General features: G+C 36.7%; 2 long non-coding RNA genes and 1 pseudogene across 2 annotated transcripts; all 3 read left to right on the forward strand.

The window, feature by feature from the left end:
• Nucleotides 1-11,485: 11,485 nt before the first annotated feature.
• LOC129146828 (uncharacterized) lies at nt 11,486-73,619 on the forward strand. Its single transcript, XR_008554094.1, has 3 exons — nt 11,486-11,532; nt 72,364-72,415; nt 73,360-73,619. It is a non-coding gene; the product is annotated as an uncharacterized LOC129146828 (long non-coding RNA).
• Nucleotides 73,620-81,589: 7,970 nt separating this feature from the next.
• LOC119258116 (actin-related protein 2/3 complex subunit 2-like) lies at nt 81,590-83,723 on the forward strand (annotated as a pseudogene).
• A 6,190-nt stretch (nt 83,724-89,913) lies between these two features.
• On the forward strand, nt 89,914-95,569 carry LOC129146827 (uncharacterized). Its single transcript, XR_008554093.1, has 4 exons — nt 89,914-90,029; nt 90,467-90,588; nt 93,089-93,196; nt 95,495-95,569. It is a non-coding gene; the product is annotated as an uncharacterized LOC129146827 (long non-coding RNA).
• The last annotated feature ends 48,610 nt before the right edge of the window (nt 95,570-144,179 follow it).

Genomic DNA, 144,179 nt, shown 5'->3' on the forward strand with positions numbered 1-144,179 from the left:
ATATCTGGATCCTTAACTGAATAGATGACCTCAGTAGTAATGTAATTGTACCTGAGCCATGGATTTTAACCTTGAAAATATATCTTTATTTTGAATGCCATGCATGATAGATTGATTTATCTATGTCCCTTTCATGATATTCCAACTTTTATGTGAGTGTTTAAAGAAAAGGGAAACAAGCATTTCTTCATTTGCCAGCAGTTAAGTATGACCCTTGATGAGAAAAATTTTGAATAAAGTTAATTTTTATTAGAAAATTTCATAATCTCTTTTTGTATTATCTGATCTTTTAGGGTACCCCATGCTCTCTTCTCTCTCATTTTACACTCATGTTTTAGGGCTTAACATTCTCATCAACATGAATAAGAACTTCAGGGACTTAAATGCGCTCACTGTGAGGATCTATTGAATCATAGACTGTGAAATAATCTTCTTTCCTCTAGCTAGCTTTATGTAATTTATAGAACTCATTTTTTCTTTTATACCTTATTTCTTAATTTATTTCATTTTTACTCAGTCATTTCTATAAGGCATTTAAAATTATGTTTTTTAAATAAAGAATATAAAAAATGTCTGAAGTCATTTGGTAATTTTGAGTCTAATTTTCAGTCTTACCAATATCTAAAGTTGAAAGACATGGATATATGACTTATTAATAAGTTGATATAATAAGTATATTGTAAACCACTTGCTTGGAGTTTGAAAAGTCTTTTCTGTATGTCAGACCGGTGCTTACATCTCAAAACCAGTATACAAAATCATCTTTAATGTTTGATTTCTCTGAAATATAACTATAAAAACAAACTTTTTATGTAAAAATACTTCTTGAAAAAAAATAATTCCCTGAGTTCTATTTTAAGATGGCAGAAACACTACTCATCCACAATGCAGTAGATATGACTCACTCCATTTTCTCCATTTTCCTAATCATCTATTTGGTGGGTAGTAGGCTGAAAGGAGTCCAGCAAGAGAAATTATGAGTTGTGTTTATGACCACAATAAATGTACCAACAGAATGGAAATCAACTACTTCCTCAGGAATCTCTGCCAAGTGTGTCCCAAATATAAATTCTCTGGAGTCTGCCTCTTGTTAACAAATTCTTGACTTGGGAGTGGGGAAGGAAAAGGGCCTTTCTGTTTAACTTAATATAGTGCTTATAATACCATGGTTTTTTTTTACAGAGTTATTTATTTATACAAGCACTGGGTACAGTCAGAAGTGCGGGAGGGTGAGAGAATTCATCAGAGCCAAAGCGGGGAACAGAACAGGCAGACTGATAACATACACTGCTGAGAGGAGCAGCGGGCAGCAGAAGAGATCTGTTGTGCCATGTGGGACCCTCGCTGGTGGCCGGGGATCAAGCCGGGGCTGCAGAGACTGTGGGCAGCTTCGCAGTCCAGCGCTCAACCGCTGTGCGGGGTGCCACCAGGGGAGGCCCAATACCATATTTTTTGGTTGGTTTCTCTCTTTCTATTAGTACACTGAGCATTTTAGAACAAGACTCTTTTCAGCTCACAGTCATACCCACAGTTCCAATAATAATACCTAGCACACAAAAATACAAAATAAACTGGTTAATGGACAGGAAATGGAGAGGATAAGTAGGATAACATACATGAAGCTTGGAAAAAATTAATGATACAGACTCCTGTAGCTCAGGAACTCTAAAGGCATAGGGGTTCATAGGTAATTTCTTTGTCTTTCGCTGTTTGACTGGCTACCTACCTCTTTCATCTGTGATCAAGTTGGCTCATCTTTTAAACATGTCTAAGTTTCCTCCCCAGCAGAGCAGAATGACAGGGTTATCATGTACGTTTACTATAACATCATAGTGACTTTCTTAGATTTTTTTTCAAGTGACTTTTCTAATTGTAACAATAAGGAAATATATATGAACACTAGAGCTACCTCATATATGTTTATTCTCTAGGGTTTATATAGAGATTGTGAAGGGCAAGACTTTTTGCATTTCCATGATGAATCTCTCCATACATAAAAGACTCATGAAAGATTCGTTTCAATTTCAATGGGAAACTTAATTAGCTTTTCTGGGCATTTCCTTGCAGCAATTGAACTAGGGCTAGTGGCTCAAAAGTGAAAGTAGACTCAAGAGTGAGATTTGAAATGAAATTAGGATCCAACACTATTAGAATAATGTTTCCTAGTTCAATTAGCATGTGTGTATGTGTGTGTGTATGTGTGTGTAGGCAAGGACTGAGTAAGATGAAAGATCTTAGATTCTCACTTACTTTTCTTCTCACGCTGTTACCAGACATCCCATCCTAGAGTTGCCTTTGTGTGAAGAGGTATGCAGGTCTTTGTAGAAAGAACTGAGGAGTAATATAAGAAAGTCCCAAGTGGCAATGAGGAGGGAAAAGGATTGCCTCTGGTCTGTGGGTTGAAGTACATGTGAAAGACATAAATGCAACCCACACAAGTGAGTCTATCATTCAAGAAGAGCCTCCTGGTGTATTTAGTCCTGGGATTTGGTCCTAAGATATCAAAATCCCTGTGAAGTCATAAGTGAGAAGTTGTCTCTCCCTGTCATTCCTAGCTCCACCAAAATGATCACCTGATGGTCTTAGGTTTGGACTTTATCTTAATGGTATGATGCTGTATTTACATACGCCAAATAAAGACAATGTATGTAGTCTTTAACTGCTTTATCTTAATGTTTTTTCATGCCATCTCATAAGTCTATATCAGTATTCTCTAAAAAGATGGGGGTAATAGTAGTAATAATAGTAATTTACATAATCGTGTCACAAAAGACAACAATTATTATTTGATGTGTGTTTATGAAAACTTTCATCATTAAACCATTAGAATTTCTCTCTGAAAACCCTTCTCCCCAGGCTCTAGACTGTAGCTTCCCATTGCATTTTCAGCATTCTCTGCCATTCTCTCTACCTTTCTCCTGCTTATCAGACATGCTCATTACCTCCCTTTGAAAAGCAGTTTACCTCTTTCTTACTATATTATGCTTTTATAATTTCACTCATTACACTCAATACATTTGAGCAAGACAGTTTCTTAATTAAAATGAGAGAAGCTATAACAATAGGTGAAATAAGAGAAAAATTCCTTCCTTGATTAATATGTTTATCAAACATTACTATACTCTTAGTGTCAAGCATTTTACTGGACATAACATACAAAGATGAAGAGTACATTAAGACTAACCTACAGGGCCTCCCTGTTGGCGCAAGGGGTTAAGATGCAACCTATGAAACAATCCACAGCCACTGCAGCACAAGTTCAATCTTGGCCAGGGAGCTACCCACATGGCACAACAGACCTCTCCTGACTTGCCCACTGCTTCCCTCAGCAGTGTATTTCAGTCAATCTGCCTGTTCTATCCCCCAATCTGTCTCTGGTGAGTGCTCTCACCCCCCACACCTCTGGCCTGTACCCCAGTTCTTGTATGCATAAATAAATAAATCTTTAAAAAAAGACTAATCTACAAGTTATAGTCTAAGAAAGGGACAAACACAAAAGTAGATAATTAGTTGGACTACAATGTGCTGGTGGTAGAAATATCCACTGGTCATTGTGTGTACTCCGAGGAATTTGTCAGTAATGATTTGATTGGTTCCTTGGGGAAGATGACTGAATCATCTAAAAGGGTATTAAGATTTATTCAGAGGAAGGACATGTATGGTTATAGTAGAAATAGAAAAAGTATTCCAAGTAGAAACTTTACATAGAGGGAAGAAATGGACATGTTTAAAGTAGAGCATTTATTGCTACTGAAATATAACTTGGAAGTAAAATAATCATGGGAAAATAAATGATACTGATAGGTGGAGATCAGCCCCATACTTTGGATATTTAAGAAGGGGCTAAATAGACTAGTTTGGCAGCAGTTTTAGATTGGGGGTTGATGGGAAAAGGAATTTCAGTCAAGAAGCTTTCAATACTTAAATTAGCAGAGTGATAACAAAGATGGAGATGGTAGGAGTTGGATTGGTATATTATTTAGAAGATAAAATCTGTATAACTTAATGACTGGGTTTGGTGAGCCATGGGAGGGGTTATCTAAAGAGGTCTGGAGGTAGTAGTGACTGAGAATGGATATTATAAGATGGAGAAGATAACTTCAGTTTCTTAGGAGTTTCATTGTTATCAAAGATTAAGATGCAGGTCCATTTTTTTCTAATGGAAAAAGTTAGCATCTGTCTTTTTTAAAATAGGTTTTCAGCGGTTGTTTTTGGAATCTGCCCAGGGCAAAATCGTGTACTTGATATATTGGCCAGCATTTAACATGGAATACATCAATATTTCCAATAACAATAAATATGCTATAAAGACAAGTTCAATGCTTATCTTAATTGGCTAACAGATAATCAGGCTCATGGTGCTGTTTAATCCATTAGCATTAACAAGGTAGAGGTAGGTTTTATCAATACCAACACTTGTTCAGATCCCTTAGTCCAGGAAAATAAGAATTTACAATCACAACCAAGGCTTCTTCATTAATAGCAGTACGTTAATCCCAATTGTTTCAAACTCTAAAAATCTGTGCTAATACACTGTAAAATTTATAGCCTCATTGCTAAAAGTGGTCTGTGGACAATAGCATTCATATCACCTGGAAGCTTGTTACCAATGCAGAACCTCAGGTCCTATTCCAGATCCATTAAACAGAACAGCATAATTCCCAGATGACTGTTGTGGTTTTATACATAAGAAGGACTTATTTAGTATGTTGGTGTGTCTGGACATAAGAATTAACATGGTTGGGGATTTCTAGTTTCTAATAATGACAGAGGATCTTGAATCAGGATAACTCTCCTGCTGAAAGCAATGATAACTTTTGGAAAACTGTTTGAAGGCCTTAGAGAGCAACAACAAACAGGGAGATACTGGAGCAATTAGACGTAATGAAGAGAAAACACAGAACAAGATCTGTGTTTTGTTTTGTTTTGTTTTTTTTTACAACTTTGCTCTGAGAGTATTAGTCAATACCTTTCTTACCCTGGTGGATAAAGATCAAGCAGAAAACTGGTTTCCTATTGCACTTATGAGTCAGAGGTCAAAGTTCAGTGATCACCATGGTTAGAAATTTATAAAGTACCTGGAGGTAGGGAACCACAGAAAGGGAGTACCAAATGGTGATATGAACCATCCTGAAATCCTTGACTGGTTTCTGAAATATATCCAGAGAGGTTGGAACTCCAACTAGTCAAAAGAAAACAATTGAATGACTAGAGGAATTTGATAGAGGTTTCAACTGCAGAAGCAACAAAGAAGATAATTCATTAATATTTTATATAGTTTCTTTTTTGTTAATTTTGGTTCTTTATTATTACACTCTTTGTTATTACTTTGTTCTACTTTTCTAGTTTCATAAGGTGAAAACAGATCATGGATTTTTTACTTTTCTTCTTTTATAATCAGGAAAGATTAATAAATATTCCTGTATGAATTCCTTTAACTTTATCCCACAATATTTGCATGTTGTAATTTCATTATCATTCAGTTTGAAATATTTTCTAATTTACCTGTAGTTTATTTTTTGGCTCATAAATTATTTAGTATGTGTAATTCAATTTCTTATGGGATTACCTACACAGAATCTTATTTTTCTTGACTTCTAATACAACATCATTGTGGTAATAGAACACACTCTATATATGGGCCTCCCTGGTGGCGCAGTGGGTTGAGCGCAGTGCTGTGAAGCTGTCCACAGCCTCTGCAGCGCCAGATGGATTCCTGTCGGAGACCAGCTTTCGGCAAAATGTCAGGTCAGGTGTCCCTGAAAGGATGAGATGGCCTAGGCGAAACTTTTTTAAGGGCTGAAGGGAAGGGGAAGTGAGGCAGACACAAAACACTCTTATTTTGGTGCAAGCATCTCCTGCTGAGGGTCTCAGCAGGTCTTTATTTATAGGTTTTAAGCAAGGGATGGGATTACATCATCATATGCATAGATGCAAAATAAAACAATCAGTACATTCCTTTCCCATAGACATTTTGGCACCAACGTGCTTTTAAGAAAAGAAACGACCTTAAAAGTTAATAGATAATTAAAACTTAGATGCATTATATCAGCCTAAACTACTACCAAGGTCAGCTAACAGTCCTTGGTACCGCCCTGTTGCCAAGGCTACAATATTAGGAGACTCTTCTGTCTATATGGCTTACAGCTAGAGACCAGTTGCTTCCTGGTAATTAGTTATTAGAACTTTTTTTTATTACTCAGAAACTACTAGTGTAATCAAATTCATGATTCATTATAAGGCTTCTTTATGGAACTTCCATATGAGGAATATCATGACCAGCTCTGGGTTGCTTATCAGACATGCCCTTGCACAATAATTATTTCCCATTGTCAAGTGGGCCAAATTATTCAGTGTTTAATTTTTAAGCAAGTAATTTTCCATGCCGTGTACTTACAATATTCTTATACCTATAATTTGTTGCCCAATGTATTTACTGAGAAGTTCTTTCTTATTATGACCAAGAACAAAAAACAAAGGGATGTCCAATCTTCAGCCCCACGGTGTGAGGCACAAGGAATCTTCAGCCCCATGGTGTGAGGTTCTTTAAAAGTCTTCAGCCCCATGGTGTGGGGCCCTTTTTCTTCAGCCCCATGGTGTGAGGCTCTTTAAACTTTGGCTCCTTGGTGTGAGGCCCTTTTTCTTAGCTGCTTGCCAGTGTCTTACCTGGTTGGGGCAGCAAGCCCTCCCCCCCCCCCAGCAGATTCCTGGCCAGCCAGGGAGATTCCCACATGGCGTGGTAGACTTCTCCAGTCTTGCCTGCTGCTCCCCTCAGCAGTGTGCTTCGGTCTTTCTGCCTGTTCTGCTCCCTGCTCTGTCTCTGGTGAATTCTCTCAGCCTCCCGCACCTCTGGCTTGTACCCCAGTGCTTGTATAAATAAATAAATCTTTGGGAAAAAACAAAGAACATACTCTATATAATAATTGGCCCATTTGAATTTGTAGGGATTTGTATTAAGATATGATTTATCTTGATTATATATACCCTGTATACTTAAAATGGAATTTATGTCCAGTTATTTGTACAGTTTTATGACTATCAATTCCATCAAAATAGTTGACAGATCTTTATGTTCACTGATGCTTGCCTGGTATTCCATCAACTAATAAAAAAAGAGATGTTAAAAATCTCCATTTATGATTGTGGGATCAGCAAGAATCCTTTTAATTTGAAGCCATTATTAGATACACATGTATTTCTGCTCATTATGTATTCCTGATAGAATCATTTTTTCATAATTGTTCATTTAGTACTCTGGTCATACTCTTTATTATAAAGTCCATTTTATCTTAAGCAAATAGAGTTACTCCAGTCATCTTACAGTTTGTGTAATATACGATTTCCTAATCATTTACTTTTAGCTTTTTGCATTGTTTTTTAAAGTATGTTTCTTCTAAACAGCATAGAGTTAGGTTAGTTTCTTGTTACTATTGGTTAGAGTGTTTTGCCCATTGACACTTAATGTAATTAGTGATATGTTTGGATTTAGTTCTCCATTTTATTATTGGATTCTGTTTTTCTCCTTTTCTTCTCCTATTCTATATTCTTTTGAGTTATTTTAATGGAATTAGACTTTCATTTTATTTTATTTATCAGCTTTTTTTATCTATACTTCTATATACTTTTTTAAAAAAAAAGATTTATTTTTTATTTTACAAGAACTGGGGTACGGCCAGAGGCACGGGAGGGTGAGAAGATTCAACAGAGACAGAGTAGGAAGCAGAACAGGCAGATGGACCGAAAACACTGTTGAGAGGAGCAACAGGCAAAACAGGAGGGGTCTGCTGCACCTTGTAGGTATCTCCCTGGCCAGGCAGGAATCAAACCCATGCTGCAGAGGCTGCGGACAGCTTCACAGTGCTGCGCTCAACCCGCTGCATTACCGGGGAGGCCCACTTCTATAGACTTTCTGGCATTTCCTCTGTGGACTAAATATACATCTTTATATTTTTTGTGACCTACTTTGTCTAATATCATACTACTTTAGATAAAAATGCAGAAATGCTAGAACTATATAGGACTATCTACCCTATCTGACCAACCCTTTCTACCTGTTGCATATACTGTTATACTGTATGTATACATATTATAAAGTATACAAGAGTCATAATTTTTGCTTTAAATAGGCACATACATTTTAAACAAAGAGGAAAAATATTTTTTGTGTATATATAAATATATAAAAACTATTTCCAGTGCTGTTCACTCTTTCTTGAATGTGTTTCTATTTGTAATCATTTTCGTTCAGCTTGAATAATTTTGCTAAACCATTTTTATAATACATGTTTGGTGAATTCTCTTGTTTTTCTATTACTTGAATTTGAGGTATCTGGTATTTTTTCAAAACCTTGGAATTTAATTCCATTTTCTATACCCTCCATAATTTCTGATGAGATGTTAACAGTTAGGTAAATTGCTCTCCTGAATAAAATGTGCCATATTACCCTGCTGTTTTCAATATGTTTTCTTTATTTTTGGTCTCATCTGACTTGTCTTTGTCTGCACTTATTAAAACTGTAAATTTATATCTTTTATCAAACTGGGAAGTGTTTGGCATTATCCCCCAAAACTTTTTCCTGCATTGTTCTCTCTTCTCACACATTAGAAGCTACTTATGTTTATTTATTGATCTAATTTTAACTTCACTGACTTTTTCCTCTTAATTGTCATTCTGTTCTTGTGTCCATCCAGTGATTTTTTTCATTCAGAAAATATATTTTTTCACTTCTGGAACTTCCATTTGTTTCTATTCCATACCTTCTGTTTGGATTTCCTATCTTTCATTCATTATGAGCGTATTTTCCTATGTCTTATTGATTATGATTATGACAATTGCTCTGAAGTCCTTAATTCCCACCTCAAATATCTAGCTCATCTCAACGTTGAAATTTATTGGTTGATTTTCCATTTTAAAATGGAATGTTTTGCTGTATTTTAAGTAATTTTGGATTATATCCTGGACATTAAGACTATCATATAAAAACTTGGATTATTTCATATAACAGAAGATTTTTTTTTTTTTGTCTCAGCAGACAGTAAATTTGGTTGGAATCAAAATGCTAACTTGAGTGGAAACTCAAATCTCAGTAAATTTTTTGTTTATTCCCCACTGTCTGGGTTGCTTGTAAACTGCAGTCTATCTTACACATGGATAATTCAGTTATCAGACAGATATTCGCATTTATACACAGTATATGACCCCAGGGCTCTCTAATTTTGTGATTCCTGCCTCACCTCAAACACTTCATGTTCCAGCAGCTGGAACTGTTCTAAATTCTATTCTCTCTTTTTTCACACCAGAAATATTGTGTCTTAGATATTTTATAGTTGTCTTTCATGAGGATATGGCTGTTTTGCATTGAGACTGATAGCAAAAATAATGAAAACTGACCCTGTTGTGATACCTTCTGCTGTGTTTTAACTCTTTTCTAAAATCTGCTTCCTAAAACTCTAAAACTGCTACATAAAGACTTTCATGTTTTTCCAGAATTAATAACTCTTTTTGTTAAGATAGTTGATGTTATTAGGAGCTTACTTGGACTTATCAGATAAAGCAAACAGCTTAGAATTAAGTCCCTTCACCTAAAACCAACTAAATTGGAATCTTCATTTAGTGTAATTCCCACAAGTTACATTTGTACTTGTGTTAGTTGTAAATTTATTGCCTCTGGGGAAAAACTTACTATTAAGTGTGCTTTACAATAATAGAGGTTGATCCTTCAAACATTTTTCCTATATAGAGATCAAGGTGTTAAATTTTGAGAGTTGAGAGGTTGGAGGGACATTGTAGGAAAACAGATCCTCTCTTTCTCATCCCATTGTCTTCCATTTTTTGTTTCTCCTTACTTCTGCTTTACTCACTGTGGCTCTTTGTATTGCACACTGACTGATACAGGATTTATATGATGAGTGATTCTATGGACTAGACTGGCAAATATGAAATTGGGGGTTTTATTTTGTTTGTTTGCTTGAATCTGAACAGTGCTGAGACAATAGGTAATGGGATAGTAGTAATCACTATTCCCCCTTTTATGACCTAGAAGAATACAGTTTGGGGTAGTCATCTTATGGGCCTCTTTACCTGAAAATCTCAAAGAAAGCATCATATGGATGTTACAACTGAATGAGAGGTTTTAACTGAAGTTTCGCAGTGAGGAAGTATTGAACCGAATAAAAACAAAACCACAAAATAACATAATTTGTGTAATGCATTTAAAGCAGTGCTTAGAAAGAAATGTTTAGTATTTAAGCTCTGGTGGTTTAAAAGATATATCCATGAATTCTTTCATGCTCTGCTTTTTAAGAAATGGAACTTAATTAGAAGAAACTGAAGTATCCCAGAAAACATATGGTTGAACTTGGAAACAAATGATTCCTTATTCATGCTTTCAGATGAGACTGCAACCCTAGCCAGTAGCTTGATTGTAAACTCATGAGAGATCTTGAGTCATAACTATCCAGCTAAGCCACTTCCAAAGTTCTGATTCATAGAAACTGTGAATAAGAAATGTTTGTGTCCTTCCATTTCTTTTTTTGTAGATAAGAAATAAATAAGTAATAGAGATACTGTCACAGAGTACAGTAGTAGAGTATTGCCATTATCAAAAAACCTAAAATGTTGGAATGACTTTGATACTAAGCAGTAGGCTTTGTATAGATTGTTAAGGAAAACTTACAGTAGTTTCAGAAACTACTAGCAATATCATGGTTAGAGATAAGGTTGTGAGGACATTTAGAAAAATGAGGTAAATGTTACTGGAAATTGAAGGAAGTAAGATCTTTGTTATATAGTGGCAGAAAGTACATAACAAGGACACCATCAATTATGTTGAAAGCAGGAAACATAAATAGTGAGTTGGATGTCTGACTAAGAATATTTCCAGTCAAACTTGTGCATGTGATACTGTTTTTCTCTTGCTACTTAACATGAAATTCAAGAGCAGAGAAGTAAATTAAAAACCTGTTGTTAAACATGAAGGAGCTAGAACTTGATGATTTTTAAATTTTTGTCTCTATAGAGAACAAATGCTAAAGTTATGTAAAGTTATGCAATAGTTTCTGAGAAAAGATAAAACCCAGCACACTGCCTTAGCCAAAGGTGTGATTGTAAATGAAGATCAATCATGGTATATAAAGGCACTATTCAGTCAAATAAAATGCTCTATAAAGAAAATAATCATGTGGCACGCATATTGAACAGGTTTTTAGGAAACCTAAGGGTATTTTCTATCAGGCTTTTCATCCCAAACTCAAAATACAGAAATAGAAAGGGCTTATATTAGGGAAATCCATGTGTGTGACTTTTATCTAATGGCATAAGCTCTACTAAATCAGAAAAGAATAATAAAGATTTTAAAGGATTAAATATGCAGAATCATCACCTGTTGAACAGAAAGACCTAGTGACAGTAGAACTGCAATGAAAAGAGGAATTTAGAACTCCCTAGTTCTGCTGGTAGAAGCTTTTTCAGAGAGCTGAGAAAACTACCGGCAACAAGCTACCTTTCATGATTAAGGAAAGATGTCTCAGAAGGTAGAACCAATAAACTAGAGATATTCTGCAGAGGGGGAAAAGGGAGTAAAATCAAAATGGGTGGGAAGAATACAAGGGAATATGGTGATGGCACACAGGTGAATTGGTGGTGGGAATTTCATGGGGACTATAACTGAGATGAGTAAGCATGCATCGTAATAAAAAAGTATGATGTAAACATATACATACGTAAATAAAATTATTAAGAGAAAGAAAAAGTACACTCAAGGAGTAATAGCCATACCTGGACCAGATTTAAGTGACAAGTTTCTAAATTTACATCTTATATGTGGTATAAAGAAATTAATACCAGCAGATTTTAAAGCTTTATAAAAATGTATGTCTAAGCTCATCAAATTAAAGAATAAATTTCAAAGAATTTTAGTATAGTCAAGAAGTTGTACCACAGTCACCAATATAAATTTTAGAACATCTTCATCACCATAGAAAGAAACTGTACCCATTATAATTGCTCACAATTCCAGCCATCCCCAGATATAGAAAATCACTAATATGCTTTTTGTCTCTATAGATTTAACTATTCTTAGTAATTTTGACACAAGCATCAAAAACAGAAATGATGTAATTGTATGATATTGTAAATTCATATATTTTCTCCTTTTTTTAATCCATTAATATAATGATGTATATGTTCATATATATCCATATATATACTAACATATTTTTGAGATTACCATATAGAAATGATACAGTAGTGCTGGGAGAGAAGGAGTAAGGAAATTGGAGTAAGGAAATGATGCATGATGATTTATTTACAGGGACAAATGAAGAGAGCCAGGCAAGGTGTATAAAAATGTTAATGTAATAAACACTATAAATATATACTTGCTTTCCTTTGTTTTCTTAGTTTCTTTGAAAGACATAGGATTATGTAGGCAGTAATATTTTTGTATTACAAATATAGAGAGATGTAATATATGTAACTATAATAACACCAAAAGGAGAAAAGAGAATACAGCTATGTAATACTCATTTTACTGTAATAAATTATGGAAAATGAAAAGTTTCTGAAGAGGTTTCTAAGTTAATTCATATTTGAAGCTTAGTAGAAATAATTAACTTCAGTTAAATTATTACAGATTTTTTCCTTATATAAGATAAAAATGAATCTTTAATTAGTTATTAGTAAAGGAATAACATAAAGAAGCAGGGATATGTGCAAGTTTTCTCTCTAATTGGAAGCACCATATACTTTTTTTTTCCTCTAAAGAGAAGCTTTTTATACCTTCTCTTGAGATATTATATTAGAATCTGAATGTGAAGAATTATGTCATGTTTTTTTGAGCTTTAATTGACTAAAATCAAGACCAATTCCTCAATTGATTCTTAGAGTATGCCTGCCACTTCCTGTAAGTACCATGTAAAAACCTCCTAGAATCAGAAATGTGATCCTTAAGTGCTTGAAAAATTATAAGAATTTTTAACATATATTATCTGCCAACTCTATGTTCAATATTTTTCTAAGTACTCACAGGCTCTTCACAGCAACCTCGTAGAGTTAATGTTATACCCATATACACATGGGAAAACTGAGGCCCAAAAGGTTAAGTAACTTAGCTAAAGTCATTTAACTAATTAGTGGCAGCACAGATATCAAAATACAAATAGTCTAGTTTCCTAACCAGCACTTTAAACCAACATGTTATATTGCCCCATTGATAAAGCATAAGTAAATACAATTTTAAAAATCACATAAATTGGTGATAATGAAGGGGTGCTTTGTATATTACCAAAGGAGAAACAATATGATAATATATAGATAATGTGGAAATAAATAACAACCAAAAGAAAAAAACAAAGGCTGATTATTCTGAGTTTGCTACAATAGTGTATCAGTTAGCTACTACCATTCACTTAGTTCTGTGAGAGACTTAACACTAACAGAAAAGTAGAAACGCTTTTATAGTGGAAAAATGAAGACTTCAGGTGTGCTTGGCTTGAAGCCTTTTACATATAAGCAGTCAAACTAGAAGTGCAGCATCTTGATTGTTTTGGGCTACATATTTGACTTTTTCTGCTTGATACTATATTGGAAGTAAGGGACAAAAATTAGCCAACCTGTCAATTAAAAATGATGTTCTGGTCTTTTTGAGCCTATTGATACAGAAGTCATTGTTTAACTTCTGGATTATAAAGATAAAAATCTATTTCTACAAGTTTGTTATATCAGTCTGCCTTTGGATTGTTTATTGTATATCAGGTTTGGTTTCCTTGGCAGTAAGCTGCAGGCCGTAGGTCAAGGTTATATTTTTATATTTGGTCTGGCCATTATAAATTTATGTTCATTTTTTCAATAGACTTGAAAGTGAAATGTAAAATTTCCTTACCTATGGAAAAAAAGGAAAAAAGAAACAATAGAGAAATATTCTAAACTGAGAAAGATAATTGCAAAATATATGACAAAATATCTTAACACTTGTTAATGTACTTAACTTACAAAGAGTTTGATGAAATTATGAGGAAATTGTTAAATTAGCTATTAGTGGAAAAATAATAAGGGCAGAGAAAAGGAAATTCACAAAAGAAGAAAATACATTTAATTTCAAAGAAATGCAAATAAATTGACATTTAATTTTTAGCCTTTAATCATTGACAAATATTAAAATGACTGACAAAATTGAGTGACAGGATGGTTTGGAAGAAACAGATATCCTGATATACTGATAATGGTAGTCTAAATTGGTCCAACTTTCCTGAAAGGCAATTTGGCAACTCTCATCAAATGCCTTAAACATTGCCTTCTCTCTGGGCCAGAAACTGTCTTCTAGGAATTTATCCTAAGAAATAAGAGGCAAATGCACAAATAGAGATGGAGAAGAATGAAATCAAAACAACCTGTGATTTCAACAATAATGGATTTATTAAGTAAATTATGGTACATTTTATGTAGTCCATAAAAATGGTGATGCAGAAATAAATTGATATGAAAAGTTGTATATTAAGTGTTAAATAAGTAGCTCTCTGAGAAAACAATCTGGAAATTAAGCATCTAAAAGCTAGCAGCTGTTGTCTTTGAATAGATCGTGGGGGTTGAAAATGTTTTAAAATTATTATTTTTGTTTATCCTTTCTTAATTTTCATAAATGAGTTCATATTGCTCAGAAAAAGCACTAGTGATAAAACTTAACAAAAATGCATTTAATTCATCTTTCAACTGTAAAATTCCTATTTACATTTTAAAAAGTTGCTCCACATACATTATTAGAACATTCCAGTAATGCTGAAAAATCTGTGAGAGTCAAAGCTTTCCTCCTGCTCCCCTGTCCCTTCCCCAAAGATAATTGTTGTTAATAGAATTTTATGTCTTGTTTGGTCACATTTTTGAGTGGGGAAAGAATCCATCATCAAAAGAGAGAAAAAAATTTAACCAATTTTTGCCTGATGTTAGTTGGCTTGGGAAGTAAATCCTACCTTCTGTTTCTGTTTACTTCTTGTCTGAGTTCCCAAATTTCCATCTCATTGGCTTTATGCTAGAATGATTAAATTAATCCTTAGACTCTAGATTAGAATATATAGCTTTTTAGAAAAATACCGGATGGTCTCACTCATAGCAGGAATCTAGAAAACTTAAATAAGGGACCAGGAAAATGAATATAAGAAAGTGAAAATCAAAATCAACAAAAAACTATGAACCAGAGACACTTTTTGGGGGGTGGGGGGTGGGAGGGGAAGGATTGGGGTCAGAATGGGGCGTTTGCAATTGTATGGGGGAATATAAAAATAAAATTTAATATTTAAAAAAAAAAAATAAATAAAATAAAATAAATTGATCTGCAAAAAAAAAAAAAAAAAGAATATATAGCTTTTTATAAGTTTTTGGTTAAAATACTTTTTTCCTTCCACTCAAATTGAAGGTAGAATTTCCATTCATTTCTTCTTAGATTATAAGAACAAAATGGCGGTTATCAGAAGGCAGGGGGAAATGGATAGATAAATTGTGGATAGTGGTAAAAGGGGACTAGACTTTTGGTAGCAATCATAGTAGAGTATATACAGATGTTGAATTATAAAAATAATAAAAATGAATGGCATAGTATTTCCCATATTGCAACCATACATTCATATTGTTGTGTCCTATTCTGTTGATAATCCATAATGCTAAAAATTCTCCCCATGCTGGCATTTGACACAGGAATTGAAATAAAAAACATTGAATTTCTTTAAATAAATTTAGCGCTGCAGTTTCTGTGCTAAAAACAAGTTTTGATATCTTTTAGTGTTGTTTCCTCAAGAGAAATGACTATCTTATGTCCAAAGTATAGACTTTCTCATAAAGATAATTTAGAATGGGCTCTTATTTTCATGATGAAAACATTCAAATATGAATTACTTCATCAAAAGAAAGATATGACTTATGATTAGGCAAACATAGCACAGCCATAGCAATTTATGGTGGATTTTCTAAAAGAGATTACTTCTCTTTGTATATGAGAGTTCTTGTATTCATATTTAATTCTTCACAGGTAAACTTACTGACTGCATAAACTGGTAAATAGTTATTTTGCAATGTGTACAAAGCTCCTGCTAAAAAAAGTTAATATAGGTATCTTTTCTCCAAGAATTTTGTAACTTAAAGAAAGTCCTTTCCTGATAGCAGATTTTGTATAATATAAAGTTACCTTATATACCTTACCTTAAAAGAGGGTTGCAACTATCAGAGTTAAACAAGGATCCAATCCTGCAGGTACATTCTGAGGGTAGGTCAGTGCTTCTGCTGTACAGTTGCATATGACTTCAGGGCATGGAATCAGACTGAGAAGTTTGGCCTTCTATGATGCATTATAAAGAGGCATCACTGCACTGACTGAATTGTCAGAGAGGCATGGCAACTCAGTTGTTCAAAGAGCCCTTAGCCTCCCTGGTGGCGCAGCGGTTGAGCGCTGGGTTGCGAAGCTGCCCGCAGCCTCTGCAGCGCCGGTTCTATCCCCGGCTGCTCCCCGGCCACCAGAGGAGGGTCCCACATGGCGCGCAGAACTCTCCTGCAGCCCACTGCTCCCCTCAGCAGTGTACTTCGGTCCTTCTGCCTGCTCTGCTCCCCGCTCTGGCTCTGGTGAATTCTCTCACCCTCCCGCGCCTCTGACTGTACCCAGTGCTTGTATAAATAAATAAATAAATCTTTAAAAAAAAAAAAAAGAGAGACCTTAGCTTTGAATGAAATAGCTGAACCTCAGCTCCTCAGTATTCTCTGTAACTCCTGCTTATATGCCATGGCTTTCACTTCTGTGCCTCAACTGTGGACGCATATGCAATTCTAGTCATGATCTCAACAAGCTGATCTTTCAGTTTACATGGAACTTCAAAGAGCTAAAATAAAAAGCCAATGTACTGTAGCAGAAAAACAAAATGGGAAAGCTTGTTGTTATTATTGATTATCATAATGCCATAGTAAGAAAGATAGTGTGATTTTGCAAAAATAGATCACTGACACAGAATTGAGAGTTTAGAATCACTAAGTGTATAAATACCAATAGATCTTTTTGATTATTAAGAAATGTGGGCCTCCCTGATGGCACAAGGGGTTAAGACACAACCTATGAAGCTATTCACAGCCACAGCAGCATGAGTTGGATCCCCAAGCAGGGAGCTACCCACATGGCACAGCAGACCTTTCGTGACTTGCCCGTTGCTCCTCTCAGCAGTGTATTTCAGTCAGTCTGCCTGTTCTGTTTCCCCCTCTGTCTCTGGTGAATCATCTCATTCCCTGCGCCTCTGGCCTATACCCCAGCCCTATAAAATAAACAAATCTTTAAAAAAAGAAATTTTACTGTAGAAAAGCATAAGAAACAAACTTTCAATGAACTATGCAAGAATAATTGGTTATCAACATATTTTTTTAAAGTAAATTCCTGACATGTACCATAATGAGAAAAAAATCTGTTCTTGAAAGATTTAAATTGTTTTTAAAGACCCATATTTTTTTAAAGATTTATTTATTTATGCATACAAGAACTGGGGTGTAGGCCAGAGGTGCAGGGGGTAAGAGGATTCACCAGGGAGCAAAACAGGAGGATCTACTGAAATACACTGCTGATGAGAGCAATGGGTGAGACAGGAGAGTTCTGTTGCACCATATAGGTTATATCCTTGGCTGGGGATTGAACTCACGCCACAGTGGCTGGCGATAGCTTGATAGCACTGTCTTTAACCTCTGTGCCATCAGGGAGGCCCATAAACACCTATACTTTAAAAATTAAAAAAAAACCTGTAAAGTATGTGAGAGTATAGAAGAATATCTTTAGACCTCGAGGTCCTAAACAAGGCACAAATAACAGAGCTATTATGATAACACTTAAGAGGAGTGCATTACATTAGTAATACTTTTAATGAAAGATACTTTACTATGGAGACAAGACAAGCTGCAGAGTGAAAGGAGATATTTGCAGTACTTACAAATAACAAAGTACCAGTATCCTAAATATATAAAACATTAAAAAAAAGTAAAAGAGTCAGATGATTTGACAGAAAAATATTCTTTATAAAACAAGATATCTAAACGATTACTGTGGACTGAACATGTCCCCTAAAATTCTTTTGTTGATGCTCTAATCTTCAATGTGATAATATGTGGATATGGGGTCTTTGGGAGGTAATTAGGTGAGTAGAGCTCTGTGCCCTTCTAAGAAGAGACAGAAAGAAATGGTCTTTCTGTGTTGTGTGAGAATATAGCAAGAAGGAAGCCATTTGAAATGAGTTGGCTGGGATCTTAATTTTAAACTTCCCAATCTCCAAAACTCTGAGAAATATTTATCTGTTGTTTAAGGTATCCAGCCTGTGGTACTTTTTCATATTGCCAATAACCATTAAGTATGTTAAAAGATGATATAAGTACTCATTCAGTGTCAGAGAAATGCATATTATAATGAGATTTTAATACACATGCTCTGTATTGGCAGATACTAAAACATCATTGACTATATACCAAGAGCTGGCAAGGATATAGAACACATTAACCCTAATGCATCATCCAGGAAAATGAAATTAGTATATTAGTATATTTTACAAATACAACATTTTGCATTGCCTAACAATGCTATAATCACGAAAAAAAATTAAGATGAAAAAACACACATATTCTATGACCTAATTTCTAACTGTATACCTAATACATTTGCATACTTAAATGCAAAATGAAACAAAATTCAGAAATCTTCAAAGCACCATCTTTCAAATTTTCCAAAGACTTGAGTCCTTTAATAGTTAAAATGGATAAACAAATTTTAATGTGGATAAATCATAGACTATTATATGGCAAAGGAAACTAATTAACTAGTTTTATATATAATATGCCTGAACTTTATAATCTTAATAGTGAATGAAAAATAACAATTTATAGAGAATACTTGTAGTATGTTTCCAAGTATATAGTGTTTGAAACTATTTTGCTTAGGTCTGCATAAATAAAAACTAAAGCCAAAGAAAAATAACAAAAGGAAATAATTACTATTAGTGTCACGAAAGTGTTTACCCCAAATGGCAAGAATGGTGAGAGGAAATACATATGGGATTTCTGCAATAATAATTTTCTTCTGCTTTACCTATGCAATCTTAATTTAAGTGTTTTGATAGCTATTTACTGAACTGAAAGTGCAATTTATGCTCTTTACTAAATGCACATATAATCTATTTCATAGTAAAAAAATTCTGTAGAGCATAAACAATAAGTTTATAGAAAACCTGGTGGTGGGTGTTTGGGTTCCTTTTCTAGACATTATGGTCTTAGAGCCTTAATGTTCGTCTCTTATGTGGTACTGTAGGACCTATCAGCAAAAGGATTTGGTTGGAGGATTTTACACAAGAACCAGGGTACAGGGCAGATGCACAGGAGGGTGAGAGGATTCACCAGAGACAGAGCGGGGAACAGAACAGGCAGACTGACGAAATACACTGCTGAGGGGAGCAGTGGGCGCAACAGGAGATGTCTGCAGCGCCATGTGGTACCCTTGCTGGTCGGTCGGGATCCAACCAGCGCTGCAGAGGCTTCGGACAGCTTCACAGCAGCGTTCATCCGCCTGTGCCACCAGGGAAGGCCCAGGATTGCATATGCATTTTTGAGCCCACTGCAGCACTATCCATGTATCAGAAGTCAACTCTCTGAAAGTCTTCATTCTTGCTTCTTATATTCATCTATACCTGCAATTCGAAAATGAAGGTCTATAAGCTATGACTCACATGCCTTAAGAGAAAATGTAGTGCTGCTTTGAGCTCAAGGTCAAGATTCATAACTAGAGTGTAGCCAGTCATGATAGAGCACTTTACCTACTCAGTGGAGCCTGCAGATTGTCCCTTCATGTGAACTGACAGCACCTCACAGCACTGGATTGGTTCAGCGGTGAAGCAGGGAAAACTGTGTCAAAGTGAAAATAATCTGATACACAAAAATGCTCTAAATCGTTGTAATGGTGGAGAAATATTATGGTAGGTGCAAAAGCAAGTCATTACTGGAGGCAAATGACTGAACTAAAGAAATTTGATTTCCCCTGGATTTTAACTTCATGGGTGACTGCCTACAAGAAAACTCAATATATCTCTAAGTCTTCTGCCTCTTTGTCAATTTGACTGAAATCAGCCTATGAAATCCAAATGATTTCATCCTACAGAAAACTAGGAAAATATATGAAGGCTATATTATTATAAAAATTCAGAAATCCTTGAAGACTATGGATTCTTTGTCAGATTAGTTTATGGAATCATAAAAAAATTATGTTTCTTATGCATAAAAGGGGGAGAATTTGATTCCCATGAAGAATTCAATTTGTGATAAAGCTTAAACATTCAGACATCACTAGATGATGATACACAGGAGAATAATGTCTGGTCACTTGAAATGTGCTAGTTTCTGGAATTAGCATAAAGGATTGAAGGGGGTAAACTGAAGGGAAGCTGTTAGTACCCATTCTGGTTTTAATTTCAGTTCCAATCTGGGAAAGTCATGGATTTGTTGCACAGAGGGAAAAGATTACTGTGTAGGAAGGATCATGAACCAATGAGACTACAGTGTGTCTGCTTTGGTGTGCTCTGGGTAAGCATTACAAGGCAGAATAGACAGGATGATAGTAAAACACAAGCAGGAGAGTAGGCTGTAATTACAGATTGCACATGAAATGCATGGAAAACTGTTCAGAGTTCAAAGGACGCCTTTCATTTTTCTGTACTCTGACCAAATTGACATTTCTTCATATGGTGTTTCTGTGAATCATCCGTTCAACAATTATTGATTTGCCAACAGATAGGCAACTTATTAGGGGACCCTGAGAAAGCAACATGTTGAATATAAGTGCTTTTTTCCTGCAATTGTTACATTAATTGATCTCATATAGATCTGGAACCTAGCACTTCCATTTTAAATCACAAAAAGAATATCTTTCTTCTATTAGGATCTACCTTTTTCTAGAAAGGTGATCATGAGAAGTTACTAGCAAGACTGTTTAATCTCCTGTAAATACTAAATGAGGATTTTGGCATCTTTCTTAATAATCAGCCTCGGTTTCAGAGCGGTAGAGAAAAACAGCATGTGTGTGTTGGGGGGTGAATCTGTTAGAGGAAGTCAGCGACACCCCATTCCAGTTGACTTTGAAAAAAGACCCTGTAATGACGTTGCCAACTGGAATTCTAGAAATAGGAAGGGTTTGATGATAACTACATTTGTTTTTCTTTGAAATCCCTCTGGCTGTGTCCTTTTCTAGGTAATGATCAGGCTCCTTCCTTCTCCTTCCTTCAGGCTCCTTCCTTCTCTCAGTGAGAAAAAATAGCTGGAGTGAGTAATTCCAGCCTACAAGTTCATATACCACAATGTCCCAAGGTAAAAAGAATGTTCTTATCACAGGCTTTTAAGCATGTATCCTGAGATCCACCGTGGCTAGACTGTTTATCTTATTTTCTCATTCCTGGACCATTAATTATAGATCGGGGAATGGAATGGGTTCACTAAACAATCCAAGAAAGCTTGATCTTGAAATCAGGAGGAATCAAATATCCTCACACTTTCCTAAATGAATGAATGTAGATTTCTGAACCAAAATTTAGATGTAAGAGGGAAGAGAAATATTCTGAGTGGGTGAACCACAAAAGGAAGAGGAAGCCCATAGCAGTGGTTAGCAAACTTTGGTTGCGCATTAAATCATCTATGATTATTTTCAAATCCTGTGTCCAGGCCCAAACCTTGGGCCAAATAAATCAGAATCTGACGGAAAGGGAGAGGGTAGTTTTTTTTTTTTTTTTTTTTTTAAGCACATCACAGTTTCTCCCCTTGTGCACTCAAATGAGACCACACATTGTGGGGGAAGAGTTGATTACAGGAAGGTAGAAAATAATATCTGTCAGCTCTCTCCTCATGTGGGGATTTTAAAGAGATGAGTTGGTTTTATTCCCCAGCTCTGGCAGCTTAAAGCCACCTGAGCTGACAGTTGCATTTCCCTTTACAAAGTGGCTTAAGTGTAGTGGGATTGTACTTTTTAGCTTCACAATGAATAACACAAAGGTTACAACAGTGGCTAAATCCCATGTGGGCAGCACAGAGAAAGCCATTGTAACACTGCTTTTCCAAAGCAGCAAAATATAGAGGGGGTTACAGTTGGGCTGAAAATACCATTTCCTTCTTCTACCATGAGCAGCATTTGTAGAGTGTGCAAATGTGAGTCCAGGTGATCAGCTGCAACGTGTCTTTTTGTTTTGTTTGCTGATTTTATCACTATCCTTTCATGCATCTACTATTCCTTTTCTTACACTTTTTGCTGCTCTGTGGTTTCATAGTTTCCCTCCTGAGAATTTAGCTGATGAATCAGGCTGAATTTCAACAGAGAGAAACTAAAACCCCTTTCAGAATTGTAGTTTTCTTCTTTTCTTTCTTCTTCTTTTTCTTTTTTTTGGTAAGAGGTATACAAAATTAGTAAACAGTTTTTTCTCTTGTTAGACTTCTAAAGCTGCTTAAACTTTTTGAAGAGTCTTAGCTTATCTTTCACTTAATTCATCTCATTGATTTTCAGAAAACACTTTTCTAGATAAAGAGCAGCTAATATTGACATTCACTTTGCCCTAAATTCTGCAGTCACCCATTAATTTAGGCACTCACCAAAAATTATCGAATGCCTGATACGTTATGTACCATTATCCTTACAAAGCCTGTATTTTAATAAAGGCAGAGAATCTATAAACAAATATTTAGTAAGTCAGGTAGCAATAAACTTGATGTAGAACGATAAAGGAAGTTGAAAAGAATAGCAAATCTTAGGAGAAGTGGGTGGGAGATTATCAGTTACTGTTTTAAATGGAATGATAAAGAAGGAGTTCCTATGAAGGTGACGTTTAATGAGTGAGTCAAAGGAATTGATGGAACTGACCATGAAAACATCAGGGAGAAACACATCACAGGCAGAGCCAGGAGAGTTGCAAAACCCCAGGAGTGAGGGCATGCCCTGGAGTGTATGAAAGCTGGTAAGATTAATAGAGCTGGAGTAGAGTAGGAAAGGGAAGGCAGGGCAGGGCAGGGCAGGGCAGGGCAGGGCAGGGCAGGAAGGGAAGGGAAGGGAAGGGAAGGGAAGGGAAGGGAAGGGAAGGGAAGGGAAGGGAAGGAAAGGATTTGGGCAGAGAGAGCAAGGCTCAGATTACATAACATCTTTTTGCACCCATATGAAGAAAATTCAACCTTAATCTGAATGAAATGAGAAGCCAGTAGAGGATTTTTGAACCAAAAAAATGGTGTCATCTGACATATTTGAGAGGAATTCTCTGTTGAGGTTTAGGGGGGCAAGAATAGAGTCAAGAGGGTTAAATATCATCCCTCTAATAATTTTGCTCTTAATTTTGGGTTATGGTGTCAAAGAAGATTATGCCTTGATTTATTAAATATATTCTTTTAGTATGTATGAGTTTCCTTTGCCTTGAATTAAGTTTTTATGCTAAACTATAGTTTATTTTACAGGCCAGTCTTCAAGTGATTGAACTAAGTACTGTTTATTGCACTAATACCTTAATTGCTGAATTACTGCAACTTGTATTATCCTGTAATAAAATCTCATGCTTTCAGTGGACATGTGATCAGTCAGAAAATGCCCCTCACTGGGCCTCCCCGGTGGCTCAGCGGTTGAGTGCTGGGTTGCGAAGCTGCCCACAGTCTCTGCAGCGCCCATTCAATCCCCGGCTGCTGGCGAGGGTCCCACATGGCGCGCAGACCTCTCCTGCTGCCCGCTGCTCCCCTCAGCAGTGTACTTCATCAGTCTGCCTGCCCTGCTCTCCCCTCTGGCTCTGGTGAATTCTCTCACCCTCCTGTGCTTCTGACTGTACCCAGTGCTTGTATAAATAAATAAATAAAGCTTTTAAAAAAAAAAAAAAAGAAAATGCCCCTCATATAATATTAAGTCACTGGGAGGAAATACATAAAAAATATAATCTTGCTTTGGGGTGGAAGTATAACAGGGGTTTTATTTTTATGCACACCTATAGATTCCTCATTTTCTATGATAATTTTCTATTTCGTTTTATGATCAGACAGTAATGTGTAAACATCCCAAGAAGACAAATAACCCTCTCTTCCTTACCACAAATAGTTGCCATAAGTATACCCATAATGCTTGTTTTATTTTAGTAAATAAAACAGAAGAGAAACTGATTTCTCAATAAATTAAATATCCCGAACTCATACATCTCTGCCTATTCAGCATTTTGATTTGAACATCTAATAGGCAAATATTAAACTCACCATGACTGAAAATCATAATTCCCCTTTCTCCAAACTGCTTCTCTGCACATATTTTTTTTTTTTTTTTTTTTTTTTTTAAAGAGGCATGTATTTTTATTTATTTATGATTTATTTATTTGTTTGTTTGTTTTGTTTATACAAGCACTGGGTATAGTCAGAAGTGCGGGAGGGTGAGAGAATTCACCAGAGCCAGAGCGGGGAGCAGAGCAGGCAGAAGGACCGAAGTACACTGCTGAGGGGAGCAGTGGGCGGCAGGAGAGGTCTGCACGCCATGTGGGACCCTCCTCCAGTGGCCAGGGAGCAGCCGGGGATCGAACTGGCGCCGCAGAGGCCGCGAGCAGCTTCGCAACCCAGCCCTCAACCGCTGCGCCACCGGGGAGGCCCTCTGCACATATTTTTAATGCAGTAAGTGGCACCACTTGCCATCCAGTTATTTAAGTCAAAAAACTTGGTGTCGCCTGACTCATTTCCTTTCATGCCAATCCTCTTTGATCATTCAGCAAAACTTTTTGGTTCTATCTGAAAACTTTAACCAAATCCTTTTACTTCTCCTCACCCCCTAGTTCATCGTCCTTCACTACATTCAATTTTCTACACAGCAACCAGACTGATCCTTAAAATACCAGAATCTGAACATAGTAGTCACCCCTGCAAAACATTTCAGTAGTTTCCTATAATATTAAAAACAAAAACCAAAATCTTTATGGCCAACCAATTCCTTCTTTTTCTTTTCCTGAAAGTCTCCAAACTGATTACCTATCCCTCTGCCTCTCTTACCGTGTCCCACCCATATGGGCATTCTGGCTTTTTTGCAACATAGCAAAGATATCTCTCCAAGACTTTTTTGTTTTTTATAAATTTACTTATTTATGCATTTAAGAGCTGGGGTACAGGCCAGAGCTTGGGGGGTGAGAGGACCCACCAGAGACAGAGTGGGGAACAGAACAGGCAGACTGACTGAAATACACTGCTGAGAGGAGCAGCTGGTGAGACAGGAGAGGTCTGCCGTGCCATGTGGGATTCTTGCTGGCCAGCCTAGATTGAACCCAAGCTCCAGAGGCTGTGGACAGCTTCACAGTGCAATGCTCAACAACATGCGCCACCAGGGAGGCCCCCCTGACCAGTCTTAAAAACAGCATCTCAGTCACACTTTTCCTCTTCTCATGACTTATTTTTTTCAATAATCAGGATATTTTCAAATTCTTTCTCTATTTATATATTCTGTGTTTTTTAATTGCCTCCCATCCTACTTGAATAAAGTATTTGAATGCTCAAAGAATAAGTTTGCAAAATAAAGGAGTCTGTATTTTATCTGAAATCTATAATGAATAACACAACCAAAGGAGATACACATAGAAAAATGTCAACTATGTGACAGTCACTAGGAAGTGTTCAGTTTCTTAATTTATTGTTACATATCCAACATTCTGAGCATAAATATAAATATCCACCCCCTTTCTACTTTATTTCCACAGAAAGCATATTCAGGATTATAAAAATACTCCTTTTTTGCTTTTAAATTCACAACCATATTCTCATAAATAAGAAAAACCATCAGCTATCTGTCCATAATTGAGTCTCCACTTCATCACTCACTCTGAAAAACTTGTGGATCTTAGTATTCTCTTTCAGTTGCAGTTTGCATTTGGGGTATCAATCAGAACTCAGTGCAGGGAACACTCAAAGTATTTCAAGAAGAAAATGATTTTACAAAGGGTACTAGGTGTTGACAAATGTATTGGAGTGTTGGACTGGAAGTATGCCATTAGTGGACTTCTGGTTCCAAAAGTCTCTAGACTTAGCTGTGATTCAGAGGTCTAAAACTTTTGCAAGTTGCTGCCACCTTCTCTTTACCAGGGAGATGATGGAGAAATTAGAAAAAAAATTACTCAGATATAGCCATAAAAAAATCTCAGTTATAAAGCTGAATCAATAGGTTTTTAAGAAACAAAGGAAAATAGAAGAAAGGAAGGGAGGAATGATAGGAACGGAAGACCAAGCAGAGACCAGGAAAAGTGCACCTGGGATTTAAAACTGTCATAATAAAAGTGCAAATTATATATACACACACACACACACAGACATATACATATCAACATTTTATGTATATAAAATATATAGTAATAAAATATATTTATATAATATATAAATATTTTATATTTATATATTATATCAATTATGAATTTTTATATAGTTCATGTATTTTATTATTTATATATTTATACTACTATTTATACATTATAGAGTGTATATAATCTGTGAATAATGTATAAAATATGTTATAAGTTGTATATACTGCATATACTTGTATATTTATGTACCAGGAGTATGTACCAGAAGTAAACTTGAAAGGTAAAATTGTTCCAGAAATAGAATAAGATGACCTAGGGATATAGAAAATGAAAGACAATAAAGAAAAATTAGGGGAATAATCCATCAGGTCCCACATCTGATTAAGAGTAGCTTCTAACATAAAAAATCAGAAAATAGGGCCTCCCCGGTGGCGCAGCGGTTGAGCTCTGGGTTGCAAAGCTGCCCGCGGCCTCTGCAGCGCCGGTTCAATCCCCGGCTGCTCCCCGGCCACTGGTGGAGGGTCCCACATGGCGCACAGACCTCTCCTGCCGCCCGCTGCTCCCCTCAGCAGTGTACTTTGGTCCTTCTGCCCGCTCTGCTCCCCGCTCTTGCTCTGGTGAATTCTCTCACCCTCCCGTGCTTCTGACTGTACCCAGTGCATGTATAAACAAAACAAACAAATAAACAAACAAATAAATAAATAAAAACATGCCTCTATTAAAAAAAAATTTAAAAAAAAATCAGAAAATAGTGAACAAAAAAATTATTGAAGAAAGAAGGCAACAAACAAAAGTCTGTGACAAAGGACAAAATTTTTCATGAGTCACTGAGTGCCCTGACATTTTTATTTCTTTTGTGTTTTTAAAATTGTACATTTTTTTTATTGCCGTAACATTGGTTTATAACAGTGTATATGATTTAGGGGTACAGGTTCACATCTCTTCAGATATATGTTACCACATCACACTCACTACCACAAAGCATGTTTAACAAGATCCTCAGATTCCTGTTAAACACTACATTTTCACAGACACTTGTGCATATTAAGTTGGAGAAATGCTGATTTGGATAATACAGGGACTCAGCACTAAATGACCTATAGTCACACAGTAAGACATTTATTCCTTTTCCAATTGTCTTTACATTTTTGAATACTTCATGGAGAAAAGTTGAGTTTGATGCCAATGTCTTTAACACCTCTCTCAGAGTCACCAATTTTCTTTTCTCTCTTTCTTTCTCTCTTCCTCCCTCTTTGTCTTTCCCTCACTCCTCTCCTTTTAACTGAAGCCATACTAGAATATCCTAATCAGGTATTTCCACCATAGTGCACCCATCACCAAACCGGCCATCACCACAGTCCATTGTGCCTCCTTCCCTCTTTGTTCTTACCTATCCCATCCCTCTGTGAAGGTTTCAGTTCCATAGTCAGTTTTCAAAGGTTAGTTTTTAAGCTTGCTTGACAATAATTTTTTAAAGATCCATACAGGGACATATCATCATGAAATGTTACAGCACAAGGAAAAAAGAAGGCCCTCAAAATTTCCACAAGGGTAGAAAATTAAATCTCAAGCAAAAGACAGGGAATCAAACTGGCAATGTTTTTTTTTTTTTCAATAGCAACTCTAGAAAATAATCTTCTTTCAAATGCGTAAGAATACTTTCCAGTTCTATTCCCACAAAATTATCAAGTGTGGGCTGTATTGTAAGTAGGTATATAAACAAGAGCATAGAAATTAAAATAGCCAGAACACATGGATATTAGTACAAGGTAGAGATAAGGAAACCAGCTTTCAGGAGACTCCAGGAAGTTTAGCAAAAGAAGTTTAAAAATCTTTAATTAGTTTTTCACCATTAACCTGACACAGGTCTTCCTACTTTTCTCTCTGTTCTTTCTCTTCTTCTGACTATCCAATCACCTTTTCACTTTTCCATACAGATGGTTCTAATTTCCAAGGAATGAACAACCTTACAGTGGTGCAAAAGCAGCATACCTTCAGTAGAAACTGTTCTTCGCATTTTGAATTTTGACTTTTTCTAAACTAAAGAAATGGTGTTCGATGCTTTTTCATGATACTGTATGCTGGTAATTACTCATCCCTATGGGTAAACCACTGATAATCTATAGACTTTCAGTGCATTATTTAATAAATAACATGACACATTCAACACTATTATAAAAGAGGCTTGGTTGTAGAGGATTTTGCACAACTATAGACTAATGTAATTGTTCTGATCATGTCTAAGATGGGCTGGACTAAACTGTGATGTTCTATAAGTTAATTTGATAAGTTCATTTTCAACTTATGATAATTTCAATTTATAATATTTTCAACTTATAGTGGGTTTATAGGGACATATTCCCATTGTAACTTAAGAAAGATATGTACTCGTTGACTTTTTAATTTCTGTTTCTTATATTCCTGGTTATCTTTTAAACACACAATTGTTTCAATTCTTGAGAGAATGAATTGGCTTTACTCTTCTTGTCTTTTTATGCTAAGGCATGTTATAGGTCACTGAACTACCTATGGATTGGTCAGCTGCTGGCCACTAATTATTAACTGAGGATGGTGGAATGATTTAATGAAGAAAAAATATGATTACTTTGTTGTTTCTTTAGCTAAGGTTACTTTAAGCAGGTTCTTCAACACTGTAGCCTGGGAACAACTCAGACATGTGCATTTTGGACCCCAACCCAGATCTATTCATTTTGAAACTATGGGGTGAGTGGTAGCCACCTGTGTTTTAACAAGCCCTGTAAGTGAATCTGATACACATTAATGTTTGAAAATTACTGTCTTAGAAGGACTATTGCAGTATTAGTGAATATTTATTTTATATAATTTTTGCTGTATCTATGATACTTTGATAAAAGGTGATGATGTCACCTCTTTCATTATTCTTTTCCTGAAAATATAATGACTCCTTGTGCATTAACCCTTTTGTCTGTGTGGTGGGCATGGATTGAAGGCAATGCATGATTAAATAAATGTGTATTCTCTCCAGGAAGACAACATTAATATACACAAAATTGCTAGCACATGCCATAAACATTCTGGGTAGCAGTCCATATCAGTTTCCTTGCATATTTCCAACCATAAGAAACTCATTCCTTTCTTTTTTCTTTTTTTTTTTTTTAACTTTATGGACATTCCCAGTTATAGGTCTATAGCCTTCCTTTAGAACTTAGGGAGTGAATGTAGATTCCAGTATTACTGAGAATTTAATATGTGCCATTATCTCTTTTAGGTGCCTCAGTTACTCTGTATATTAGAACTTTTATACACTTCCTATGTGAAAGCCCTCAAAACACTTTGTAGACACCCTTCTGCATCCCCTCTCAAGCAAAACAAACTTAGCTCTGTTAATTGCTCCTCGTAAGTTGTTTTAAAACCTGTAAAAATTCTGATTGCTTTCCTCAGATTATATTCCAGCTTCCAAATGTGATTCTCAGTTCCTTATATTAATATGTAAATACTACCTATGTAAGCAATGATCTGACACATGCTCCTTTGTTCTGGACACAGTATTCCTAGTAGAGAAATCTAAAATTATCCTTAATTCCTAGTCATTTAACTGTAGTTCACATAAACTGATATCATAACAGGTCTCCCCTGACATGATTTTTTAAGTATATTTTACATCTGTTCATATTAAATATCATTTTAGTAGTTTTAGTCATCATTCCAATCTGTCATGATTTCTTTGAACTTTGATTCTATCTTTCTTTCTTTTTATTAGCTATTCCTCCCATATGTCTATCATCTGCAGAGCTTATAATGGTGCTTTTATATCTTTGTTCAAGTTGTTGATAAGAATGTTAGGTAGAACAGATCCCATAATAATGCACATAATACTAATATTTTATATTTGCATGCTGCAAAAGCAGTCACAAAGCATATTCATATACATGATCTCATTTGATACTATAATTCTGGGTGGTTGGAAGGGCAACTTTTTTTTATGTTTCCTCCTGCATTATGGATAAAGAAATTAATGCTAAGAGAACATAAGTCACAGCACTGCTGGTGGAGAGCTAGTACTATAACAGTGTTTTAAAGAGATTTTGTTTATAGTTTTAAACAACTATGAATTTAAATCTATATAATAGTATTACCATGCAGCCCATATTTTTGTAACTGAAATTATTTTCACAAAGCAGGAATTATTAACTCATTCTTCCGGAAGAACTGGTGTTAAGACAGACCAAAGAAAAGGGCACTTGTCAAGAGAAGTTATGATGGGGAAGGCAAATGGAAACCAGACAAACTCTGATTCTACTAATGCAATAAAAAAAAAGATGGGCCTAGAGAAAGGAAGCCAGGAAATATGGTGGGAAAATCTGCTTTGGGGTAGACATAGAGTCATGTGGGGGAGCTCCTCCAGTGAAATATAAGGTGTCACATATTCCTTGTCACATATTCCACATTAGTAAAGACGAATTCCATGTTAGTAAAGACTAATTGCACATTAGTGAAGATCTTAAGAACCTATTTGATGACAAATTCTATTTGATCATATCAATAGATGAATAGAAAGCATATGACAAGATGCAGCACCTATTTATGGTAAAAATACTTAATAGCATGCATATGAAAGGAACATATCTCAGTGTAATAAAAGCCATATACTACAAACATGGTCTCACTATTGTATCAATGGTGAAAAACTAAAAAGCATGTCATTAAAAGAATGAGGCAATGTGTTTACTTTCACTACTTTTATTTAATTTGTATTAAAGATTTTAGGGCAATTAGACAAGAAGAAATAAAAGGAATTCAGATTGGAAAAGATGAAGTGAATTTCTCAGTATTTGCAGGCAATATGATATATATATTTATATGTGTGTTTGCATATATATATATGTATAATCTAAGAAGTGTATCTAAAAAACTACTAAAACTACTAAAACAATAAATGAGCACAGTAAAGTGGGAGGCTGTAAAATTAATACACAAAAATTTGTTACATTCCTGTGCACAAATAATGAGTTGAAAAAATAAATGCCATTTACCATTGCATCAAAAATTATTAAATACCTAGGAATAAATTTGCCAAAAGAAGCTAAATATTACTACAATGAAAACTATAAGACATTGTTAAAAGATACAGAATAAGGCACAAAGAGAGGAAAAGATATCCCATGTTCATGATGGGGAAATGTGCTATATTAACATTACTGTCCTACCAAAAGCAATGTGCAGATCCAATGTAATCCATGTCAGCGTTCTAATGATACTTTTCAAGAAAACAGAACAAAAAGAATACTAAAATATTTATGAAACCACAAATGATACCAAGTAACTAAAGCAATTTTGAGAAAAAAGAAGAAAAATGTAGGCACAATGTTACCTGATTTTAAATTACATCTTAATGTAGTATTAATTGAAACAGTATGACATTGAATTAAATATAGACACATCATGGCTCAATGGAACAGAATAGGGTCCAGAAATAAATGTACACATGTATCAACAACTAATCTATCACAAAGGAGCCACAGCCATACAATAGAGAAAGGAAAATCTGTTAAAAAGAATGGTGTTGGCAAAACTGGACAGCCACATAAAAAAGAATGAAAGTGAATCACTGCCTCACTTATATACAAAAATAAATTCAGAAATGGGATAAACACTTGGTTGTGAGACCTGAAAACATAAAATACATTGAAGAAAACATTGGTAATATGTTCCATGACATCAATGATAGAGATGTCTTTGGGAGTTTCACCCAACAACAAGGGAAATGAAGGAAGAAACTAGCAAATGAGATTACATCAAATTCAAAAGCTTTTTCACAGCAAAAGAAAATACTAGCTGATTTAAAAAGACAGCCTACTGAGAAGATATTTATGCCTCACAAATCCAATAAGGGATTAATATCAATGGTTTGTAAAGAACTCATCCAATTAGACAACAAAAACAAACAGCCTAATTTTTAAAAAAAAAAAAGGACAAAAGATTTAATGCTTTTCCAAAAAGGAGATACAGATGTCCAATAGACATATGATGACAATCTTCTTGTCATTACTTCTGTTTTGTTTTGTTTTGTTTTTTATTTATACAAGCACTGGGTACAGTCAGAAGCGTGGGAGGGTGAGAGAATTCACCAGAGCCAGAGCGGGGAGCAGAGCAGGCAGAAGGACCAAAGTACACTGCTGAGGGGAGCAGCGAGAGTGACAGGAGAGGTCTGCGCGCCATGTGGGACCCTCACCCGGCGGCCGGCCGGGGATTGAACCAGTGCTTGCAGAGGCTGCAGGCAGCTTTGCAACCCGGCGCTCAACTGCTGCTGCGCCACTAGGGAGGCCCGTCATTACTTCTTGTTATGGAAATGGAAGTCAAAATGTAATGAGATATCATATCATACCTGTGATAATGGCTTACATTTAAAAAAATGCTAACAAGTATTGGTGAGGATGTGAAAATAGAGGAACTCTTCTATACTATTGATAGGAATGTAAATTAGTGCCACCATTTTGGAAAGTGGTATGAACCCTCCTCAGAAAACTAAAAGTAGACCTACCTCATGATCCAGTAATCCCAATTTTGGGTGTCTCTCCAAAGAGTATCAATTACCAATTCAGAGACCTATGCACCCAATGTTTATTGCCACATTAGATATAATACTAACATAGAAGCAACCCAAGTATGCACTGATGGAATACACATGGAATATTATTTGGCTACAAGGAAAAAATAAATTTGGCCATTTGCAGCAAAATGGAAGGAACTTAAGGGGATTCCATGAAGCAAAACTAATCAGGAATAAAGACAAATATTGGATAATTTCAGTTATGTGAGCATTGGAAGATAAGTGGCTAAACAGGAAAACAAATTTAAAAATAACTAGTGGGCATTGAAAATTGAAATGAGGTTACCAACTGTGAACAAGATACGGTGGGAGTGAAGGTGAAGGGGGTATCATGAATGTTGGTGGTTAAATTCTTTTCTTATTTCTCTCTCTTTTTTTTTTTTTTTTTACAAAAAACATTTGAAATGGAGTCTCCTTGCTTGAAGGTGTGAACATAGATAGTAAGCCAGGACTGGGTAATAATCCAATCCCTTTAATGTGAGCCCTGACTAACCCAGTTCTGACACTTAGAATGCTTCATCTCCAAATGATATACAACAGTGAGGAACACATGGCATTTTTTTTTAATTGAGGAGTCATTGCATTATAACATATAAACTTCATTTGCACATGGTACTTTAGATAAATGAGTAAGTTAAATTTCTGACTTCAGGACTTTCTAACTAAATTGAGTAGAAGTAAAATTTATTTAAGATATAAATATGATAAGAGAGAAAACACTTGTCTGGGCCAGCAAGAGTAAGGAAGATAAGGTGACAAGAGGGCTGAGTTTTTCAGATGAATATGTATTAGCCAGACGGACAAGAGGGGTAAAGAGCATTCTGGAAGAGAAGAGTTCTTGTACATAAGTCAGAGGTATTGGAGAGAAGAGGTGTTGAAAGATGATGGCATATTCAATAGAGACACAAAATTGGGAAATGTTTTCTTTCACTGACTGTATTACATTATTACAATGTTAATTAACCTGGTCCTAATGAAAATCTTAAATATTTTTAATTTTTTGAAGAGGTAACGTCAGCACATAAGTTATTTCTTTTTCATTTTTTTGCATGTGATTTTTCTGTTTTTTAGTGTACAAAAGTAGGATGGTAAATTAAGAAAAAAAAGAAAGCTGTGCCTTGATTGGGTTATCTAACTTTATTTGCATAGCTATGTACATTTTAAAAGGTAGCATGATATCAAAACAAACAATAATATTCCTGCCATGTTACACAGAGGTATGATTATACAATTTAAAACTCAATTTTATTGTGCATGTACAAAGACTGATTTTTGATTGCTCATTTTTCCCCATACTCATAACAATTTTATTCTTCATCTTAAAGTTCTAAGGTTCAACTATATTTGAATTATCCATAAAAAAAATCATAAGTATTTTCTCTGTATGAAATTTCCCCCCATACTTCATAACTTGAAAATGACTAAAGCAATTTGTGCACTAAAAAATGGGGGGGGGGCTGTCTTTGTTGTCAGATAAGGGCAAAGGAGTTTGAGAATCAAAGGATAATTTCTTGAAAGAAAAGGTTGAACAGGTCAAAACAGAAGGTGCTTCTGGATGTTGTTTTGAAATGCTAACAATAGCATCCCTTCCCACTTGCCACTCTGGTGACCCGGTCTGAAATAAAACTGTGAGGGCCAGCATCCTAGGGTCTCTGTGCAGACCCTCTTTAAGTGCCATAAAGACCCAGTGTTCTTCATCTACTCTCTTCTACTTTAGAGTGAGAGAAACACATACGATTGAAAAGAAGGTTAAAATCTAAGCCAGGCAACAAGGAGGCAGCTGAAAGGATTTGTTCACCCTGCAGTGTAATGAAAGCTGTTGGTTCTGAGGTGGAAGTTATGCTTTGTTGGAGACTTGTCGTTGCCTAGAAGCTTGCAATCAAAGAAGACTGAGGGTTTGATGTTGTGGCAAGCAAGTGGTGTGCCTCTGTTGCATTGCTCTCCTGTGATGCAGAGGTGGAATACAGGCATCAGTACTGAATTGGGGGATCCCTCGGAAGTCCCTAACAGAAGGCTTCCAGTTGCGTTCTGTTGAAGCAGTCAACTCCAAAAGGACTCAGGGTTCCTACTACAGTGTTCACAGTGTGAGTGAAACTTGTGGTATTTTCCTGCCACTTCTGTCATTCCTGCACAGAGTATCTTTTTCAAGACAGCACCTAGCAAGCCTGACACTCTTTACAGGCGCTTTAGTTACTCTGTGAGGAAACCACAGGCTCTAAACTACTTATGAGATGGGCTTGATTACAGGCATACAGACCACCTAATCAAAAACTATGAGTCAGTCTCTTCGAGAAAAGGGACCTAGATTGAAAAGGGACCTAGATTGAAAAGGGCCTGACTTAGGTAATAATTGTGTGTGTAAGGAAAACTTGACATATTTTGAAATGGGAGTGATATGACAAGTAAGTGTAGGGTTAGGAAGATATGGGCAGAACTCAGCACTGGTCACTATACACTGAAATATTAACAGGCCTGAAGTTTAGGTGATAATGGGTATAGTATAGTGTAAGCGAGAAATGAGAACAGAAGAAAACCTGAAAAAGAAGAGTGAGAGCTTTTATAATCATTGGCTCAGTGCTTGGCATATCCTAATTGGAGAACTGCAGCCGATTCAGTATCAGTACGGCATCTAGGGAAATTCAATGATATTTAAGTAAAATGGGTTATACTTTGTAAATGATGATTTATTGCTAGTAAGTGACTGCACTAAATTAAACTTTAATGCTTAATTCAGCAGTCTCTCACATTATGGTAAGAGTTTGTTGTGGATCAGACCATCAACCTGTGCTAAACTTGGGGGTTGGGTCATATTCTTAGGAATAAAGAGAAATATAAGAATGTTATATCAGTGGAATAAGCTAAGAAAAATTAAGAGGAGGGAGTGGCTATCCCTAAAGCGAGAAATTCCTTCAGCCCATCACCCTTTGCTTGCTCTTTGAATTGAGACACTGGAGGATGAAACCTAACATTTATCATAGATGACGTATCTGCTCTTCAGTTACTCTAAGTTCATCAGGGGCCCCCAAGCAAGAAAAAGTGTAGTCTAAGGACACCAAAGAAGACCCTTTACCTAGATTCACCTAATGCTAACAGTTTTCTCTGTTTGCTGATTCTCTGAGGGTTTTTTGAATAGAAGATAGTCAGCCTAGTGCATTGAATGACCTCTGAACATCCAGAAAAGATGCTGCTCTACCCTTTCCCATTTCCTTACTTTCTTACTTTATCCCCAAACCCAGGGAAACCTTCTCTCTCTTTGCTGAGCTGGCGAGACTCTTTCCACTCTGATCTTCTAATGGAACTTACTCTCCCCAAAGCCTTCAACATCCCAGCTTTATCCAGGGTTATTTCCTGAGCTTGCTTCCCTCATTGCAGGCTCAATGCATCAGTACTGAGCTCCCTGCAGTCTGACTCCTGCTTCCACACCTTCTTCCTCCATACATTCTCTTTCATTTGCCTTACAGCTCCATATGCTTGTTCAGTTTTCATCCCCAGCCCCCACAAACCTCTCTCCACCCACTGCCCCTCCCATATGGAGGCAGTCCCCCACCAGTCACATTGGTATTAAATATATCTTCATTCAGTCCACACTTCTGACCTCATACTGTATCGTTCTTTCTCCCACTGGAAGCTGCACATTTGCATTTTATCACATCCACCCCGGCCCATATGGGGTCACCCTTCAATCCTCCGATATTTTTAGAGAAAGGGAGGATTTTGCTACAATTGTTAGTTTGATATTCATGGCTTTTCAGCTGGAAGTTTGATTTTCTAATGACATGCTGCAGCAGAGATTGAGAAGTATATCATATAGCTGTTGTCAAGGGAAAAATGCATTGCTTAAAGTTCTAGGAGCCTCTTTTTCCTCCTGTATCTCGAAATGTTAGGTAGGGTGTGAATTAATGATGAATGTGGCTGAGAGTAAGTAATGCACCAGGAACAGAGAGAATCAGATGCATTTTGGGGTAGAATGTTCCAAATAATGCTGCTACTGGCATCTTCACCAATTAAAATTCTTAGAAACAATTGTTGGTTTCTGAGTACTACTCACTTTCTTTACCAGTGCATATTTAAGTTGTTACTTTTGACTTCACATCCTAGATACTTAAATATACTGAGAATATGAAGTGGTGTGATGTGACTTCAATTGTCCGTTCATCTCCTTGAATAACTGTGTAAAGTTAGATATTGTTGGGACTCAATTTACTTGTTTATAAGATGGATTTACTATTCCAAAACTTTTGGTCTGGTTCATTCTGATTTTATATTTGCACGATGATTATGAATTTCCTTCCTTGGAAAAGGAAATTATTGAAATGAGACTAAGAATATTTAACATTTGTGTCTCTACTTAGAATTATCCAACTATATAAGCAGAAGAAAAGTTATTGCACAACACCCAGAATGACTCTAGGTGGCTCTGCCTTCTAAAGGAAATTATCTAAAATAACCTCTAGGTACTGTTCCTTTCCTCTTCTGGAGATTGGTTTAGATGATAGAAATCAAGGGAATCTGAGAGTTTCATCCAGCTGATTTATATTCTTTTAGGGGGGCTGAGGCTAAGCACACTGCCCTGTTGAATCTTTGGGATTGCAATAGCAGGCTCAAAGCTGGGGAGATGGTGGATGCTGTTCTGCATAATAAAATGAAGGTATGTGTCCTCTCTGAAGGCCACAGGAAGAAGTCCCAGAAAATGGTTAAACAAGGAGTTTGTAGACTACTAAGCAACAGATGGATGCCTGCTCTATCACATGTCTTAATAAAGAAGTTTTGAGTAGAAACAAAAGGCCAACAGGAGGAAGTAAGACCTGAGTCAGATTGGAGTTCATGGGAAGATATAGCTCAGAAGCAGAAGGGATTATTTGCAAACATTTTGAGATAAGCAATGAACCTTGGAGTGGTGAAATCAAGACACATAAACATAATGTTTTATTTCCTAATTGTCAATGGTTTCTAAAGAAAATTACCACCTGTGAGGTATACCCTTCACATACTTTCTACTCTTATGCTGGAAAGTTGTAGGGAATTCCACATGTGTGAACATGTTTGCCCTTTCATTGTGTCATAATCAACAGTAAGGACCTGTGCACCAGTTTGTACACTATGAGAAATAATTAAATACAATCCATATAATTATGCATCATAAAGAGACATTTAAATAGCATAATTTTTACTCTGAATACACTTAATTTCATTTTACCATATTTTATCAAAATATATTGGAATCATGGTAAATTTTCTAATCAACACACACTCAGACATTTTTCATTCCTTTGGAAACCTGGGAGCTGTTTAGGGTGATAATCAATATTATTATTATTATTTTTTTTAAATTGAGAGGAATTTTTTTTTTTAGATTTATTTATTTATTTATACATGCACTGGGTACAGTCAGAAGCGCGGGAGGGTGAGAGAATTCACCAGAGCCAGAGCAGGGAGCAGAGCAGGCAGAAGGACCGAAGTACACTGCTGAGGGGAGCAGTGGGCTGCAGGAGAGGTCTGCGCGCCCTATGGGACCCTCCTCTGGTGGCCGGGGAGCAGCCGGGGATCGAACTGGCGCTGTAGAGGCTGCGGGCAGCTTCGCAACCCAGCGCTCAACCGCTGCGCCACAGGGGAGGCCCTGATAATCAATATTAGATGTGACTATTGAATTATGTGATATCATAGCTTTTGAACAAAACACTAACATTTATTGAAAGAATACAGTGCTTTTGAACAGTGTCTTGCATGTAGTAATTGCGCAATAAAAATTACTTATTGTCAATATTATTATTTTAAAGTTATTATTTAACACCAAAAATGATCATTTTCACAACTATTATTTTTTTAAAACCAAACAACAGTGCTCCAAGGTGAGGACTATTATGCCACTTTCACAGAAAAGGAGTTTGAAGTCTAATTAGCCAATTATTACTTATCTGTAATTTAAAAAAATAAAAAAGAGCAAAGTCATTATTCAAACCCAAGGCACATACTTCTTCTATGCTATAAGTCTTTCTGAATTCTACTTGCCTTCACTGGAGATGAAGTAATTGTATGTGGTATGTAGAATGCCATTAAACTTATTTAATAGACTTTATTTTGATTTTAATAAATATAATACAGATATTTTTTACCAGTAATAGTGGATAAATATATACTTACATATTTTTATCAGAATAAATCTGTAAATAATCTTGAAAATATTAATTATGATGCAACTCTGAAAATGGTCACAAAGGAGTTTAGGTAACACTGAGACCAATCACACTTCAAACTTTTCTCTTCAGGAACTTATTGACAGCTTGGGAACCAGAAAATTCAATTACATAGTCATACAGAATATCTTATGTTAAAACATTATTAAAGGGCCTCCCCCGTGGCGCAGCGGTTGAGCACTGGGTTGCGAAGCTGCCCGCAGCCTCTGCAGCACCGGTTCGATCCCCAGCTGCTCCCCGGCCACCAGAGGAGGGTCCCGCATGGCGCGCAGACCTCTCCTGCCGCCCGCTGCTCCCTTCAGCAGTGTACTTCGGTCCTTCTGCCTGCTCTGCTCCCCGCTCTGGCTCTGGTGAATTCTCTCACCCTCCCGCGCTTCTGTCTGTACCCAGTGCTTGTATAAATAAATAAATAAACAAATCTTTAAAAAAAAAAATTATTAAAAATGTCAACCAAATTATTATTACAAAGAAATACCATTTTATAAGAAATTAAGATTTCTCATATGCTTCAGAATTACCTCTCCCTCCTACCACCAGCAGCAGTTACTTACATTGTTTCCTAATCCCCTGACTCACTGTGATGACTTCAGGTATCTGAACAAGTGACTATCTGAGCACCTTAGGTCTTAATCCACTCCAGATTTCAAATTTTATTTTGACCATAGCTCTCCAAGTTGGACTCATCATGCCTCAGTAGTGTGGTTAAATACATTCCTCACCCTTATTTATCTCCGTATCTTCAGAAGGGACCCAGTGATCCCTTGCCATCTCATATTCTTTGCCTCCCATTTTGGGAATAACTTGTTATGCAGCAACAAATTAACACATTTTTAACTAAATTAAACATTAAAAGACCACAGTATTGTGCTATACCCATGACTGTATTTTACTTGGGGACATTTTGTCTTCAAATATGTTTATTGACCTTTAACTGCCTGCAAGATAGCCCCTATCTCTAAATCTGCCCTATCCCTCCCCAATTTGTTTCTGGTAGATACTATGGTTGTATTTTCTCTCACATTTACTTATGAGTAAGTTCCATCAGCTGCAATGAGGTTTTTTGGTTTTTTCCTCCTCTGTCTATAGCCCTTCTTCTGCTGTGCCATCTGCTACTGAGCCCTTAGTTGCCTAAGAAGTAAGCAAATAATTTTCCGGCCCTGCTTCTGGTAAGGAACAGTTTAGCTGCCCACTCCAGAAATTTCTGTCTTCTTTAGGCAATGACAAGTTCTGAATCCTTCAATGTGTCAAGACAATCTGTGAAAGTCTCTAGAGTCCTTGTTAAGCTAAAACATTTCCAAGTCTTGGCTGAAGAGGGAATAATTTTAAATTTTGTAAAATATAATATGAGCATTTAAACTATCAATATTCTTATAAGAGTTGCTTTAACAACATCTCACAAATTCTGAGGTGCTATTCTTTCTTTATTCTTTTAGTCTCTTTTCTGTTTCTGTTTCACTTTGGATGGTATCTACTGCTATGTCTTCAAGTTCATTTATCTTTTCTACTACTGTGTTAATTTTCTGTTATTTTCGTTCAGTGAATTTTTTTCATTTTATGTATTATATGCTTTTTTCATATACATTTCATTTTACTCCTCACTCATTTCATGCTTTCCTTCAGATTGTTGACCATATTTACCATGGCTTTGTATAACATTCTTGCCTACAAATTCCAACATATCTACTTTTTCTGACTCTGTACCATTAAATGATTTTTTCCTGATTATATTATGATTGCATTTTCCTTTTACTTTCATTCTAGTACTTTTTAATACCTATTAAATAACATAAAAATAAATTATTGAGTTTATGGATTTTGCTGTCCTCTTTTAAAAAGTGTTAATATCTGTTTAGATAGGAGGTAAAAACAATCTTGCCAATCAGCCTATTATTTTAAGGTTTGGTTTGAAGCTTAAAACTTGTTTATTAAATTAGGGCTGGAGTATCTTTTTTTTAAGATTTATTTATTTGTTTATACAAGCACTGGGCACAGTCAGAAGCACGGGAGGGTGAGAGAATTCACCCAGAGACAGAGTGGCGAACAGAGCAGGCAGAGTGATGAAATACACTGCTGAGGGGAGCAGCGGGCATGGCAGGAGAGGTCTTTGTGCCATGTGGGATCCTCGCCTGGTGGCCGGGGACAGAGCTTGCTCTGCAGAGGCTGTGGGCAGCTTCGCAGCCCAGAGCTCAACCGCTGCACAGCCAGGGGAGGCCCAAGCCTGGAGTATCTTTTACTGTAGGTAGGGCTTATAAATCTGTAGGTAGGGCTTACTCACCTCTACTACTAAAGCAGGGACATTCTGTGTTCTCCCCTTTGGTTGGGTAGAAGTCAAATGTGTCCTTGGCCTGTGTAGTCTCTAGCAATTGTCCAGATTAGAACTCCTTAGTAGATTTTTTTTTCTATTAATTTCTCATTGTCCAGGCTTATGAAGACCTATCAAATGCAGGTTTAGCTTTTATTCATCCAGTTCTTAAGGAATCCCTGTGCAGATTTTGAAGATCTTTCTCTGAATAATCCTTTTCTCTCTGGTGCTCTCCTCTGCAAAGTCCAGCTACCTTTTTCTATGCTACAATTTAGAAAGTATGTCTAAGTAGTGGAAAGATTGTTCTATCATATAGCACACATGATTTGTCTATTTCCTCTCAAAAGTCAAAGTCTAGCCAATTGTAAAATATCTGGAAATAATTGCTCTCTATTTTATATAGTTTTATATCTTATATAGTTTTCTAGTTGTTTCTTTCATAGGAGGGCAGTATTCCTTCTGTGACTTTGGTTCCTAAGCAGAGCTTCCTTGTGTCCTAATATCTTAGAAGAAATGAACACAAAGTGGATTCTAACTTTCCACTTCTCTTTTCCTTGAAAAAGACATGAATTCATTGGGATTCAACTGAAAGGCAACCCCAAATTATAATTAGACACCAAGCTATAATTAGAATCACTCTTCTTTGTATGACAATGACTTTGTTATTAGTTCAAATAGTTTGTCTTCTTCCTTCCTTTATTACGAGTTTTCATCTGAGAGCCTTTGAATATTCATGAAAACAGATGTCTGTCAGTCCAGTGGCACCAATTTGCCAGACTAGCCAAAACATGCTTGCGTCTAAGCAATGGATATGATTCAGCCTTCAGAGTTCTAATCTCATCTCCATCCCTTTATGGCATTATGAGATTCCCTTACTCTTTATCATATGTATGATAAAACTCTGACTCATCCTTCCTCCATTGCAAAATTTGAGGTAGGCAAAAGAACTCCTTGCTTTTTATTAATTTCTTTAAAAATTTGTCTATAAGAGATGGCCAATTTTGGTGTTTACTGTCTGTTTGTATCTTAAGGAAAATATGCCTAAAGCAATGGTTCTTAACTGTTAGCCACTTAAGAATCACTCAGGTAGCTATTAAAAATTCATATTCAGGTAGTCTTTATTGTTCTAATATCAAATAAAATCTGACATAGAATCCCTCCATTTCCTAAGGCTAATAAGAAATTGATTTTCTGTCATTAATTGGAATTCTTCCCTTCAGAAGCATGAAAAGATTTTAAAGGTCTCACTCAAAGTATAACTTTTAGATATAACTCTGGTTTTGGTTCCAAATATGATGTTTTCATATTGTAAACCTGCATCGCCCCTGAAGAGAAGTCGCCCTGTGGTTTTGTTCTTCACTTGAGCGTAAGGATCTGTGTAACACCTGAAGTCTCTCTATATAATATCTACACTTTGGGGGTGCATCACTGCTAGTCCTTATCCCCAATTTTCTATGTCCCTAGGCTCTGCTAAGAAGTAGCATGAGGGCCCCTAGCTTTTACAGGATCCCTCTCCTTTTCTGGCCTTGGGGAAAATTATTCTACCTCTGTCCTGTCATTTTCTTTACCAAGAATTTCCTCTTTAAAGCATCACATTAGTTCCCATCTTCATCAAGAATGAGATTGAAGTGGTCAGCAATTTCTTTACACTATCATTAAGAGATACTCACAACTGACTGTCTTCTTGAAACAGAGTAAAGGAATACACACTAACACACACAAATTAATGTATTAATAACTTACTCAACCAGATATCAGATACCATGTATTTGTCTAAGTTCAGTCAGTTTCTGGTGGTCTCATACAGTTATTATGCTATATTTTCCAAATAATTTTAACTATACATTATATTTAATGTCTATTATCTATTATTGAAGTCTATATTATTTTAGCGCTCTCTCTCTCGCTATATATATATATATATATATATATATATATATGTTTATGACTTGTCATACTTCTTAAAGAAACTGAATTTCATTTGCTCAATGGGGATAGAACCTAAAGGAGGACAGACAAGGGTAATTTTGTTAAAAAGTTGAAATGCTTCCCACTGACGATTTTGGTAAAAGAGCCAAAAGATCTCTTAATGTGGCAAGAATTTAATTCCAGCAAATGTGAATCTAGTGTCTGCTAGGAGTGCAATTCATAGCCTATTTTAAGTATTGTAGGTGGATTCCAAGATGGTTTCTACACTTTTGAAGCTCGCATTCTGACAGACTATTGTGCTACATTATGTATGCCTCCTACTCTCCAACTTTACACTCTTTTTCTCTTATATCTTTCTGTCTCCTCCTCCTTCTCCTTCCCCTCTCTTTATCCCTCCTCTCTCATTCTTTTCTCACCTGCCTTCTTCCCTCTATTTCTTCCTTCATCTGTTTTCTCCTGACATCTTGTTTCATTCTGCCTGCTTGTCGCTCAATTCATTTTTTCTGATATCAGTCTGTCTCATCTTAATCAGAGTTTCTGTCCCCTTATTACTTGGCTCAGAGCTTACATGGTGGTCTCCTGATGTCTTTCTAGCTACTTTTCATTTTGATTCTGTAATTCCTTCTATCATTCAGATTTGTAGTCTGAATCAAAGTGCATGAACTCATGTGTTCTTTACATATCTTGCAGTAGGCAAGGCAGTTGTTATTATTTATGTATTACAGATAAGGTCATTAATGGAATAAAGACCTTACATCTCTCAATCCAAGTTATCTATAAGTCACCACAATGCCTTTCAAGACTCATCTTTCACCACATGCAAGGCTGTGTTGTTCAGTACCAACTAAATTTTATATCTACTCACCACCTTGAGGTCATACTCAAGTCTCCTTGACTATACTAAGACTATGTCATACTCAAGTCTCCTCCTCTGGAGTCCTATTCAGAAACTTCTGAGGACACATTAGCTGCTCAATAAATAGTTGATGATAGGATACCAAATAACATATTGGCAGAAAGCAGTGCCCTGGGCTTGTGGAGGCAAGGAGAACAAAGTGGAGTAGAAGGACAATGAAGGGAGGAAGGTTGCTTAGCTTTTAGTCAGTTGGGTTTGCACATTATGTATATTTTTACACTGATGAGGTTTGATGGATGTTGCAAATTATAAGCTAATGTTGCATTTCTCTTATTACCTGTTCAGAATATTATTATAGACTTTGTTCAAAAAAAGATAGAAATTATGTTCTATCTGTGGGAGGCTAAATTACCATTTTTCCCAGAACAGATTGATTTGACCTTTAACACTGGTGTTCAAAAACATGAAGATTCTTCCCCAAAATACATAGCTGACCTTTAGTTTGGGGTTATCACATTTACTCCAGTAACTCTCTCCTGCTTCTCTGCTGTATTTATGTTGCTTTAGTAATTTGGGAACTTTCGCTTCAAGGGAATTCTACAGTTCATTATATAGATCATGTGGCTATCAGTTTTAGACCTGTGAAGTGACTCTTAGTTTGCCTGGGCTATGTTGTCATTTCAGAAGGAATTCATTTATCACAGTCTCCTTATGCAGCCTCATGAAAATTAACACCTGCCTTCTCCTTGCTGCATAGAGATGTGTTAAATGAAGATTGATGTTTATAAGAAGGATAAACTCCTTTGAGTTAATTGCCACCAATGGAAATGTTGTTATTATGCCCAATTTATATATGGAACAAGGAGAGTAAATTGACTGTGTGATTTGTTAAAGGTTATGCATTTAACAAATACAGTTATCAAAACAAGAAAGAAAGGATGCATACACACACACTGTCTCCCAGCCAAACAGGGCTTTTTCATTATTCAAAGAGAATTCTTGAAAAGGTCCCTTCATTGTAGAGAGGGTTTCTGGTTTTGTTTGGTTTAAAATTAAGAGTGCATCTGGATTATTCTCACCATTTCTCTCTTCTATTGTATATAATTTTACTTCATATAAAATTCTATTCCAAACGCACTTATTTCCAGATTAATCTTTCCTCCTTGGATTCTGCAGGTTGAATATTGTAGAGGAATAAACAAGGCCTCAGATATCCAGGGTGGCCATAGCAGCAAAACTTTTAAGTCCTAGTTTCTTCATCAGTAAGACAAGGAGAATAACAATTTAGTACTTTATTTGACAGGGTTGTAGCAAGTGAGACAAGGTTTTTTTTTATTATCCTTCTCTTGTTCTATAGATTCTGTCTGCCATATGTATACAGTACTCTGCACTATATTGTCTATTTGCAAATTGCTTTCTAAACCTTCTTAAGGCCTTTTTATGACATCAATCCTCCAAGGAGAGGATTCCACCTTCTGTTTCTTTTATATATGGCACCTCCTGCTCCCACACTGGTGCATTGTCATTCGATATCACCATGAATGTCAAGTGTCCCAAGAAACATGTGTCAGAAAATAACTTTGGATTATCCAAAGATTACCACACCAACAATTTACACAGTGTGCTTCAGTCAGAGAGCAGCAAGTGGACATGGGGTAGTAAATTATAACTGCTTTGAAGCAGCAGCACTCTTGGTATTAGCAACAGCCTTTGGGGGGTAAAAGGTGATAGAGGTGAAAAAAATCTTGTGCCTTTTGCATAATGGCAATACTTCCTTATTAAATTAAAGCACACAAACTTCATGGCTTAGCAAGCGGAGAGTTGTGAAGCTCTGAGGTTTTCTTTCTCTTGGCCATTTCATTGTGAATCCCTTGCAGCCTAAGGATGCTGCTCTCTCTCTTAAAAGCTCAGGCCCTAGTGCAGACAAAATCCTTTTAGCACAATTAAGAACAGTGAGAAATATCAAGAAGTTTCCTAAAAGCAACAAAAGACAAAAAAAATACAAGAATCTCAACCCATTATTAGTAATGTTCTTGGCTTGGTCTAGTTGTGAACAGATAGCTTTACTTCTTCCACCAAGAGCTGCTACAACTTTGTGGAAATCTTGTGTTGTTTTTCTGCTTCCAAAATACTTGTCTGACTCCATCATACCCCCCTAATGGTCTCTGCTACCAGCAGCAGAGATTTGAAAGAGATCCTTCTGTCTCTCCACCCATCCTCCAGAATCCTATTTAGCAGTTCATAATTTCATGAGAGAAAATCCACTGGCCATTGCCATAACTTGTGCTTGATACTGCTCATGTTTTACAAATGAGAAACAGCTTGCTCTTTTGAATAAGGGCATCTCATTTTTGCAGTAAAAATTATATCTACACCACATGAATTATGCTCTTAAAGAAATAAGGACTGCTTTCTTCTGGAGGAAGCTGATTCTTACCTTTTGAAGATTCCTATGTTGATTTTCAGAAAAACCCATGAATTTGAGGATTTGTATAACCCAGCTTTCTTTCAGTTTCAATCCCTAAAGCCCACAAAAATGTAATTATTGGTTATCGTTTGATTGTTACTCTAGTTGGGGCTTGCCTCTGCTGCTATTGATAGCATGTTAAGTGAGAAATAAGTTGCTTTCTTTCTTGTAGTCTGTGAGAAGTTTTCAACGAGTGAAAAATGAGCACCTGATTGAATTGCTCTGACGTATCTAAGGACTGAAAGAAAAGTAATGGAAGGAAGACTCTTGAAAAGACTTGGGACATTTCCCCGCCCTGGTAACAATTCTCAAACCTGTGATAATGTCACAACTGAGACAGGAACCCTTTCCTGAAGAAGGAGAAAGATACGTAAGTTCAACTGAAGTGGAATCTGCTCCAGCCAGAGAAAACCACGATGCAAGCACCAGGGGAAAGAAGCTTGAGTTGCTGGAACCTTTTTTCCTGATCATTTTCTTTCATACATTTCGGGAAGCTATCTCAACTCTTAGAGTGCTTAATATGCTCAATACAAACACTAATTATCTTGTCAAGAATCTTGCCCTTTACTTGTTTGTTTACAACAATGCCAGCTGCCTGCTGGGTGACACGGTAGACTCTTCCAGTTTTGTCATGGTAACGTGTGGGGCATTCCTTCCTGAGCAGTGCCCATCCCCTTGATGTGTACAGTATCACCTTTCTTGTAGATTAACATGCATGTGGTCAAAGGAACAGCTCCATGTTTTTTAAAGGCTTCAGGAACTTTTAGCAGGTATCATATCTTTATACCTTTAGATGGTCATTTTAGCAATTTACTGCAAGATAGGGGTTCCACCTGAAAGGAAAGAAGACTTCATAGTGGTAGATTTCTTCTCCTTTATTCTTCCTTTTTCAAGCTTGTTTTAGCTATTCAATGACCTGTTCCTTTGCGTAAGCTTGTTAATTTCTACAAAGACTTTGATAGTAGCAGCATTAAACTTTTAATTTGTGGAAAATCCACATTTTCTGATGGTGAATTTTCTAATCCTTGAACCTTGTATATTTCCCTGCTTATTTAGGTTTTCAGTTTCCTTCTTCAATATAATTCCTAACAGACAAAAATCATACATATTTTGCTATGTGTATCCCTAAATATTTAATTTTCTTTGGAGCAAGCATAATTGATACTTTGTTTTAATTTCAGTTCCTACATGTTTAGTGTTAGTAGGCAGAAATGTAATTGATTTTTGCATGTTGAACTTGCACCCTCTGACCTTATTAATTGTAAGGGTTTTTATAAACCTTATAACTGTCATATAAACAATCATATCATCTACAAATAGGGATAGTTTTATTCTTTCTCTACCAATCTGCATGCCTGGTTAGGAGTTTCAGTTCTATCTTGAATAAGAATAGTGCAAATGGGTGTTGCTATCTGTTATGTTTTTATAGCACACTGAAAAAATTGGATATATTCAGAGGAACAGAACCCAGCTCAGTTGTGCTCAATAGACAAGCTGGATTTTTTGACATGTATAACCATAACAGATATTAAAAGTCTCTCTTTTGAGGAACTCTTCTGCACTGTTGGTGGGAGTGCAAACTTGTCCAACCACTATGGAGAGCTGTGTGGAGATTTCTGGACCTACTAAACATAGAGCTTCCATATGATCCAGCAATTCCACTACTAGGTATTTATCCAAAGGACACAGAAACATCAATTCCAAAGAACACCTGCACCCCTATGTTTATAGCAGCACTGTTTACAATAGCTAAGCTTTGGAAACAACCCAAATGCCCAAAAACAGATGACTGGATCAAGAAGATGTGGTACATATACACCATGGAATATTACTCAGCGTTCAAGAAAGATAAACACATGCAATTTGCAGCAACATGGATGGCGCTGGAAGGGATCATGCTCAGCGAAACAAGCCAGAAAGAAAAAGAAAAATACCGGATGGTCTCACTCATAGCAGGAATCTAGAAAACTTAAATAAGGGACCAGGAAAATGAATAACTATAAGAAAGTGAAAATCAGAATCAACAAAAAACTATGAAACAGAGACACTTTTGGGGGGATGGGGGGCGGGAGGGGAGGGAGTGGGATCAGAATGGGGGGTTGCAATTGTATGGGGAATATAAAAATAAAATTTATTATTTAAAAAAAAAGTCTCTCTTTTGAGATGTGAGAGTTTAATTTGGAAAAAAAAAATGTCTTGTCATAAGAGACTGGGCAAAATTTGGAAAAACTTGCAAAAAGGATTATTTTGGCTTTTATGTAGAAAGAATATTATAGTAGGGATATTCTCTGACATTGGTGAAGGATGCCTCAGAGGGGATGTTATCTTTTCTAAGATATTCAGAGGCGTGAATACCTTTTATGAAGAAAGACTGTAGAAAGTGCTCCTCCATGAGGTCCAGATGTTCTCAAGGATCTTCTTCACTCATTCTGGTATACTAGGATTCTGTGATTAATCTTCCCAAAACACATTCACTTCTATTATGGAAACAATGCTGTAAACAATTTTAACACAATAAAAACTTTTTTAAAAAACAGAAAAGCAACCCTCAACACATTCTGTTGCATTTTTTTCATTTACGTGGTTACTGAATTTTTTTTTTTTTTGTGATGCTTGACTTTAGATACAGAAAATGCGCTCAACTCATAATGTTAATTAATAACGGCTAAAGTGGTGATAACCTGAGTCATTATGATGTGGAGAGAACACAACCCTAAGTAGACTTGATGGGCGATAAGAACAGCAATTCAACCTCAGCCACTTTTTAAATAAAAAGGTTTTTCTTTTAACCCCATACTTGCCTCTTTCCTATATTCAATCTTTACATTTATTCTCCAGTGCAATGTGAGTGATCTTTGCATATGCACAAAGAGCAGATGTTGCCTTGGACTTGCACCTCATGGTTTTAATTGCCCGGCTCCTATGGTTCCAGCATAGAATTAATAAAAATAGAATAAAAAGAAGTGAAAGAGAAAGAAAGCTGAAGTTGAAAATCAGGAATAGGGTGAACAAAGGAGGCACCCAGGATGAAAATGTAGGATGGCACTCACTCTCAAGCTCATGCAGGTCAGGGGTTAGCACCTGAGACTGAATGCTTCCTTAGATGCCATGCCCTGGCACCTAGCTTGTCTCACCTAGTCCCGGGTGCAGACTTCTGACTCATCCTTAAATAACACAAGGAAACAGATGTCACTTAGGAAAGGAATTTCCCATCACAGTTGATAGGAAAAATTATTTCTAGTTTTGTCAAAATGTAGTGGACTTAAAGAACAATTTGCTTATAAGACATGATGTTTACATAGCTTTATTTCTTCACAGAAATTCTTTGTACGGTACTTTGTCGATTGTCATGACTTTTTATATTAAATAGAATTAAATCAATAATTTTGTTGGTTAGAAATTCATATTGACTATTTCATGTGGTTGGTTCAACCTATTACTCTATGGTGTGGTGGAAAAACATGAGCTAAGGAATCTTATCTGAGTTCAGACTCAGGGTATGTCATTTAGCATGTATAGTTGCAAGGAATTACCTATATTTTTGGTTTTCTCATCTATAAAAAAATTATAATTATTATTCAGGATTGTTTTGATTATTAAATAAGATGTCATAGCTACAGTACTGCTATAAATTATTACTATCTACTACACTTAATTATTGAAGAAACTCCAAGCTAAAATTCTGAAACAGCTACAGTTGTGTAAATGTTAAGGCAGAGGTATGCTGTGTATTGTATTCTGATCAAAATTAGAGATTTCTAAACCTGCCTATCAGATTTTGGCATAATGACTGGGGTGGTGTTTGAGTTAACTATATTTTTAATGTGCTCTGCTGGTGTTTGAAGTTTACTGCTACATTTGAAAAGGTTCCCTAGTTAGCAACAACAATCCCTTATGACTTTGTCTTATAATTGTTTATCAGATTCTTTTTGGAGCACTTTTTCCTTTTCTAATATACAGTCATGATTCTGTTACTTTCCTCTGTAATTTCTTCCCACAGAAGGCCCCAGGCTAACTTGATGTGTGTGTTGCTTATATGCTCAAGGGAAACTTTTGTTCTAATGTCGTCGCATGACTCTGCCAGTTTTGCTGTGCAATTCCAGAAGAACAACTTTTTAATTAAAAAAAAGTCAACCAAGATTACTTAGTTTTTTTCCTTAAAAGGCCTCATTGTCGGTTTCCATGAAAACCCTTTTTTCTTTACCTTTGTTTCTTTAAGATATTTGAGTTCAGCATTCTCTGTGTCTACATTTGGATAAAAAAGAGATTTCCTGGCCAGCTTCTATTGTCCATGACTGCCATGGTGAAACAATCCATGCCAATAGCCCAGCCTATGAGCTGCCACTGATAAGACCCCCTCCTTTCCTTGGTCTGGCATCTTGTTCAGATACTATACAAAATCTCTGTTACTCTCTGGGGAGCAACATGATCATCATCTTGGTGGCTCACAGCCAGCATTTTACCCTGTGGAAGGGAGTCTTTGGGTACAATCCAAAATGTGCTTAGTACAGTGTTATCTAGAAGTTTTTTTTTACCCCGGTGTAGTTAAAATCTGTATTTTTTTTTTTTAATAGAGGCATGTTTTATTTATTTATTTATTTGTTTGTTTGTTTTTGTTTATACATGCACTGGGTACAGTCAGAAGCGTGGGAGGGTGAGAGAATTCACCAGAGCCAGAGCGGGGAGCAGAGCAGGCAGAAGGACCGAAGTACACTGCTGAGGGGAGCAGCGGGCGGCAGGAGAGGTCTGCGCACCATGTGGGACCCTCCTCTGGTGGCCGGGGAGCAGCCGGGGATCGAACTGGCGCTGCAGAGGCCGCGGGCAGCTTCGCAACCCAGCGCTCAACCGCTGTGCCACCAGGGAGGCCCCTAAAATCTGTATTTTTGAGCTTCAATTCTGACAGTCTCTACTGTCTTCAGGTCATTAGTTTCATCTGGATTAAATCTAGCTCATTCTAGAAAAAGAAGCTTTCAAGGAAGTTGTCAGTACTTTGGGGTTAGATGATAAAGATGAATGGAGCTTCTACCTGGATTATGGGAGAAATGCAACTTACAGATAACTTAGATTATTTTATTCCTATAATGTCAATTAAACAATAGAGTTTTAGCTGCAGAGAGATAAAGGAGTCTTAGGGGTCATTAATTCTAACATCCTCCCAGTTAAGAACCCTTTACTAAAACTACCTGCTAGGTTGTTCTCAAACTTCCAGTGATTGGAAACTCATCGTATTATATGGCAACACATTGACTTTGAAGTTCCCTATTTTTTGTTACAAATATTTCTAAATATTAATGAGCCTTTTGAATATCTAACCATTTATTTTATATATGCCCTGGAAAAGCACATACAATCAGTTTAATTTCTCTTCTCTATGACGCTCTTCAAATATTTGGTGATAGCTATATCTGTCCTTGTCTTGCCTTTTCCAATTAAAATAATCCTGATTCTTTGTCTTTTACATGTCATAACATTAAAATCCATATAATTCTTGACACTTTATAATTTACCTAGAACCTATTATTTACTAAAATACATAAATATTGTTAGACCAGAGCAGATTACAGTGAAATTATAACCTTATACAGGATATTATATTTTATAAATACCACCTCCTATAACATTCGTATTTTTAACAGTCTTATTATTCTTTTAAATCATAATAAATTTTCAGTCAACTGAAACTCCCTTTGGTTTTTGTTAGCTGATATTGTCAAGAATTTAAAAAGAATGAACAGAAAGGAAATTAGATAGTTTTATGCTTTAGTCCCAGCGTTGCTACTACTCTGTTTTTTGATCTTAGGCAAATGTCTGGTTCTTTGCTTCTTCAACTGTAAGATGGAAAGTTTGGATTAAATGCCCTCTAGGGTCCCTAACAGCACTAGTATTCTAAGAAGCCCCATGTGTTTCTCATACAATTGATTGATTTTAACTAAAATGTAAGTCTTTTCATTTATCTTAACAAATATTCACTATTGTGATGGTATTTATATGTATTATTTCTGTTAGCATTTACGTTTTAAAACTTAGATCCATAAATACACAGATACAGAAGTCATTTATTCTCTGAGAAGTTCCTATGTGTGGAGGGGAATAACGTATTTTTTACTCTAACATGGAGTAATGGGTAAACACATATAAGTGAGGGTTGAATCAGGAAAGCATACCATTACTAAGTAATATAAAATAAGGGACTAGAATGGACATAATTTTGGGTATTTGTGAAGACGTTTATGGAAGGCCTGTGCGTGTAATGGTGGTCCTCATATCTCTGTTTCTTTTTTTTTTTTTTTTTTTTTTTAATAAATTTTATTGTTATATTCCCCATACAATTGCAGCCCCCCCATTCTGACCCAATCCCTCCCCTCCCACCCCCGCCCCCTAAAAGTGTCTCTGGTTCATAGTTTTTTGTTGATTTTGATTTTCACTTTCTTGTAGTTATTCATTTTCCTGGTCCCTTATTTAAGTTTTCTAGATTCCTGCTATGAGTGAGACCATCCGGTATTTTTCTTTTTCTTTTTGGCTTATTTCGCTGAGCATGATCCCTTCCAGCGCCATCCATGTTGCTGCAAATTGCATGTGTTTATCTTTTTTGAATGCTGAGTAATATTCCATGGTATATATGTACCACATCTTCTTGATCCAGTCATCTATTTTTGGGCATTTGGGTTGTTTCCAAAGCTTAGCTATTGTAAATAGTGCTGCTATAAACATAGGGGTGCAGGTGTTCTTTGGAATTGATGTTTCTGTGTCCTTTGGGTAAATACCTAGGAGTGGAATTGCTGGATCATATGGAAGCTCTATGTTTAGTAGGTCCAGAAATCTCCATACAGCTTTCCACAGTGGTTGGACCAGTTTGCACTCCCACCAACAGTGCAGAAGAGTTCCTTTTTCTCCACACCCTCGCCAACATTTGTTGTTGCTAGTTTTTTTAATATGTGCCATTCTCACTGGTGTAAGATGGTATCTCATGGTAGTTTTGATTTGCATTTCCCTGATGACAAGTGATGTTGAACATTTTTTCATATGCCTGTTGGCCATTTGCATTTCCTCTTCAGAGAAGTTTCTTTTAAGCTCTTCTGCCCATTTTTTGACTGGATTATTTTCTTTGTTGTTGTTGAGTCTCATCAGCTCTTTGCAGATTTTTGTGATCAGTCCTTTATCATTAGTGTTGGGTGCAAAAATGTTCTCCCAGTTGGTGGGGTTTCTCTTTGTTTTTGTTATTGTTTCTTAATAGGACCAGTTAGGAAAACGAGCTGAACATAAAATGAGAAAGAATGAGGAAACACTGCAACTTGTAAAGATAAATTATATCCACATCTGTTTCATCACCTTGAACCTTGACAATGTGGGTGACCAACAGAGGAAGTTGGAATCCTCCCCACGGAACTATTGATTTAATACAGAAGACCCAGCTTTTGGAGAGACTGAGGAAGAGACATAGTGGTGGGTTGTAGGTTCAGCTGCCATCTCACACCAATAAGGAAGACAAGGATGTTAGCAGAAAATGGGCACAAGTTGTGGTGGTGACTGAATGCCACCCATACTTCACATCCCTACCTTCCAGAGCTCATTGCAGTTTTCCTTGTGTTCAACCCCAACCCAAAGCCATCCTTGGGATGAAATTCTGAGAAATGTGCTTCCAGATTAGCAAATTAACCCAATACAAAACCACAACAAAAACAACTCTATCTGATAATATTTGAAAGCCTAAAAAAATTACACATAGGCAACCTACAAAACAAATAGGAAAATGGCAATTACATACAAAATACAAAATGTAATGTTGTAATTTTGTAAAATAACATTTTTAATGTTGAGGCATATGAGGAAATTTTAATATGCTCTCTATTCAGTATATAAAAGTAATCAACAAATATAAAGGATAATATTTTAGGAAAAGTGTGACATTGAAATAATATTAGGTGACCTGTGCACTCAGTACATTCAATATGCAGGCCTGTGTATGTGTGTGTGTGTGTATGTGTGTGTGTGTGTAGATGAGTATGAGGATTTCGTTGTCTGATGACTTTATTCTGTATCAATAATTAACCTTATTTTAGGCAAGGATATTAGAAATCTTCCTTCTTTCAGAATTTCTCTCTTGATTCTTCTTTCTTTTTCTTAGTGATTCACTTTCTCCCTCTTTCACCCTTAACTTGAGTATTTCCTAACTAGGTTTCATTCCATCAAATCTCTTCATTCATAGTTCAAAATTTTTTGGTAAATTATATTACTTTACCTTGTGTTCAGTATTATTTATACTATGTAATACAGTATTTGGTCAGTTATAGTTTGTCATTATGGTTTCAGACAATAAGGTATACGTTACAAGACATCTTCATCCTGAATAGGTTCAATTATGTATAGTATTATTAGCAATACTAGTATTTTGAATACCCAAACAACATTCCATGGTCTATGAATCGTTCTAAGTGCTTTTGAGTATGCCTTCAAAAACACAGAAGCTCAAGCTATTCTATTTTCATTAAAGGTAAAGGCAAGGTTTAAAGTCATTTATCCCCAACTTAATGTGTTTTTAAGTCTTAGTTGTTCTTTACTTGCTTTCAAACAGCCCAGTCATCCAAAACAAAATAATTCCCTTTAACTCCATAAAATGATCTGGGGGTAATGTGGAAGAGAGATTAATGATTTTTTATTTAATCTACTAGAAGCAAAACACACCCTTTTACTTTTAATAAACTAACTTTTACGTCAGGTATAATCCCTGAAATCTAACCTTGATACCTTACCATCTCAGTTTATTGCTAAGTCTCTCCTTTACTAGTTATACCACATGTCACTCCTCGACTATTAGTTGTTTTTAGTATTAGTAATTCCAGGCACCCATAAATTTCTATTTGTATTGTAGCAAGATACTGAACAAGAGAATGGTATTGCTGATATGCCAAATAAGGACAGTTAAAAGGGGATTAAAAAGTTCAGGAAGTTATTAAGAGAAATTTGAGGTTGGAGGATGGTAAGAAATGAGATTTAGAGTCTGGTAACCTATTTAAGGCTTCAGGGAGGAACTCTTTGATCATATTTATGTAAATGTCAGAAAATGTTAGTATTTACCTATTCATCTATTTAAAATGGTAGGCTTTTGCTTTGCAGACAATTATTATTAAAAAAAAGACAATAAAATCAAGTCTTTTTTGACAGCCACATATATCACATAGTTTTTCCACTTTATTTTAAACCTCTATATTCTGGATAAACTTTTAGGAGAAGAGAAATTTTTTTCTGTCCAATTAAGACCACTTAAATTTCTCCTATTAATTAAACATTAAAGTTTCCCTATAGTACAGCTAATTAATCCTTGAAATATGAAAATCACCATGAAGAAAATGATTTACAGTAATAATTTACATAAAATCAAGCTTATGCTATCATCAAATAGGAGATGCATGAAAATTAAATACCAGTAGGAGGAGAGAAAGTATGTGTATTTTCATATGCCCATATTGCAGAATGACAGATAATCTACTGCTTTTATTTTTTAACTATTAATATCTGTAACTTGTATGTGCCAACTTGAAAACTTAAAAAAAAACTTGGTAGTTTTATAGATGTAATGGATTTTTCTTGAAGGAAGTTATAAATATAAAGCCAAGCTTTATATGATTCTTAAAATTGTAGACGCCTTACAAAGAATGATCACACATTAGCTTATTTTAAATTTCACAAAGTTACTCAAATATTATGGTTTATTGTGGTTTCTCAAATACCAAGGGAAAGAAGTTAGGGAATAGCGTCTACTTAGTGAGTTTCTTCACTGGTACTGAGCCTGAAATTTGAAATGAATGTTGCAGTAGGTTGCCAAGTTGCTATCCATGATGGCCATTTAGACATAAAAAATAATTTATACCTTCCTCCACCTTAAATGCTCATGTTGGAAAGAGGGAATTAACCTATCACACAACTTTTCAGGTAAAATTGAAGAGGTACATATTTCACAGAGAACAGGGAGATCAAGTCTATTTGCTTTCACTTGGTGATGGTGCCACTGGTTGCCAGGTCAGTTTCTCTCCTTGCTTACCTGTCAGCACAGATTCTTGAAAGTTGGTGATGGGATCACTAATCTGAGCTTACCAAGTGGAAGAAGATTTCTGGTTATTGCAAAGTCTAGGAAGAGTTAGCATTGCTGTTTTTGGTGTGTGCAATTTATCATCAGGAATATGACTACATATTTGACCACAGGTGTGGCAGAATGTTAACTTGAAATTTATTGGGTTAGAGTTAGAAGCTAATTGTGGAAAATAGTACTATGTACAAAACAGCAAAAATTATTTCTCACCCTCAAGTCTATCTTGGCCAGCAAGAGTACCACTTACATATTCTACTAAAGATGGACTGAATTGAGCAACATGTCATCTGTCCTTATGGAAGGTGTCAAAGGAGAGAAAAAGCATGTGTCTGAAGATTTTCTGTGAATTTAGCCACAGTCAGGTGTTTGGACCATCTTGAGATATTACTTCCTACCAGCTTGTAAAGCAGGCTCGAATTATAATTAGTCCTTATAGTTTATATATAATTGGTTCATGAGAAATCTGAGAAAATGTGGGCTTATTTTGTCCTTAGTATAGGCACAGGAGAAATACTGAATCCATTTCATCCCTGTTCCAAAGTGTGATTATAATCAGGGGAATTCAGGGGCCAACTACACAGATAAAAGGGGAAATTGAGAGAAAAGAGTAAAAGTGATAGTTGAGCTCGAACAACCTGGGATAGTCTTTTAGGTATGAGATGATGAGAACAACTAGAGCAGGAAAGATAGAGATGTGAAGAAAGTGATGCCTGTGGATCATGTGGGAAGTTAAAGGATGTTCTGTCCTTTGGTCTGGAACATTGAAAGCAAAGATGTGAACACACAAAATTAGATACTACAACTGAGGATGTGAATAGCTCTAAGTGACTTACACAGAGGATTCAAAAGGCAAATTTATTATAAGAACATGTTGTTTTCTTTAGTCCATGTCAATCCAAGGAATTTGTACTGCCTCATAAAAGGAAGTCTGTATAAGAACATAGATAGAATGCTGATTAATAAATTCTTGGAGTGCTATCATTGCTAATGCTACCTTACATTTACATGGTGCTTAATGGCTTTCAAAGAATGCTCATGTAAATAAGTTTATGTGACTTTTACAATTCCTGTGAGATATGTACAACAGGAATCATTTTACTGACCTTATAACAAGGATATTGAAATGAAATTTGGAAATGATAATTGACTTATTTGCCATCACCACAATATGCAAACAGCTATACTGACATTCACACTTCAGTTTTCTGACTTGAAATTCAAACCTCTTATTGGTGTATATGTGTGAGTATGTTTATAAGTTTTGTGAAACCTAACATCTTTGATGATATATTTATATATATATATATTTAAATGATATAATAGAGGGTATTTGTGTTTGGGTGTTATTTTGTCAGGTCTGGACAAAATTTTGGTCTAATTGATGTGATTTCTGATTTTCTCACAAGGAGATAGAAAAGAGAAGTAAAAAGGATATATAGGTAAACCTGGCAAATAGGTGAAGAAAGATTAACGTCAAGCAGGAGTATAGGACAATTTATCTTTTGCCTTCTGGAGCCTAATCCTGACATGGAATGACATTTTGGCCTTCAAAATCTATGAATTCTTAGAAAATGAAACCTCAGAATTAAGTAAACTTGTTTTAAGAATTAAAGCATTATGATATTTATAGGACTTCTGAACTAACTTTTTTTTTGCACTGTGAAACTTGATTGATTGAAGTAATGTTTCATTTTAGCATTTTAGGTGTTAGTCATTGAAAATGTGTATATACTACACTACATTGAGTTCACTGCTAAAAGTCCAAGTTTATCTTCAACCATACAATCATCCCTCTTTTCCCAATATATCCACCATCCATCCCCCTTCCCTTTTGGTAACTGCTAATTGATCTTACAGTCTAAAAGTTTACTTTTGTTTTATTTGTTCATCCATTTTCTCTATATATTGCATATTAAATCATAGGGTGGTTATCTTGTTTTAGATCTGGCTTATTTCACTAAGTATAATTCCTTCTAGGTTCATACATGTTGTTGAAAATTTTAGGATTTCATCTTTTGTATAATTGAATAACATTCCATTGTACACACATGTACTTTACCATTGGCCAATCTATGTGCACTTAGATTGTTTCCAGTTTGACTACTGTAAATAGTGCTGCAGCCAACCACAGCCAGAGGCAATGCAAGCTACTAGGTGAATGTGGCCGGCCAGTGCTCAAGATCTAGCTTTTATATTTATTCTCTGTCATTTACTCTTTCTAATGTCCACATTTTTTGTCCATATAAAAGCTATAATGGCATCTGTTCTATGGTGTGTTTGGAAAATGAAATGATTCAATGCCATATATTTTATAAGCATCAGCTTTCAGAAATATCACCCATAAGAAGATACCCTCTTGAAGCGTTTCTCTTTAAAGACATCAGAAGTCATATTTTATAAGTTCTAGAACTGAATTACATTGAGACAAGGACAGAAACTTTAGGGCAAAAAATTTGCATCATACTAACAGCTCTATTTTTTTTTTTCTTTTCCGTAGGCCTGCTATATAGATTTTCTGGGCTGGACAAGATAACAGGCACTAGTGAGGAAAGGGAGGCAGAAGCAGCAGCTGCTCTTGCAGCTGCAAAAAGTTGCTGACACAGGACTCAGTTGGGAAAGCACTGAATGGAGTGCAGTAATTTGGTTGAGAAAGGCAAAGAGACAGCAGAGCAGTACATAGTGAAGAATGACTCAGAGAGTTTTCCCTACCCAGAACTTTATTCTGCTGGAGTTTTCAGCATTTTTGTCACTGTAAATTGGAGGCTTGGAATCAGCAAGAGAGAGAAAAGAGTCTCTGATGAACCTCCAGATGGAGGTACTTTGTTTTGTTTGGTTTTGTTTGGTTTTGTTTGGAGTAGAAGTAGAGGTATCTTTGCATACTGAAAAGAGGGACAGAGAATGAGCAACTGTAGCAAAAAAGGTCAAGTTGCTACAGAGGGAGCAGCATTTCTCAGTGATCTTAAGAAATAGTTCAGGAAAATAAAAGCCACGGGACACAGAAACTTTTGAAGGTGATGGATATGTTCATTACTGTGGTTGTGGTTATGGTAACATGTGTGTATGTATATGTTCAAAATCTCCGTGTGGTGTCCATTATGTATCTCAGTGTTTCATAGATCAACCTAAATGAGGCTATTGAAAAAATAGTTTCATTCTGGCTTGTTCCTAGCATTTGCGAAAGGGATTATAATTTATTCCTTAACCTTATACAAAAAGAAAACTGATTTTTTTCAACATCTAAGCTTTCTTCAAAGCCAATAAATTTGAAGAAGAGTCTGCAGATTGCTTAAAACAGTACCTACTGTGTTATTGATTGGGGGAGGTTCAAAGAACATATTTAAGGAATTTAATGCTAAAAATACTCAATTTTTTTCTAGACATCTCTATTGAGATGCATTTTCAATACAACAGAATTTACTAATTTAGAAAAAAGTTTGATGGGTTTATCAAATGTCTACAGATATGTCATAACGGCAGAATTACAAAATAGAACATTTCCATCATTACAAAAATAACTTTACAACTCTTTGCAATCAAGACCCTTTTCCTTTCTTTCTAGATAATAATGGTGATTTCTTTTTCTAATACTATAGTTTTCCCTTTTCTAGAATATGTTATTAGAGTATCATACAATATATAGTCCTTTTTTTTTTTTACAACCATTCTGTTTCTTGTACCAGTTACTTTCTTTTTATTGTGGGATAATATTCTTTTTACTAGAGATATATGTTTATCATTTTACCAGATGACAGATGTTTGTCTTGCTTCTAGCTTCTGCTACTGTGGATAAGGGTCCTGTGAATGTTTGTATATGAAGTTAAGTCTAGATGGATGTTTTCACTTCTCTTAGGTCATTATCTAGAAATGGGATTGTTATGTCATCGGGAAATGTATGCTCTTAAGAATTGCCAAATGGTTTTCAGAGTAGATACACTCTGTATGAGTGTATCAAGTTGAGAAATCAAGTTGTTCAATTTCTTCCAGCATTTGGAATCATCAATCCTTTTAATCTGAGCCGCTATAGTAACAGTGCAGTAATATCTCATTATAGATGGTTTTTGCATATACCCAAATCACTTACCCATGCTTTAATTGCAAAAGTGGCTGGTAAGGGTAAGTTTTCCAGGTCTGTATTTGAAGGTGAACTTAAATACTAGCAGTTCCCCAAATATATTAATAGTCTATAAAATATGGTTAGCAAAAAAATATGGCAAATGTCTGTTACACCTCTTTGATGCTTGCTACTTAAATAGGATAGGAGCTGAAGGTAGAATTCCATGTTGATTATGAAAGGAATGAGAGAAAATGTAACAGATAGTAGCTACAAGTCTCAAAACAGATTTAGATTAATAGACAAAAGTAGACATAAACCCTATCTTCTGCTCTTAGAACAGATGAAATGGCACAGTTCCATAAAAAAAATAAGATCTTTGTTGATAACAATTGTTGTTTTTTGTTACCATAATTTTCTTAACCCTAATAAACTAAATAAATGTCATGTAATAATAGATGTTCAGTTAATTTTTATCAAGATATATGTCATAAAGACACATGCAAAAGAGAATAAAATTAAAGGTAACTTCTAGCTATGAAAATAATAAATTGGGAAAATCTTTATGTTATAAAAAGATTTCTCATTTTATACAATGAATTTTATATGTCCTATTTAAATAAAAATGCTTTCTCAGTCAAATGATATTTAAAATGCATTTTAATTTAAAACCACGATCTACTCATAACTTTTCTAGATATACAGTTATTCCTTATATAAAGCAATATCTACTTAATCTTATCACTACTCCTTCTGGAATATGTTACATTTGATTTCAGCATATGAATGCAAGAGAGTAAATAGTCATGAGATACTTGGGAGACTCAGAATGATTTAGTTCTAATCAAGCCAGGTGGAAAACCAGGTTGGATTTAAAGAGTAAAAAGAAAATTTAAAGGTAATTGAGAAGGTAAATAATGATAACCAAAACAGTGTGTGTGTTTACTATTCTTTGTATAAGTATTCTGTTGGAAATTTTTTGCTGAGTTACTATGGTAACCAAGAAGTCCCCTTTAAGTGAACTGAATTTGGTTTGTTTAGCTGATTGACAGTTTCTAGCTCCTAAGTCTTCAGATCCACTATGAACCATGGACACTTCTGTCCTTCTTCATGACTGAGCATGGCTAAGGGAGTAGAATCAGGCTATATTTGCTCCTTGTGATACTCATCTAACAATCAACTTTGACTTGAAGATTTCCTGTCAATCTGACTGAAATTTCCTGAAAATTATGTTGTGATTTGAGGACCTTCCTTCACAATCCTTCCTGCCCTCCCATTTTCCCACAGGTGTCAGACCTGTTTGATAGTCTGAAATCTCTCAAACTAATCCCTCAGCCCTTCCCCTTTATCCTTTATAGGCATTGTTTCCTCCAACAAATCTCTTGCTTGTCTAGTCCCAACTTGGTGCCATATCTTCTGATCTCAGAACACCTAAAATAGCATAGTTGTATAAAAAAGAAAACTCTTTAAAATTAAAAATAGGGCCTCCCCTGGTGGCGCAGCAGTTGAGCACTTGGCTGTGAAGCTGCCGTAGTCTCTGCAGTGCTGGTTTGATCCCCGGCTGCTGGCAAGGATCCCACATGGCACAGACCTCTCCTGCTGTGCCCTCTGCTCCCCTCAGCAGTGTACTTTGTCCGTCTGCCTGTTCTGCTCCCCGCTCTTGCTCTGGTGAATTCTCTCACCCACCCACCCTTCTGACTGTACCCAGTGCTTGTATAAATAAATAAATAAATCTTTAAAAAATTAGATTAAAAATAAAAACTACTGATAGATTTGTTGGTTTAATATTTTTGACTCAGTCACACCTTTGTAAAGCCTAGCATTTAGGACTACCAAGGCCAGAATCGATGTAATACTGTCTCATCTTGTTTATCATCAACCTTGACATCATAAATAGGAGGAAATAACCAATATACATGTCCTCACCAGCCTTGCAAGTTCATAAATAGGGTCAAATGTCATATCCCCTTCCAGCAGTACAAAGATAAGTGATTCAGTTTATGATAATTAGCACCTTGTTTATTATGGGCAATGTTTTTTAAGATTTATTTATTTATGCATACAAGAGCTGGGGTACAGGCCAGAGGTGTGGGGGGTGAGAGGATTCACCAGAGAGAGTGGGCACAGAACAGGCAAATTGACTGAAATACACTGCTGAGTGGAGCAGTGGGCAAGTCAGGAGAGGTCTGCTGTGCCATGTGGGTTGCTCCCTGGCCGGCCGGGGATTGAGCTCATGCTGCAGAGGCTATGGACAGCTTTATAGGTGTGTCTTAACCCCCTCAGCCACCAGGGAAGCCCTAATTATGGACAATTTTTATAAGGTATTTAAGTGAACTAGACTTTTTCGAGAGAATGGAGTAAGCATGTAGTATCCAGCATGTTGAATTAATACTGTATTGCATATTTGAATTTTCTAAGAGAGCATATCGTAGAAATTCTCATCATCAAAAAAATTTTAGCTATGTAAAGTGACAGATGTTAATTAGACTTATCATGGTGATCATTTTGCAATGATATTTAAATGCCAACAACAAACACACAAAAAGAAAAATATTACTAGAATAAAATGCACAGTTGTAAATCAATTTTAAAATGGCTTTTAGAGTTGTGTAAAAAATTAGTAACAAAAAATAGCACAAAAAAAGTTGGATTTCACATGTTCGACTGTATCCAGGTCATAATAGCCTTTAAATTCATAACTGATGAGTGAATCGAGGCAATGTAATCACTCAAATATGAAAGGAGAAATAGTTTGACTAGTCTTAATTTGTCTAGAAATTACTAGATAACTAGAAATTAAAATTTTCCTTATACTGAATATCAAACTTCCTGTTTAAAGACAAATGTGTGAGAGCTATGAGTCATAGAAGTTCCAAGTTTCAAATTTTGCAGTCTTCTGTCTTCAAGTGTTGGAAACCGTCCTTAAACCTTTGCTCTCATGACTGTTAAGCAAGCGGGGCTGTTTGAGACTGTCAGCAGAGGCAGCGTCGGGCTGACTTTTAGACAGACATCAGCAGTCTTGGCCCCATCCACACAGACTGACACTGGATTTTTGAGATGAACCACAGGCCAGCAATGTTCACTGTAACACCAGTTGCTAGTTTTCACTTTATTCCTGTAAAGGTGACTAAAGATAAATAGGACTGTAAAATCCATTCAGTGAAAAGAAAGAAAGGTATTGCAAAATCTGTGGATGAAGGGAAGATGGGAGATCCTTTCAAAGATGAATTTGTTATAAGAATCAAATTTATGGGTGAAGTTGGTAAAAGCCCACAAGGGGAATATGCAGTAAGAACATTGATAATAAACTCATTAGAAATGTCTCCAAAGAATGTACGAGTAGCAATTCAAATTCTAAGAATGCATAGGTATGATATTTGCTTCAGATGGGAGGGCAATATGTAGGGCATTTGGAGAAATACCAAGGGAAATTAGAAGACAGCTACTGGAAGGAAATTGCTGTAGGTAAACCAGAGATTGAGACTATGCACATATAGTCTTGAGATTAAAAGTTATCAATGCAGTCTATTATATCTTGCATGATACAGTCTCTGTAAAACAATTTCCTCTATCCCAGTACCTAAATCAGGGTTTTTAGCCAGGGGACGGATAACCTGTGCCAGCCCCACTTGTTTGTGGAATGTTCCAGATGCAAGCATCCACACTAACCTTTCTTTTTACTGATGAAATTGCCAATTGCATCGAGGAATATGGAACTGGAGGGGAAAAAAGCATATAACTAATACTGGGATATGTTTCTTTTTATTTTTCTAGTCTGTACATTTGTAATGAACAAGTCTATAAAATAGAAAAGAACTCTTCAAATATAGGGAAAAACCTCAATCTTCTCAGTTTTGTCATTGCTCTTAAGTATCTGCATAGTTTAACCTACGTTCACCTTTTATTCTTCATCTATTTTTCTTCCTTTTGTGCCTATCTGTTCAAATCTGTTTTTTAATATTTCTTTAGAGTTCATATTCCATACCTCTAACCATTCTTATCTTTCTGACTTGCTTGTATTTTTAGCTAGTGACGATGAGTTTGGTGAGTGTTGAGGAGAAAAGGTAATAAACAGATTAACTTGAGTGGTTATCCTTCACACATGACTAGTGCAGGCTCTTGTATTGTGCTTTCATTTTTATCTGAGAAATAAGACACTTATGATTAAATTATTAGATGATGTTTAAAATGTCTTAACAGACTTTGTAAATGTATGCACATATTTAAGAATGTTTATCATAGACCTGAAAAGGGAAAGTTTTCTTATTTTCTGAATATGTTCATGCCACAGTGAGATCTCTGGGTCAGGCAGAATGTTAAAATCCTGAGTGTTGCTCAGATCAGGGCTTTCATATGAAATTTCAGTTTATAGTTGAGCTGTTAAGTCTCAGATTTGTTTCATTTGGTGACACTTAGGTAGTTTCTCAAATAGAACCATTCAAAATCATTTTCTTATATGAGATAGATTCATATTTATAGGGCTATATTAATTCACGTATGAATATATAATGAATATATTGATTTAATTTTAATACTTTTGAAAATTTAGAATTTCTCTTGATTTTTTTCTAAGATATAAATAACAATAAGGTAGTCTGTTCTCCCCACCATTGTGTGTGAATTTATATATGTGTGTGTATGTGTATATATTATACATGTGTACCTTTTGGGGGGATAGTTATCAGCTTCTGAAATGAGCCGCTAACTTCAATAGTGACAATATCTCACTTAAAATCTGTTTATCTAACCTTTCCATTTTGAGAGACTGTAATCACTCTTCACCTATATACATTTTTTTCCCCCTGAAACTAGCTCCTACTGGCAGGTCCTTGCATTTTAGAATTCTGGTCTCTGCTAGTGCCTTTGTTAGTAATGTAAACATGTCAACAACTTTACTATTGCGACATCTGAGTCAGGAATATTGCTCTGACAAGAAGAGAAAGGTGAGTTAAAACTAACAAGGATAGTAAAACAGTGTTACCTCAGTAAAAATAAAACCAGAGCATCACTCTATTTGTGAGAGTTGGGATAAAGTTGATGATAGTATTGACTAAAAAGTAATGTCATATAGCTAAATAAACTTACTATAAACAATGATTAATCACCCTTGATTAACTTATAGGGTAACTTATGGAATTTGGAATAGATAATTTTTCCAGAAAATAACACAAGTATAACATAAACTTTACAAACCTTAAGCAGAGAGCTCAACTAATTACTTCACCACATCCCAGGAAACTCTCCTCCTTCATTCGGATTTATATTTGCATTGCATTCTAACAACTCTCTTGACCTTCTCTACATTCTTTCCTATTTTTCTCCCTCAGTATTACCCTAAGTAAATCTTTGAATACTTTATCACATCTTGGCATCTTCTTGTAAACCACACTGATAAAGAAATGTTTGGTAGTTTAAGAGTTGATCTAAGTCTGAGGCATGGAGGATGTGCTAAGTGAAACAAGTTGGGAGTAGAATAATGGAAACAAGAAATATATATTCTGCAAGGCTTAAAGAAAAAAAAGTATAAGGGATCCTTTGGTATTTTCTTTTCACCCAGACTAAAGAGTTAGAAAATAAATGTGAACAGAGGGACACATAAGGAAATGAGTATGAACTTGATGGGTATGTGTCCATTGTATTATTGGCCAGGAAATAAGCAATGTAGTAGATACATAGAGAGAAGGTAAAGCAGAAAATGTCATAATTTTAAGGTGTGTATGGGGATGAAGAATTAAAAAGAAACATAACAGACTACATATGGAATTTAGGTATAGTGCAGAATTTCACAAAGAAGTTTTACAGTTTTAGGATTGAATCTTAAACAGAGAATATAACTCACATCCTAAGAAAAAAATCATAATCAGTATGTTTTCTTTTATTGGGTGGGGATTTATAGTCATATCCTGCTGGTCATTTGGAAAAAAAAATTATTCAGATAAGACAAAAAGTAATTAATCAAAAGCACTCTTTACCAGGAAGTATAAAAAAAAATTGTAATAGGGCCTCCCTGGTGGCACAGCGGTTGAGCACTGGGTTGCAAAGCTGCCCGCAGCTTCTGCAGTGCTGGTTCCATCCCCGGGTGCTCCCCTGCCACCAGAGGAGGGTCCCACATGGCGCACAGACCTCTCCTGCCTCCTGCTGCTCTCCTCAGCAGTGTACTTAGGTCCTTCTGCCTGCTCTGCTCCCCGCTCTGGCTCTGGTGAATTCTCTCACCATCCGCGCTTCTGACTGTGCCTAGTGCTTGTATAAATGAATAAATAAATAAATCTTTTAAAAAAATTGTAATATAAGAAATGGTATTTGTGTGTTCCCAGTGTTACAGTTTTTACTGTGTGTGAGGTTTGGCCAAGAAGAGAGCCTGCAGTTTCTTTTGACAAGCAGTTTTATTTTCCAAACATTCTTTATTACTGCCAAATAGAACTTTAATGTTCCAATGTCCCTATGCCTTCCAACTTCATACTCATTGATAGCTTAGGAAACAGGCCTAAGGTTACAAATAAAAAGTTTCAGTGAAGCAAAATTTCCAGAGAGTTATTGACCACACATTATTTTCTTGGAGTCACCTCCCAAATCTATGTTTCTTGGGAATCCATAAGCATAAGAATCAAATCAGACCTGCTCCAATTTTTTTATGTTTTCTTGTTCCCCTGTCAAATTCTGAAATGCTAATCTGCACTTATTTCATTTGAAAGCTACTACCTCTACTTTACAGATTTGTCATTAAGAACTGCCACAATGCCAATGAAAATCAAAACTTACCTCTTCCTTAAATACTGCACTTTTATTCAGTTTTAAATTTTCTAAATGTGACTAAGGTTCTCAACTCTATGAAAGAACATAATATCTCCATAGCAGGATCTCTGTTAATGCCACTGTAACAACTTAACATTGTTAAAAAATAAAATAAAAAAAAAAGCAAAGATGTATGGTCGGCAAGTCATTATTGAATATAAAACAGAATCCTCAGAAAACATTTCAATTACATTAAATATCAATAGACTAAAATTTTTAATAAAAAAGAGAGTATTAGAATTAATAACAAGCAAGACTTAAATATATTCTGTCTTCATAAATTGCACTTTAAGAATGAGAACACAGATTGCAGGAAAATATATATACCATAGAGAATAACCATTAAGATAACTAGAGTAACTATATCTTAAAATAAGGCGAAGTTGACTTTAGGACAAGAAATATTGATAGATAATAAAGAAAATCTGATAAAAGTGTAAAAGGATAAGCTCATTAAGAAGACTTAAATCATTAAAATGTTTATGTTCCCAATTACAGAGCTTCAAAATAAACCAAATCTGAGAGGTTTGAAAGGAAAACATACAAAATAATTGAGTACCTCTACCTTCCACTCTCAGTAATTAAGAGAAGTATATTGAAAATCATTATATAGAAAATTTGAAAAAATTCACCACTTAAATTTAAATTAGTTGATATTTTTATAACATTACTGTCAGCAATTATATATTTTTTATTTAAGGAGCTATGGCTTATGTAGATAGATTGTATGCTGTGTCATAAAGTCTTAAGAAACTACAAAAAACTGACATGTTTTACCATTCATTCTCTGACCACAATTAAAGAAGAATTTAATAAAATAGGTAGAAAATCAATCAATATTTGTAAAATAAATAATATACTTCTAAAACAACTTATGGGTCAAAAATTACAAGGGAAAATGAAAAAAGTTTTCTGATAATGAAAATACAGTCTGTGAAATTTGTGAGATGCAGCTAACAAAGTGTTTAAAAGGAGTCATTACTTTAAGTATTATAATACATTTTCTAATGTATCATTTTTCTAAATGAAAGACCTAAATCAGTCATCACAATTCTACTTAAGTTATACAATAAAGAGTAGAGTAAACAAAAATTCAGTGAGAAGAACTGATCAAGAGCAGAAATCAATTAAACAAAAAACAGAAAAATATATAAAACCTAAAGTTTGTTCTATGAAGTCAATAAAATGAGCCTCTGGGGGGCCTCCCCCGGTGGTGCAGCCATTGAGCGCGCTGGGCTGCAAGGCTGCCCGCAGCCTCTGCAGCGCAGGTTCGTTCCCTGGCCGCCGGGGAGGGTCCCACAAAAAAAAAAAAAAAAAAATGAGCCTCTGGGCAGTCTGATCCAGGAAAGAAGTTTGAAGACACAAATTACTAACATTATAAGTGACAGTATATTACTAGAGATATTACAGAGACAAAACAGTATAAAAGAAATAGTATAAACAACATTATGACCAAAAAATTTTGATCTAGATGAAATGAAACTTCCTTGAAGAACTTAAGAATAAATGTGGCCCAAGAAAATGTTGAAAAAAATCTGCATAGTCCTACATCTATAAAGAAACTGAATTCATAGTTAAAATGCATACCCCAATAATAACTTCTAGGAGATATTGCTTTGGTGGTTAATTCTGTCTGTTAGTTAAAGCAATAAAAACAATCATACAAAAACTTGCAGAAACAGAAGGGGAGGCATAATTCCCCAACTCACATCTTGAGAGCTGTATTATACTGATACAAAAGCATCACAATAAAAGAACACTATAGATATATATCCCCCATGAACTCAGGTGTGAAAATCCACAGCAAAATTTTAGTAAACTATGTCAAACAATACATAAAATGGGTTAACCTAACGCATGATTGCATAAATAGAAAAATACTGCTGGGGCTTGACATATTCACATCAAGATGGTATATGCAAGATTAGTTTAGCTATATCAGTTGTATTTTACATTCTTGCTAAAACTTGTATATACAATAAATTTTCAAAATAAACTTCATTTACAATCATACTAAAAAAACCTAATACACAAGCATAACTTAGAAATTCTTTACATGACCTGTGCACTGATGATGCATGTCAAGATAAATAAAAAAGATACAAGCTTCTAAGCCATTACACAAAAACATGATCTATAAAAGAAAAAAATGAACTTGATCAAAGTGAAAAAAATGCTATTTTAAAGGCAATTATGAAAATAAAAAGGTAAAACTGTGAAATAAAACAAAATATTCACAAATCTTTTTTATCACAAAGGGCTTGATTCAAGAAGCCTCTCTGGACAGGGTGCTAACCCATGTATGGCACAGCATACTTCCTGTCTTGCCCACTGCTCCCCTAGTGGTGTATTTCGGTAAATCCACCTGTTCTGCTCCCCATTCTGTCTCTGGTGAATACTTTCACCCTCCTTTACCCTCACACTTCTGGTCTACACATCAGTTCTAATATGTAAAAAAAAAAAAAAGCCACCAAAAAACCAGCAAAGCAAAGGGCTTGAATCAGAAACACATAAAGAATATATACTTCAACTCAACAAAATGATAAACAATGCCATCAAAATAGGCAGCTGATTTAAGCAGACATTTCACAATAGAAGATAACATCAGTGGCATAGGCACATGATAAGGTATTCCAGTCATTAGCCATATGCAAAGGCAGAGACAGCTATTCATTTCCAGTCAGCTATTAGGTCATTCCAGACTAGGCTACAGTCAAAAGAACTGACAATACCAAGTGGCAAGAAAAAGTGAAAAAATTGGAACTTTTATCACTTCTTAGTGAGTATGCAAAATGTTAGAACCCCAGTGGAAAAAACATGGAGTTCTAACATATAGCATGGTAGTATCTTAGGAACTTAAATATAAACCTCCCATGTGACCCAGAAATCCTACTCCTACATATTTACCGAACAGAAATGAAAGCAATATTCACACAAACATTTCTATCCAAATCTTCATAGCTGAAGTATTTACGGTAGCACAAAACTACAATTACTTCAGGAGTAAATATTTCTAATACATCTCTCTATAATAATATATCCAGAATGTTAAGAACTCCTATAAAAATGATGACAAAAGAGAACCCAATAAAAATGGCCAAAAGAATTAAACAAACATTGCAAAAGTAATTACTTTAATGACCAGAAAGCACATGAAATAGTTTCAAGCTAATTAGTCAACAGGGAAAATGCACATTGAAACTACAAGATGCAATTTCATACTCAGTAAAATAACTAAAAATCAAGCAACAAATAATAAGAAAAAACAAAACCCATAACAGTAAATGTTGACAAGTAAAGAACTGGAATCCGTATATATCCGTATATATTGCTGTGGAATGCATATCTCTCAAATATCTAGTAATTTCACTTCATTTCTAAGTAAACAATATGAAATAAAAACACATAGTCATAAAAGACATGTATATAATGTTTTTATTATGCATCTTTATTCATAGGTGATCCAAAATTTCAACAACCAATGTTTCTAATAGAAGAATGGATAAACAGCGTAGAATATAGTCACGTATTTTCTTTGTTGTTGAGTCTCATCAGCTCTTTGCAGATTTTTGTGATCAGTCCTTTATCATTAGTGTTGTGTGCAAAAATGTTCTCCCAGTTGGTGGGGTTTCTCTTTGTTTTTGTTATTGTCTCTTTTGCTGTGCAGAAGCTCTTTAATTTGATGTAGTCACAGCTGTTTAGCAGCACTGTTTACAATAGCTAAGCTTTGGAAACAACCCAAATGCCCAAAAATAGATGACTGGATCAAGAAGATGTGGTACATATACACCATGGAATATTACTCAGCATTCAAAAAAGATAAACACATGCAATTTGCAGCAACATGGATGGTGCTGGAAGGGATCATGCTCAGTGAAATAAGCCAGAAAGAAAAAGAAAAATACCGGATGGTCTCACTCATAGCAGGAATCTAGAAAACTTAAATAAGGGACCAGGAAAATGAATAACTATAAGAAAGTGAAAATCAAAATCAACAAAAAACTATGAACCAGAGACACTCTATGGGGGGTAAGGGGGGAGGGGAGGGACTGGGGTCAAAATAAGGGGGTTGCAATTGTATGGGGAATATAAAAATAAAATTTATTTTAAAAAGTAAAATAAAATTATAATAATAAAAAAAGAATATAGTCACGTATTGGGGTACTACCAAAGAGAAAACTGAAACTAAAACTACAGATATATGCAACAATATGGATGAATTGGAAAATTATTATATTGAGGTAGGAAAATCCCAAAACAAAATAATACATATGTATTCTATTTATAAAAAGTTTAATAAAAAGCCAATCTAATCTTTGATGATAGAAATCAGAATGACACATACCTGTGAAATGTAAGGATTGAAAGCAAGTGTTAGTAGGGAATTGCCTTGGGATATGGGAAAATATTTTGTCTCAGTGGTGTTAGTGGTTATATTGGTATTTGCATTTATCAAAACTTATCAAAAATTATATACTCTGAGGTGTTGATTGAAGCATTATTTACTATTGCTAGGCTATGAAACAACCTATGCACCCATTAATATAAGTTTCAATCAAGAAGATGCGTATAGGAGAGAATTCTGGATCATATGGTAGACCACTATTTAATGTTTTGACAAACATCCATATTGTTTTCCATAAGGGACAGACTAGCAAATATTTCCAACAACACACAGTGTTCCTTTTTCTGTCAGTTCCTTCTTGATAAATATTGAAGGGTTTTTATTCTTATAAACAATGCAATAATGAACATTCTTGTGTTTTTCTTGTAGACACTTTTGTAGTTTGAGAAAATGTTCCTGGAAGAGAAATTCCTGCGCTAAGGTACATGCCTTTAAATTTGTGATAGACATTACTAAATAGCCTTACAAAAAGGTTTTCAAATTAACATTCTCCCCAATAATATAGGAGAGTATATATTTCTAACCCAAAATTTTGTCAATATTATTATATTGTTTTAATCATTTCAACCTAATAAGCAAAGTAGTAATCACCTAAAATAATTTATTTTAAAGTAGGAATGAGGTTGAGCACCTTTTCAGATAAGTACATTTCTATCAACTACCTCTTTGTGCTCTGTGTACATTTTTATTGTTGACTAGTCCTCTTCTCTTTTTCATGTTTAAAATTTTTGTATTGGGCCTTCCTGTAAGGGGTTAAGCCTCAACCTATGAAGCTATCCATAGCCACTGCAGCACAAGTTCAATCACTGCCAGGGAGATACCACATGGCGCAGCAGACCTCTCCTGACTTGCCCGCTGCTCCCCTCAGCTTTTTATTTCAGTCAATCTGCCTGTTCTGTTCCCCACTCTGTCTCTGGTGAATCCTCTCACCTCCCCCCCACACCTCTGTCCTGTACCCCAGTTCTTGTATGCATAAATAAATCTTTAAAAAAAAGAAAAAAATCTTTGTATTAAAGAAATGTTCCCTTAATCAAAAGTGCTACAAATAAGTTCTTTCTTTCCTATAGAGATTTCTAATCTTTATGAAGTCCTGTTCAGGATTGTTTTCCCCTCTGTATTTAAAAACAAAGTCTCCCATGTTTTATGATAATATACTTACCCTACTTTTATATTAAGATTTTCAATGTTTACTGGATCGCAAATTTATTTTACTGTAAACTGAACCAAGAGTATATCTGAACCCCACTTTATTGGTACCGTGAAATTAGTACCATGAAAAACATTTAACATTGTGTGTTTGTATCTTTATGTGTATGTGTGTGTATTCTCCCACTTTATTATATATTAAATTTCTTTAATTTTAAGTCATTTCTAGAGGAAATGAATGAAGTTGGAGGAAGTCATCAAGAGGACATGACCATCAACTGACCCTCTCAGCAGAACCCAGGCAATTTGAGGCTCTTTACTCTACCCCCAACCTTGCAATGTGCATTCCACTTGCCTGTCCTGCCCTGGAAAATGCCCCAGGAACACAGTCATGAGAGAGTAATGTGCTGTTGAGGCATTCTGGCAGTATATGTAATTCTGGTAGGCAGAGGCAGAGATACATCTGTCCCACAGCTGCCCAAGACAAGTCTCCAAGGTAAGTTCCCTTGTTTATTAAACTGATCACCTACTAATATGGAGTGATTTTTGCTTGCCCTCAGCGTAGGGGGCCAGTTTGGGAACCAACAAGAAGTCATAAGATAGTCCACTGACTTGTCAAATCATACACTGGTAAGAAAGAGACTTAAGGGCCTCCCCTGGTGGCGCAGGCGGATGAGTGCCACGCTGTGAAGCTGTCCGCAGCCTCTGCAGCGCTGGTTCGATCCCGGCCGACTGGAGAGGGTCACACATGGCGTGGCAGACCTCTCCTGACTCATCCACTGCTCCCCTCAGCAGTATATTTCATCAGTCTGCCTGTTCTGTTCCCCGCTCTGTCTCTGGTAAATCCTCTCACCCTCCCGCACATCTGGCCTGTACCCCGGTTCTTGTATAAATAAATAAATAAATCTTTAAAAAAGAAGAAAGAAAGAGATTTAAAATCTCTTGCTGTTATTTAGTATTTGCTAGTCTACTTTGCTAGTATTGACTCATTTTAAATTTTACTAATTTTAAGGGTACTCTGTTTCTTATTTCTCTTTTTGAAGAAATTACTGGTAATTTTTCCATTTTAAATTTAGTATTGACTTCTTTTCAAATTCCAAGTTAAGAAAATTTGTTAATATTTTTATGGAGACCACTTGAATTTGTAGATAAATTTGAGAAGGATGGATAGTTTTAAAATGTTGAACATTTCCAGTTTTATTTTCTACCTAGATATCAGTATATTTTTATATTCATTTAAGTCACTCCTTATGTACTTTGATCATTTAATTTTTCCTGTATTATCATTTCAAATACTATGCAAATTTATTCATAGTTTTATATTTTTATTTTTATTTATTTTTTAAGATTTATTTTATTTATGTAGGCCAGATGCACGGGAAGATGAAAGGATTCACCAGAGACAGAAGGGGAACGGAACAGGCAGACAGACGAAATACACTGCTGAGGGGAGCAGCTGGCAAGACAGGAGAGGTCTGCCGCACCATGTGGGTTGCTCCAAGGCAGATGGGGATCGAAACAGCACTGCAGAGGCTGTGAACAGCTTCACAGCGTTGCATTCAACCACCTGCACCACCAAGGAGGCCTTTATATTTTTATTGCTGTAACTATATGAAAACTTCTGACATATTTTGTGACAAAATGGTTATTAGTATTTGTACATTAATTTTGTGCCCATTCACCTTACTGAATTTTTCCTACTGATTTTTTCAGTGACTTCTCTTCATTTTCCCAGTTGTAATATTAACATTATAAATATAAATATTAATGTTAATATTAAATATGAGGCAAAATTTCATATTCAGAATATATATTAAATAGGTACACATATATACATATATGTCTACTTCTCCAGAGTGAATGTATAAACTAGAACTTCAAACTTATTGCTAAATAACAACATTTGTATAGATTAATATGTAATAGAATTTTGTGTTCTTTGAGGATATTATACCCTATTCATCACAGATTCATATATATTATATTAATATATTATTTAAACTTTTACATATTTTTATTATAAACTGAGGAAAGAACATTTAAATGTCCTGTGATTATTTTCTACCCTTTGATTTCTCCTTGTATTTGCTGTAGTCTTGGCTTTGCATTTTGATGTTAATTTGTGGCTTATAGAAAAATGGTAGTAACATACTGTTGTTTATATTCTCTTTTATTGAAAATGTTCCCCTTTGTCACATTGAATGTATTAATGTCTTGAATCAAACTTGTTTGATGTAACTATGAAGATATGAGCTTTCTGTGTAATAACATTTGCCTGTTCTATTTGTCACTCTTTTATGTCCAATATTTTATTTATTTATCTTAAATCTATTTTTTGGATGTGACTTACAGTTCTGTCTCTGTTTTTTGGTTAATATCAACTGTTTATTTTCATAGTGGAGTTTATCTCAATATTTACCTCAATTGACAATTATTTTGTTTTTAAGTTTTATTTTTAACATAACTTCCTCTTTTTATTTTTCTCCACATTCATGTGATGTTTTCTTCCTCCTGTCACCTTGAAAATTGCATTTTATTTTTCTTATTACATCTTTTAATGATTGTGTTATATTTTAAATAAGATATTTATTTTACATTTATGAATTTAAAAAGTGTAGCATTACATATTTAATTTCTTATCTAAAAGAAGAGGAAATTAGTTCTCATCCTCACCTATTCTCCACTTCTACCCATTAACTTTTATTGTAGTGCTGAAATTTTAGTATAATCTATTGCTGTTGTATTATTATTTTCACATGGAGTATTTTTTCCTCTGTGTGCTTATCTTTTCCTTCCTTTTCTTTAAAAACAACTCACATTTATTTTGCCATAAAAAATTTCATAATCCATGATATTCAGTTTTTATTTTCAGTCCTTTTCATTTGATGGTGTCTCTACTCCCACATTCTTCATTTGATCCAATCTTTGTCTAGTTAGATTCCTTCAACAAGTTGATTCTTAAGGAATCATGTTGCAATAATTCCTGATTATTTGAATGTTTAAGAATGCCAGTTTTATCTTTTAGCATTCCAGGTTATTTAAATAAACAAACATTTGATTAAGAATTTTTCCTCTATCCACTCAGAATTGAAAACTTCTACATTTATTCTTAAGTCTACTTGGAAGAAAATGTTAATGTCAAAAAGTCTGAGGACATGTTTTTACTCTTGATAAGTGAAGTGCTATTTTTTTCCCTACCGGAATGCCATAGGGCTTTATTCTATAAATTGAAATCCAGTGCATGAATCAGAAAACTTTCAGTGAAAATGACAGAAAGTAAATTTGAACTGGCATGCTGAGAAAAAGTGATTTGATAGTTCACATATATGTAGTAGTGTGGATGGGGAGTAGTAACACCACCACTAAGGATGACTGAAATAAGGACACAGATGCAGTCAAGTCTTTCTTACTTTCCATTCTGTACTCTATGTCTTTGTTGACTATATTATTTCCAATTAAAGACTTGTAGAGGAGAGAAATTGAAGAAAATTGAGGATATGATTTTAAATTGTTCCAGATACATATTCTGAACTTTCAGCAACAGAAAAAGGAAAAGCATTCTCTCCCAGCTCCACTTTTAAAATGTCATAAGGTCTCTGATTGGTTTGAGGATCACCTCCCACACAAACTATCCAGTAGTCAGAGAAATTACATACTCTGAACTAGCTCTGTGATCTTCTCTGCATGGATCATAGAAGGCACTATGGTGGAAAATCCTCACTAGTATTGATATGGAAAAGGATATTTCAATAAATTGAGTATTGTTTTATTCAGAATAAGATATAAATTTGCACTGCATTCAGTAAATTCACAAGAACATCACTTCTTTGAGATTTTGACTTAAACTTTTACTTAAAGCAGTATAGACTTTTAACTTGTATATTTAGATGTTATTACATTTCTGGAAAACATTCTTCTATTATGCTTCTTCACTTTTGTTTGGAACCTCTGGTTTTTCTTGAAATATATACACTATTTTCTTATATCAGGAAATTCAATCTTTTCTTTCTTTTTGAAACCCACAGCTATCAAAGGCATATTCTTCACCTGTCAAAAGCAGGAGTGCAAGAATGCAAGTTTAATTGCCAAAGAACTTTTTAAGCCTTTGTTGGTGTCACATCAATTCACATCTTATGGTCAAAGCAAGTCTTGGCGATCAAGCCTCAAGTCATATTTTTTTAGTTCAGTTCCTTCACCATGACAGGAGTGGATAAATAGATAGATCGACAGATAGACAAATAGATATAAGATATCTCTTCAGGAGAGTTAAGCATTGAGAATATGACTTGACTGTTCATAGTTTCTCTAATGTCATTGGGATTTATATGTAAAATATTCTCATCCCTATGCAAAGACTCCCAAATTTCATCCAATCAGGGTAGTAAATACAAAGTCCCAGATGTAATTACTTGTGATTCAGAAATCTATGAACTGAGTAACAGTTCAACAGAATTCAAAGTAGAGTGACATAACAAGGATGGGAAAAATTATAAACATTCCCATTCAAAATGAGTAATAGTGGGATGCACATTGACTAATGGTCCATGGGAATTTTGTTCTCCTAATGGATAAATATTGCTCAGCACCTATTTCTAAGAACAGGCATTGCCCTTTGATTAGGCCCCTCCCTGTTCTCTGGGAATGGTTCCCCCTGGTCCATTGCTCTCCCTAGCTCCTTTTCTGTCCTCTAGGAGGGCTTTCCTTTTACAGAAATATCTTCGATCACTTCTGAAGTACTCAATAGAGAAAGCTTTTCTTCTGAACAGAGGTTTTTTAACTTGCTTTCTCATGGTGAAAGTAGCAGACTCAAAAGTCTTTTTATACCTTGACTAATTTTTAACTCTTTTAGTCCAGACTAGAGATATTTTGCCAATATAACTCTCAAAATCTATAATTGTTATTTCTTTGATTCTAGTCAATGTATATTGCAAAAACTACAACCACAGTTTCTTTTTTCTCCCTGCAACATGTCTTTCATTTTCACTGCAATTACAGTTTTCCAGGGTATGTCAGACATCTAAGATACTACACATGATAAGCATACTAGGAGCCCTCTACCTTTTTTTTTCCAGCAGAAGAAATCTGAAGAGCTACAGTAGGTGTTTATTTAATCCTTTCTTAGGTTTAAAAAGGGTAGTATAGTCACTCAATTTTGTCATATTCTGAAGCTTATATCTTACTAAAAGTTTCAAGAATTATTCTTCCCTTTGACATGGTTCTTAATAACCATATATTTAAAGATCATGAAAAACAGTTTAGATTTATAATTTTGCAATCTCACTGTTTCTGAGTTCCTCATATTTCCTTTCAATTCTGTTTTCACCCTGTCCAGCCTTTTTCCTGATTTATAGTTTATTAAATATAGCCTGCATTGGCAACCTTGGAATCTCAAAAGTCTACCTCAAAATTTCCTCAACCAACGTGCAAGGTTACTAGGTATATATTCTGTTACTCATTTCCAAGTAACAGTTTTACCAAATATTTAGTGACTTTCTGGCACAGGTTGACAATTTTCCTACTTCTTTTAAGTTTTCTCATAATTTTTCTAGCCTTCAACTGCAATGAGCTTGCAATCTCCTGCCCAGTTCCCAACCACCGACACTGATTTTAGGTCTGTATTATAGCAACTCTCCTTAATAGCAATTGTCAGAATGAGGCTGCATGATCAACGACCCCATTCACTCACAACAATACGCATATTTCTTTATCCAAGCAACTGTGGACTGTCTGCATTTCAGTCGATCTAGACTGAGTTTGGTCCCAGGTTTCAGATTAAATTCAGACTTCCACAGTGGCATTCTCATTCTTTTTGGACCAGAAACTGTCTGAGGCATGAATTTCTTATGACTAAAAACAAGGGTTCAGGAAGCAAACTCAAACATGTAAACATATTACAACTTTTTGCTTATGTCTCATATGCTAATGTCTTATTGGCAAAGCCAACTAATTGGCCAAGTTAAAAAAAAAATGAGTAATTAAACTCTTTACCACAAAAGCATGTAAAATTTTGATAGCTTTTGCTTTAATATTCATTTCGCTCAAGATATTTTTTAGATTTCTCAAGTTTTCTTCTTTGATCCAAGGGTTATTATTTAGAAGTATCTTATTTAAACTCTACATATTTGGGGAGTTTCCAGTTTACTTTCTATTATTGATTTATAGTTTGATTCCACTATGGTATGAGTGCAGATGTTATAGGATTTCTTTTATTTTAAACTTCTTAAGATGTATTTTATGCCACAAATTGTGATGACCTGTTCTTTGTGAATATCCTATGTGACCTTGAGAAGAAAGTATGTGGTGTTGGTGGATGAAGTAATCCATTCTATGTGTTTTGGTTTTCTTGATTTTTATTGACATATACTTTACCTCAGAGATTTTATGGCTAGTCTAATAATAAGCCAATCAAAGTCATTCTTCATTTATTTTTTAGTATTTTTGATCACTAGCATTTCTATAATTTTCATTTTTTTGCTTACATTGCCCATATGTTCTTGCATGCTTTATCCATAGCATCCTTAGCATATTAATCATAATTGTTTTAAAATTCAAGTCAGATATTCCTAATACCTCTGGCCATGTCTGGTTCTCATCCTTGCACTATCTCTTCAAATTGTGATTTTGCCTTTTGGTAGTTTTTTTAATTTTTTTTATTGATAGCTGAACATGAGATATTGATTAAAAAAACAAAAATACCACTATTACTAGACTTTTAGTAATATGGTGTTGGGGTTTGGGGGAAGGGAAAGCATTTTATACTCTTGTGATTAAATCTCAATCTTTCAGTGAGTTTATGATTCTGGATTACAAACTTCATAAGTGGGTCTCAGGTTTTTTTCCTCCCTGCTTAGGAGGAATGCTTTGATTAGAATGGACTCCAATTAGATATTTCCCTTCCACAGTTCAGTTAGTGTATATTTAACTAGTTTCTCCAGAGGGCAGGCTCTTTTGGAAGAATAGAGTACTTAAAAAATGGAGTTTGTTTTTTTTTTAAGATTTATTTTTATTTATACAAGAGCTGGGGTACAGTCCAGATACACAGGAGGGTGAGAGGATTCACCAGAGACTGAGCGGGGAACAGAACAGGCAGACTGATGAAATACACTGCTGAAGGGAGCAGTGGGCAAGATAGGAGAGGTCTGCTCGCCATGTGGCTTGCTCCGAGGCCAGCGGGGATTGAACCAGCACTGCAAAGGCTGCAGACAGCTTCACAGTGCTGCGCTCAACCGCCTGCACCACCAAGGAGGCCCAAAAAATGGAGTATTTTAAAAATGATTATTTCCCCCTTGCCTGGCCTAGAAGCAGGAAGGGATTTCCCCCCACCCCTTACCCCCCGCTGTAGGAACCTGGTAAATCTCTGGGAAGCAAATTTTATGATATTTTTGGAACCCTCCATGACTATGTCCCTTGGAATTTCAACTCTTAAGGTTGTTTGCAATCAGCCTCCAAGGGTTCATCAATTTATTTTACTAACCTGGCTCTGGTTCCTTTGGCATTTCCAGGAAGTGAGCCTTTGCTATGGTAAGCTGTGCTTCCCTGCATTCATCTGTCTGTCTTCATTCTTTTTTTTCTTTTTAAAGATTTATTTATTTATACGTACAAGAGCTGGGGCACAGGCCAGAGATGTGGGGTGGGGGTAAGAGGAGAGACAGAGTGGGGAATAGAACAGGCAGACCGACTGAAATACACTGCTGAGGGGAGCAGCGGGTGAGACAGGAGAGGTCTGCTGCATCATGTGGGTTGCTCCCTCGCTGTCTGGGGATCGAACTTGCTCAGCAGAGGCTGCAGACTACTTCGTAGTCAGCAGAGGCTGCAGACTACTTCGTAGTGCGGTGCTCAACCCCTTGCGCCACCAGGGAGGCCCTGTCTTCATTCTTGAGGCAGCATTTTTCCCTGCATTCTCCCCTCTCTTAAGGAGAGTTGTTGATTTTATAGGTCTGCTTAACTTATCTGCCGTTAGGACAAAGTTGCAGCTTCCAAGCTTCTTTTAGGTGGAACCAGAAACCCAAAGTCTTAATCAGCTTCTTTTTTAGCTAATATTATATTTCATATACTGTTTTCCCTTGGGGAAAGGCTTGTTGAGAAGAAGAGTAGCTTCGCATATTTCCAAATGTTGTTTTTCACCACTCTCCCTGCTGAAAGCAGGAAGAGATTTTTCTCTGATATTCAATGCCATAGGAATTTGGTTATCTCCTGGAGTTAAATCTTACAATATTGTGGCCCCTGCATGACTAGTTCTCCCTGGTGTTTGTGATATTCAGAGTTCTCCATGTTGATGGTCCAGTAATTCATCAATTCCAATTCATCTATTCCTACCTTGGTGCTGCTTCCAGAGGCTGTTTCTCCTTCAAGTGTTTGTTCTGGTTATCCAATAATCTGCAGCTTCATGTATTTGCCTATTGTTCTTTCCATTCTTGACAGCAGTTTTCCCTATGTCTTCCCCTTCGTAATGGATTCAAGTATTGTTGATTTTCAGTCTATTCATTGTTTTATGTATTTGGACAGTGATGCTTTCCAAACTCCTTATGTGCAGAACTGAAAACTGAAACTCCCCATCAGCAAGATTTTAATTTCCTGGGGTACCCAGCAAAAGCATGAGGGGGAGATTCCTGTGTCCTGATGTTCCTCCCAACCTCGAGACCCATTTCTCTAACATAGTCTCTGGTGGGTCTGTGCCTTAGCCTTTCCTGACCTTTTAGATGTTTTCTGTTTCTTTTCCCAATAGAGACTCTGATCCTGGAATCTTCCATTCTTTATAAAAGGATGAGATCGTTGCCGGCTGGCTGTTCCTCTGGGGAAAGAGGCAATTTCAGGATTCTGCCAGTTTGCCATCTTGTACGGAGAGGAATATATATACCACAATTTCTTTATCCAGTTGTTTGTTGATGGACATTTAGGTTGGCTATTGTGAATAATGCTGCTGTTAAATAGGTGTGCATAAATTTTTTTGTATTAATGTTATCATTTTCTTTGGATAAATACGTAGAGGTAGAACTTGCTGTATCATATGGTATTTCCATTTTTAGTGTTTTATTTTAAGGAATCTCCATAATGTTTTCCACAGAAGCGGCACCAATTTTGCATTCTTACCACAATAAGTGGATGTTACTTTTTGTCTATAACCTCACCAACATGTGTTGATTTTATTCTTTTTTCATGTGGGCCATTCTTACAGGGATGAGGTGATAGTTCATTGTGGTTTTGATTTACATTTCATTTATAATAAGAGATGTTGAACAATTTTTCATGTGTCTGTGGGCCATCTGTGTATATTTAGAAAATACAACAAAATATAACTCTAGATTCTGTGAAAAATATGGTGGTTACCAGAGGAAGGGGGAGGGAAGTGGAATTGAGGACACGATGTGACAGTGTATTGCCAGGGGGGATTGGTGGGGAGCTAGTGAAACATGGCTACATGTTGAGGCCTGGAGTTATTCTCCCAAACTTACACAGTTTTGTAAATACATGACAAATCAATAAAATTTGGTTTAAAGTGTGGCATTCTCATAGATAAAGGTCCTGGTCAGTGAGGCGGCAGTAGCCGTGGTGGCTTGGCAGGTGGGTTCAGGCTTCGGGGGCCAGCAGCCACCCTGATCCTGCTGCAGGTGAACAATCATAGCATCAAGAAGACACTCGCATTCAAGTTCGAAAACGCAGCTGCGGGAAACAAACCAGAAGCAGTAGAAGTAACATTTGCAGATTTTGATGGGGTCCTCTATCATATTTCAAATCCTAATGGAGACAAAACAAAAGTGATGGTCAGTATTTCTTTGAATTCTACAAAGAATTTCAAGCACATGGTGCTGATGGGTTATTAAATAGAGTATGTGGGAGTTTCTTGGTAAACCCAGAGTCAGGATACCATGTCTCTTTGCTGTGCAAACTTGAAAATCTGCCTGCATCCAAGGATTCCATTGTGCATCAGGCTGGCATATTGAAATGAAATTGTTTTGCATCTGTATTTGAAAAATACTTCCAATTCCAAAAAGAAGGCAAAGAAGGAGAAAACAGGGCAGTTCTCCATTACAGGGATGATGAGACCATATATGTTGAGTCTAAAAAGGAAAGAGGCATGATAGTCTTCAGTGCAGTCTTTAAGGATGACAATGGGAAGGTGTTCATGCAGGAGTTCAAAGAAGGATGCAGAGCCAGCCACACAGCCCCGCAGGTGCTCTTCAGCCACAGGGAACCCCCTCTAGAGCTGAAGGACACTGACGCTGCTGTGGGTGACAACATTGGCTACATTACCTTTGTGTTGCTCCCTCTCCACACCAACGCCAGTGCTTGAGACAGCATCATCAACCTGATCCACACATTCTGGGACTACCTGCACTACCTCATCCAGTGCTCCAAGGCCTATATTCACACATGTATGTGGGCAAAAACATCAGATTTCCTCAAGGTGCTGAACCGTGCACGCCCAGATGCTGACAAAAAAGAAATGAAAACAATCACGGGGAGGACATTTTCATCCTGCTAACTCTTGGGAACAAGAAGAGGAAGCTTCGGCTGGCAACTGAAGGCTGGAACACCTTGCTACTGGATAATTGTAACTTTTAATGTTGCATCTCTTCAGGTTCTTAAGGGAGTCTCTGGGTTCCATTTTGTACACGTTTGGAAAATAATCTGCAGAAACGAGCTGTGCTTGCAAGGACTTCATAGTCCCCAAGAATTAAAAAAGGAAAAAAGATTTACACTTGATCAACCTAATTCCTTTTCCTTATCTTCCCTCCCTCACTCCCATCCCTCCCCTTCCTCTTTTCCAAGCTGTTTCATTTGCACTATGTAATGAGTTGCAGGATAATGCAATCGTAACTTGTTTTCTCCTAAGTATTTGAGTTCAGAACTCCTATATTAAAGAAATGCAGTAGGGGTCATTAATAAAGAAAAATCCCTTCTATCTTAAAAGAATATATATAGATAAAAGTCCTAGAGGCATAAGATACAAGAAGATGCTCTAAACGCTTGGAACGATGGGCAACTTCATCCACATTATTAAAGATGTGATTAAAACTCTACCAAATTAAAGGTTCTTTTTTTTCTCTTATCTATTAGATTGTCAAAAATGTATTAGTTTGTTAAAATACTTTGTTCTTGGTCAGTTTGTGGGGAAATAGGTACTTTTTTATATTGATGCAAGAAATGTAAAATGGCATACAATCATACAACCCTATGGAGAAAAATCTGTCAATAAATGACAAAACTATGTAAATTTTGATTCAGCTATCTCATTTCTAGAAATTTACCCAAAAGATACACCTTTGGGTGTATAAAAAAATCATTATTTATTCATTATGATATTGTTTATAACAACAAATTATTAGAAAGTTACCTATATATCCAATAATGGTGATAAGGCTTATAACCAATAATATATACACAAAATTAAATAATACATAAACATGTAAAAGAATGAATAATCTCTATGAGGTAATAGGGCTTAACAAAAAATAAGACATATTTTGTGTAAGAAAGAGGGGAAATAAAAATATGTATACTTATATACAGTTATGTAAGTATCTGCTTATTTTTATAAAAGAAGCTCTAGACGGATAAACCAGAAAAGGAGTAAATTTGTTACATACCTATTAAAAATAAGTTGAAACAAATTAAATAAGAAAATAAGTGAGACTGTTGAATATTTTATATAGATTTGATATTTGAACCATGTTATTATTTTTATAATGAAGAAATGCTAATTCATCAAGGAACTGCAAGAAAATTAAAATTTAATACTAATAAGAGCACATATAATTGCATAGCAAATTGATCATACAGACACAGAAGAAGAAAATAATCTACCTAACTTTGTATAAAATTCTCTGACACATTCCCAGAGAAATACCTTCTAAAAACAAAAATAAGTCTTGATGTTTAATTAACGTGTTTGTTGGTGGTAGGAGTATAAGTGTAACCAATCTGAAATGTTCCTTGTAAATTGTTTGATCGAACAAATAGGTGTTGATGGAACAACATTTGTTCCCATCTGTGTAGGATACAATGTGGAATGGGAAGAGAGGAAAAATATGATTTGAACTAGATTTGAATTAGAGTTATCAACATGAATTAGTAGCTTTTAAAATACATATTTCCGGGGCGCAGCGGTTGAGCGCTCGGTTGCGAAGCTGCCCGCGGCCTCTGCGGCGCCGGTTCGATCCCCGGCTGCTCCCCGGCCACCAGAGGAGGGTCCCACATGGCGCGCAGACCTCTCCTGCCGCCCGCTGCTCCCCTCAGCAGTGTACTTCGGTCCTTCTGCCTGCTCTGCTCCCCACTCTGGCTCTGGTGAATTCTCTCACCCTCCCGCGCTTCTGACTATACCCAGTGCATGTATAAACAAAACAAACAAACAAATAAATAAATAAATAAAAACATGCCTCTATAAAAAAAAAAAATTAAAAAAAAATACATATTTCCTAGCTATGTCCACTGATAAAACTATTAGCAATAGTACATTAGTAGCAATGAACACACAAAATAACACCAAGATCTTGATTTTATAGTTATCATTTTCCTCTAAAAGGAGCACCTTAGTTAATGGCTGGCTTCAGCTCTGTGACAGGGGAAACAAAGTGAGTCTGAGAAAATTTTTATGTCAGAGAGTAAGAAGTTCTCAGAAATTGATAGGGGTATGTCAAGAGAACAACAAAGCATGTTTGAAGGAGCTCCTGTTGGCCAAATTTGGGATAATTTGAGCCTCAAAAAAGAAATAATGATGGAAATTTAACATATTGAATAAGAAATTAATCCAGGAATCCAACACTAAATAATTTTCAAAGGTCCAGGGAAGAAGAACTTGAAGGAAAAAATTTTTTACATAAAAAAAAAGCTAACTAATAAACGAAGGAAGAAAGATAAAATTAGAGGGTAACCATTTTGTAACCAACATTTTAGGAATTAACTCAGAATCTTTAATGAATGCTAAAACCACTGGGTTAAACAATGCTAGAGAACAGAATAGTTGTTAGGGCTCAACATATGACTTCACAGATCAGTTATTAGTCATAAAAGGGAAAAGAAAATAAATACTACACAAGAGAAATTTGGTGAACACTACTTTTCCCCAATGATCAAAGAGAATATCACCAGCAGCAGGATAAACTAACATTGTTCATCTCCTGATTATGATTCACTGAAAATGATTCAAAGCCATCTATGTAGTATTTTGTTAAAAATATTTTACTTGAATTGAATCATAAGCAGACAATCAAATTCAAATGAGAAACATTCTACAAACAAATGGCTTGCATTTATCAAAAATATCAGTGTCATACCAGCAATTCTTGATTATAGTAGACTAGAGAGTGATGGCAATTAAAATTTAATGCATTGATTGATTCCTGGAAAGGGGAGAAAGAATTACTGAGATGTTATTGAGACAATATGATAAATTTGAATATGTACAGTATGTGAAAATAAGAGTGATAAATCAACATTTAATTCCTTTAAAGTAAACATTGTGTTAAGGTTATGTTAAGTGGACATCCCAAGACCTAGGAGCTTAATGCTTAATTACTTACAGATGGTATAGTGTTAATAATGGCTAAGTGTAAATAAAAAATATGAGTATGTATTACCTTTTAGTGACTTTTCTAAATTAAAAAAATTGGAGAAAAAGGACACTACAAAAGCCAAACAAATTTCTAGATTAAACCTTTTTTGGTTGATTAGAAAGTCACGAAAATACTAATATTCCTTGGGAATTTAGGGAAGTGAAGTGTTAGTCTATGACATGTTGATTTTCAATATTATTGAGAACCAGGATAAAGTTATAAAAGCAGTGATGATGCAAGCAGTCCTAAGCAGTGACCAGAGAACTTGGAACTAACATTCTCTAAGCTGCAAATCCTATATTCAGAATACAGTTTTGAGATGCTCCTTCTTGTTTTCAGAAGGGAATCCCATTCCTTAGAGATGTTTACATGTTAAGAACCAAATGAGGGCCTCCCCGCTGGTGCAGTGGGTTGAGCACAGCACTGTGAAGCAGTCTGCAGCCTCTGCAGCAATGGTTTAATTTCCAGCTGGCCAGGGAGATTCCCACATGGCCCAGCAGACCTCTCCTGTCTCTCCTGCTGCTCCCCTCAGCAGTATATTTCAGTCCTTCTGCCTGCTGATCCTCTGCTCTGTCTCTGGGGAATCCTCTCACCCTCCTGCGCCTCTGGCCTGTACCTCAGGTCTTGTATAAAAATAAATAAATCTTAAAAAAAAAAAAGAACAAAATGAGGTAACTGAGGATAACATATACTTCTATGGTACCTGGCTCTGGTGGAACTGGTGGGAGAAATAGAGTGGTACAAATATTTCTTCTCATTTTTATAAGTTTTTTTTTTTCCTATCATTAGATTAGTAAGTTGGAGAATTTCTTCTATGTCAAAAATGCTCTTAGTTCTAGAGGACTAAGTAAAATATTATGGCAGGTGCTATAAGCCTAATCCTTAAAGGGAAGTGATAAAGGCATGTGTGCCAGACTATGGATTAGTCCAATGAATATCCCATTAGGGTTGACTTGACCAAATTCTGGGTTATGAGATGCACGTGGACATCTCTTAATGCTATGCTGCTGTTTTATTTTTTCTTGAGAGAATATAATATGATGTCAAGAGCTTCTGTAAACATCTTGTAACCATTAAAGTCAGGCTAACAGAAGCTATCCCTGATTACTGAGTCACTAAACAAACCCTATAGTTAACTAATTCTGGACATCTGCTTTTTAAAAAAAATATTTTACCATTGATTTACAGTAACACATAAGTTTCAGGAGTATAGCCTCATGCTTCCATAACTTTATATGCCAAACCAAAGTTCCAAAAGAAAATTTATTTGTTTAAGCCACTATAATTAGTTCATTTCACTGGGGTAAGATCAAAAATGGCAAAAACCTAACACAGAATGTGTGCAATTTAATTCAGCTTAATATTCACTGTGTCACCTACCTCAGGAATCAGTGTGACCAAATATACTACACAGCCAACAGAGATAAACCATATCTCCTACAGGTATAAAATAAAAATTGCAAGCTAGCAATTAATTGAGCTATGCCAGATGAAAAGAAGCACCAAAGACCATGAGGAGGGAGAAAGAAAATAGGGTGGAATTTAACTTGGACCTGAGTTCCCCATATTAATTACCTGGAGTCACTGAAGGCCAGGTGGTGTGGTGTGAATCAAAGTGATGGTGACCTTTTTTGATAAGGTTGAAAAGAGAATGTTTGCCATAGTCAAATGTTTAGAACAGGAGCTGTCAAGTAATTATTCCAAAATTATGCTGTTTTTAGTTGAGAATTTGATGGAAGTGTGCCTTCTTCAAACTACTTAATAAAATATTTAAAAGTTATTATATGACAACTTGCAAAAAACAATAAATCCTGATGAGGACAGTTGATCCTGAGACCTAGCCAATATTAAAGTTCTTGCCAAAGCAGCCCTGACATTTGGCTTCATCACAAAGGCAATCCCATAGTTGCAGAAGCATCTGCTCTCCTACTTACTGCTTATGTTAAAATGAAAGCTACTCAATGAAATATTTATAAGTATCACTTCCACTGGTGGCTAGATGGAAATAAAATGGCGAGAAACCAAGTTTCTAATAAATATATGAATAGCCACTCAGTGGACCACTCTTTAACATGGACATCATTCACAATTCTTAGTGCTTTTTCAATATGTGCTTTCTTGTCATAAAATTTAAATATTTTAGTTCTGTACTTCTAAATGAGGTCTGTCAGTATAGACAACAGTAATCAATTGGAGTTCTTCCACTTTAAAAATTAGATTGTTAATCATTCATTGGTTAAACCATTAAACATACATATTTTTTGCCAGATAGAGTCATTGGTGATGTGGCTAGATAAGCAAACTTGATCTTCCTAAAGCTTACCTATAGGAGGTAAGAGGAGATTAAATAAAATATAAAAGTAAGATATGCTTATTTCTTTGTAACATGTATAATCAGGCAAGCTGGTTCAGTCTTAGCAAAGACTCACATTTAAAAAAAAATAATTAAAAACAATTTGCTCATGTAATGTAGTATTTGGGTGGGATGTGGTAACATACATCTGGAGAGGTGTGAATCTGTGTTTCTGAAACATCTATGGTGTTGTAAACCAATGCTACCAAATCAAAAACAAAACAAAAACAAAAACAAAAAACCTCAATAAACGGATTTCAATTTTAACGTAAAACAAACTCCTAGAACTCTACTTTCTTTGACTTTCCAGGTCAAAACATGTCATGAGTATTTTCTTTTATTTTGTAAACTTTTTAAAACAAACCTTGCCTTTACCCTGTATATTCAGGTTCTAAATACCTGCTCCCTCCCTTTTTGTCTCAGTTCCTGATGTCATGGGACATCTTACCCACTCTGGCTTCTACCTTTTTGGTTTGATGGATCAAAGGGTAAGGTACTGAACATATTTTGGTCAACATTTTATAGGCCCCTACAAAGAAAAACAAGGCATGAATTTATAATACCTTTCACTCTTTCGCAACCAGTCTCTTTAATTTTCCTTCTTTTGTTGAGTGAGATTCATGTAGGATCATTTTCAGGAATCTTTCCAAATTTGCCTTTGTATTGTCCACCCAAGTTTCACCTAGAAATTATATGAACTTAGAAAATTTTAAATTCTCATGGCAGGGGAACCAGGTAAAGATAGACCAGGTAAAGAACATACCCTCCAAAACAATATTCCTAGAACTTGACAAGTAAATTTTAAGTAAGAATAGTTTGAATCTCCACTATAATATTTTAAAATTTTCATAACAGGCATTCCAATGACAATGTTTTCCAAACTTCCAGAAGGCCTCTTTCAATCGCTTGCTATTTATTTTACTTCTCTGACAGCTGTCAACTCCCCATTACTTCCAAGTATCATCTACTCATCTCCTAATTCAGTAAGTCTCTCCTTTTACTTAGCCTCCATGAACACCTTTAGGACTTCCTCATCCTCCTATACCTTGGCCTTTATTATGTGGATAGCATCAGTTATTTTGCTAATATGATTTCCTACTTTACTCATTACTTGGATTCTTCTCAAAATGTAGATTCTAGCATGACATGAAGAGGCTATCGGGGGAGGCTATAACTTAACAGCATTTCTTTTAATCCTGTAACAGCTGACGAATTATGGTAAGGGTGAGAGAAGAAGTGATAATATTTCTGAATACCTACTGTGTGTCACAGACCATAGTAGCTGATTTTTACAAATTATGTCACTTAGTGGAGTTTGAAATTTAGAAACATTAAATGCAATGATCTCCATATTTATGGACCAAGAATTTTGAGGGAACTGTGCATTTATTTTGTGCCCTAATATCATTGTTTACACAAGGCATGAAGTCAAGGAACAATAAATTTGAAGAAAAGATCTTCAACCTTTTTAAAAAAGATCTTCTTATCAAGACACTGAATGGATGATTACATGACTCTTCTAAGTAGCAGACTTCGGTAAAGGTAAGTCTTTGGTAAAGACAGCGGTGAATGAGATTCTGTTTTCAGTGTGCTTCCATTCGCGACACCCTTTTCTCTCCTACTCAGTAAAGTAAGTAGGATGTGAAAGCTATACATATATATAAAAGTTTCTTTTGTAGGTTAAAAAAAATTAAAATTTACTCTATCATATTATTAGCCGTAACACATTATTTATGTCAAAACTCAAACATACTTTGGTTCAACAAAGGTAAGCAGCAAATGACAAATAACAGACACTTTTAACATGATCTGTGTCATTACAAAGAAACAGTTCATTTTATTCATCCATCTCACAAATATTTGTTAAGCAACTACTAAGTGCTGAGAGCTTTTATTAGTGGACCAGAAGAAAAACTACCTGTCCTATGGAGCAGGTTTCAGATAATAAACAAATAAGAAGATATATAATATAACATTAGGTAGTAAAATTGGGTTAGGGAGAAAAAACTGAGTGTTGGGACGGTGGGTAGAGTGAGGGTTGTTGCAGGTCATTGAGATGTGACTTCTGGTTGGCTCTTGGGCTGTGTGTGGGTAATGCAAGTCCCCTCACCACCTGCCCTGTCCTTGGCCCCTGTATGTTCTTCTACCTGCCATTCCCCACAGTGGGAGCTATTTTTAAGGATGGAGGCGAGAGAGCATATTGTGTTATTGAGACCAGCTGGAATGCAGTTAAGACCATTATATAAGCTCTCAAGATTCTGCGGGGGGACTGGGTGGGAAAGAGATCTGTTCTTTTTGCAGTGGCTCAAGATAAACTCCTATGAAACTTCCCTAGCTTATTAACCCCTCCCCCCACCACCACTACCACCAATCTGGAGTGGTCTGAATCTTTTTCCCATCAATCCTGGCCCTCACTATGTAGATCCAGTTTACAAACCACAGGGGTGTTGCCTTTTTAGAGAACATTTTCAAGGAGAACTTTCCTGATGACGTGATAGTTGAGCATACCCTATGAAGAGGAGTAAGCCATGCAGAAAGAACATTTCAGGGAGGAGTCCTACAGGAAAGGCCGTAAGACAAGCGCATGAGTGTGAGCAAATAAGATCAGGGAGGAAAGGAGGGACCATGTCAGGTAAAGGGCTTTGATCTTATGCTAAAGTGATGGAAAGTCATTACAGTGCTTTCAGCAAGGGTGTAACATGATCAGATTAATGTTTTAAAAGGATCACTCTAGCTACTGTGCAGAAAATAGCTATTGAAGGCAGGAGTATAGGAGTTCAGAAAGCTATTGCAATAATTCATAAGGGAGATGTGACCAAGAAGCTTTGAAAATGACTTTTTTTTTTTTTTTTTTTTTGTGGGACCCTCGCTGGTGGCTGGGGATTGAACTGGTGCTGCAGAGGCTGCGGGCAGTCTCGCAACCCAGCTCTCAACCACTGTGCCACCAGGGGAGGCCCTGAAAATGACTTTTTAAAAGAACATTCTAGACTGTAGCTGTAAAAAAATAAGAACACCCTGTTCTTGAGGAGGGGTCTATTGGAGTTAGATATAGGCCAGACCATAAACTGGTTCTTGATATTTTTGAGAGTAACTGACAAGTATAGAATGGTCTTCTAGGATTGAAGGCAGTGATATGGCTAGACTGTACCTTAATATAACTGTAATGAACACATATTTAGGGATGTGTAACTTTACTGGAATAAGTATATATTCATCATAGGAGGTTGGTAGGGATAATAGAGAGGAAGGTTAAATAAATGGAAGTTAAGCCCATACCAATTTTGCTTGTTTCAAATACTTGCTTCTGGAAACCCTCTGTCACCTTGTCTGTTTTGGATGTGTCCTTGATTTGTAGTCTACGCTTTCACCTTTTATCTTTGGTATTACTGTAGTTCCTTAAAATGCATCAGAGGTCAACACACTTATGATTAGTGTTACGCACTATATGACCTTTCTCTGAAATGAGAAATATATAGATATAGACATAAATATATAGATGATATGCTGGCAGGGTGAGAAATAAAAGTCTTTGCCCAACCATTGCAAAGAGCAGCCACACATTCTGTAGGAAATGCTGTTGGTTCAGGCCCCATGTGATTCTTAGCATCTCAGAAGTTTAAGAACTTCTACAGAAGAATGTTCCCAGATGTAATAACTATTTTAAATCACATTATTTCATATGCAAGAAGTGTTGATCCCTGCTTGCCATCGAGGTCATCAGAGCTTTAATATTTAATGAAGTGAGATAAAGTGTCAGATGTACTGGCAATCTGGTTTTATGTCTTGAATTCAGAACCATCTTCCTGGGTGATCATGCACAAACACAAATAACCTGACGTGCTAAGCCTCAATTTTCTCATCTAAACATAATGTAGATCAAGTATCTGAAAAGTCCTTTCCCATTCTAGCTTTCTGTGTTTGGAGGAACATAATCTTGTGGTCAACTTAAATCAGAAATATTGATGTCTCTCTCTCTCTCTTTTTTTTTTTTACCTCTGTGGCTTTCTACCATCTTTTTTTTTTTTTTTTTTTACTCCAATAGCCATTTTCTCTAGCCTATACCATTTTCTCAGCCTATACCAAACTTGAAACAAAGAGCTACAAACAGCTTAGTAATTTCCAGGCTGGACTTTCCTCTCCAAGAAACCTGGTAAGACTAAGTGTTATGATCTGAAAGTTTGTGTGCCCCCATTCATTTATTGGCACCCTAATTCACAGTGTGATAGTATTAGAAGAATGGGTTTTTGAGAGATGATTATGTCATGAATTTGGAGTTTCATGAATGAGATTAATGCCCTTATAAAAGAGACCCAGAGTTCATTTTCTGTCTTCATGTGTAAAGATAGGAGGAGAAGTCCAAAATATGCAACTCAGAACAGGGTCCTCACTGTCCATGCTGGGTCCCAATCTTGGGCATCCAGTCTTCAGAACTGTGAGAAAAAAAATCTGTGTTTTTAATGAGCTACGCAGTGTTTAGAATTTTGTTATGGCAACCCAAAATGACTAATACACTGAGTTTGGGTAAAGGGAAAGAGGAAAAAAGAGTGGCAAATTGTATGGGAGAAGGACTGATGGGAAGAATAAAGCAAACTCAGTTTAGGGTATGTGCGCTTAGAGGGAAAAGAACAATTTCTGGGATCCCAATTATTTGTGATGATCAGTCTCTGGTGCTATGAATAGAATCTTGTAAGGTGTCAGTGAAGATTGGGGTGACTTAAATGTATTGCTCCTGGACGCAATTCTTTCTTTTGGGTATTTGTTTTTCTTCTAAGTTGAATTAAGGGTAAGTCAAATTATCAGTAATGTAAAATATTGTTCCAGGAACATATTCAGAGGCTCAAAGGAGAGAGAAAACATATACCAAGATGGCATAAATGTGACACATGGGTCTGTGGGGTAATCTTTTTCATTCTTTTTATTTCTCAGCACTGTCCAGTTTTTTTATTTTTGCTAAATTTCTAAGTCTTTTAAAAAGTAAACTAAAATTTCTACCATAAAGTCATTGATATTCTCACTCCTCACTTTCTCATCCTCCTCTCATATAATGAGAATAATTGGAATATTTCTATAACAATAGAGCTTTTACATTTAGAGGAGGTCAGGAACCTACTGTGAGAGTACAGTATCTCTTGAAGACTTAGCCTTGAGCTTAATGATGTTCATGTTGAATTTTCTTGCCTCCAATGTGAAGGAATATATTCTGTAATTATTTTATTTAGTGGGTCCTCCTAGATGAATACACACATACACACACACACAAACACATTTCACAAAACTCCTTTCTGTAATAGGAGAGCATTACATCCTATGTGGATGCATTTATCTGTAAAATGACTTCCTTTTCACACCAGCGTATGTCAAAAAGTCTGCCCTAGTAATTAGCAATTTCCAGTTGCAGAAACTAATTATTATTGGATGGCTTTCTGTAATTCCTTGCATTGCTTTCTTGTTTTATGTCCATAAACCTCTATAAGGTATAATCTAAAATCAGGAATATTGTTTCCATAGCAGCATGACTCCTATGCACTCATATCCAAAATTGCAGCCACTTCTGACATCTTAAGCTTGATGCCTTCAGATGAGAACAGATGGCTAAGTAGTCTACTTCAACTATCACAATGAGCTGGTCAAATAATTTTTTCCCTTTAAAACTATCCTTGAATTCCAAATCTGCTAGGCATTTTTGATTAAGTGGGAGTGAGATGTGTTTAAATAACTGGTTCTTACACAACTATACAATACCTTTCTGACCCTATCTTTGCCACAGATATAAACACTAGAAAATGAGTGAAATTGAAAGTGATGTGGCATTAACAAACTCTAAAGCAGTCTCTATCTAGTGTCATCACTTTTTTTTAAAGATTTATTTATTTATACAAGAACTGGGGTACAGGCCAGATTTGCAGGAGGGTTAAAGGATTCACCAGAGACAGAGCGGGGAGCAGAACAGGCAGACTGATGAAATACACTGCTGAGAGGAGCAGTGGGAGAGACAGGAGAGGTCTGCCACGCCATGTGGGACCCTCGCTGGCTGGCCGGGATTGAACCGGCTCTGCAGAGGCTGCGGACAGCCTCACAGTGCTGTGTTCAACCATCTGTGCCACCAGGGGAGGCCCTAGTGTCATCACTTCTAATGCTGCTGTGACCTCTGTAAGAGCAAGACTTTAACTAGTTATTCCTAATACATATAATTTTTTTTAAAATGCTAACCTTCAAGTCGATAAGCTACCTTCAAGTCAAATTACTGCCTGCTCTGGACTTTAGTAATATAATTTCCTCTCAATAATGTCTTTTGGAAGGACATTCCTTCCGAGAATGTTGGGGTAGAATGGATGCCAAAATTTGGATAACTAATGCCACTTAACTATCACTTAGGTCTATTTCTTTTTTGGTGGAGGGGCATCTAATTCATGTTTTTTCACTATTGTGACAAACTCCTTCTTTTCAGCTGAGATCCCCTCAAAGAGTCCTGGCCTGAGTGTTAACAGTGTGGAAGAGGACAGCCATAAATGGTGATCGTCATGTTCTGTAATGTCAATTTGGCCCATTGTATATATAAATGGGTCACTGAAAGGAAGCTTTAACCTAGCAAAAAGCTACAGGTTTTCTGACAAGGAAAACTTTTTCCCATTTTAAAATAACTTTTCCTCAGTTGGACATGTAGTCTTTTTCTGTTCCTCTTCAGCATTTACTGGAATTTATTGGAGTTGACTCTTATTCAAACATATGTCACCCTAAAACTGATTCCTATCAACAAGACAAAGCATCAAGCTCTCTGAGTTGGAAGGAAGATTTATACAGAGGTTGGTTACAGCTCCCAAAATCTTAGTTGGCAAAAACAGTTGCTGGTGATTTTCCAAAAAAAATAAGTATAGGTCTAGTTTAAATTTAGGTTAATTTTTAATAGCTGGGGAATAGTTTTTAACATGTTAATGCTATTTTAGATCCTTCACTGTATGTTAGTTTAATAGCATTTCAGTAATGATGATCTCATATCCAGCTTACAAATCTGCAAATGGAGTAAGAGGATGGCTCAGCAATATGATATAGGCAAGTAAAAAGTAAAGTAGGATTGAACAGATATTGTTCTTTCTTGTTTCTTCAGTTGACACACATACCATTTTTAAATTGACTGTCCTAGAAAAAGGGAACTCAAAGCCAATGATAGAAAGCAAAATGACTAAAAATTGGACCCTTGAACAGGCAATTTGGCTTATTTAGGCTCTTAACAATAATTATATATTACCTTTTCCTTTCTAAAGAACTCATTCCCAGCCTGTGCTCCTAAACTCACTAAGAGCTCATGAAGTTAGTAATTGTGAATTATACCAACATTTAAAAATAATAAGAACAATATTGTAGTTCTTATTATTTTACTGCATGGTAAACTATAACTGTATCTGATTAGTAAAAGAAATAGGTTACTCACTAACTAATAAATATTTACAGTTTGATTTGGCAGAGAAGCTTTGCAAGCCATGACAGTGAGTGATGATAAGAGTTATCTTAGAGCTATAGAAATCAGTAGAATATTTTATAGTTGAATATTATTTTAATTTTCACTCCTCATGTTATAGACCAGGGAACTGAAACTGCTACCTGTATTTAACCCTCCTCTCAAGTTTCATATACTATAGATCTCTCTTTTGTAGTTACTTTATTCCATAAATACTTTATTGAAGTCAAAATTTGTTCATGGATATCACAATGATAAACCCCTACAAAATGCTTAAGTTTTGTTCATCATGGTCCAGATGGCAATAAATAATAACCTACTTGAAAAGCTAAACATAATTTAAAGGGGGGAGGGAGTATGACTTGTCCACCTCTTTATCTTACAACAGCTTCAATGATACTAAATAAAAATGTGAGATCCTACTGAGATATCAAATTTTTTTTAAAGATTTTATTTATTTATACAAGAGCTGGGGTACAGACCAGAGGCGGGGAAGGGTGAGCGGACTCACCAGAGACAGAGTGGGGAGCAGAACAGGCAGACGGACAGAAAGCACTGCTGAGGGGAGAAGCGGGCAAGACAAGAGAGGTCTGCCGCACCATGTGGCTTGCTCCCTTGCCCTCTGGGGATCGAACCTGCACTGCAGAGGCTACAGACAGCTTCACAGTGCTGCACTCAACCCCCTGTGCCACCGGGAAAGCCCAGATATCAATTTTTTTTTAAGATTTATTTATTTATTTATGCATTGAAGAACTGGGGTGTAGGCCAGATGTGCAGTGTGGGGGATGAGGATTCACCAGAGACAGAGTGTAGAGCAGAACAGGTGGATTTTCTGAAATACACTGCTAAGGGGAATAGCAAGTGAGACAGGAGAGATCTCCTGCACCATGTGGGTCAGCTCCCTGGCTGGGGATCAAACTCAGGCCATAGTGATGATAGCACTGAGACTAACCCCTGCTCCACCAGGGAGGCCCAGATATCAAAAATTTTAAAAGTGCAAAGAACATTTTATAAAAAAAATGATAGTGTAAGGCAACATATGATTGAGACAAACACTCATGCAGATAATATAAATTGCACAAAGGAGGAATGACCATAAGTATAGTTGATATTAAAAAAAAGCAGTTATGGACATAGGCTGGTTACTGCCCAGTTGATCTATGGTGAACAGAAAAGAATGGAAAAAGATGTTTGAGGCAGGATAAGGACTCTGTCACATGAGGTGTCCTCCTATAAGCTGTTACTTTTCAATATGTTGTATCATATCCTATTTTTGCCATTTTTTTAACTTTTTGTAAAAAAGATGAAAGAAAAAAAGTAAATTGGAAAGAAATAATTTAGTGTATGAGGAATGAAAAATGTAAAGCAGATCACGAAGGATTACATCTTATTTTCATAACATCTACGCTTGCTCTGCCAAAGAAGAACAAAGGAAGAACTGGAACATTTTGTCTTACATAGGTTAATATGAACTTGGGTTCAGGTCTTTAGACATTATACTCCATGACACACTGAAACAGCAAAGAGAGAGAGAACATGAGCCAGAGAGAGCTGTTAAACAAGGGGTAGCTAAGAAAAGGAGGGTGGGGTAGAGGAGATAAAAGAAATATAGTGAAATGGGTCAGAAAAATAACGTGAACCTAAAGAAAACTTTAGAAGAAGAAAAAGTCCATTATGCAATGATCAGAAGCCAAAATTGGCATAGACTCTGCCAGTTGCCTGGTAGCAGGCGAATATGGAATCTGAATCCTGTTTGCTTAGTCTATCAGCCTGGCCAGGTGTGACAACATTCATCAAGCTCTTGATAGACTACGGCACCCATCCATGAGAATTCTCATTTTTGGACATTCTGCAGCCCTTGACCTTGAAAGCACTTCAGGATTGATAAGTCATTCTAACTTGATAAATGATGATTTTTCAAAGAGAAATGCAATTCTCCAATTCCACTACCAATACACACACACACACACCCCCCACACAAAAGTGTACAGATATGTATATGGAAAGCTCCGGGTGTGTGACATAATTATTCCCCCCAGCAAGTCACTGATAACAGTGGTGCACTTGATGCAGATACCAAAGCCTGTTCCTGCCCTGCTCAAAATGCTCCCAGAGAAATCTTGGCTGTCTGACAGCAAGGTGTTCAAGGGAGTCCTTGCCAAGGAGTAAGAACACAAATGTTTGTGACGAATCATGCCTGGGGTTATAGCTGTGTTCTATGCAGAATTACAGTGTCCTGAGCAGAGCAGAAGTAAAAGGAATACTGAAATGTCCTGAGATTTTATTTATATATAACTTTTTTTTTTTAGTTTCAATAAGCATGAGAATATTTTCTCACACCCTTTACTACATTAGTGTTACTGATTTATTGTATTCTTGTTCCTCTTACTAAATTATAAACCCCTCTGAGGACAGTGGTCATATGCCATCTATCTCTATTTCTTGTGTACCTACCACAATTCTTTATATCTATTTTCCTATCTTTCTGTGATATATGATTGATGACTGCTTGTATCTTGATTTATCCATAAGCTTCCTTCAATCCTGAGACAATAAAAGTAAATGAATATGTATGACACTTGAGGTTAATAAGAATTAATTATTTCCCCAACCAATAATAAGCTGAGGTATATTTAAAGATGGGTAAATATAAGCACCTGTTTGTTAACAAAATATCAAATTTAGGAATATTCCTAAGGTCTGTGCATGGATTCTCTTTTTGTTATTAACATTCTTTGCTCTGAATTATCAAGGTTCTGTATGTATTTTGAGATTATAGGTATATAGTGATGACTATCTCTAGATTTATTTGTTACAGGAAAAGATCTCTCACCCAACTATTTGTACCCAATTCATCAATTATCCATCACTCTGTTCCCTCTGTTCTGAGGCCCACTGATTAGTAGATCTTCTTAGCACTCCATGCTCTTCATCTCCCACCAGTTAAATTATATGTTTATCAAGCATTAAATATTTTTCAAACATATTTACATGACTTTATTAGATATCAGCAGTATATGGTTTAACTAATTACTATTAAAAACAAAAATAATGGGATCATCAGGGAAAAGTTGGTATTTTCATGAAAACTGTGTTGAATACTTAAAATATATTTGTTAAAGTTAAGCTAAAAACGCTGTTGAATCGGGTAATTAGGTGGTGAGTGAGGGGTGAAACACCTATAAAGGATGCAGGGATAATTGTAAAATGAAGAAATTCCATAGTCAGATTTTTCACAGGCATCATAAGTTTTGTGTAAGAAAGATTATAGGCCTATTCAAAGAAAAGACTGTGGCTTACACTAAAATTGTGGCAAATAAATATATATTTGCAATTTTTAAGTTAAAGTGTTAAAAGTATGTGTGCATTTTTTGGAAAAAGTAGTCTCTTTAACAGACTTACAAAAATTGACTTATGCTAGTATGACTACAAAAATTCTTATTGGCCCTTGAATTTCTTTCAGTTTCCAACAGTACTTATTTCTTACTCATATAGTTCAGGAGAGTGTCTCAAAATCTCAACTTGAATCCATGTATTCATTCTATGATGGTGACATGCCGAAAACAATACTTAGCGATGCAGTGGCTATATTCAGTGGCTTGGACTTTGCTCTCTGTGAACTTAAATAGGTTAAGTGTGCTTATATATCCATACAATTATGGTTAACTACTTTTTGTATACTTTGTCAAAACACAATAGGGTTTACTTCCACAAACATAGATGAAAAACTCAGTTCTTTATTCAACAAGTATTTTTAGAAGAACATCTTAGACTAAGAACTATTCTCAGAGCAGGGGAATAAGACAGACAAACCCTTGCCTCAAGGCTATAGCTGAGAAGATGCTTTTTTAATATAGGGTAGGATTCTCAATGGTAAACAAAGGGTATGAAGAAAATAATGAGTTAAGTAAATGGTTTGAATAAAATCAGCATTTGTGAATAATTTGGGTGGAGGATGAGGTATCTGTGGAAGTGTAGTGAGAGAGAAGGATGGAAAGATGTGCAATTTCCTCTTTTCCTGCAAGGACATTTCTTTGAAAACTACCACTGCCTGTGCCTTTCTGAGTGAGGTGCAGGCAAGGTCAGGCTCCATGACTGCTAAGGCCTTCTACAGGCCTAGTGTTTTCTATCTTGAATTCAAATCCTCTTTGTGGTCATTGGAATACAATCAATAGCCAAAAGCCTTCCTTCCACGTTTGTTTTGTACTTAGGCTGTCATCTTGGAATGAAATTAACAGTGAGGATACAGAAATGGACTTTCTAATACACATTGCTCAATGCAATTTGTCAGGTCCTGCTATGGCACTTCATTAATTGCTAAAAGTGCAATATAATGGGAAGGAACAAGAGAGAAGAAACCAGAAACCTTTCTAACTCCATTTGCTTTCTATAATTCCTTGTTCTTAAGAGTGTTTTGCCCCTCCCTTTATTCCCTCCCCCCCCCCAACCACCAAAAGCCTTACATACAAAAGTGTCATCTAGATTTGGAATTTATAGCTTCTCCTTTTATGTTATTTGCTTTTATAGTTTAGGCTTTACAAATTCTAAGACTATGTCTATATAATACCCAAAAAGATTTATTGGGCAACAAATTTGCTTGGCCATTTGCATCCTAATGGCAAAAGCAATTTCTTCAGCCAGAATAGTTTATTTTCTTTTCAGTTGCAAATGGAGATATTTCAAGGGAAAAGAAGTTATTTTGGTTCAAAGGGGGGTATTATAGCTTCTTATTTCTGACACCTGTCAACCTCCCCTCCTTAGCAAAAGTTCTTCATTGGCAGAAATTAATGTCTTATCTCAAATGACCCCCGGCTACATTCTTCACTCCTCACTTAAAACAAAACAAACTTGGAATATTCTCTAAGTTTATGTTAATAAATTTAAATCCTTTATAATCTAAAGGATAGAAAGTATTATTTTGTGGAAGAGGATTGGTGGAAATATTGTAGTTGTCCCCTCAGATGGAGCACTGTATTAGGAATCAGAAGGGTTAGATTCTATTTGTTTTTGTTGTTTAGCTGTGTGACTTTGGAAGCATTGTGTGAGTTTCTCAAGTCTTAATCTTTCTTTTAAAAGTGGTGAAGTGTGTTAGGGAAAGGCAGGAGTTGGATGGTAGTATGTTAAGTAGTGTCATGGGCCAACCTTCACTGAGCATTTACAATATGTCCAGAACTTTATATATCTTATTTCAATAGGTAAGTCACAAAACCCTTAAGGAAATAAATGGCATTTGAAAGAAATCAGATTATTTACCCAGGGTTACATAGCCAGTTAAGGGAAAACACTAACTATAGTCCATATTACAGCCGGGTATTTTGTCTACACCACACACCCTCATCAAAGGAACTGAAGTTTTTGGTTCAAAAGCTTGGAAATTCCTAGTGAAATTCGAAACTGACTCCTATGTGTGATGGACAAGATGGATCTAAGGAAGAGGCAGACCACTTCAGACTGGAAGATGAATATGTTTAAAAGCAAATAAGCTACATACAGGCTTATCTCCAACAGCCTCAGGACAAATAGATTTCCAACCTCTGCCTATCAGAATCTTAAGAGTTTATTTAGAGGCCTTAAAATAGGGTTCAGTCAAGTGCATAGGCCAGGAGATCTGAAAAACATCTTACTCTCAAGCCTGTGTTACAAGTCTGGAAAGACTAGGCAAAATGTGCATTTCAAGGACAAGGAGGGTGGTAAGGAGCCTGGAGTTGCCTCGGCCCAGCACACAAGTTAACAGGTGGTCAGGTCTCCCTCTTATGGAACTTTTTTCACTTGAAGCTCTTCTGTTTGGTTTTTTTAACAAAGCCAGCTTTGGCTTTCTTAATTGTAAACCTCTAGGGTGAAATTGGTCAAAGGCAAGAAACAAACTTCCACCTTCTGAAATGTGCTGTACTCTTATTTTTGGGAGGTCAGGCACAAACATGAAGTGGATGAGGTGTTATTACTCTTAGATGAGCACGGTTACCCACCGTAGGCATTTCAGTCCAGAATTGGCCTTATTTCATTTCAGATCCCATAAAAATCTGCATTCTTGTTCTTCATTTTCTGATTCCACGTAAATTATGTAGCCATTCCCAGATCTGCAAAAACTGCTCCGATAGGCATTAGGACAGTCAAAAGAAATCCACAGGCCAGATTGCAAAGTCTATTATGAGAGATATTGTGCATTTCACCTTTTGTTGCCTAAAGTGAAGTAGTAGGAGTATAATATAGACAGGAATGAAAGGTAGTTGCATGAGCTACAGGGTGGTTTTTCTCTGGTTTGGGGTGGAGGGAGCACTAATGTAAGAAATGTAAAAATAGGCAATCCATCTGTTAAAATTTTTCCTTTGTTTGGCTCATTGTCTCTGTATAGCATTCTAAGGAGTCTCTGGACTAAATGCATTTCTACACCCATAAACCTAATTTTACTTGTAATGAAAGGATTTTTTTAAGGATTTGTTAATACCTCATAGAAACCTTTGTAAAGTATTCTATTTAGAGATAGTTTTTCTGACTCATTGTATTATGGTATTCCTTTTCTTAATTTTAATTTTGGGATATTAGTATGAAGCACAGTTAAAAATTTTTAAAATGTCTTATGTTTATTCTTATAGTTTGAGGGGAATACTTTATAGTAAGAGTAGTTTAGACACAGATACTATAAATTAAATATTCTTCCCACGGGTTGGGGATGGTAGTTGGGGCCATTGAAATAAAATATGAAAGCCAGTTCAGGATTCTTTTGAATGGGAGAGGACTCTTCTTTTATGGGAAGGAATTTGGGGTGTGAATGAAAGAAGGAGAATTAACAAAGTCATCTGGTGCTATAAGCTTTTTTTTTTTTTCTTCCTGTTGAGAAGGAGGAAACCCAACTGAAAGGGGGATAAAGCAAATGTATAGGAATTCCTGGACCCATCTGAACACAAATCTTTTGATAGACTGCAAATGACTTAACAGTAATACCAGGAAACTTCTCAGGAGAAATTACAATCCCTTCACTGAGAATTAGCAATGGAAATTGACAGACGTTATAAACTTGGATATTTTGTTGGAATGGAAAGCAGCTGCATGGAAAGAAATAAGATGTCCTTAGGTAAAAAGCCAGGAAGGGCTTCTATACCTATTTTTTCTTTTGCTACGAGTAGCTTTCAAACCAAATTAGCTTTTTAGAACCATAGTGATGACACAGAGTCATATCATTTCTACCTATTTTACACAACTATGTCCACATATGCAGGCATATCTTCCACCATGATGTTAAGAAATAGATCATTCACATTGTTGTTACATAAAATGAACACAGATAGTGGGGGATTTTCACATTCAGAAAATTCCAACAAAACACGTCTTCAAGCTCAATATTCCTGAATTCTGGTGATGCATCAAACTGACCCATGGCTTCTCCACACCTGAATTAAAAAATGTGGGGTTAAGACTTAGATGCCTACTATTTGTAAAATTTCTTTGAATGGCCCTATCCAGTCAGTTTGAGAACCAGTTTTCTATGTTAACAGTGTTCCAAAACTAAAATAAAATGGGAAGAAATTGAATGAGAAACTTTCCCTCTGGAAAGGAGTTTTTGTGAGGGAAAAAAGGAGTCTCCAAGCATAAGTTACATTTGAGAAATTTCTGAAAAAGCCACTTGGATGACAAATATACAAGAGCTCTTTGACCCCACACAAACAAACCATTATTCAGTTGCTAGCTACATACATTAAGGAAATATCTGGCTGGCATTTGTACTCTGCTAGGCTCTATAAGGACTATAAGATAATTGGAAGGTGTGTTTATAATCACTTTGGAAAAATATGATACCAACATTGCAATAAGAGATTGATTCTTTAAAGCAATATAGAAGCAAATAGATATCATTGTTGATACAGCACGTTTCACTAAATGTCTAATTTAGGCATCAAGAAACATTTTGATAACTTCTAAAGATTGTTGGAAGTCATCCTAAGCACAGCAATCACAAAGAGTCACAATTTCATATATAACACACTTCTTGTTCTGGCAAAACCAAATCTAGTCTGTATGAGTTTAGCAAGTCATGTGACTTTACTAGGACTCAGTTTTCTTACCTAAGAAGGGTGCTTCACTATTTACAATAGCTAAGCTTTGGAAACAGCCAAAATGCCCAAAAATAGATGACTGGATCAAGAAGATGTGGTACATATACACCATGGAATATTACTCAGCATTCAAAAAAGATAAACACATGCAATTTGCAGCAACATGGATGGCGCTGGAAGGGATCATGCTCAGCGAAATAAGCCAAAAAGAAAAAGAAAAATACCGGATGGTCTCACTCATAGCAGGAATCTAGAAAACTTAAATAAGGGACCAGGAAAATGAATAACTATAAGAAAGTGAATATCAAAATCAACAAAAAAACTATGAAACAGAGACACTTTTTGGGGGGTGGGGTGCAGGAGGGGAGGGATTGGGGTCAGAATGGGGGGTGGTTGCAATTGTATGGGGAATATAAAAATAAAATTTATTATTTAAAAAAATATTAAAATGTATTATCACAACCTCATAGTAAGGATGAAGAAATGTTAATAATTGGGAACAACTGAGAATTCTTAAGGACTGAAAGTCATCTTAAGGGAAAGAGAATTAATATTTATTGAAAGCCCATTAAATGTGCTTTGCAAAAAAAAAAAAAAAAAAAAAAGAAGGATGCTTCAATTAGGTAAATGGTCCCATAGGAGTGCAGCCTGGGGCTGGGTGGTGGTGGGGGGAATCATTTCCTCAAGAACACAGACTGAAGTTGTTGGTTTACAACACAACTGCAGGATTTTTCAGATGAAATTCAAAACTGACCCCTATCCTAAAAGGGCAAGGAGGGACAAAGAAACACCACTGGAAATATACATTTCAAGGACAAGGAGGGTGTAGGGTAAGGAAAAATGTCGTAGTCGGCAGGATGATCCATGCAGACGGGTATTGGAGCCCTCCGAAGACCTGGAGGGACTAAGGAGTAACAGTGTTTGCCTGTGACAACGCTGGAGGTGCCATGGCGGCACAGAAGATGGATACGGTCCGGGAGCTGTGGGACGAGACCTCGCATGGAGGAGACGCCCGAGAGGACCAGCCAACGACACTGGAAAGGACCAGCATTGACCCCTGAGGCAGCAGAATCACCGGCGAAGAGAGGACCACGATTAGGAGCTTGCCAGTACTGATTCAGGGAGAGGCCAACGGACTTGGCCTAATGGACTGATAGACTCGGACTGACAATCCCGCCAGAAGGCGGAGGACCTTGCAGGTTGATATGTTTTGGGACCCTGGGGGTGGAACAGTTTTGTTTGTAAACCCCAGGAGATGGGAATCTGGGGGTGGCCAGTGGGCCTTGATGGCCAAAAGCAGCCTGTGTATGCCCAGCAGCCAGGTGGAGGAGAAAAGCCAACTGAGAAGGCAAAAGCTGGTGCTGATGCTAAGTTGAGAATCCCTGAGTGGCTGTTAAGCAGCCTGAGTATGCTGAAGACCTGTGAGTCTCGTAAAATCACCTGTGGGTGATGCCCTGCTCATTCTTGAGTGAGGGTGAGGAGCTGAGGAACCTGTCCTTGGGGGACGGGTGGGGAATGTGGCTTGGGGTGAAGCCCAAGCCAAATGTAGTTTAGATCCCCGACCCATGCTTGTGCAGTGGGTTGGCCTGAATGCAGGGGTCTGTGAGTCGCATTGGTGGCTATGAAAGCCAAAAGTGTTGGAGCGACTGCAGACAGAAACCCTGAGGGTTGGCGATTACCCCCAACAGAATAAAATCACCAATCCCAGAGCTAGTGCATCCTGGGGGTGGATGCTGTGTGTGGCTTGTAGCCGAGACTACAGCCAGAGAAGGCCAGGAAGCCTGACGGCTCCTGGTGTGTTATAGTAGATGCCGTGAGTGATTCCCCTCCCTCGTATGAGCAGTGCCTTCGGCAGCAGATTTGGTGGCTCATCTGCTGGTACCAATAATTGTCTTTTGCACTAGGTTGGTGCCCTGCCTGGATTTATTTGTGTTCTATTGTATTTTGTTATATTGTGATGTATTTGCTTTTGTGGGCCATGGCTGCATTGTTTGTTTGCTAAATTGTATATATGTAGATTATATGGCAGAAAACCCTGAGGGGGTGGACTGTAGGGTAAGGAAAAATGTCAGGCTTTTCTGCCCTCCTGCCATCAGGATAGATGATGGATCCTTGAGGTCCTGAATGCATGCCTGATGGCGGGCACCTGGTATAGGGTGTGGGCATAGGTAGATGGGATTCACCTGGGCTAAGACTGTGCTTTTAAGGGCGGCGTCACGGGGACGCCAGAAGCAGCAGAAGCCAAAAGAAGAAGCCGAAAGAAAAGAAGCCCGAAGCAGAAGCAGAGAACGCCAGAGAGCCCAGATAGAGTGAAGATTTGCTGGGGGCTGGGAGGACTGCCAGCCTCCCAGGCCCCCAGCACCCCTGCCTGCCATGTACCCACTGAACCCCAATAAAAGACCTGCAAAAAACCACTGAGGATTCTGACTCCTCCTTTACCCGGTCTGCATGGGATCAGGAAACCTGCACCATGTCTATTCCTGCCTCTACAGAGGGTTTCAAGGACCTCAATGAGTGAGGAGCCTCAGATTGCCCTGGGCAAGCTCTTAGGTCAACCAATGGTCACAGCCACTTAACACCCCATTCCTGCAGCCACAGAGAACTTGGATTCTGCTGGTTCTGGCTACAAAATCCATGTTCTGACCACTATGCCAGCTGCTTTCTGAGATCAGCATATACAGCATGACCCACAAGCCACCAATGAGGGAAGTACATGGGACCAAAAGAAGGTTGGAAAAGAGGATCACCCTTAGGGATAGAGAAGAGAATGTGAATTGTTACAAGAGAGATGAGAGTTTCAAAGAAACTCGAGTTAAAAAAATGAGGAGTCAGAATTTATTCTGGGAGGCCAATGTTTCTGTTTTAACAACAGATTAGAATTACATGGAATCTTTGAAAAACTGCTGATACCAGGGATTCTGGATCTCATTGGTCTGGGGTGGGGTCATGTCCCAATATGTTTCAAAAAGCCCCATAAGGAACTACTGTAACTCATAAGCAAGTGAAAGTCTTAAACTGTTAAAGAGGATTGACCTGGCAGTCATGTATAGACTAGATTAGAGCTTAGTAACTAGAGGAAGGGTATCAGCTGAGAGGCTATTGTAGGAACCCAGGAGTTCAGGAGATGAAATAGCTCTGGATCTCATTGCTCTGGGGTGGAGTCATGTACCAATATGTTTCAAAAAGCCCCATAAGGAACTGCTGCAACTCATAAGCAAGTGAAAGTCTTAAACTGTTAAAGAGAATTAACCTGACAGTCATGTATAGGCTAGATTAGAGCATGGTAAATGGAGGAAGGGTATCAGCTGAGAGGCTGAGTTAGGAGATGGAGATCTACAGACAGCAAAGAGATGGGTTAGAAGTAGCACTGAAGTCAGAAGGCCTCCCTCAGCTCTGTTGATGTTGCTGTACTGGCCTGTTTTGTGCCTTAGGAAAAGTCACTTAACTTTTCTGCATCTCCATTTCTCACCATCATGAACTAATATTTTTCATGAGCATACCACAGCCTTCTTATGGGATTGAAGTGAGATCAATGCAAGTGTTTTGTAAAGTATAAATGCACAACACACCTTTAATATAAAGCAGTGGCATTGGAGCTGGAAAAGGCTAGAGACAACTTAGATGTGTGAGACTGATGACCAACTGAAATTAGAGTTGGAGGAAAAGAGACTTTTAAAGGTATGAATCTGTGGAATTGGGTGATTATGCTAACAATAGCAGGACTCTGGGAATGGGGACAATTCTCAAAAAAAAAAAGGCAGTTAGTATAAATCATAGGTTCTCATAGGTTCTCAAGGGGGGCGAGTTTGCTCCCTTGGGAACATTCAGGAATGACTGGAGATATATTTGATTGTCATGAACTGTGTTGTGGGTAGTGCTACTGTCGTTTAGTGGACAGAGGCTAGAAATGCTGCTAAACATCACAGTGCCAACACAGCTTCCCAAAAGAAAGAGATACCTGTTATGACATATCCATAGTGCCAAAGTTGGGAAACCAGATATAGACACTACCAACAGATGGAGTTAAAGGGATCAAGGTCATCCTGATCGTGTAAATCAATTTCTTAGTGTCAATGATGAGTAAAATGAATGTCAGAGACTAAGTGACATGTTTAAGGTCCCCAGTTAGTGAAGACCACTGTGACATATCTGCAATACAGCTTTTCAGAAAGCCCATCAGTCGTCTTTATCAGAAAATGCATCTGAGCCCTCACTTAATATGGGTGTGGCCTGGGAGCATTCAATTGCAGATACGTGGTCCCAGCTCTTGCTGGGAGGTTTAATTTAAGGGCCAAGTTAATTTAAGGGCCAAGGGAGGTTTAATTTAAGGGTTAGTGGTGGTGGTGTCCATCTTGGAGTAACCATCTTGGATGTTTTTGGTTTCCAAATAACCTAAATTTAGGAAAGGAGTTAGAAAAATTAACAGAAAATATAAACACAAAAGAGCAGAGGACTCTTGGGAAGCAAGCCAGAAACAAGGTAAAGCAGTGGACTCTTGGAGGGAAGGTCAAAAACACCAGAACTCTTTTGACTCGGTGACTTTGATATCAAGTTAAAAGGAATAGTCCATGCTCTGGAATACAGCGTAAAAGTCAGGTAGGATTGAAGCTTCAAAGAGCCCTTAGATTTTTGAGGTGGAGGTCATGGTGACATTTGGAGGAGCATATCCATTGAGTTGTTGGGAGAAAGAACGGACATTTCAAAGAGAGAAAGGAGCCACGGGGTAACGAAGAAACCTGGGTAGTCAGTTCCAAGCGTTTTCTCGTGGAAAAAAGATCATCAGGACCTATGCAATAACAAGGTCAAATCAAGGACTTCGGAGGACAGGAACTTCATCTGAGTCAGCAGAGAGCAAAGGAGAACAGGAGGCTTTGGATGGACCTCACTCACACACTCACAACCACACACACACACACACACACACACTCGCACACAAGCAAACGCAGAGCTGTGGCGGTACCTGGATGTGCACACTAGATGGCAGTGGCGGGGCCCGCTGGGCTCGGTTCGCGGTCCTATAAGACGCTGCTTGTTTAAGTACAGTCGCATTTAGTTGGAGCTGCAGGGGAGTGAGGGAGAGGAGGGTCGGAAGGAGCCGAGCGGGAGAGCTTGAGGGAGCAGGGGGCTCGCCGTGTTTACGCGAGGCACAGGCTGCGAGCGTCCCCACCGCGGCTCGCGCTCTTGCGCACGAGAGCGAGGCTGCTCTGGGTCCGGCCGTCGTGCGGCAGGAACCTGCGCTATCCTGGTTGCCGGAGCCGGATTGCCCAGAGGGAAACCGAGGGAAAGGAGCGGCGCGTTTTACTAGAGAGAGCGCGAGCGGAAGAGGCGAGAGCCGGAGCGCGCGAGGGAGCATCCAGCGCGGCGGAGACATGAGGACCTACTGGCTGCACAGCGTCTGGGTGCTGGGCTTCTTCCTGTCCCTCTTCTCGCTGCAAGGTAAGGGGAGGACTCCCCGCTCCCGAGCCCCCTCCTCCGCGCCGCCGGCTTGGGGAGGTTGGTGGAGTAAGGAGCGCTCGGAATACGGACAGCACCGGGCTATTTGCAAGTCCTGCGGTGCGCTGCCTGCCCTCGGGCTCTGCGCCCTGCTGGGTCCTGGCGTGCGGGAGTGTGCGGACTTACTGCAATATCGGGGTTGGTGGGAGATTCGGAATCTGTGTGTGTTGCTGGGGGGAGGGGGTTGTAGAGTGGTGTGTGTGAGTGTTGCCGGGGGTGGGGACTGGTGCGAGGGTGGTGGCGGCGGAGCTAGGGCTGCTCCTCTGTAAACTCCGAGCACCGCCGTGGTGTTCGCTGTCCCCGCGTCTTAGGTGCTGATACCACTGCATTCCGCCTCTTTCAGGAGGGAATTGGCATTAAGTTTAGGAGGTGGCTGGGTATCCTCTTAGCACCTGGTCCTTGTATCTCTATGCGAAATATCCCTTGCAGATTCTGCCCAGAGATGGGGGGAAAGAAGAGGGTGGATGAAAGTGAGGGGGGGTGCTGGGGAGGGAGGGAGGAGAGAGAGAGAGAGAGAGAGAGAGAGAGAGAGAGAGAGAGAGAGAGAGAGAGAGAGATGAAGCCTCGGTTAATAGCTGTGCTGACTCTGAATGGTCAATGTTTCATGCTTAGAGGACTAAATAGCTAGTGCTGGGTGTTTACTTTGAAGAGGTTTGGGGTCTCTATGTTTTGGGGAGGTTGTGAAATGAATTCATGAAGGTTAAAAATGAAAACACATACACAGAGTGTGCATTTTATTTACAAGCTGGCACCCAGAGTCCACATATATGTTGAATGTACCTACAAACACCAAGTAATTCTGCCATAAAAACATAATAGCTTTCTAATCCACCTGTCTCACACTCTTCCCACCCATGAGAAGAGCCTTACACAATTAGCCAATGTGAGTCTGTGCTATACTGCTCTACCTCTGATGGTTCTACTACATCTTATGTTTGGGGCATTCTGCCATCATTAGGACCTACACCCGCTCACAATTCTCATGCTACTGCACACACGAGTCTCTTCATATACACACACATGTGTGTATACACACACAGTCTCTCTCATGAACCCGTTGGCATACAATGACCCAGACTCACAATCCTACTCCTAATTTTCCTCTGACAGCTGGTTGCTAATGTTACATTTGTGGATTTCATTTTTCATTGCTGGGGGATATTTTGTGTAGCTATAGAATCTTCTTGCCAAATGAAAAGAGAATAGACTCTCTGGCTGCTTTACTAGTGGAAGCATTGTAAGTGAATAAATACTATGTAGAAGTTACATTTTGAATTAAGCTTAAGAGAACAGCTGGAACTCACCCATAACACAATTACAAGTTACAGGTCCTAAAAACTTCCTCATCTTAGAACTCACCGACCCATTCCTCTACCATCTAAATTGCAAGTTCTTGTAGCACATAATTCCTCTACTAAGCATGCCTGTATGAAAAATAGAATCCCAAACCAGCTTTGGCTTTTAATATTTTATTCCTTTGCATTTTTTCCCCTCTAAAGCTCTCAGGACTTTCTCTGTGATTTCAGATATTGCTGCAATTCAGCTTTTTCATACAGAGACATTAGCATCATGACTGTACTGTGCCAGCAGCAGAGGTTAATCCCTTTCCTTCCTATTCCATTTAACTCTAGGAACTTAGCTCTTCAGATAAAATGCTAATAATGAAATCACTAATACATGCTTCTCTTAAGTTTGAATAAAACTGTGGAATATTCATTACACAACCATGGGGTCACATGGGTGAAGGACAGATCAAAGTGCGGGGCCCATGTTCGATGGCACTTCTGAAGGAAGGGGAAGGTCTAATGGAGCACCAAACCAGATAATTATATTTCATAAGATTTTTCACTTAAAACCCTGTAGTCTTATTCAGTCATAGCAAAGTTAATGATAATGGCAATTTGTTCAAATAGAGTATCTGGTATTATTTGGGCAAAATAAATCATTTTTCTCCCTAGCGAATATTTTACTTCCAACGAGGAGTTTTTAAGGGTTTGCTCAATAGAGCCCAGTGAAATCATGGGAGATGGTGCCAGTTCTGAGGCTTAGGTGTTTCCTGGCATGTTTACAGACCAAACAGCAGTAACTTTAGTCCCGGGGTGGAAGGAGATGTCAGTGTGGCCAGATGAGGCTAGGAAACATGGCGGTCACAGTTGTCTCACACACACTTGTTCTGCCATCATTATGGCAAATCCAGGGCTAGCTGCCTCACATATGCTCCCCTCTCCCTCATGCCACACACATTACTCAGTGTCAGAATTTAGTGGCGTCTTGGATTGGCCCTGTCACTTGATTACCACCTTCCTCTGCAGCACAGTTGTTTCTGCTAATTCTCATGGATGTGTTCAGGGGCCCATAGGTGAATGCCATTTCGGCTTATCATTTTTCATGCTTAATGCAAGTATTTGGGATGTTGTGAATGGGTATTTATTGAATAACAGGCTGGCCTTGTGAGATAGAGGTTGTGCAGTCTAAGTTATTACTTTGTACTCACAGGCAACTCAGACATATTGGTGTATTCTCACTAATAATTATGTTCTGTTTCTTGGTGATGGTGTCAGGATCATTAACATTATTTTGAAACATATGATCATTGATATTTTAGTCACATTTACATATGAATGAAGACCTTTAATTATTCATGTGCTTTTAATCCAACTATCCTAGAGTACTTTGCTATAATTGATTATATTCATCCATTCCACATTTTTGTGACATTAGTAGGGACAACTTCTAATTTCTGAGCAATGAAGAAATGATGAGAGAGTTACATAGTGGCACAGCTGGGATTTTTCCTTATTATACTGGTAAATGTGCTTTAAATAAACATTAAATGTAGTCCCCTCTGTTGATAAATGTATCAGGTTCAGAGAAGAAAGTTTTCTATTGATAGTTCGTGACTACACTGTAACCATCACATTTACTTGCTACTCTGAGCAAGCAAAGAGCAGTTCAATTGGGAATTTTTAAAGGTAAAGGGAAGTGAGCAAACAACAAATCATCATCATTAACAACAACAAGGAAACTCCCGAGAACTCTCTATTTTGTGCTTGCTTTAGTTTGAGGCTCCTGTTCTGTTGGCTCAGATCTGGCAGGGTCTCCTTGTCATCTGGCATTTATCCCTTCTTTCTCAAGTTCCAGAGCTAGAGAACAGCCACTGCTTTCCACTGAGGTTGGCTCTATTCTCTCCTGCTGGCATCTGGGACTGCAGTAGCTGTGTGCCCTTTGGGGACTGCAGAAGAGATCAACTCCACTCGGCCTGCCCCACCCCCATCGCTGGCTCATCTGGCCATGAAGGTCAGGTTGGCCTCTGCCTGCGGCCAGATTTGGGGCTGCTGAGTGGCCAGGAGAAAAGTGTAGTTATACTTCATCAGAAGCAGCAGGATGGATGCTTGAAAGGAGCCCTGCAGTAGCTGCTCAGTGAAGGAGCCTCAGAAATGCGTAGCACATGAGTATTCTCGGTTGTTGTCAGATACCCTATAAAGAACATCTTTCAAGAGCTGACTAAGCTGCTTACTGTGAGCCTCTCCACCCTGCCCCCATCTAAACAGTTCCAGTGAAGATGTATTAGTGAAAGCCCCCAATGGTATTTGTAGTGCCCTCGGACAAGGACTAAAATGGGGATCCTTCCACAAATAACTTTTTTTGAGTGTTACTTTAATACTAGGTTACTTTAATACTAGGTGTTACTTTAATACTAGGTAGTGGCAAGTGATTAAGAAGTGAAAGAGTAAGTCTAATTTTACCCAAGGTATTTCAAAAGTTAAAGTACCATCTATAAAGTTCTGATTCTGATGTTCTGATAGGTAAGAATGTTGGTGGATGTTAGCTCCATCCTCTCTACAGTCAGTAACCGGGGACATATTTGATGAATATGGGGAGCAGTGAGGACTCATTGAGATCTAGGAGACATATCAGACAAACTAGAAAATTATACTGTCCTTTTTTGCTAAGCTATCCATATTCCAAGGAATGTCTGACATCACTTATTTAAAAATAATACTTATTTTAACATTCTGAGGAACCTTGACTTCATCCTTTGTTGAATGTTGTCTTCTCCACATTTTATAGGTTGAACTGATCTTGTCACAAGCTTTCAGTGATGATTCATAATTATAATACAACTTTTCCCCTGAACCCCCCCCCAGCTCAAATTACCATGATGACTGCTAAAAAATGTATGGAATAGCTTTTAGTGGGAGTTCTTTATAAGTAGCTTATTAATCTAGAAAGGCACAGTACAGCCTAGAAGTAAAACAGTCAACCAGAAGGCCTTAGGGTCTTTCATATTTCATTTGATAACTGTCTACAGGTCAACCCCAGAAGACTATAATTCATTATACACAATTGTGACAGATCTCGAAGCCAACCATGTCTCCCAGCACATGATATTTGTGCTGAGAAATCTTGTTTATAATATTCACCTACATAATATGTTTTCTTCACTGTTAACTTTCTATCCTGCCTGGCATCTTTGAAAAAAATCAAAAACATTTTCCTTACGTGATCATTCCACCACTCATGATTTCCTTATACAGTTCAGCATTCTTTACTGTTTAAAAACATCCATGTACCAACACAGGCGATATCAGTATAGGACACTAGGACGGAAAGGTCGCTTTACGAAAAGAACACTGAGACACATCAGAAAAAAATAGATAACAAATTTGCAGCCACCAGTAATTTCTCGATTAAAGGTAGACTATAATGTCACTAACTCCTATTTCTCATTCACTGGTCTGGGGAAAATGGTGCCGTCATATATCATTTGCATGCTCTGAAAGTTATAAGGGCTTAAGCAAATATATTATTTGTTTCTGCCAGAGAAGATAAAGAGTTAAATTAAAAGGAATTATCTGGCTGCTTGCCACTGATTGAACAGAATTTGTAGCTATTTGCCAGTGTTCGTAGCTATCTCTTTTTTCCCTGCTTTCATTCTTTCTTCTCTGGGTTTGGGTGGGAGCCACATTAAGCTCCCAGTGCTAATTTAATGCTGAAGGGAGATACCAGTATTGATATGGGGTTGCATAAGCTACTCTGCCTTCCACTTTGCTCAAAGGGCTTAGGCCAAAACACAAAGCACAGCAAAAAAAAAACAAAAAAAAGAACATGTGTCCACTTTTAATTCCATGCTAACCGCCCTTTGTTTGTTTTCTTTTTTCATAAGCCTACAACAATCTCACTTAATATTTTAGCTTGCAGTACTGAGGAATTGCTGAAGGAAGGAAGAAATGTTAGAGGATCTAGATTCCAATTAACTTTGCTACTGTGGCTGTGTAACTATGTGTGAATCACTGTTGTTTAGTAAATGAGAGTGAGAATCTCCAAGATTAATGAATCTGGCTGAGGGTGTCAGCAGACCAGAACTCTGCTGCTCAAATATCCTCCATCCCTTCTCCTCTTCTCTGTTCCTCCTTTCTTATTTCAGTGTAGAGAAAGTCAGTAAAAGGGAAGTTATGCAGTGAAATGTGCTGGCATTGTGACATGTATAATTAGTAATTGTCCTCCATTGAAATATCAGTGATATTAAGGGATTCTCTTTATGCATCATTTAGAGGACCATTTTATTTATTTTTTTAAAGATTTATTTATTTATGCATACAAGAACTGGGATATAGGCCAGAGGTGTGTGTGGGGGGTGGTGTGTGTGTGTGTGAGAGGACTCACCAGAGACAGAGCTGGGAGCAGAACAGGCAGATGGACTGAAATACACTGCTGAGGGGAGCAGCAGGCGAGCCAGGAGAGGTCTGCTGCGCCATGTGGGTTGCTCCCTGGCTGGCTGGGGGATCAAACTCATGCTGCAGTGGCTGCGGATAGCTTCACAGGTTGTGTCTTAACCCCTTGTGCCACCAGGGAGGCCCCTAGAGGACCATTTTATAGTCTTACTTCAAGATCAGGATTAAGTACATTTACACCAACAGTACAGCTTGGTTTTTAAATTGAATGAAATTCCAGTGCTTTATGAGGAAACAAAAAGATTTAATAGAAATATCTTCTCTGATTCAGGAACCTGCCCCCTTTTCTCTCCTTGAGAAAGCAAGTGAGTCCTCCCTGGGGTAGGAGGAGAAGTTTACCCCTCCCGCTCCTGTCATCTCTCCTTCCTCCAACCTGGCAGCCCCAGAAGCAGTGTCCTGCTCCTAGGAGAGAACATACGTGACTCTCTGAGGGGAGAACAGCAGGCTGCTGGGAGGAAACCCAGATTAGCTGTCCCTGAGGAATTCTCAGGGGATTCTGGCCTGGTCATTCTGGTCCAGGCAGCCTGCAATCCGGCCCGCTTTCCACTGGGGACACTCTGTATGGACAGAGGGAATGGAGAGAAACTGATTTCTGCCTCATGTAGCAGAGATAAAACTAATCCCATTGACCCGACCCAAACCTAGGCTGGCATATCAGATGCAAGCTTGAAACTGCTCCTAGTAACAACTATGGTTTTGTTACTGAAATTTTAATTTCCTCTCTTTCCCATTAAGCAATAATGTGGTTTGAGCTGAGAAGGAAGGAGAAGAGTGGGCATTCTGTGGGTTTAAAGTTATTTTTGTTTGTATGCTCTCTGTGTGGGGTGAAGAATAGGTAGTTATGTTTGGGTATATACAAGGTAAAGAGTCTGAGAATGTGGGTGGATTGGCAAGAATAACAAGTAATATCCCTCTATCCTCTCTCCCTTCCCTATTCCTCCCCTTTCTTCTTTTCTCCCTTCCTTTCTTGCTCCCTCCCTTCCATAAATATTTATTAAACCTAAGCAAACACGGTCATAAACCTTATAGCAAGGGAGACACTCTTGAAAGATAACAAATTAATTACCATTGTAATGAAATATAATAAAGAGAGTTTAGGGTACCAAGAGAATATATTTTAGGGAGACTTAGCCTAGTCTACGGAGTTAGGAAGGGCTTTCCTTAAGGAATTGACAAGTAATTGGATTTGAATGATAGGTATTAGCTTAGTGGGAGAGAGGGATAGAGAGAGTTTTCACAGCAAAGAGAAGTCTTTCCAAGACCTCTAGGAATAGAAAGGGAGCAAAAACCAAAGAGGGAAAATGCCCGAAGGTCAATCTCCACACTGTGGAGCCTTGAAGAGAGCGTTGCAGGGATACAAGAGTTAATCTGGAAGGCAAACATGAGGAGGGAGGACATGGAAATGCTCTCAAGTGGGAAAGTGCCAGGTGATGTGTGAGTTGTAAAAGAGGACTCTGGCAACAGGGCAGGGGAACAAAAAGTAATTGGGGAGATGCCAGTTCAGAGGCATCTTATTACATCTTATTACATAAGAGTGGAAACGAAGATGGTTTGGGTTAAGGTTGTGATATTGTAGGTAGAGTGGAAACATTGGAGAGCCAGGCAGGGGCAGAATCCTCAGGGCTTTGGTTGATGGACATTTCCTGGCATTCTCACATGTTAACAACTACTGCAATTTAGACTGAGTATACAAAGCTTACAATTTAAAATGACCATGCTTATGTATTACCTATCACCTATTACCAACAACCTTGTGAGATTATAGGCTATTATTTCTATCTACAGCTGAGGAAAGAAGCTTAAAGAAAGTAAAAAAGCTCTTGGTTTAGAAGCTGGGGCTCCTGTCTCCAAATCCAGGTTCTTTCCCTTATGCTGTGTTACCTTAAGTCATAGTATAAATAGAAATGACTTAGAGAATTAAAAAAAAAAAAGATTTTTGACTAACCATCTATGTGGCCTTGGGCAAGTTCCTCCCTGATTCTGGAAATAATCTCTAAGGTCTCTTTGAGCTCAAAAAACTAGATGAGTCTATGGTTTTATTCTGATTGGGGAGAAGTCTAGTCTTAATTAGCAAAAATGACTGAATTAAATAGTATTTTTAAAGAATGCAATTTTATTACATTCAGGTACATACAGAAAAAAACACTAATTTCCAAAAAAATCTTTTCAAGGAGAGGGTCTTACTGACCTAATTTTTTGGTGAGTTTGAAAAAGAATCAAACTTTTGTACTTGTCAGTAATACTACTTATTTACAGTTAAGTCACTAAAATCCTATTATCAGCTTTTTATTGGGGGAAAACACATACTATACCTTTTTTTAAATAAAATTCTATACTACTTGTCATTTGAACTTAATTCAAGGTATAATTAAGAATAGAGTATCAAGAAATAATTATATAAAGTATAATAGACAAAATATAATAACATGTAAAACAGAACGGTTAAAAGTAAGTTAGAGAAATCAGAGAATGGGAATGTATCATGGACATGGAATGGGAGGTAGGTTAAGAGGATTTATAGGAATAAAGAAAAGTATCAGGAACACTTCCATTAGGGGAAATAGCATGAACAAAGGACCAGAGGAAAGAATGGTTGTTCCATGTTTGGGGTTCTGTATGGATTCTAGCCTGAGTAAAGTTAAGGTTTATGTTGGAAAGTATTGACAAAACAGCCTGGAGACTCAGGGTGAACCTTGGATGCCAGGCTGAGCTATTTGTACTTGATCCTGAAAGAAATAAAGGACCATTGATTGGTCCAGGAAGGAAGTGACATAAAGGAAATGTGCCTTGTAGAAGACTAATTTGATGCCAGGATGTCATTTGCATACATAATACAGAGTAGAATTCAAGCCTTGCCTTTGCTTGTAGCAAATTCCATGTGACTTTGCTTTTCTGTAAAAATGTACAAATACATGATACAAGAAAGTAATTTAAATCAATAGGGTCATCTGATAGGTGAGAATATCTCTGTTGTATGATCTTCAAAGGCATAATCATACAGATTTGTGTGTGTGTGTATGTGTGTGTGTCCTTTAGAATGACTGACATGTGGCATCTATGTACCACTTAGGCATATATGTTATTAATAAGGTGATAAGGAGTTGTGAGTGTTATGCATATGTATATATATTTATTTATATATACTATGTGATATATGATGAGTAGGTAGAATAAGGATAACATTTCCTAGATTGCTTGGTTTCCGATGTAGACCATCTGTTTAGTTCTGTTCTTGTATAATATATGGTGAGAAAATATTGTTAAATAAACCTTGGCAACACTGAAGGAACTTTGAAGTACTTCCCATTGCATTCCAAAGCAAAGATTGCTATTTTATATTCCTAGAATGAGTGCAGCCACAGTTTTCCATGAATGGCTTAAATAATTATTTTATTTAAAAATTATTATTATACCATAATCCTCTGGGTGCTTTGCTGGTGAGTGTACTACGATAACATGCATCTAAAGACATGTGAACCTGCATGTCTGAATCCTAAAAATGTTGAAAACCAATGTTACTGCAATTAAAAAAAACAAGATAAAATGAAAGCAGAAAAAATTAATATAGCAGAAAAAATTAAAGGAACTTAACAAAAAAAGTTACTACAAATTAATGCAATCCTTTAGGAAACTGGGAAAACAGAAAAGTATGGGAAGAAAGTGAAAAGTTAATGGTATGTTTCACACCAGAGAAATCTCTGTTAACATTTATTTCAAATTTCCCCCCATTTATAAGTTACAAAATGAGGATCATGGTTTACATATACCTTGTGATTTATTCTTTACTTTCAACAACATGTTATGAAGTGTGTTTCTCTGTTATTAACACCTATGACATCTTCATTAATTGTTGTGTAGTACCCTGTACCATAATTTATTCAACAGTACTGTATTGATAGAACTTTTGGTGTGGACTTTTATTTTTAAAATAGGAAGATGTTCCATGATGCCAATCATAGTTATTTCATTCTTGTTTCATGACCATAGTGCTATTTAGCAGTCCTAGGAAACTGATCAGCAAATTAATGCAGTGTTATTTCATCTTCAGATACCATGTTGGTTTTCCTCTAATAGTTTATGTTTGGTTGATGGTTCAGTGGTACATCCTTATTAATAGATCTCATCATCCTTTCGAAGTACCTGTGTGCTTACAACGTTTTTATACTTATTTATACTTCAGGAGATGCTTTCATACAGTAACTAGTTCAGGCCCCAATAATACTCTATGGACAAGAAAACCAACTAAGAATGCTGAGCAGCCACATGGTGAGGACAGCATGTAAGATCTTTAGTCCAGGGCCTGGCAAAATAGTGAGAACTCTAAAAATAATTGCTGCTGTTGGCAGTCATGGTCATGGGTCAAATTATCTCCTTGATCCCTAATTAATTAATTATTTTTTGTTAAGAGTCATTAAATGCTTTTTAAGGATGAGAATGAGGAAACTGGTTCAGTAATTTAAGTGACTTGACTTGCTAGTGAGTGGCAGAGCCAGCTGTGAACTCCTTCCTCCTGGCCCAGAGCTCCTTCCACTTCCACTCTTCTGCTCTGGCTGCTTTCATGCTTTTCAGTGGGATTTGACTTCATCATGAGGTGGAGTTTCACCCGGCTCCTCTTCAATGACGCGTTGTGGGGAAATCTCTTGGGCAAATCTCAAATTGTCTAGAATATGGCAGTTTAAAAGCATATCTACATTGATCTACAATCTCAAGGTCCCACCTTTGAGTTACTTTTAGAATTTGTAGATGGATGCCATCCAGCAGGGATGACTCATCTACATTTGGTTTGTCGATTTGTTTTCTAAGATCACATATATCCAGCATCCTTTCCTCTGACTGCCTCTTTATGATATAAAATGGGTAATGACCTTGAGATAGACTGAGGCAAAAAAGCATCCAGTTTCCTGGCTCTTACCTTATTATACTGGGTGTGCTTTTTTATGCCGCATATGATTCTCCACCTGATTCCCTCCCACTCTTTGCTACAATTAAAAAACTTATATTAGGCTCAATATTTGCCTGCTATTCTTTTTTTTAAAGATTTATTTTATTTATGCAAGAGCTGGGGTACAGGCCAGAGGTGCAGGAGGGTGACAGGATTCACCAGAGACAGAGCGGGGAGCAGAAGAGGCAGAGTGATGAAATACACTGCTGAGGGGAACAGCGGGCGAGACAGGAGAGGTCTGCCTTGCCATGTGGGTATCTCCCTGGCCAGCTGGGAATCGAACCCCTGCTGCAAAGGCTGTGGACAGCTTCACAGAACAACCCACTGTGCTACTAGGGAGGTCCTTGCCTGCTATTCTTTAGTGGGTTTTTTGCTTTTGTTTTTTGGATTCCTATAGTTCCTAAATTGTACTTCAAGTGTCACATTTTATGGTCTTCCTTATTTTTTAAACATCAATTTGTATTTTCTTTGTATTTATATTTAAGTTTCCTCTGTATTTGAATATTTCTTTTGCATTGCCAGTTAGGAGTAAAGGAATTTTTCAGTCTCTTTTTCTATCCCTCCCCGCCCCCTGCAGGCTTACTTTGATTTTTCCATGTTTCTAAGTAGTTGAAGACATCTTGTGTTATTAATTTTTGTCATTTTTCTTTACTAATGATGCAATTTTGCCCTTGTTTTCTTTTCTAAAATGAAATAACATCAACCTTTTCTAAAATCAATCAAGTGTGATTGATTTCTCTGGATTTCCCTTTACCACTGGCATGTGGGGTTGAGTTCTGTTACAGTGGCCAAGCCTCACTCAGCTAGATTCTGTAACTATTTTTATAAAGAGTTCTATCCCTTGCTCATCACTGTACCTTCCTATTCATTTTAGAACTGTCTATTGGGACAATTCTATTGCCTGCCTCTCTCTCTCTCTCTCTCTCTCTCTCTCTCTCTCTCTCTCTCTCTCTCTCTCTCTCTCTCTCACACACACACACACACACACACACTCACACACTCACACACACATTTTTAATCCTGTTTTGTTTCTGATAATATACATGAAATAATCAAAAAACCTTGTGTTTAGTATCTACTTTGGGTTTTATTTTTTCCAAATTAAATTTTATTTAAGTACAGAACTCTCAGCTACAAACATCTAATAAAATTAATGGGTCCATGTTTTTAACACTAGAATTATTTTCTCTTATTTCAAATGCTTTTCCTTCTGTTCATCAGTTTCTATCCTCAAGCACTCATGAATATTTTTAGAATGTCTATTTCTGTTCATTCCCATCAGCACTACTCTTACTATAGGTACCACTGACCCCTGTTCTAAACAATTGCTGCACATCACTACCTTCCCCCATATCAGTAGCTCCAGAGTAAACCTCAAGGTCCTTTGACTAACCCACAGGTCAGTATGGTGTCAGGAAGAAACTGAGTATCTAGGTTCCAATTTTGGCTCTGCCTTAGGTGTTATTTAGGAAAGTCATTTAATAACACCTGGACTCAGTTTCGTCATGCCAAGGGGTTGGAAGTAATTGCAACTCTTTCTCTTCAATGTTCAGTCTGTTTTAAGTGCCCTTCACATTAGCCAAGCCTTTCCTGTATTCTTTCCATAATGTTTATACATGCTGATGGCAAGGGACATTTTGATACATAATACACAAAGAACCCACCAGTTGCTTAGGTGGACTTAATTATATTGCTAATAATGACATCTAAATCATGAGGGCAATAAGATTACCTACAGGGAAACCTAGTCCCTTTGACAGCGGTACTGGTAACTGATGTGAGTCAAGCCTCCTGCAGTGTGTATGGCTGTCTGTGGAAGACACAAGCAGATGAGACTGTGGCCCTTACTACCCCCTTACGGCTTTTTCAGGAGATGCCTATAATAGTAATAACAGTATTTTTTCTGATTTAGGATATTTCTAAACTTCCTCAAACCCCTCTCTTCTAAGATAGAAGGTCTCTAGAGCAGATATGGCTCATAGATTTCATCTTATATAACAATTCCAGCTTGATCATTGTGACTCAAGGAGAATTATACTCTTAGGATTCTGTCTGGACTCAGTATGAAAGAATTCTGTGGATTGCCTTGTGAGTGTGGTGGGAGAATTTACAGAGCCTGTTCGTTGAATGCTTGCTGCTGTAGTCCTGCTCACCATCACAAGTCCCCTGAACATTGTTCCTGACCATGGTTTCCAAGATATTCTTCTACAGGCCTCTGCAGTTATTCCTTCTGATTTATCTTTGACCCATACATATTCTAGCACTTGATCTCTTTGTGGAAATAGGTAGTATACTTTCTTTGATTTGTTTTGTGATTAGAACAAATGCTGTCTTGACCTTTCTATATTCTATGTTCAATTTTTCCAAATAGTTCACTCTTTAATAAAGTGCCCCTCTTCAAATGGATATTTGTGGTTCAGAAGGTATATCATTTTATGTTGTGTGAGATGAGTAAGTTTTAGAGGCTGATGACTATAGTGCCTATAGTTAACAATACTGTATTGTACATGTAAAAATTTTCTAAGAAGATAGAACTCATGTTAAATGTTATAAGGCAAAACAAAAATAAAGCAAAACAAAACATAACAAAAATTGAAAGTATACAAGGAAGCTGTGGAGGTGATGGATGTATATTATTTTGACTGTGTTGATGTGTGTGTCCAAATTCATCACATTTACAAAGCTGTTAAAAACCAATAAAATGAATAAAAGCATTCCCTTTCCGAACTGACAACAAATTTTAAGCCCCCAGAAACTCAAATATGAGTCTGTGAAACTGGGGTCACATTTTATTCATCCACAAAAGCTTAGCTTATGCCCCAATAATGCTGCCCCCCAAATCTTCATCACTATGTTTAGGCTTAAAGATTTGTAACTTGGACCTCCCCTGGTGGCACAGGTGGTTGAGTGCAGCACTGTGAAGCTGTCCGCAGCCTCTGCAGCGTGGGTTCGATCCCGGTGGGTCAGTGAGGGTCCCACATGGCGCGCAGACCTCTCCTGTCTCGCCTGCTGCTCCCCTCACCAGCGTATTTCATCAGTCTGCCTGTTCTGCTCCCCACTCTGTCTCTGGTGAACCCTCCCATTCTCCTGCACATCTGGCCTGTACCCCAGTTCTTGTATAAATAAATAAATCTTAAAAAAAAAGATTTGTAACTCAAATCTTTCATCATTTAATGGTAAGTTTCTTCCTGAAACATCAGTTATTCATTCAAACAGGTCCTTCAAGAAGTCCCATTACAGAGGATCAAACCACCCTTCCAGAATTCAACGACATAGTGGAATATCTCAATAATAATATCCAGCATGTTTTGTCTTTTCATAGATGAAAGAAGATAGTGTCTTTTTTTTAAAGGCATCTTTTATTTCTATTTAGTAATTCACTCTTTATCCCTATGTGAGAAGAGGTTTAGAAATGGTTTCATTTCTTTGGCTTCGTAAAACCAGCACAGGATTACAATATCATGAGTTTAGTCTACCTGGTATATATAATTACGAGGAATGGAATAACAAATTGAGGACAGTTCCTGGTAACTGAAATGATGGAAGGCTGAGATCCAGTGAAGGACTGGGCAAATAAGGGCTGTAGCATTATATGAGTAATAATAGTCATCATAATAACAACAACACTTAGTGACTCATTTAATTTTTATAATAATAATTACATGATTATAATAACATTGCAATTAGCATATTACAGATGAAGAAAGTTAACAACAACACTTAGTAACTCATTTAATTTTTATAACAATAATTACATGATTATAATAACATTGTCATTAGCATAGTACAGGTGAAGACAAATAAAGTGATATATGGTGAAATTTTAATAAGTTGCCTGATATCACACAACTAAAAATTAGCAGAGCTGGATTTCAAATTTAGGGCAGCTGGTTCCAGAATCAATGCACTTGACATTGCTTCAGAATAAAGAATGGTAATCATATGGGGATAATTTTATAACAAAAAGATTGCCTATTCATCTTTTCAATAATTCCCACACCTATAATCATTATCTACTAATGAGGGTTCCAAGAGGCCTTCAGATTCTGGATTTTCACTGATGACTCTAAATGTCTTTTGCATAACTAGCTTTACCAGCACACTTGCCCTGGTGGTGCCTCTGGTTTAAATGAGCTCCATTATCTATAAAGCTTTTTTGGCAGATGGGTGGGAGAGGACTATGGTGGTGATGATGATAGTGATGGCTTGGCGGCTGCTGAAGCTGGTCTGGTCGCATGTGGTTGTATAACCCCCACGAGGCAAGGCCGGCAACGTGTAGAGAGCAAAGCTCTGGAAAGGTAGCTTTTAATACAAAGACTCAGCTTTTAATACCAGCTGCTATAGCAGAGAGAATATTTGGCAATGTGTGTGAGAGAGAAAAAAGTATATATATCTTCTGAGTAAATAGGGTCAGTCTTCCAGGCAGCGTTCAGCCCAACAGATATTCTTTTTCTTATAGAGCCAAGGAATTGTCTAAAATTTTCCATCCATAGTAAGAAGGCATTTCAGATGATACTGTGAAAAAATATCCCCTTTTAATATATGCTGTATTGCAGAGGGCACTAGCAAAATAGATATTGTTTGAACAATGTGTAGTTCAGATTAAATCCAGTATATTATTTGGATTAGGATGTAAAAATTTCAGAAGTGAAAAGAAGTGAGTGACGTTAGAAACTTAGGCTATTAATGTCAGAATATTCTTATATGTAAGAAAGGGCTAATACTTATCTCACAGGGTTGTTATGAATATTAACAGAGATAATATATCATCTGAAAAACTTCAGAATACCATATAAATTTAAGCTCTCATTATCATGACATATTTGTGTCATTTTGGTGCAACATCTATTTATCTATTTTCATTTTTAAATGTACAATTTGCAATCCTTTATGACAAAGATTGTTATTACTCAGAATTTCTCTCCCTCAATTCAAATAAAGAGACTGATGTGTAACCTTTCCTTGCTTTCCCAAATAAAGATGTACTTGGTTGTTTACAGTGCTGTCAATGTTTATTCAACTCTGCTTTTCAGATTCTATGTCTCTTCAGACTCTGCTTTAAAAGGCCTGCCTTTCTAGATCCTTGTAAACAAGACTAGCCTGTCTGTCAGTGTTTTCCCCCCAGCAATCCACAGTTCTGCCACTGTATTTGAAATTTGGCTTCAGTTGATCTTTGAAGGCTGACTGCATCTTTCTGGCTTGTGTGGGTCTACCTCTTCATGTAGCTGCTGCACAGGAACCTCACTATCAGTCTGTACAAATGCCCTGCCCATAGAACTGACTGTGTGGTTCTCTGGAGCATCACTTTTATGTTGGTATCACTGCTTTGCAGGCCTTATTCTTCAACCAACCTTCCAGGACTGTGGCCTACAAATATTTTTTTGACCCTCAACATCTCATTGCTTCTTCTCGTCTTTAAATAAGATTTCATCTTACCTCACCTCCAGACAGGCTATAATAGAACACAGATGCTGTTGTTGATACTTTCAACAGTGAGAACCTCCCTTCCATTATCTGTAGTTGCTGTTTCTATTTTTTTTAAAGGTTTATTTATTCATCCATACAAGAACCAGTGTACAGGCCAGATGCACGGGAGGGTGAGACGATTCACTAGAGAGAGAGGGGGAATAGAACAGGCAGACTGATGAAATACACTGCTGAGGGGAGCAGTGGGCGAGACAGGAGAGGTCTACTGCACCATGTGGGACCCTCGCCTGCTGGCTGGTATCGAACTGGTGCTGCAGAGGCTGCAGGCAGCTTCACAGTGCTACGCTCAACTGCCTGAGCCACCAGGGGAGGCCCGATTCTGTTACTATTTCTATATTGCCTCAGATACATTGTTATGCTTATAGTACAACTTTCACAAGATATCAGTTGGCTATATATGACTAGTGTGTGAAAATAAAAGGTAACATATATTTAGGAGTCATCTAGAAGCCCTATGGCTATAGAAATATTATCTGGGAACATGTTGCAAATATAAATTATCATGCTTCACCCAAACTCTAATAAAATCAGAGACTTGGAGGAAGGACCCAGTAGTGCCATTTATCTGCTGTAACAAGTCTTCAAAATGATTCGGATGAAGACTGTAGTTTGGGAACTACTTTCCTGTGGGGTGAGACACAATAAGACATTAACTAGTTCATGTTGATGATAATCAAAAACTGCCCTATGCTAGATGTTTATATATCTTCTAGAAAATGTGAAATAAAGACTATGTGGAACAGTGTTCTCTTTTTGTCACTGCATAGTCCAGAGGTTGAACATTTTCTAGGTAACAGGAACGATAATATTTTCCTCTATCACTTTTGAGATAAAAGTAATAGTCACTGTAACAAAATCCCTCTCCCACCCAGTATACCAGGGATTGAATATAAAATATGATGCAATGCACTATGAATAATGAACACAATAGGGGGACGTGTCCAAGGGAATGTCAGGTCAACAGATCCTCAGTCATCAAGGACCCAGGCTATTGACATTGCTGACAACTGTAACTGTGGAAGGGAAACTGTAGATATTTTCCCTAGGTGTTGTATCTGTCTGTGAATAATAAGAATGGAAAGCAAGGGAATAATTTATGGTGAATCTTGGAAGTGTTGCATGTCACTTCTGATCACATTCTATCCAAGCAGAACTAAACCACAGGGGCATGCCTGGAGAAAAGAACTTTGGGAAATGTGGTCCAGCTATATTCCAGGAAGAGGAAGAAGCATGTTTTGGCAAATAGTCTCTGCTACCGGTGTGTATTTTTTACACGCACACGATCTCCTTTTTTCTCATTAGAGATTTTCATTTTTAAGTTATAGTCATAATTTATTTTTTAAGATTTATTTTATTTATACAAGCACTGGGTACAGTCAGAAGTGTGGGAGGGTGAGAGAATTCACCAGAGCCAGAGAGGGTTGCAGAACAGGCAGACTGACAAGTACACTGCTGAGGGGGGCAGTGGGCAGTGGAAGAGGTCTGCGCGCCATGTGGGACCCTTGCCCGGTGGACGGGGATTGAACTGGCGCTGCAGAGGCTGTGGGCAGCTTTGCAACCCAGCATTCAACCGCTGCGTCACTGGGGAGGCCCAAGTTATAGTCATACTTTAAAAGAAGTTTGAGGAAAATCAGCCCTCATCCTGCTATCCCCAGGTGACTTAGAAACTCTGATGTTCTCATACAGAAATGGTGAAAAGCAGGAAGTGTGCCACTGAATTGGTGGTTAACTCTCCGTGTATTGCTGTAATTTGCACCTCTGATACCTGGTCCCTGGTATCTGAACATTCAAATGAATTGATAAATATAATATCTTGAAATTTATTTCCATGTGTCATTTTAAATATTGTAATTAGTTTCTATGTATCAAACATAAAATGTCTAGACATATAAAATGTTTAAACTATCAGGTGGAATAGGAGTCAGGAGACTAAGGGAGCTTTGTGCTTATCAAAAACATACCTGGCTTCTCTGAGCAGTAGTATCTGTTTCTGTGAAATGGAATTGACTAGATAACTCTGATTGCCCCTAACAGTGCAAATACATTGAGAACAACTGCATTTTTGGTAAGCACCAAACAGAACTCATGGTCTCTTTGTGAAGCAGAGAAATAAACTAGCAGATGATTATTAAGGAATGCAGTCCCTGAATTGATTTATGCATTTTAACATACTGATTTAGTAAAATAAAAAGTTCAGGATGCTGAAGAAATTGATGCTGTCTGCTAATGAAAATCTTGGAGTTACTTGTGTTCTTGTCCATATTTCAAATATTCTTTTTTTACTAAAAGTAATAGTCATCTAAGTCACTACTGTATGTGAGACAGACACCCAATGTTCTTTTTTTCCCCAAAGTACCAGTATGTTGAATAATAGCTTGCAAACAAATTCTACGATGCTGTTGGGGTCAAAATAAGAGGGGGGGTACAATTGTGTGGGGAATATAACCAAGATGAAAATACATACATTGTGCAAAAATGAAAAATGATGTAAGAAACATATGAAATAAAATATTAAAAATTCAAAACTAAGCTACCTTATGTAAAACTCAGCTACTCTATTTGGGTTATTTATTTATTTATTTATATTTATGCAAGAACTGGGGTACAGGCCAGATAAACAGGAAGGTGAGAGGATTCACCAGAAACAGAGTGGGGAACATAACAGGCAGACTGATGAAATACACTGCTGAGGGGAGCAGTGGTCGAGATAGGAGAGGTCTGCCACGCCATGTGGGACCCTCCCTGGCCAGCTGGGATCGAACCCTCTCTGCAGAAGCTGCAGACAGCTTTACAGCGCTGTGCTCAACTGCCTGTGCCACCAGGGGAGGCCCCATTTGGGTTAATTTTAACAGGAGAAAATAAAATTTAGAAAGACAAGCCAAATAGGAATTACAGACATTCATATCGTGACAGATTTTTCTACTTTGTATGGATGTTGATATGTTCTCACAAGAAATTTATAACTGCCACAGAAAACTGAATGACTATTGATTATTTTTTAGTTACCAAAACTAATTGACATATAAAGCTTTGTAAATCCTTTTAGATGAGGATGGGTATAAATTAAAAACTAATTAAAGCAGAGACTTATAAAGATACCCTCTCCAATTGAATGGGTTCTATATTTTGTTGTGTATTAGGAAGGTGTCCCTTGGTCTCCTAACCTAAAACTCCTGCCAAACAAACAAATCCTAGACACAGGAGGCATTTCTACTACTCAAGCCAGTTTGTAAATGTTGTTTTTTTTTGACATATATACAATTATTTTAATAAAATAAGGTTTAAAAAAGTAGAGAAAAATGTCATGCTGAGACAACAGGATTGATGAGCCTATTATATCTGTAACCTCCATACTTACTGTTAACAAGCCTTTTTGTTTTTGAAGACACTAAGCACCTGGGAACTGAGCACTGACACCTATTAGTTACAGTGGTTTCCTTTAACCTTTCTAAATAATTTGATAAACATCCAGAAATTCTACAAAATTGTACTCTTAATTGACCAAATGAATGCCTGTCTTTTTTTCAGTCTAAATTGAAAAGTACACTCCTTTCAGATAAGAGTGTACAGTGGGAAAATGTTGAAACTGAAGCTCTCATCATTGTGGTCTTACAATCGCACCTCGATTCATTCCCCAGACAATCACCCAAGTGAATTTTCTAAAACCTACATCCACCTATTTTTATCTTCTTTTTAAAAAATTCTTGAATAGATGGGAAGATAATGTCAACACCTTTAACTTTGACACCCAAGTCTCTTCCTAGCCTCTTTTCTCTCCACTACTTTTTAATACCCTTTGAACTATACCATGAGGATCTCGTTCCAATTACATCATTTCAGTCTTGAAGTCCTTATGTCTCCATGCTTTTTAGGTTGCAGGTACATTTTGGCTGTAAGACTGTATTACAGCTGGCTTCCATGTAGCTTTCAGGTCTAACCAATAGCTTCATATATTAGCTCGCTTTTATTCTAATTCAGGAAACATTCCTTTGGCTGTTGCTGTATGCCAGGAAGTGTTCTATACATTAGGCAGTTGGTAATGAAACAGGTTCCTGTTTTCATTGTGCAACTCATAAGAGGTAGAGCGATAGAACAATAAAGAAGGAAACAACGAAGCAAATGGGATATGTCACTTTAAATATATATAGGTATGAAGAAATGAAGCAGGGCCATCAGTTCTGCAGTTCTGACGGTGGTTCTGGAAGACTTACCACAGGGAGCTCTCTTGGAATTTGATAATCATGTACTATCTGCTTTCGCCTCCACATCCTGTTATTATCAAAATATTTTCCCTAGGCAGGGGCCTCCCTGGTGGCGCAGTGGTTGAGCGCTGGCTTGAGAAGACCCCGCTCTGTCTCTAGTGGATTCTCTCACCCTCCCGTGCTTCTGAATGTACCCAGTGCTTGTATAAATAAATAAATAAATAAATAAATCTTTTTTTTTTTAATGAAATTTTTTTTTTTTTAATTTTTTTTTTTTTTTTTTTTTTTTTATAGAGGCATGCTTTATTTATTTGTTTGCTGGTTTGTTTGTTTGTTTGTTTTGTTTATACATGCACTGGGTACAGTCAGAAGCGCGGGAGGGTGAAAGAATTCACCAGAGCCAGAGCGGGGAGCAGAGCAGGCAGAAGGACCGAAGTACACTGCTGAGGGGAGCAGCGGGCGGCAGGAGAGGTCTGCACGCCATGTGGGACCCTCCTCTGGTGGCCGGGGAGCAGCCGGGGATCGAACCGGCGCCGCAGAGGCCGCGGGCAGCTTCGCAACCCAGCGCTCAACCGCTGCGCCACCGGGGAGGCCCCCAAATAAATAAATCTTAAAAAAAAAAAAACTTTAAAAAAAATTTTCTCTAGGCAAATGGCCCCTGAAAAGGTGTCAAAAGGTGACATTTTCTAGAATTTTGCTGAACTACTTCCCCAGATTCACTGGTACAGCCTAAAGTCTTCTGAAACCTTTTGTGAAACACATTTGAATGCTCTATTACTATACTTATTCAAATACAAAATGAACTAGAAGTTGTAATTCATATTCAATTGCAACACTGAAACTTTAATATATTTTAAATTAAATGATTTATATTCATTTTTAAAACCAAATTCAATTAAAATGAAATAACTGGATAATGTTATTTTTGAAAATGCATTAAATCTTATTCTTTCATTAAAATATTTTATGCATTTTGAATACAAAGTGAAAGACAGAAGGGAAAAGATAATAAAATGACAGCAGAAAGTAATTAACTAAAACCACAAATAATATAAAAAAATCTCTGGATAAAATCAGCATTATAGGCAACTGTCTGAAATTATAATAAAACAAAAAGTACAACAATGTTAATGATAATGGGCCTATAACTATTGATAAGGGAGAAACTAAATAAAATTTACTTTGTAAAGCCCAGTTGGATACATTTAAAATATAAATTGAATAATTTTATTGGGAAATTGTAATGCTTGAAATCTACTTCATAAATATGAAAAAACTTGAAACACCAAGGAATTATCTCTTAAAAGATTCTTGTCTTACATGGTTTTATGGTAATTTATTTGAAAATGCTAAAAACAAAGTTAATTCTCATATTAACTTTTCAAAAGTTTAGGAAAATAAAATTATGGCTAAAGCTATACCTTTACCAACTGTTAGGAGCCCATAATTACAGTACCAAAGCATTATAGTAGAGAAAAAGAGAATTCAACAATGTTAACAAAATTTAAATGAAGCTACAATAAATTTCATCTATCTTTTACATATATAGAAAGAGGGAGTTTATTCTAGAAATGGATAATCTACTATATAAAATGTTTTTCTTTTCTTTTTCTTAAGGTTTATTTTATTTATACAAGAGCTGGGGTACAGGCCAGAGGTGCAGGAGGGTGAGAGAATTCACCAGAGACAGAGCAGGGAGCAGAACAGGCAGAAGGATTGAAAGCACTGCTGAGGGGAGCAGCGGGCAAGACAGTAGAGGTCTGCTGCCCCATGTGGGTATCTCTTTGCCCAGCTGGGAATTGAACTGGCACTGCAGAGGCTGCAGACAGCTTCACAGCTCTGCACTCAACCCACTGCCCCACCAGGGAGGCCCTAAAATGTTTTTCTTATAATTTATTGTGAAAGTGTAAAAACCATTTTCACTTTACCAGGTACCAAAAATATTTGATGTTATTTAAAATATAATACTAAACACTAAATTTTCTTGTAGGTTAAGGGAAAATCAACATTGCTTTGCAACACTGTTTGTGTTTTAGAAGTATAGGCTCTTCCCTTTCACATGTGGTTACCACACCATATACCCCACCATGACCTTCTTAGTCCATCACCATAGTCCACTGTTCTCTCTCTCCACTTTGTTCTTGCCCTTGTCCCACTGGTAGCCTCAGTTCTACCCTCAGATTTCGAAGGTTTGTCATTAGATTGGCTTTATTCAACTCTGTTTTTTTTTTTACATTCCACATATAAGTGACACCATCTGGCATTTGGATTTCTCCTGTGACTTATTTTGCTTAAACTGATTTCCTCCAGTTCTATCCATATTGACACAAATGACAAGAGTTTACTTTTTTATAGTTGAGTATATTCTGTTGTGTATATGTATATCACATCATCCTGATATATTCATCTTGGGTACCTAGGTAGTTTCCGTAGTTTGGCTATTGTAAATAGTGCTGCAGTGAACATAGGAGTTCATGTTTCCTTTTGAATCTGATTTTGTATTCTTTGGGAAGATATCTAGAGTGGAATGTCCATTCTGCTTTCTGTAAGGACTAGACCACTCTACATTCCCACCATCAGTGAAAAAATGTTCCCTTTTCTCCACACTCTCACCAGCACTTGTTTCTGATCTTTTTTATATGTGTCCTTCTCTCAGGTGTAAGTTGGTATCTCATAGTGATTTTGATTTGTATTTCCTTCATAATTGAGGCTGAAATTTTTTTCATATGTTATTGGCCATCTATATGCCATCTTTTTTTGAAAAGTATCTATTTTCCTCTTATTCCCAGTTTTTTATTTGGATCTTAGTTTTCTTTTTGAGTTTTATGAGTTCTTTGTAGATTGTGGATATTAGCCACTTGTTGTCTGTATGGTGCAAATATTTTCTCCCATTCAGTAAGGCATAATTTTGTTTTAGTGACAATATCTTGTTCTGTGCAGAAGGTTTTTAGTTTGATGCAGTCCCTATTGTTTATAATCTCTTGTGTTTTACTGACTGCTGGAGATGAATCCACAGACATCTCTGAAGACTTTGCCATGGAGTATTTTGCCTATGTTTTCTAAAGCATATCACTCTTAGTAATGAAAACCTAAAACCATGATTTATGAAATTAGAACAGGTGGTGATGTTTTCTATGAAAAAATTTTTTTTGATAACATAGGTAGATTTGCCCTGCATTCAGAAAATAGAGCATTTCTATTTGGTATGATTTGGTAGGGTATTTTTAGATTCTGGGAATGCTGTTATATATTTGATATCAAATTTTTGAGCATTTCCAGGCCCCCCCCCAAAATAACCTACCAAATCATACCAAATAACAATGTTCCACTTTTTAGGTAGTGGGATAAACGTGTATTCTGGGAAAGCCTAGCTAACCTAATAAGAAATGAAGTTTAGAGATACTGGGAAAAAGGATACAAAATGATCTCTATATAAATGTGATTTATTGTAAAATAAGATGTCAATTGTAAAAATAATAAAATGTTTACAAGTGATGACTATATATAAATGATGACTATGTGGAAAATTCAAGAAAGTTAATAGCTAGAAAAATCGTTTAGGACTAAAAATAAAAAAAAAATACTTACAAAATGAATATTTAAAAATCAGTACTTTTCCTGTATAAGAAAAACAATTAAAAAGTATAAAGAAAAATATTTTTCACAGTGAGAACAGACTTTAATGAGGATTAACATTTTTAACATGAAAGAATTATAACCAGTATATATTAATCTCTTCATAACTGGAGACGCGTTGTTCCATGAATATTGTAAATGTGTCAGTTCTTTCCAAGTTAACTTGAAAAAGTTACATTTTCCAACTAAATTAACAAATAATAATTTCTGAAACTTTCCACAATTATTTTGAAGTTAATTAATAGATCACAGATAATGACAGTTCAAACTCACATATCAATATATCACAGGTGCTCTTCTGAGCTTTGTGTATAGGAGCTCATTCCTCCTCACAGAAATACTTTGAGTTAGAGATGGTCATTACTCTTCAAGAGCAATTGAGAAAACAGCATTGTGTGATTTGACCATAATTTAAAAACTACTAAATTCCTAAATGTTGGAGCCAGTTTTTGAACACAAGTATTCTTGGTCCAGGGTGATGATGATGATGATGACGACAATGATGAAAATGATGATCTTGATAACAATTACAACAGCAGCGAAAGTAATGGTGGCTTTGGTTGTGAAAGTAGCAGGAAACCTAGCAGTCATCTACACACTTTGGTCTTGGCATGTAAATCTACAGATTGATGAATGGAAAGACATATATTTATCCAGAAACAAATTCTATGATATATATAAGAATGAATTATTTGATATGTAAGAATGGCATTCCACATAAATGGGGAAAGGAAAAACCTTTTAAATTGAGTAAATCACTCAGGGGTTGTTGGATGACCATTTGATTAAAAAAATGAAATTATTCCCCATTTTATAGCAAATAATTTTTAAAGGAAATAAGAATTTGAACATTAAAAAATATGGGAAAATATAGACTTTCACAAAATTGAAAGTTTTCCAAAGAATTATGATACAAAAAAGTCACAGTAGAAGAATGTGTTTTATTATAAAATAAGGTGTCAGAATTGTAAAAAGAATGAAATAGTTAATGCTTACACAGGCATATATTTAAACCCATCATAAAATATAGGAAAAGGTGAATAAATTTTTTAAAAAATATGAAATGCAGATTATAGCAATCTTAAAATATTAAAACTTTGTTAATCAAGTGAAATTGAATTTACCAAATTGATAAGTATGAAAGTAAACATTTAATTTAATGCTTATAGCACAATGTAGTAGTATAATGGTTAAACATGGAATTTGTTGTTATCTGCCACCAATTTTTTCATTTGGTAAACTTCACTGGGGAAATTGGTGAAATAAGTTACTTACATTTTCTGTCTTATTGTCCTTGTATTGTGGGAAAAAAAAAAGAAAATAAAAACCAACTTCCTGTGCCACTTCTCAGTGCTGTGCCATATTCCTTTTCAGACACATAGTGTTTAGTTACACTTAATTTTAATCTTCTTTATTCAGAAAAATTACTGTCTTAGTAATTGGGATACCTGAACAGCTAGACCTTCTGTTTACTCATTAAGTATATGAGAAGCTCTCTCGAATTTTGGATTAGATCGGGTAGCACTTGTTTGAATTTATTCGTTTAATGATTTTCAAACACTTAAGATCTCAGACATTACTGATAGTGACTTGGTGACTGCTGCAAGAGGGTGGAGACTAGGCATAAAGAGGAAGAACTAACAAAAAAAATCTTGTAGGTTTGTTTCTCCCAGTGATTCTTGCTAACAAGAATTATTGCTATCACTAGTGATTTCAAGGAGGAGCATAGCATGGTGGGTCCATGTCTTTGGAGAAACTGTTTTCAACTTGTTTCATAAAATTTACTTAAATCCTAAGACCCTTTGTTTCATCAGAAGGCACTACTAACCTCTTTCCTATAGCACCTTCCACTAGTATTGGCAGTGGATGAAGCAATGTAAAGCTAGCTGGCAGAAAGTGTAGATGAATGTAAGTTTTTTTTTTTTTTTCTTCACTTCATACATTCTTACCTTTGTTAAACAAACAAAAATTCCTATAGAATTCACTGTCTAAAGGATTTAATTTTTGCTTCTTTATGGTGCTCTTCATGATTGCTTTGCATTATTTTTCTTCTTCCCCTTGCTAAAAGTTTACCCTATTTGCTTAAAACACACACACACACACACACACAGAGTGAAGCAACTGACCTACAGGTTTCCCTCTGTGTTTTGCTCAGATGCTGAGTTGAACTCAGGAATAAGAGCTTTGGTGTTTTGGAATTTTTCTCCTGGGAACTCACTAGTATTGATCTCGGTTCCCTGAGAAATGATGCTGATAAATATGTTCTAGATGCAGGATATGTTTTACTTGCAGAAGAGTAAAAGTAGCATTATTGAGATAAATTGTAAACTGTTGCTAAACTGCATGTTGTAAAATCATGACCTATAGTGCTCAGTTGCATCCCTAAAATGTGTGTATACTTAATTTGGTTTTCTAATATGATGCTGCCATTAGACTGAAGCTGAGTTCATGATTGTTTTCAATTTGTGCCCCTCACAAAGTTTCTCTTTTGCTAGATTTCCTGCAGACCTACATGCCTTTAGGCTGGTTGTAGTGCACATGACTGTGTAGACTGAGCTGAGGCCCATGATCTCCTGCATATCTGAACAGTGCAGTTGCTTCTGGAGCAGAATGATTGGCATACAGCAATTCCTGAATGACTGCAACTAGGACCTCTGAACACATTTACCATCTGTTGAACAGGGATAGTATTTCAGGACACCAGAATGTATTTAATAACTTCTTCAAGGTTCTTTCTTGATTTCCCAGGATGATAACTGAAAATATTGAATAAAACTGGCCCCTAGATAGGGAGGCTCCATCAATTGCACTACAACAAGCCATGTTACCCTTAGAAACGGACATCTTGTTAGAAGTCTATGGGATTTACTCAGGGATGGATGAATTCAGTTTTAGCATGAAGACAAAAGTCTTCAGATGTTTTTCACTCTTGCATCTACTGTTAAATATCCAAAGCATGCTGTTTTTGTCTCAGAAGGGGTTAACTGATGACTTTTTTATACTATCTTGCTGAAAATATTTAATAGCCCCAACTACATATATGTCAGTTTTAATAAGGAACTTGAGAATTTACTGATGCTAATTTTCACTCCTTTCCATTTGCAAACATTAAATACTGAAGAAGAAAGCACATTGGAATACTAATACTAGGAGGTGCTACTTTTTTTTGTGTGTGTGTGTGTGGAAGCATCTCAGCAGATAGAGCAATTTCACCTGTTTTTTTTTTGACTCTGATTTTTAACAGTAGCTTCTGCAAATGGGGACTCTGAGCAGGATTTTTACTTTAAAGATATGTCTCATCATTGTTCAGACCCCATAAATTTAATTCTTGTGGGAGGGGTCTTTAAAGTATTATTAATATCTCTTTAAGTAGAACATAAATGTGAAGACTGACATATTTTTACAATCTAGTACAAAATGTATAGACCTTGTATTAAAATTCAGAATATAATGTGACCAAAGTGATAGTGTTTTGGTGGATTTCTGTACACATTAACAATGGGTTTTAACATACTAATTTCAGGAATGAATTGTATAGGCATTTTCATGACATTTTGAAAAATTTTAAGTGGCTGCTTTTCAATTTTATTTAGCCTTAAGGATATGCTTGCATTGCAGACAACTTAGGCATAACTGCCTGGAGCTAGTGCAGAAAGTTCCTGGGATCATCAAACAAAGAACAAGGTAGAGAAATGTGAATTAACAGAGCCTCTCAAAAATGCTATCGATTGTACTGATGGGCCTTGTGTGTGGTGGCCACCTAGAATATTTGGATTGTCCAGGTGTTTGTATGAACACATAATCATGATTATGTGACTCACTGAACATAAAATGAATGCACATGGAACAGAGCTTGACATCCATTTAGCCATTGTTAGTGAGGAGGATTCTAATATGAAGCCTGAAATGGAATAGACAAGGGAAGCTGCATTTTATAGAGTACATAATTGCAACCTCTCTTGGGGTGATGATGCTAGTCCCAAAATATCATTATTTTAATTTTTTAAAGATTTATTTATTTATTTATTTTTAAAGATTTTTTAAAAAATATATTTATGCAAGAACCAGGGTACAGGCCAGTTGTGCAGGAGGGTGAGAGGATTCACCAGAGACAGAGTGGGGAGCAGAACAGGCAGAATGATGAAGTACACTGCTGAGGGGAGCAGTGGGAGAGACAGGAGAGGTCTGCCATGCCATGTAGGTTTCTCCCTGGCTGGCCGGGATCGAACTGGCACTGCAGAGGCTGCAGACAGCTTCACAGTGTGGCGCTTACCCGCCTGCGCCCCAGGAAGGCCCCCAGAATATCATTATTAGAACTGTCTCTTTAGACTAATATATATTCATAATATGAGAGACCAAGAAACCTATAGGTTTATGTGGCAGTAGACATGGAAGATTCAAACTCATAGTGTTAGCAACACCATGTTCACATGTGGCAAAGGACTCAGTAGAAGGCAAAGCAGATAGAGGCCTTGAATGCTATTGTACTCCTCCCTAAGAAATGCTCTAGATCAATGGATTTAGGAGACAAACTTAATGTTCCTGTTATCATGAACCATGAATTCTTTTATCTTTTGGCTTTTATTCATTATCAGTTTATGGGCCACAGAATTTGCATCTTAATCTCAAACTCTGCATTCTAACTTCACTGTCACCAGACACAGCATTTAGAATCCAATATAGACTTGCCAACTAAGACAGAGTCTCGAAACTTTGTCAGTAGGACTTCTACCTAGTATCAAGGTTCTATATAGAGAGTACATGCTTTCTAGCCCAGAGGCTTTCCAAGCACCCGTAGGCTGACACTGGCAGGCCACACATTGATTCACATGTACTATCTTTATATTCAATTTAAAATAGATCTTAGAACCTTTGAAAGTTTACCATAATTTTTTTACTTCTCCCTCACCGACCTACAGGCATCTGTGTGCTATTTTATTGACATGACTGGATCTCCCATTGCAATTACAGACTAGAACTTCCCATTTCACAAATATTAAATGTATGAAAGCAATTTCTGAAAATTAAAATATACATACATATATATCTCCTACAGATTCCATCGAAACAGCTATTTTTTTGTAAGCATTTTTATTTTATTTTATATTTTTTTTACATTTTGGCACAATGTATGCATTTTCATCTTGGTTATAGTCCCCATACAATTCCCAAATTCCCACCCCCCTTGTTTTGATCCTACTCCCTCCTCCCCCGCCCACCCCATAGTGTGTCTCTGGTTTATAGTTGCTTGTTGATTTTTACTTTATTACAATTAGTCTTTTTCCTGGCCCCTTATTTAGGTTTTCTAAATTCCTGCTATAAACAATCTGGTATTTTCCTTTTTCTTTCTGGCTTATTTCACTGAGCATGATATGATCCCTTTCAGTTCCAACCATGTTGCTGCAAATTGCATAAGTTTATCTTTTTTGATTGCTGAGTAATATTCCATTGTGTATATGTACCACATCTTGTTGATCCAGTCATCCATTTTTGGACATTTGGGTTGTTTCCATAGCTCAGCTATTGTAAATAGTGCTGCTATAAACATGGGGGTGCAGGTTTCCTTTTGAATTAATGTTTCTGTGTCCTTTGGGTAAATATCTAGGAGTGGAATTGCTGGATCATATGGAAGCTCCATCTTTAGCAGGTAGAGGAATCTCCACACAGCTTTCCATAGTGGTTGGACCAGTTTGCACTCCCACCATCACCACAGGAGAGTTCCTTTTTCTCCGCATCCTTGCCAACATTTGTTGTTGCTAGTTTTTTTAATATGCGCCATTCTCACTGGTGTAAGATGGTATCTCATTGTAGTTTTGATTTGCATTTCCCTGATTACAAGTGATGTTGAACATTTTTTCATATGTCTCGAAACATATTTTTAAATTATTTTTTATTCTTGAATATTTTTAAAAACTCAGTCGTGATTTGGAATTTCAGTCAAGTTACACGATTTCTGAAGACCTCTAACAGATACCAAAAAAAAAAAGTCTTTAAAGTCAACCATGAAGCTTTTCTCCAAGTTGAAAAGTATGATAGCAATCCCACAGCACATAAGATTATTTTTTGAAGCAAAGATTGATAGCCTTCCAAGAAATAAGTCAAGGTTCCAATTCTTGTTTGCTAGACCAAGCAGGAAAGAAGTGATCCATTGACCGGTGAAAGAAGGACAATGGCAGCAAAGGGGGCAAAGGTGCTAGCCCTCCCATTCTACTTGGCCTGTGTGTCAGATATGACACAGCTAAACAAATCTTCCTCTAAAGATTCAGATAAGGAAGCATTCCCTTCCAGTTCTGTTAAAAGGAAAAGAAAAGAAATGGCAGAAGCTGTCAGATGAGATCCTGAGAGTTTGCTTTCCTCCCCATTTTTCTGAATCAAACCACAGTTAGGAAGGAAATTCCTAGACAGGTTTTCAATTGGCTGCACTTTCCACCAGCCTGTACCCCAGGTGGGTGAAAGATTGCAAAATGGGGAGAAAACTGGCCTCCAGAACCAAATGGTTTCTTTTCATGTAAACATTTCTTATAAAGAAGCCTTGTGGTGTTTGATTGGAGTCACCTCCTGTATATTTGTAGTTTATGAGACAAATCCTCAGTGAATTTTCTTCACTGCATGGCATTATGAGAATAGGAATTAGCCTCGTGTTCTCTCTTTCTCAACACCGAATTGTCCCCACACTGGTAGTTATGAAAACAACACTACTTAATATTTTCTTTGATCGAGTGATCCAAGGGGAGCCCTGGGTGTGTATTGCTTGGCTTTGTTATTTCAGCCCCTTAGGCAAGAAGCCATTTGCTTCAACATTTAGGCAAGATCATGCTAAATGTGGAAAATAGAGTAGAAATCACAATTTGTCAATTCAGATGCATAGGGAAAATATTGGAATACTTTATCTCAAGGCATTTAAGCAAGGTATATATATTCCAGTGATACTTTCTGTTTCTTCCTCAGAAGAAATTGGAGTCCATTAAATAGATCCTGAGCAGAGAACTGGATTCCTTTTAAGGAAATGGACTTAGGAAGGGAGAGGAATTATACATGGGAATATGGGGACATGGAAATGCTGCTTCTTCTTGCTTGTTTTTACTGCTTCATCAATTTCACCTGACTTCTCTTTTCTCCCCTACATTATGCTTGCATTTCTGTATGCATGAACTTCCCTCTGCTTTAAGGACACCCGCATTCCTCTTCCTTTGGTAACTCCCACATATTTTTCAGGCCTTTGTTTTTGGTTACAGAAGCCTTACCTGACCCTAAAACATTCAAATTATATCTTCCTTTGTTATTCTCTTTCAATTACTGGACTGCTTTTCCTTTGAAACTCTGATGACTGTTAGTGATTTTACATTTATTTGTGTGTTACTGTCTTGACACCTGTTTTTAAAGCAGACTGTCAGCATTGTGAAGGCAAGGACTATCCTTCCCCACACACCCCCTGCTGTTATCTCTGGTGCATAGCACAAGCTCACTTTCTTTTTAATAGTAGTATCCAAGATTATAACAAATAATGTAGAATACTATTTATAACACATTCTGTTACAGCTAGCAAGTAATGCACCTTTATTATCCTGAGTTGAAATTAATATATAATGTAAACTTCCAATTTATATAATTTTAGAAAATTCAATGTCATAAAGGGAGATATGAAGAATTTATAATAAAATTCAATGTACTTTGACATGTAAATACTTAGCATGACTTCATGAGAAGGTGTAATAAAGCAGGCACTTGCTTCCTCTTTGTGTGGAATCATTTGGCTATGATCAAGGCACATGCAGGCTGTAACACCTTCTTTTGTTGACTCAAGTACTGTAGCAAAGTTTTTGATGATATAATTTTCCAAAATGTGATTACATATTGTTGAATTCTGAACCAAATAATGTAAAATTAATTTCTTTGATGAATATATTTTCACTAAGGGAATTCTATATCTATTAAATTTTACAAATCATTCTTTGCACAATGCATACAATGTGGAAGTGGGTCTTAGGTACCTCAGGTAATTGTAAATCAACTTCACAATCATGTGAACACATAGTGAGACATTTGAAAGCCCTGCAGGATTGGGGCAGTTACTCTTTTATGAGATGATAGGACTATGGCAGAGTGTTAGAGTCTCTGAATACTGTCCAGTTAGTGTCAGCAGTTCCCCTAGTTTTTATGACCCCCCCCCCCAAACTACCCCAGCTACATTCCAAGGTGTTTTTAAAGAATCACATCTCTCAACCTCTGGCCATAGATGTTCCAAATGACTTAAATAAATGGATATATTTTATACCATTCCTAATGTTTCTTTTTAAATATTTATTTATGCATACAAGAGCTGGGTACAAGCCAGAGGTGCGTGGGGCAGGGGGATCATGAGAGGATTCACCAGAGGCAGAGTGGGGAGCAGAACTGGTGGATCCACTGAAATACATTGCTGAGGGGAGCAGCAGGCAAGCCAAGAGAGGTCTGCTGTGCCATGTGGGTTAGCTCCCTGGCTGGGATCGAACTTGCGCTGTGCTGTAGTGCCTGTGGATAGCTTCATAGTGCTGTGACTTAACCCCTCACGACACCAGGGAGGCCCCCTAATGTTTCTTTATGGCTTAATTATGTCTTCCCTTTGAAGGACTTCTCTACACCTAGTATAGTACCAGTACCTTGATTGTGGGAAATTCTCAATAATTATTAATTGAATAAAATTGAATAATGGCGTTTTCCAAGTGTTGGAAGTAATTGTGAGAATACTTTTTTGCTGTTACTCCCAAAATACCATTCTTTTTTATCTGCTTGCTTGAGGGCACTCTAATTTTTAATTCCCTTGGATTCCAGAAGGCGCAACTGATAAGGGGAAATGTTATCAAGTTTTTGTCTGACCCAACATTGTTAATCCTATTATAATCTACCATATGCTGGTACGGCACTACTTTTATTAAAAAGTGGGAGGACAAATTTTAATGAAGAAGTCTACTTGTGAGCCCTCAAATGTGCCTCATGTTTGCTTTCATCCTGTCATCGAACATTTTTTTTTTCACATTTGAATGTTGCTTTCTTCAGTATAATGATGTTCATATTAGTGGATCCAGACACAGGTAAAATTTTGCCAGGACTGGGAAAAGATTGTTGAACAATAGTAATAACAAAAATAGTCATGTAAGTAGGAGGGTTTTTTTGGATGATTTTTCTGTATAGACTAATGATATGTTACAATTTATTACAATTGCACGACAGTTGATATTTGAAAGCCAAATTTAAAAGTCATTTGAGTCGTTTCCGCCTGCACCAGGGCCTGTGCTAGGCATGAGAAAGCCGATGCTTTATACTGACTTCAGGAACAATGCTGTCTCAAACCAGACAGTTAACCTATTTCTTGTGAATTATTTTCCTCTTGTGAGGCTAAATTAATGCTTGTAAACAGTGCTGAGAATGAGCTATTTCAATAGAAGTTGTTTCAGAAATGCAAAGTGTTATTGTTACAATTTGTGCTTATGTAGATACATCTTTACTTTCAGCACTGGGCCATGATTGTTCAGGGATGGCTAAACCTCAGACTGAAAGTTTAGATAATGAGACCAGGTATTTTCACAGTTTCTTGCATCTGAGAATCTCAAAATATTCATCCCCAGTGCTAATACAAATGAGGTAGCAAATATATGCACAGTGTGTATGTATCTGGATATATATATATATATATACACACATGTATTATATATTCATGCGCGTGCACGCGTGCACACACACACACACACACACACACACACACACTCTGTCACCTGATTTGCTGTGAGAGTCACTGGCAGATGGTAGGGACAGAACTGCCTGTTTTGTTCTCTCTGGCTAACCTGGTGAGAAGAGTCCCAATTCTATAAAGCCTTAAACATGCAAAATCAAAACGACAAGTTAAATCCATTTAAATCAGGTTGATTTTACAATTTAGGATGTTTTATATACATGAAAATAGTGAAACTTGATTTCTTCTTCTTTAATCTTCTTATAGCACCTGCTACCTTTATCACTTGTCATTTATCATGGTACTTAATCATATCTCCCTTGTGTTACTACCTGTTTTATGGGTATATATCTTGTCTTTCTAATTAGATTACAAACTCCCATGAGATGATAGTTTTTTTTTTTTAAATCTTCCCACTCTCC

Source organism: Talpa occidentalis, unplaced genomic scaffold (genome assembly GCF_014898055.3).
Source record: "Talpa occidentalis isolate TD23 unplaced genomic scaffold, MPIMG_talOcc4v2.1 talOcc4.4, whole genome shotgun sequence".
Taxonomy (NCBI): Eukaryota; Metazoa; Chordata; class Mammalia; order Eulipotyphla; family Talpidae; genus Talpa; species Talpa occidentalis.